Source organism: Pseudophryne corroboree, chromosome 6 (genome assembly GCF_028390025.1).
Source record: "Pseudophryne corroboree isolate aPseCor3 chromosome 6, aPseCor3.hap2, whole genome shotgun sequence".
NCBI classification, from domain to species: Eukaryota; Metazoa; Chordata; class Amphibia; order Anura; family Myobatrachidae; genus Pseudophryne; species Pseudophryne corroboree.
The window spans coordinates 66,457,100-66,601,278 of record NC_086449.1 but is presented as its reverse complement, the minus strand read 5'-3'; the positions used below and the strand labels follow the sequence as shown (position 1 = coordinate 66,601,278).

Sequence of the window (144,179 nt, the reverse complement as noted above, 5' to 3'; positions counted from 1 at the left end):
CACCTTCCTCGTGGGATGGGCTTTAACAGATTTAGGCTGCGGTAATCCCACCACAGAATGCGCCATCTGAATAGTGCTACAAATCCAGCGTGCAATAGACTGCTTAGAAGCAGGAGCACCCAGTTTGTTGGGTGCATACAGGATAAACAGCGAGTCAGTCTTTCTGACTCCAGCCGTCCTGGAAACGTAAATTTTCAGCGCCCTGACTACGTCCAGCAACTTGGAATCCTCCAAGTCCCTAGTAGCCGCAGGCACCACAACAGGTTGGTTCAAGTGAAAAACTGAGACCACCTTCGGGAGAAACTGAGGACGAGTCCTCAAATCTGCCCTATCCATATGGAAAATCAGATAAGAGCTTTTACAAAACAAAGCCGCCAATTCTGAAACTCCCCTGGCAGAAGCCAGGGCCAACAGCATGACCACTTTACACGTGAGATATTTTAAATCCACAGTCTTAAGTGGCTCAAACCAATGTGATTTCAGGAATTCCAAAACCACATTGAGATCCCCAGGTGCCACTGGGGCACAAAAGGTAGCTGAATATACAGAACTCCTTTGACAAAAGTCTGAACTACAGGCAGTGAAGCCCGTTCTTTCTGGAAGAAAATCGACAGAGCCGAAATCTGGACCTTGATGGACCCCAAATTGAGGCCCAACGTCACTCCTGCTTGCAGGAATTGTAGGAATCGACCCAGCTGAAATTCCTCCGTCGGGGCCTTCATGGCCTCACACCACGCAACATATTTTCGCCCAATGCGGTGATAACGTTTTGTGGTGACATCCTTCCTGGCTTTGAGCCGGGTAGGGATGACTTCCTCCGGAATGCCCATTAGGATCCGGTGTTCAACCGCCATGCCGTCAAACGTAGCCACGGTAAGTCTTGGAACAGACAGGATCCCTGCTGCAGCAGGTCTTGTCTGAGCGGCAGAGGCCAAGGGTCCTTTGCAAGCAACTCTTAAAGTTCCGGGTACCAAGCTCTTCGTGGCCAATCCGGAACCACGAGTATAGTTTCCACTCCTCGCTTTCACATGATTCTCAGTACCTTGAGAATGAGAGGCAGAGGAGGAAACACATAAACCGACTGGTACACCCACTGTGTCACTAGAGCATCCACAGCGATCGCCTGAGGGTCCCTTGACCTGGCGCAATATCTTTTCAACTTTTTGTTGAGGCGGGACGACATCATGTCCACCCGTGGACATACCCAACGGTTTACCCGCCTTTGGAAAACTTCTGGATGACGTCATCGGAGAATCCTTGTGGCTTCTGCCATCGCCATCCTGCTTCTTGTGCCGCCCTGTCTGTTTACATGGGCGACCGCCGTGATGTTGTCTGATTGGATCAGTACCGGCTGGTTCTGAAGCAGGGGCCTTGCTTGACTTAGGGCATTGTAAATGGCCCTTAGCTCCAGAATATTTATGTGAAGCGAAATTCCCATGGAAATTTCTTCCCTGTGTGACTGCACCCCAGCCCCGAAGGCTGGCATCCGTGGTCACCAGGACCCAGTCCTGTATTCCGAATCTGCGGCCCTCTAGTAGATGAGCCCTCTGCAGCCACCACAGCAGCGACACCCTGTTTCTTGCTGACAGGGTTATCCGCTGTTGTATCTGTAGATGGGACCCGGACCATTTGTCCCACAGGTCCCACTGAAACGTCCTTGCGTGGAACCTTCCAAATGGAATTATGCTTCGTACGAAGCTACCATTTTTCCCAGGACTCGTGTGTATTGATGTACCGACACCTGTCCTGGTTTTTAGGATGTCTCTGACTAGAGATGACAACTCCTCGGCTTTTTCCACTGGAAGAAACACTCTTTTCTGGTCTGTGTCCAGAATCATTCCCAGGAACAGAAGACGTGTCGTCGGGACCAGCTGTGACTTTGGAATATTGAGAATCCAGCCGTGCTGTTGTAACACTTCCCGAGAGAGTGCTACCCCCACTACCAACTGTTCTTTGGACCTCACCTTTATCAGGAGATCATCCAAGTATGGGATAATAAAAACTTCCTTCTTGCGAAGGAGTATCATCATTTCGGTCATTACCTTGGTAAAGACCTTCGGTGCCGTGGACAACTCCAACGGCAGCGTCTGGAACTGATAGTGACAGACCTGTACAACACCATCCTTGATGTCCAGGGAGACCCTGTAATCCCCCTCGTCCAGGCTCGTAATAACCGCCCTGAGCGATTCCATCTTGAACTTGAATCTTCTGATATAAAAATTCAAGTATTTTAATTTTAAGATGGGTCTCACCGAACCGTTCTGTTTCGGTACCACAACCATTGTGGAATAGTAACCCCTTCCTTGCTGAAGGAGGGGCACCTTGACAATCGCTTGTTGTGATTATAGTGTTGAATAGCCATCAACACCGCCTCCCTGGCAGAGGGAGGTGCCGGTAAGGCAGATTTTAGGAAACGGCGGGGGGAAGAACGTCTCGAACTCCAGCCTGTACCCCTGAGATACTACTTGAAGGACCCAGGGATCCATGTGAGAGAGCCCACTGGGCGCTGAAATTTCTGAGACGGGCCCCCACCGTACCCGGGTCCGCCTGAGCAGCCCCAGCGTCATGCTGTGGGCTTACCGGATGCAGGGAGGACTTCTGCTCTTGGGAACTAGCTGTGTGCTGCAGCTTTTTCCTCTACCTTTGCCTCTCGGCAAAAAGGATGAGCCTCTAGCCCTCTTGCTTTTCTGGGGCCGAAAGGACTGTACTTGATGATACGGTGGTTTCTTTTGTTGTGGGGTAACCTGTGGCAAAAAAGTAGATTTCCCAGCAGTAGCTGTGGAAACGAGGTCTGAAAAAACCATCCCCAAACAGTTTTACCCCCTTATAGGGCAAACTTCCATGTGCCGATTCGAGTCGACATCGCCTGACCATTGCCGAGTCCATAATCCCCGTCTGGAGGCAATGGACCTAGCGCTTATTTTTGATGCCAGCCGGCAAATATCCCTCTGTGCATCACGCATGTATAAAACCACGTCTTTTATATGCTCTATTGTCAGCAAAATATTGTCCCTATCCATAGTTATTTTCCGACAGGGAATCTGACCACGCAGCGGGAGCACTGCACATCCATGCCGAAGCAATGGCTGGTCGCAATATAATGCCCGAGTGTGTGACTATATCTTTTAGGGTAACCTCCTGCTTTCTATCAGCAGGTTCCTTCAGGGCGGCCGTATCCGGAGACGGTAGTGCCACCTTTTCTGATAAGCGTGTAAGCGCTGTATCTACCCTATGGGGTGTTTCCCCACGTGACCTATCCTCGGCGGGAAAGGGTACGCTGCCAATAACCGTTTAGAAATTATCAATTTCTTACCGGGGGAAGACCACGCTTCCTCACACACCTCATTTAATTTCTCAGATGCAGGAAAAACTACTAATAGTTTTCTCTCACCAAACACAATACCCTTTTATGTGGTACCTGGGGTACTATCAGAAATGTGTAATACATTTTTCATTGCCTCAATCATGTAACGGGTGGACCTATTTGGAGGGTACACTAGTCTCATCGTCATCGACACTGGAGTCGGTATCCGTGTCGACATCTGTGTCTGCCATCTGAGGTAGCGGGCGTTTTTAGAGCCCCCCATGACATTTGAGACGCTGGAACAGGCCCAAGCTGAGTAGCCGGCTGTTCTGTGTCGTCGACCTTTTGTGTAAGGAGTTGACACTTTTACGTAATCCTTCCATAAGTCCAACCACACCGGTGTCGACCCCGCATGGGGTGACAACATATTTACAGGCATTCGCTCCGCCTCCACATCATTATCCTCCACATACATGTCGACACAGCCGTACCGACACACAGCACACACACAGGGAATGCTCTGATAGAGGACAGGACCCCACAAAGCCCTTTGGGGAGACAGAGGGAGAGTATGCCAGCACACACCAGGGCACTATATATCACAGGGATATCACCTATAAAAAGTGTTTTCCCTTATAGCTGCATATATATTGTATACTGCGCCTAAATTGTGCCCCCCTCTCTTTTTAACCCTTTCTGTAGTGTATTAACTGCAGGGGAGAGCCAGGGAGCTTCCCTCCAACGGAGCTGTGAGGGAAAAATGGCGCCAGTGTTCTGAGGGAGATAGCTCCGCCCCTTTTTCGCGGACTTTTCTCCCGCATTTTTATGGATTCTGGCAGGGGTTAAAAAGCACCTATATAGCCTCTGGGGCTATATATGGTGCCAGTTTGCCAGCCAAGGTGTCAGAATTGCTGCTCAGGGCGCCCCCCCCAGCGCCCTGCACCCATCAGTGACCGCAGTGTGAGGTGTGCATGAGGAGCAATGGCGCACAGCTGCAGTGCTGTGCGCTACCTTGGTGAAGACTGATGTCTTCTGCCGCCGATTTTTTGGACCACTTCTTGCTTCTGGCTCTGTAAGGGGGCCGGCGGCGCGGCTCCGGACTCCGAGGCTGGGCCTGTGTTCGATCCCTCTGGAGCTAATGGTGTCCAGTAGCCTAAGAAGCCCAAGCTGGCTGCAAGCAGGCAGGTTCGCTTCTTCTCCCCTTAGTCCCTCGTAGCAGTGAGCCTGTTGCCAGCAGGTCTCACTGAAAATAAAAAACCTAATTCTAACTTTCTTTCTAGGAAACTCAGGAGAGCCCCCTAGTTTGCATCCAGCTCGGCCGGGCACAAAGATCTAACTGAGGTCTGGAGGAGGGTCATAGGGGGAGGAGCCAGTGCACACCAGGTAGTCCTAAAGCTTTCTATTTGTACCCAGTCTCCTGCGGAGCCGCTATTCCCCATGGTCCTTACGGAGTCCCGAGCATCCACTAGGACGTCAGAGAAAAATGGTTACAGAGACACTAACTGGCCCCCAGATGGTTGAAAGAGTCATCATGGACCGATATTTGAGATATTTTCCCATGGTCCTGCGCAAGTGGGTGAGCCATGAAAATCCAGATACCGCTGACCGGTTAGTGGACATGGTAGAGAGGTATCTGACGGCAGAGGAATTACTGATGACCACCCAGCAACCCATAGATCAACAGAGCCCTTAAGTAAAGACTGGTACGACTGTTCCGTGGGAAAACGTAGTTGTGCGGTTAAGAGAACGCAAGACTGGAGAGACTGTAAATACTGGCCCTGGACACAGGCCAATAGGGCTAGAAAGGATTATGCCACCCTAACGGGTTGATAATCATGTGGTTAAATGTTTTAGGTGTGGTATTCCAGGTCATGTTATTTTCACTTGCCCAGTCACGCAAGAACACATGCAATATGATGCTGCCTTTGAATGTCGCAGAATGTCTTTCTTTGCTAGGTTAGCCTATACTGTGGTACCTTCACCTGAGCTGGAAAAACAAATGTGTGATGTATTCTTAAAGGGTAAACTGGGTAGAAGCCTTGCTAGAATCAGGAAGTTTAGTTAACCTCATGAAAGCTGGGTTAGTGAACCCCTTAAAGGTCCAGCAAATACCTATTGGGGTAACTTGCATACATGGGTACTCAACATTATGTCACTGCTGAATATAGAAACTTGTTGTGGGTCAGCAATTGTTAAAGTAGGACTGGTCCCCACCTTGGTGCATGAGGCCATAATAGGGAAGTATTTTCTCATTTTTGGAAACTGGGAATTATGTTTAGCAACAGATGTAAGAAGTAAAGAGCCAGTCGATAATACCGGTGATGTTATGGCTGTACGTGTGTCCTCAGAACTTTCTGACCCTTTACCTTTTGCTAGTTTGGCTGGGGAAGTGACAGATGGGAGAGTCCAGTAAGGACCCTCTTGCCGGGAACAGAGGCATAGTAGTTAGAACTGAAAGAGTGCCTGACCTGGAGGTAAAGAAGGATCTGTTTGCATCTGAACAGTTAAAGGATCCTACCTTAATAAAGGCTACAGAGAATGTTAAGATTGTTAATGGGGAACCTGTGGTACCAGGTGATAGGGTTACGTATCCCCACATGGCTGTCTGTAATGAGCTCTTGTACCACATTGTCAAAAGGGGTGAGGATGTGGTGGAACAGCTGGTAGTTCCCCAGCATTATAGGAGAATGGTACTAGATTTAGCTCATAGTCACGTGACAGCAGGACATTTAGGAGCAGAAAAAAACAATGAAAGTTTTACAAAAGTTCTTTTGGCCAGGGGTTTATAAAGAAGTGTCTGAATATTGTTCTCCCTGTCCTGAATGACAGTATCATGCCCCTAGACCCCATTTCAGGAGCCCACTAGTTTCTATTCCTATTATAGAGGTCCCGTTTGACAGAATAGCCATGGATCTCATGGGGCCCCTGTTAAAGTCCGCTCGGGGCCATCAGTATATCCTGGTAATAATGGACTATGCCACTTGATATCCTGAGGTTGTCCCTTTACGCAATATCACAACCAAGGCGATAGCTAGGGAGCTGGTGCAGGTTTTTAGTAGAGCGGGAATACCAAAAGAAATGTTGACTGACTAAGGTACCCCATTTATGTCGAGGGACATGATAGAATTGTGCAAATTATTTAAGGTCACTCACCTCAGGACGTCCATCTACCATCCCCAAATGGATGGGTTTGTGGAAAGGTTTAATAAAACATTCAAAAGTATGTTAAAAAAGGTTGTTGATAGAGATGGGAAAAAATAAGAATTTACTCACCGGTAATTCTATTTCTTGTAGTCCGTAGTGGATGCTGGGCGCCCGTCCCAAGTGCGGACTCTCTGCAATACATGTATATAGTTATTGCTTAACTTAAGGATTATTGTTATGAGCCATCTTTTGAATGAGGCTCAGTTTTTGTTCATACTGTTAACTGGGTATAGTTATCAGGAGTTGTACGGTGTGGCTGGTATGAGTCTAACCCTGGATTCCAAATCCTTTCCTTGTAGTGTCAGCTCTTCCAGGCACAGTTTCCCTAACTGAGGTCTGGAGGAGGGGCATAGAGGGAGGAGCCAGTGCACACCAGATTTAGTACTAAATCTTTCTTTTAGAGTGCCCAGTCTCCTGCAGAGCCCGTCTATTCCCCATGGTCCTTACAGAGTTCCCAGCATCCACTACGGACTACGAGAAATAGAATTACAGGTGAGTAAATTCTTATTTCTCTGACGTCCTAGTGGATGCTGGGAACTCCGTAAGGACCATGGGGATTATACCAAAGCTCCCAAACGGGTGGGAGAGTGCGGATGACTCTGCAGCACCGAATGAGCAAATTCAAGGTCCTCCTCAGCCAGGGTATCAAACTTGTAGAATTTAGCAAATGTGTTTGAACCCGACCAAGTTACAGCTTTGCCGAGCTGCTAAGCTGAGACCCCTCGGGCAGCCGCCTAAGAAGAGCTCACCTTCCTTCTGGAATGGGCTTTAACTGATTTAGGATGCGGCAGTCCAGCCGCAGAATGTGCCAGCTAAATCGTGCTACAGATCCTGCGAGCAATAGTCTGCTTTGAAGCAGGAGCACCCAGCTTGTTGGGTGCATGCAGGATAAATAGCGAGTCAGTTTTCCTGACTCTAGCCGTCCTGGAAACATACATTTTCAGGGCCCGGACTACGTCCAGCAACTTGGAATCCTCCAAGTCCCGAGTAGCCGCAGGCACCACAATAGGTTGGTTCAAATGAAACGCTGATACCACCTTAGGGAGAAACTGGGGACGAGTCCTCAATTCTGCCCTGTCCATATGGAAAATCAGATAAGGGCTTTTACAAGACAAAGCCGCCAATTCTGACACACGCCTAGCGGAAGCCAAGGCCAAAAGCATGACCACCTTCCACGTGAGATACTTTAACTCCACGGTCTTAAGTGGCTCAAACCAGTGGGATTTCAAGAAATCCAACACAACGTTAAGAGCCCAAGGTGCCACTGGAGGCACAAAAGGGGGCTGAATATGCAGCACTCCCTTAACAAACATTTGAACTTCAGGCAGTGAAGCCAGTTCTTTTTGAAAGAAAATAGACAGGGCCGAAATCTAGACCTTTATGGACCCCAATTTTAGGCCCATAGTCACCCCTGACTGTAGGAAGTGCAGAAATCGACCCAGCTAGAATTCCTCCGTTGGGGCCTTCCTGGCCTCACACCAAGCAACATATTTCCGCCATATGCGGTGATAATGGTTCGCTGCTACATCCTTCCTCGCTTTAATCAGCGTAGGAATCACTTCATCTGGAATGCCCTTTTCCGTTAGGATCCGGCGTTCAACCGCCATGCCGTCAAACGCAGCCGCGGTAAGTCTTGGAACAGACAGGGCCCCTGCTGTAGCAGGTCCTGTCGGAGAGGCAGAGGCCATGGGTCCTCTGAGATCATTTCTTGCAGTTCCGGGTACCAAGTTCTTCTTGGCCAATCCGGAACAATGACTATAGTTCTTACTCCTCTCCTTCTTACTATCCTCAGCACCTTGGGTATGAGAGGAAGAGGAGGGAACACATAAACCGACTGGTACACCCACGGTGTCACTAGTGCGTCCACAGCTATCGCCTGAGGGTCTCTTGACCTGGCGCAATATTTTTTTAGCTTTTTGTTGAGGCGGGACGCCATCATGTCCACCTGTGGCCGTTCCCAACGATTTACAATCTGTGTGAAGACTTCTTGGTGAAGTTCCCACTCTCCCGGGTGGAGGTCGTGCCTGCTGAGGAAGTCTGCTTCCCAGTTGTCCACTCCCGGAATGAACACTGCTGACAGTGCTAGTACGTGATTCTCCGCCCATCGATGAATCCTTGTGGCTTCTGCCATTGCCATCCTGCTTCTCGTGCCGCCCTGGCGGTTTACATGGGCGACCGCCGTGATGTTGTCTGACTGAATCAGCACTGGTTTGTTTTGAAGCAGGGGCTCTGCTTGATTCAGGGCGTTGTAAATGGCCCTTCGTTCCAGTATATTTATGTGTAGTGAAGTCTCCTGACTTGACCACTGTCCTTGGAAGTTTCTTCCCTGAGTGACTGCCCCCCATCCTCGGAGGTTTGCATCCGTGGTCACCAGGACCCAGTCCTGTATGCCGAATCTGCGGCCCTCGAGAAGATGAGCACTCTGCAGCCACCACAGCAGAGCTACCATATCACGCTTTCATTGAAACCTTTATTCTAAGGCATGTACAGTGATTGTTCTGGATACACTTATTTCATCAGAACACATTGATATTCATCAAACACATTGTTTTTGATATTCTCACCTTCTCCTGGCAACTTGTACCTCATTTGCTAAAAAGGTTAAACAAGTTCGTTTTTTCAAACATTAGACACGAGTCTCACAATTATTTCATATTTATTTCTTTTTATTCAAGAAACAATTAAAGGTTAAGTTTTATTTCATTCATCATTTATCCTATTTACATTACACAAATCATTACAAACGAGTGCTCCCAAACAAGGGTTTTTTGTCTTTTTCTCTCCTTTTCAATTGCACCACAGCAGAGACACCCTGGCCCTCTGGGACAGGGTTATCAACCGATGCATCTGAAGATGCGATCCGGACCATTTGTCCAACAGATCCCACTGAAAGATCCTTGCATGGAACCTGCCGAAGGGAATTGCTTCGTAAGAAGCCACCATCTTTACCAGGACTCGCGTGCAGTGATGCACCGACACCTGTTTTGGTTTCAGGAGTTCCCTGACCAGAGATGACAATTCCTGGGCCTTCTCCACCGGGAGAAACACTTTCTTCTGTTCTGTGTCCAGAATCATGCCCAGGAAAAGCAGACGCGTCGCAGGAATTGGCTGCGACTTTGGGATATTCAGAATCCAGCCGTGTTGTTGCAACACCTCCCCAGAAAGTGCTACGCTGACCAACAACTGCTCTCTAGACCTTGCCTTTATAAGGAGATCGTCCAAGTACGGGATAATTATAACTCCCTTCTTCCGAAGGAGTATCATCATCTCGGCCATTACCTTGGTAAATACCCTTGGTGCCGTGGACAGGCCAAACGGCAACATCTGGAATTGGTAATGACAGTCCTGTACCACAAACCTGAGGTACTTCTGGTGAGGTGGGTAAATGGGGACATGCAAGTAAGCATCTTTGATGTCCAGCGACACCATAAAATCCCCCTCTTCCAGGCTTCCAATAACCGCCCTGAGCGATTCCATTTTGAACTTGAACTTCCTTATATAAGTGTTCAAGGATTTTAAATTCAGAATGGGTCTCACCGAACAGTCTGGTTTTGGAACCACAAACATTGTAGAATAGTAACCCCGTCCCTGTTGAAGGAGGGGAACCTTGATTATCACCTGCTGGAGGAACAGCTTGTGAATTGTACTACCTCCCTTTTCCTGGGTACTGCTGGCAAGGCGGATTTGAGGTAACGGCGAGGGGAAGTCGGAACTCCAGCTTGTATCCCTGAGACACAATTTGTACAGCCCAGAGATCCACCTGTGAGCGAACCCACTGGTTGCTGAAGTTTCGGAGACGCGCCCCCACCGCACCTGGCTCCGCCTGTGGAGCCCCAGCATGATGCGGTGGACTTAAAGGAAGCGGGGGAGGATTTTTGTTCCTGGGAACTGGCTGCCTGGTGCAGCTTCTTTCCTCTACCCCTGCCTCTGGCCAGAAAGGATGGGGTCTCTGACCCGCTTGCCTTTCTGAGGCCGAAAGGACTGTACTTGATAATACGGTGCTTTCTTAGGCTGTGAGGGAACCTGAGGTAAAAATGTCGACTTCCCAGCGGTTGCTGTGGATACGAGGTCCGAGAGACCGTCCCCAAACAATTCCTCACCCTTATAAGGCAAAACCTCCATGTGCCTTTTAGAATCAGCATCACCTGTCCACTGCCAAGTCCATAATACTCTCCTGGCAGAAATGGACATTGCATTAATTCTAGATGCCAGCCGGCAAATGTCCCTCTGTGCATCCCTCATATATAAGACTACGTCCTTTATATGCTCTATGGTTAGCAAAATAGTATCCCTGTCGAGGGAATCAATGTTGTCTGACAGGGTATCAGACCATGCTGCTGCAGCACTACACATCCATGCTGAAGCAATAGCAGGTCTCAGTATAGTACCTGAGTGTGTATATACAGACTTCAGGATAGCCTCCTGCTTTCTATCCGCAGGCTCCTTTAGGGCGGGCGTATCCTGAGACGGCAGTGCCACCTTTTTCGATAAGCGTGTGAGCGCCTTGTCCACCCTAGGGGATGTTTCCCAACGTAACCAATCCGTTGCCGGGAAAGGGTACGCCATCAGTAACCTCTTAGAAATCACTAGTTTCTTATCAGGGGAACACCACGCTTCACAAAATTCATTTAACTCATCAGATGGGGGAAAAGTCACTGGCTGCTTTTTCTCCCCAAACATAATACCCTTTTTGGTGGTAACCGGGTTAATGTCAGAAATGTGCAACACATTTTTCATTGCAGTAATCATGCATCGGATGGCCTTTGTGGACTGTACATTTGTCTCATCCTCATCTACACTGGAGTCAGACTCCGTGTCGACATCTGTGTCTGCCATCTGATCTAGCGGACGTTTATGAGCCCCTGATGGCCTCTGAGACGCCTGGGCAGGCGCGGGCTGAGGTCCCGGCTGTCCCAAGGCTGCGTCATCAAACCTTTTATGTAAGGATTTGACACTGTCGGTTAATACCTTCCACATATCCATCCACTCCGGTGTCAGCCCCGTCGGGGGCGACACCACACTTATCTGCCCCTGCTCCGCCTCCATGTAACCCTGCTCATCAAACATGTCGACACAGCCGTACCGACACACCGCACACACACAGGGAATGCTGTGACTGAGGACAGCACCCCACAAAGTCCTTTGGGGAGACAGAGAGAGAGTATGCCAGCACACACCACAGCGCTATATAACACAGGGATTTACACTAAAGAAAGTGATTTTTCCCAATAGCTGCTTATAATCACATTTGCGCCTAAATTTATGTGCCCCCCCTCTCTTTTTTACCCTTGTATTGGATACTGCAGGGGAGAGGCTGGGGAGCGTCCTTCCAGCGGAGCTGTGAAGAGAAAATGGCGCTGGTGTGCTGAGGAAGAAGGCCCCGCCCCCTCAGCGGCGGGCTTCTCCCGCGTTTTGTATAATATTAATGGCGGGGGTTTTTGCACATATACAGTTTTATAAACTGTATTATGTGCATAGTTTGCCAAAAGGTAATATAATTGCTGCCCAGGGCACCCCCCCAGCGCCCTGCACCCAACAGTGACCGGAGTGTGTGGTGTGCTGTTGGAGCAATGGTGCACAGCTGCGGTGCTGTGCGCTACCTTAATGGTCTTCAGCCGCCGTTTTCGTAGTTTCTTCTGTCTTCTGGCTCTGCAAGGGGGACGGCGGCGCGGCTCCGGACGATCGAGGTTGGGCCATGTGTTCGAACCCTCTGGAGCTAATGGTGTACAGTAGCCTTAGAAGCACAAGCTAGCTGCAAGCAGGTAGGTTTGCTTCTCTCCCCTCAGTCCCTCGTAGCAGTGAGTCTGTTGCCAGCAGATCTCACTGAAAATAAAAAACCTAACAAATACTTTCTTTTCTAGCAAGCTCAGGAGAGCCCACTAGGAGCACCCAGCTCTGGCCGGGCACAGATTCTGAGGTCTGGAGGAGGGGCATAGAGGGAGGAGCCAGTGCACACCAGATAGTACCTAATCTTTCTTTTAGAGTGCCCAGTCTCCTGCGGAGCCCGTCTATTCCCCATGGTCCTTACGGAGTTCCCAGCATCCACTAGGACGTCAGAGAAAACTGGGATTGTTTGTTGCCCTACTTGTTAATGGCCATCAGAGAAGTTGCTCAGTCCTCTACGGGGTTTTCTCCATTTGATTTGTTGTACGGTAGACACCCCAGAGAGCTGTTGGACATTGCCAAAGAGACGTGGGAAGGACAGCCCACTCCTTATAAAAGTGTTATTGAACATGTAACACAAATGCAGGATATGATTGCAGCCGTGGTACCTATTGTCAGAGAGCACATGGAACAGGCCCAAAGTGCTCAACAGAGGGTATATAACCGGAATGCCAAGATACAGGAATTTGCTCCTGGAGATAGAGTTCTTGTTTTGGTACCCACTGTGGAAAGCAAGTTCCTAGCTAAATGGCAGGGTCCATTTGAGATTAGTGAAAAAGTGACTGAGGTTAACTACAAAGTATACCAACCGGGAAAGAGAAAGCCCGAACAAATCTACCATGTTAACTTAATCAAACTCTGGAAAGATAGGTTGTCTCTCTCAGCTGAGCCTTGCCCTTCTGTGTCTTCACCTCGGTTGCTTCTCGCAGTAAAGGTGTCAGAGACGTTATCAGCTGATCAGAACAATCAGGTTAAAGAATTTCTCATCCAAAATAAGGAGATATTTTCAGAGCTGCCTGGGTGAACGGCCATAATAAAACATGACATTGTCACAGAACCAGGGGTCAGGGTCAATTTAAAGCCATATAGGATTCCTGAAGCTCAGCGAGAAACTGTTTCTAAAGAAGTTAAAAACCATGTTAGAACTTGGAGTCATAGAGGAATCTAACAGTGAGTGGTCCAGTCCCATAGGTCTCATCCCAAAAACCAGACGGTAGCATACGCTTCTGTAATGACTTTTGTAAGTTAAATGAGGTGTCCAAATTTGACGCATACCCCATGCCCCGTGTGGATGAGCTTATAGAAAGGCTGGGAACAGCCCAGTTTCTCACCACGTTGGACCTGACCAAAGGTTACTGGCAAATACCTTTAGCGGATAGCGCAACAGAAAAAAACAGCATTTTCAGTTCTGGAAGGGCTATACCAGTATAAGATGTTACCCTTTGGTTTGCATGGGGCTCCAGTAACCTTTCAACGGGCAATGGATAAGATTTTGAGGCTCCATAGAAAGTATGCAGCTGTCTATTTGGATGGTGTGGTAATTCACAGTACGGACTGAGGGTCCCACTTGGTTAAAGTACAAGCAGTACTGAACTCACAGAAGCAGGGTTAACTGCTAACCCAAAGAAGTGCAGCCTCGCAATGGAGGAGGCTAAATACTTGGGCTTCACCATGGGTAGAGGTCTGATTAGGCCCCAATTGAATAAAATTGATGCTATTCAAAACTGGCCTCGTCCAGTAAATATAAAACAGGTAAGGGCTTTTCTGGGAATAATTGGGTACTATAGACGATTTATTCCTAATTTTGTGATCACAGCAGTGCCGTTGTCAGACCTTACCAAAGGGAAGCAGTCAAATGTGGTGAAATGGAACCCAGATGCAGAAAACGCGTTCCAAGCGTTAAAAGTGGCTTTGTATTCACAACCTGTATTGATAACACCAGATTTTTCAAAATAAATTAGTTGTACAGACTGATGCCTCAGAGGTAGGCATAGGGGCCATGTTGTCCCAAACCAGAGATGGAGATGAACACCCTATCATTTATTTGAGTAGGAAACTCAATGAGCATAAAAAAAAGGTATGCTATTGTGGAAAAGGAGGCTTTGGCCATTATATACCTTGAGATATTACCTCTTGGGTAGACAGTTCAGACTAGTGACAGATCACGCCCCTTTAAAATGGATGTGTGTAAATAGAGGTCAGAATGCTAGTGTAACTAGATGGTTTCTAGCCTTGAAAGATTTTAAGTTTATGGTCGAACATAGACCGGGTACACAATCGGCCAACGCAGCTGCATTGTCCTGCATCTTCTGTTTAGGGGCTAAAAGTGTTTCGGCCCCTAGGCCGAAACAGGGGAGGGGGATATGTAACAAGAACACTGGAATAGTATTTGAGGGCAGGTATGTTTGTCCCAGATTCTTGTCTTACATGTTTTAGAAAAAGGAAAACTTCCAGGAAAATGTTTTGTTTTAACCTTTTCAGTCAGTTGGAAAAGCTGGATAAGGGCCCGGAGAGAGGGCAAGTTCCAGACATTGGGCCCAGTTCGGGTCTTTGGCCTCACAGATATCGAATCAGGGCTTTCTGCTGTGCAAGAGTGTTATAAGGTTGCTAGCCTGATCAGTGTGTGCAGACTACCTGGGGAGAAACTGCAGAACCTTTGTGGGAGAAACATGCTTCCTTATACAAGCGAGTCATACAGTATTTACTGGAAAACTGTTTTGTTTAGAGACAGTCAGGAACATCTTGTGTATAGTCTGCTTAATAAAACTGGTTACAGCCAGTTGCACCACAAATCTGGACTGTTATGATTTCTCAGCAGCTGCTTGCTGCCATCTACCCCTGTTCCCCTACTGTCACTATATATATATATATATATATATATATATATACATACACACACACACACACACACACACACACACACGCACACACACACACACATATACATACACACATATATATAAAACAATACATTCAGGATGCTGGCTGTCAGGTTCCCAGCAGCCATAATACCAACACTGGTATCCCAACAGCTGTCAGAACAGAGGATGGAATCCTAAAAGGATCAATATCCTGATAACGGAATCCCGACAGTCAGTATCACGAAGGCAAGTATTAATAGCCGCCTTCGGTTTAGGCTGCGGGAGAGGGTGGGGGTTAACTTTAGGCTGCAGCGAGAGGGGTTAGGCACTTATAGGGGTTAACGTTAGGCTGCAGACAAGAAGGGTTAGGGGAGGGAGTTTACGATGCATAACGCACCCCTGTGGCATACCGACCACCGGCTTTTCATACTGAATTTTATATATATATATATGTGTGTGTGCGTGTATATTTCAAGAGAACACGTCTCAATGATAAAAAATTAGGGATAGAAGCCAGCCACTATGAAAAATTAAGATCTAAACTCTACTTTTTGAAAAATCTATAAATGATATTTGAAATATAGTAAAAGATATGTATATATATATATATATATATATATATATATATATATATAAGAAAAAAACGCACTGCACACAACCATGAATCCAACATATACTTATCCAAAGTATGGAGTGTCCATTTAACAGTCCTGTTCTGTGAAACCTATAAAGACCATAATTCAGTCAAACAGGTTCCAACATGTAGAACAAGAAAGCTTAGGAGAAAAGTAGCCTCGCTTGAAATATAATCAGGCATATTAGGAGAGTCAAATATGTCTCGAGTGGAAGCAGCTGTATCATCGCGAATGTAGGCCTCAGCAGGATTTGTAAAGGATTTTTTTTTATGTTTGATAACAAGTTTTACAGACAGCGAACGGGGTGTGCCATGGTTTCTTCGGTGGCACCCTCGTTCGCGAATGCGGTCATGTGGGAGATCGAACGCACATTGTTTTTTGAGAGGCCAGAAATAGCCCAAAGGTCGGTTTTGTACTACAGATACATAGACGACCTTTTGATATTTTGGCGAGGGGCAATACAAGATTTGGAGCAACTAATAGAGAAAATAGGATTTTGGTACCTACCGGTAAATCCTTTTCTCTTAGTCCGTAGAGGATGCTGGGGACTCCAAAAGGACCATGGGGTATAGACGGATCCGCAGGAGGCTGGGCACACTATAAAGACAAACTGGGTGTGAACTGGCTCCTCCCTCTATGCCCCTCCTCCAGACCTCAGTTAGAAAACTGTGCCCAGGAGAGATGGACATTTCCAGGAAATAATTTATTGTTATAACACAGTGAGTGTCTGTCATACCAGCTCACACCTCAAACACACCGTAGAACGTGGCATTCAGTAGAAAACCAGCCAACGGAATGAACAAAACACAACCACATGCTGAGACAATATGTAACACAACACGTGTGACTACAGAAGCAAAAATACGACCCTGTATGCTATGTCATGAACACCGGTAGCAACCGCCAGACAGAAAGTACACACCACCAGGGTGTAACCAAAAGCAAGAACTGCAGTTGCCGTACGCACTGGAACGGGCGCCCAGCATCCTCTACGGACTAAGAGAAAAGGATTTACCGGTAGGTACCAAAATCCTATTTTCTCATACGTCCTAGAGGATGCTGGGGACTCCAAAAGGACCATGGGGATTATACCAAAGCTCCAAAACGGGCGGGAAAGTGCGGACCCCAAAACTCAGGGTATCAAACTCGCAGAGCATCGCAAAAGCGTTTGACCCCGACCACGAATCCGCTCGGCAAAGATGAACCACCGAGACTCCTCGGGCATTCGCCCAAGCAAAAACTCTCTTCCCCCAACCTGAGAACGAACCTGCCAAACCGCAGCACAGATTCGGCACGAAACAAACTGCATAACGCAGTTCCCCAAAGTAGGCTGGGAACATACCATACAAACAGGGCCCCTGTTTCTCCACACTGAGCTAAAGTGATGACCTACAGACTCAACTCCCTGGCTAGCTCAAGGAAATTTGAACCAACTAATGCCTAAGTAACCCCCGGCATCAAATTAGGCAGATTTCTGTGAAACCCAGAAACCACTCTTGGTAGAACTACCAATCGAGTACTCAATTCCTCTCTATCCACCTGAAAGATCCAACAAGGCTCTTGTGAGACAAAACCACCACTTCCGACACCCGCCTCGCGGATGTCAAAGACAATAGCCTGACCACTTTCCACAAGAGAAATTTCGTAAAGAAACGTATTAGGTTTGTCTCCACATCGGCTTGTAAATTATGGATAAGCACGACCTAGCTGAAAATCCTCCAAAGGAGCCTTCCTGGATACACACGGAGACACAATTACTCCAACAATGGTGGTAACGCAATGCCGTCAGTTCTTTCCTAGCCTGAAGAATTGACGAAACGACTTCACTGGGAACCCCCATTCAGCTTTGGACACGACATTCAACCGCCCCGCCGTTAAATGCAGACGCGGTAAATCGTGATACACGCCCCCGAACTAGCAGTAACATTACCTCACTTAAAGGAAGAGGGCCGTAATTTTCTATGAGTAAACCATGAAAAACTGGATATCCAACCCTCGCTGGTCAGACTGGACTCCAGAGGATCATTGGAACCTTTGATCATCTTTCGCTTACCACTGTCAGAAAGGTGAAACCGGAGAGACCACCTAGACCGACTAAAAAACACCCACGGTGTCACGAGGATGTCCACTGCTATATCCTGAGTGTCCCTTAACCTGGAACAATCTCCTCGAGGCCTCTCTTTGAGGCGAGGCGAGACGCCAACATGTCCAATTGCGACACTTGACACCTCTGGGAAAGCTTCTTGATGATGACAGTATTTCTCCCGGCTGGATAATCTATTTCTCCGTCGATTACTTCAGTAACGAAGACTGCTAACATAGCGTTTTCCAGACTTCCCACTCAACAGCAACTGTGCATCTTCTGCCCTTTCCGCTTTTCCTAGTTGCGCCCTAGCGGCTTACTTACGCTATTGCTGACAAGTTTTCTGGCAGAATTAACACGGGCAGAACACGAAGAATACGTTCATCTAAAATAGCTCTTCATTCAAGTCAGCTTACAGCAGACAAGTTTCCCAACTTGACCTCATCCTCTGGAATTATGTCCGTTGCAAAGGACTGCTCCCCATCTTCGGAGATCTATATGCACGGACACCAGGATCTAACCAGGATCCCTAACCTTCACTTCTCTAGAAGGAAAGAACTGAGCAGACACCACAGGAGGGATGTCTTAGCCGTCTTCATTATATTCCAGTGCATGCGCAGGTGGGACCCGGACCACCTATCCAACTGGTCCCATGAAAACCACTCTGGAATAAGACTTGCTCACCGAAAAAGACCTCTTATGCCGCATCCATCTGTCTTATTAATGGAACCTATAGATGAGATGTCACCTCAAAGCTCCTCCAACTCTGGATCCTCAGACCTCTCTGAAACCCACTTCTGACATCTGCGACGTTGGGAACAACAGGCCAATTTCTGCGCCAAAAAACCGTCAGAGGTAAACACCTATATGCCCCTTTTTACCGGGACCACCCTGAGGCACGTCTGTATGGTGTCACTTGCTACCTTCCCTTCCATAGGGGAGAGGCAAGATCTATTAGAAACACAGAAAGGGGAAACCACCGTAACCCAGAATGGTCCCCCATTTGCCCCTGTGAATAACACACAGGTCCTAGGCCATTCCCGGACTAACTAAAATTTAGTAGACAAATGGTCACCGGAGTAGGGACCAGCCAGATAGATTCAGCGACAAGTGATGTATGTAGTGGAAACAGAAACTACGTCCACTTCTGCGAACCTAACAAGGCTGCAGAACACCTCCCTTTTCACCTTCCACAGACTACACAGAAAAGTAAGGAAAAAATAGTACTGAGCCGGTAAAACGACTGCATCCCACAAAAGAATGCGTCATCAACCGTTGTGAAGGAGGTGAACTCACAAATTTAGACTTACCAGCGGATACCGCCGAGATTGACTGAAGAGAGGCTACACCAACAGTCATATAGCTCCCACCTGCATCTCCCGGAGACCTTCTCCGCATTTTTCCCGGTCACCCCACCTGCCATCACGTGACAGCCTGCTGTAATGTTATAAGGAAGAATAAACATAGGCAAGCCTACGTCCCCTGGGTAGGATCATTCTATCGGATGTTTACCCGACTACCACACTCCCTCAAGTGCATACATTGCATATAAGGTCAAAGTATAGAAATAAAATTTCACTAAGCTGCCTGTGTATGATCCTTTGCGACCGGGCTCTGCGTCGACCAGGAGTTGACTGTCATAATTTTCTCTCCGCGTTGTGAAGAGAATAATATTCGGACTCCTTGAGAGGATCGAAACCGACTCGTCCTGGCTAATCTAGAGCTTAATCAACAGAGCGGTCAGCACGAGAAGAATACCATTATTTCAGCATTCATGAATATATATATATAAAGTAATACACAATACAACACCCATCGTATCATGCATATATAAAGTTACATCTACAGCTATACACAAATAGACACAACCTATACGCAAGTGGATTGTCCAGACCCGTCAGGTCCCTAGTGACAAGAATGTGTATGACCATGTACTGACGTGAATCTACCAGGAACTTTACGGCCGACAGACACTGATTAAATGTCGACAGCACGGAATAGTAAACGGTAAAAATATTAATAATAATAATAATAACCTGGGGACCCCAAGGGGCCTGAGGAAAGCATACCTCTACCATTGTAAAAACACATAGAGATATATATATACATACACATATATATATATATATATATGTTCAATAGGAATAAAGTCTCTGCGCCTTCAGTGCTTTAGTGTGGAAACTTCCATCTGTGTATAACCAAAAAAATGTATATGCGTACCGGAAGTATGATCAAGTTGTGCCTGTAGTGGTATCTTTAATTGGTCATCTTCCCTTGTCCTCTTACTCCATGTATAAACGCCCTCAGCGAGGTGTTAAACCACAATTTACATAGGCAGAGAGGGAAGATGTGTCAGCAAAAATGCTCTTACTATTATAAAGTGACTTGTGCCATAATTGTGCCAATATATAAAATATTTTTTATATAAAGTGCTCTGTGTCTATAGTGTTTCTATAAACCACTATATTTCTTGTGATTTCTAATATAAATAATCAGAATCACACCCCAGTGGCTAAAAGGATAATAAAATAATAAAAGGAAGGTAATAACTCACTCCTTTTAAGGATGCTGCTCCTATGAGGTGATCCTTGACCTAGTCTGGTACCTCTATAAAGAAAGTTTTTTTCTCATGGAAAAAAACAAAGAAGAAAAAAAGGGAGCTAATAGTGTGATATAGTTTTTTCACAATTTTAATCACACACATACATAAGCAATGGAATCGTACAATTTAAAAATCAATAATAGGCTTATCTGTTGTACAGGTAGTTGGAGAGGTAGTGGAAGCTGGCCAGCTTCCACTACCTCTCCAACTACCTGTACAACAGATAAGCCTATTATGATTAAAATTGCGAAAAAACAAGGCAATAACAGCCTGTTAGGACATCGACCGACCGCTGTGTCTCCACTAGTATGTTTACTTGTTGTTTTTTTTTTATTTTTTTTAAAACAACCCGCTAAAACTTAATTGCGTGAATCAAGTACCGGCAAGCGTCGGTAAAGCCAACCGTTATCCCCACAGGAGCCTCTGACAAAGCCCTCACACCTGTCGACATATGTCGTTAACGAATAGTGTGTAAGTAAAAAGAGACACAATGACCTTATGTTAACACAACAAGGATTATGCGCCCATTAATTAACATAATGCTATATTTGACCCATATAGCATTAATAGTACTGTGTCCCCCTTCCTTCAGTAACTTTTGGCGGGGACCTGAGAAAAAAATGGCGCTGATACCTGTGCAAGAGCTAAGCTCCGCCCCTCCCGGCGTGCTTAAGCCTGCACAACATAAATCTGAAAATTATCTAGGCACTAATATACAGGAATTAATCGCCTGCATATATGCCTAAACATAATATATATATATATATATATATATATATATATATATATATATATATATATATATATATATATCACACCGCAGCCCAGGACGCCCCCCCGGAGACGGAGAAGAGATGGCGCACAGTGCGCTCCACCACGCTGGCGGGGTCCGAGATACGGAGCCCCGGGCCCGTCAGCTTACGTCTCTTCTTCCACCTCGGCGCCCTGCAACTCTGGAGCCGGCGTCTAAGGACCCCGGCGCGAAGTGCGCGGGAGCTTGCTGGCGGGGTCCGGGGAACAGCGCCTCGGCCCCGCCGGACACTAGTGTAAAAAATACATTGTCCAGGGCGCTCCCCAGCGCCCTGCACCCGTCAGCGGCGGCCAGGAAATGGCGCGTAATGCGCCACGAGGAGCTGCCGGGGACCCGGGACCCAGAGCCCCGGCAGCAACAGTTACAATTAAAAGTATAAAATATTTTAAATAAAATAAAATATACAAAAGGCCCCAGTAATAAGCTGGCCAGGGCGCCCCACCCCCTCACCCCCCCCCCCCAGCGCTGACTGCTGAGGGAAGGAAGGAAGGAGGGAGGGAGAGGGTGCTATATGCTGACGGGGGTAGGAACCGATCCACTTTCTGTCAAATCCAGGAAAACCCAGTAACTGCTGCCCAGGGCGCTCCTCCCCCAGCGCCCTGCACCCTGAGAGTGCGTTGGTGTGTGGGAGCATGGAGTGTAGCACTTAATCAGTTACCTCCGTTACTGAAGTCTTCTGCCGTCACTGAAGTCTTCTGATCTTCTCATACTCACCCGGCTTCTTTCTTCTGGCTTCTGTGAGGGGATTGACGGCGTGGCTCCGGGAACAAGCAGCTAGGCGCACCAAGTGATCGAACCCTCTGGAGCCAATGGTGTCCAGTAGCCGAGAAGCAGAAGCCTTGAAACTCACAGAAGTAGGTCCTGCTTCTCTCCCCTCACTCCCACGCTGCAGGGAGCCTGTAGCCAGCAGGTCTCCCTGAAAATAAAAAACCTAACAAAGTCTTTCAGAGAAACTCAGTAGAGCTCCCCTAGTGTGTGACCCATCACTCCTGGGCACAAAGTCTAACTGAGGTCTGGAGGAGGGGAATAGAGGGAGGAGCCAGTTCACACCCAGTTTAAGTCTTTATAGTGTGCCCAGCCTCCTGCGGATCCGTCTATACCCCATGGTCCTTTTGGAGTCCCCAGCATTCTCTAGGACGTATGAGAAACATAATTTATCTAACAGTCCCGTGAAGTTCACGATGAATCATAGTAAGGTTGATATCTGTTTCCTTGATATTTGCATCCAATTAAGGGAGGGGACTGTACACACCAGTCTCTATAAAAAGCCCACAGACCGCAACATGGTACTCAGGCATGACAGTTTCCATCCTGCAGCTACCATCACAGGACTACCATACTCGCAATTTTTGAGGGTGTGCAGGACCTGTGATGAGGAGCATGTACTCATTCAACAAATGGATGAAATGGAACGTAGATTAGGTGAGAGGGGTTACCCAAGACATTTGTTACAAGCAGCAAGGAAAAAAGATTTGGGTCACACACACGAGAGGATCTATTAAGGTCCCGCACAGGCAAAGATGTGACAAATGTAATCCCGTGGGTCAGCGAGTTCGATGTGAACAGTGAATTCATGAAAAAAGCATGAAAGCATGGTGGCCAATTGTCTCCACGGACCCCGAGCTACAAATGTTTAAACAGAAACACATTTTACCAAGTTATGCGAGGGGGAGGAGTCTTAAGAGCATTTTAGTAAAAACTGACATGGCCAAGTTCAAAGAACACCCAAAAATTTCATGACAAGAAAGAATGGTTGCTTTAAATGCACAGGGTGCACCACGTGTTCACACATGTCACCTGCTGATTTCATATCACATCCTTTTTCAGGCAAAACATTTCCCATCAGATGGCCACTCACATGCACCACAAAATTTGTGGTCTATGTAATAATCTGCCCGTGTGGCAGACTGTATGTAGGAAAGACAGAGTGCCAATTTAAAATCAGGATGCCCCAACATAGGCAAGCCATCAGAAACGCATTGCTGACGGGAAGAGGCGACCAACCGGTGGCTCGCCATTTCCTGGAAGCTAAACACACCATGGCCACTCTGAAGCACCGAATTATAGACCACGTCCCAGAATCAGTGAGAGGTGGCAACAGGGGAAAGCAACTCTTACAGCTTGGAGTCGAGATGGATTCATAAATTGAATACCCTCAGACCAGGCGGGTTTAACGACAATCTGGGGCTTATAAATTTTTTGTGACGACCCCGTATGGGAGGGGATGACCTAAAGTTGGCCTAGACATCGTTTGGAGATGCGACTAGGTATAGGGGAGCTTTGGTGTAAATCCTGTATTTAGCAATAAGCCATAGAGTAAATTGATAACCCAGTAAGGTTGGAGCATTAAAAAGGGTTGACCAGAGCACCCAATATGGGTCAATGAAGACATCTTGTTTAAAACAATAAGGGAACATTAAGTCAGGTCACGGTTATGTTATCACAAAGAGAAGGCAGAACTTATTTTTAATAATGGGCCCCGATCAGAGGGGGCAGATAGCGGGGAATCTATTAGGGAGAAACAATTAAAAGGTTAAGGTCACAGAAACTATTGTAACAATTCACCACGGAGTCCTTACAGAGATTCCGACTTTTTATAATTTTTTATAATTTTTTTATAAGAATTTTTTATGATGATTCAATTTTGTATACACATGTGTGTTTGAAGACAATCACATTCTGGTTATGCTACAGGTATAATTCCAGATATTAGAATGTTAAAGATTGAAGTTGTTAGTTATATTGTGTATGATGCACAGGATTTGAGTTTTTGTTTAAGTTGAATCGCAGTCTGTTTGTTTATAGCGTCATGACCAGTTGCCTGGCAACCGAGACGGCAGGACCGCGTCACAGGATGTGCGCCGGGACGCCAGACAGGAAGCCGGAGCAGCGTGGCCAGCGGCGTGGGCAACGGGACAGCGCGAGAAAGGGGGGTGAGTGTGATCTATTTAAACACTGTTGTTTGTCAAGTTGGGTTATCCTGATGAAGGGGACGGGGGTCCCCGAAACGTTGATGTTCCACAATACACGTATTTGATTTTGAAAAAGTCGAGTGCCGCCTCTTATTGAAGCTTTGTATATATATATACATACAAAAAAATGTCTTCCACCCCGCGCTCAACCCACCAGCAGCAATACGGGGAAAGTCCCTGTTAGTGAACTTTCAAAGAATAACATAAACAAAAACAATAACCAATTGCGCTTGGTATAACTTTAAAACACTCAGATTTTAGTATTTCCAGTAGCTGTTCTTCCACGGTGTGGATTCTTATAACTGGTATCACCTGCAAGTATACCCTCACACCAGAGAACACACCCGAACAAAAAGACGGCCAGAATGGCCTAAATTAGATATGATACCAATTTGTTTTTATTAAAAAACATATAGAATTCCATAAATTCATATGAACATTTTTTTACAGATAAAAGGTTCCATACATTCATATAAACATTCTTAAAAGAAAAACATCCAGATACAGTCAATAGGTTTTCTGTTCAAGCCTTTAAAGAACACCCTCACCCTTATAGGTGTATATTCTGTAGGGTGTATTAATGAACTAGATAAGAGACCGTAACGGATTCGACCCGACGCGTTTCGTCAGAACGACTTCATCAGGGGTTTCTGTATGGTATCACAAAAAAAGGAAGGAACAAAGGCCTTCATGGATATAAAACATCCATAGCCCATATATATAGGACCAACTTTTAATAGAGATGGATAATTCACCCAGAATGGTTGTAGGATGGTAAAACCAAGCATAAACGCATACGCCTTTAAGGGTATTCAGCTAGTTAATGAACCTGGTTGCAGACTCTTTTCAGTTTTTATGCAGGGTCTATTAAATTTGAACCTGCAGCCACCAGGAAAGAGACACAAGTAACAGCCACATCCAAAACACCGTGGAAGAACAGCTACTGGAAATACTAAAATCTGAGTGTTTTAAAGTTATACCAAGCGCAATTGGTTATTGTTTTTGTTATATATATATATATATATATACACACATACATACATATATACACACACACACACACATATATACATATATATAGTATTGAACAAAGAGACTGCGGCACTCCAAATGCAAAAAAGTGTATTGGTTTAAAATATCATGACAGCATTAGATACGGCAACGTTTCGGTACGCTCAGGTACCCTTTTTAAGCCACATGCTGTCTAGCAAACAATCAATGTGCAGATTCTGCACATTGATTGTTTGCTAGACAGCATGTGGCTTGAAAACGGTACCTGAGCGTACCGAAACGTTGCCGTATCTAATGCTGTCATGATATTTTAAACCAATACACTTTTTTGCATTTGGAGTGCCGCAGTCTCTTTGTTCAATACTGCATCATTTATTTGCTGAGGGCACCCTTTCATCTACTATTTTGTTAGCATTGAGTGCGGGTTCGTAACTTGGGACTATATATATATACACACCTTGACAAAGGGGCAAGTGAGCCCCGAAACGTCGGCTTCATGTAATTGCTTTTGAATACAATTTTTTCCATTTTCAAACCCCTCGAGTGCCGCTGTTATTTTTTGGAAATATATATATATATATATATATATACACACATACACACACAAAAAGAGACATCCGGCACTCTGATAAAGGAAAAAATGCCTGGGTGCCCTCCAAATGATAATGTAGACAAATTATCCTTCCCAACCTGTGGCTCAGGTATTATGCGGCGAAGGAAACAGGCGGCACTCCAAGGACTTGTGTAGCAACTTGTTTTTGTATTCAAAGCATGGTGACAAAAAAAACAAAACAAAGGTACAGGTATCTTACAACGTTTCAAGGCATGGCAGCCTTTTCATCAGGTAAGTGACCCTGGTGCTGTGAAAAAAAGCAAAAAACGAACCAAACTAAACCCAGAAACACTCACCTGTTAAATAGCGTGCAGGAGAGAGGCGAGGTGTTCCCGGCGTCTGTGATCAGGACTTCCGGGTGAGTCACGTGAGCGGCTCTCTGATGACGTGTGTGTTGCCAGGCAACGTGTCCGTGATTAGGCAGGCGCCGGGAAAGCCTGTCAGTGAAACGTAAACAGAGTGAAAAGGCATGTGAAGTACATGCAATAGTACTACTGGAAAAGTTAGTGGAAGTGAAAACAATATAGTGAGTTAAAATGAGTTATAAAGATGTTTAAAAAGGGCACTGTTCAAAAAGCTGTAAAGCAAGTAGCGTGCAATTGTGCAATTACAAATAAAGACACATGATATATAAGCATGTAGGCATATTATAACTGTATGTCTCATTTATAGGGGAATACTTATTATTTAAATTTAAATTAACTTGGGCACTGTGCCCTGGCTGTCGTCCGTCTCCAAGTGGTACAGGAAAACGGGAAAACGGAAAAAGGGGGGGGGGAAGGGGGGGGGGGACAAAAAATTATATACATGATCAACGACAATAAGCATTAGAGAAAGGAAACATAACTGCTGTTGTATGATAGAACTTTTTAGGAAGACCTAGTAGCATGTCCCTCATGATAGGAATATATTCCAAGTGAATTTTTCATTGAGGCCCTTAGGTGATAGTGCATCTAGAAGGAAAATCCATTTCGATTCACATTTGGATAAGGCCCGCTGTCTATCAATCTACGTACCGCCACTTATCTGCTAATCCTACGGACTCATACAAACGGGAATTGGATCTAATTTTAGTTGAAGCTCATAATTTGGGACATTTGGATAAAAAGACCTACGGTTCATTGATTACCCATCACCCGATTACACCAGTATTATACACAATCCCTAAACTCCATAAGGATCCGATAGACCCACCACCCAGACCGATTATTTCGGCACGGGGATCGCTGCTACAGCCTATTTCCCAATTTCTGGATCAACTTGTCCAGCCATATATCATGCAACAACCCACGTTTCTCAAGGATACTACTCAATTACTAATCAAACTGAAGCATCTGGGAACAGTACCAACTAATACCTTGCTATGCATTCTAGATGTTAAAAATATTTACACAGTCATTCCCCATACCAGCGGCTTAGCAGCAATGGAACTGTTTCTCTTTAAACATCACTTTGATGCCATTCCCATTCCACTGTTCTTACAGTTATTGTCCAAAACTCTGACCCAGAACTACTTCATTCACAATGGCCAATACTATGTACAAACAACCGGGTGTGCGATGGGGTCTTCGGTGGCCCCGTCATTTGCTAACGTTTTCATGTTTCAACAAGAAGATACGTTTTTCTTTTCATCACCTGACACAGTAGGCAAAATGTTACTCTATACACGCTATATTGACGACCTGCTGATCATCTGGTCTGGAACAGAGGCAGAACTCATCAAATTGATCAACAGGATTAATTCCGAGGATTCCACCATCAAATTCACTTACCAGATCAGCTCCACCAGTATCAACTATCTTGATGTAACTATCCAAATTGTACAAAATCAGCTTCAAACCAAGCTGTTCTCGAAACCCACAGACCGCAATACGCTGCTCCACCATAGCAGCTGTCACCCGCCGGCACTGATCCGGGGGCTTCCAAGATCTCAGATGCTTAGGGCAGCACGCATATCCAGCGACAAGCTCTCCTTAGCTAATACGCTAGAACAAATGATTCATAAATTTGCGGACAGAGGCTACAAATATAGAGAACTAATCAAGATAAAAGATGAGGTGTTACAAATTCCGAGAGATCAGCTGCTATATAGCGTACCAAAAAAACAACTTGGATCACGTATCCCTTTCGTGACCCAATTCACTACCGCTAGCAAAATCATACCACGAGCCACAAAAGGTTTGTGGCCTATTGTCTCAGGCGATAAAGAACTCCCCTGCTTCAAAAATACCACATTGATGCCGAGCTACAAAAGGGGACCAAACATCAGGGACATTTTGGTTAAAACCAATATTGTCCCCAATGACCACTCTAAAACCTCTACCACTCAGATGAAAAAACCAGGTTGCTACAAATGTGCATCCTGCACTACTTGTAAATATTTGGAAACCGGCCATGAATTCTCTAATCCGCACACAGGCCAAAAATTCAAAATTCGCCATGTGCTCACATGCACCACATCTTTCATTGTGTATATGATCATTTGCCCATGCGGCATGCTATATGTTGGACAAACCATAAAAAATTTGCGTGACAGAATGGCGCTTCATCGATCGGCCATAAAAGCATCCCTGGACGGCAAACAGATTGACCAACCAGTGGCCCGCCATTTCAAATCATGCGGCCATCCTCTGTCCAGCCTCCGATACAAAATCATTGATCACATCCCGGTTCCACCAAGAGGTGGTGATAGACAGCGGGCCTTATCCAAATGTGAATCGAAATGGATTTTCCTTCTAGATGCACTATCACCTAAGGGCCTCAATGAAAAATTCACTTGGAATATATTCCTATCATGAGGGACATGCTACTAGGTCTTCCTAAAAAGTTCTATCATACAACAGCAGTTATGTTTCCTTTCTCTAATGCTTATTGTCGTTGATCATGTATATAATTTTTTGTCCCCCCCCTTTCCCCCCCTCCCCTTCCCCCCCCCCCTTTTTTTCCGTTTTCCCGTTTTCCTGCACCACTTGGAGACAGACGACAGCCAGGTCAGTGCCCAAGTTAATTTAAAATTTAAATAATAAGCATTCCCCTATAAATGAGACATACAGTTATAATATGCCTACATGCTTATATATCATGTGTCTTTATTTGTAATTGCACAATTGCACGCTACTTGCTTTACAGCTTTTTGAACAGTGCCTTTTTTAAACATCTTTGTAACTCATTTTAACTCACTATATTGTTTTCACTTCCACTAACTTTTCCAGTAGTACTATTGCATGTACTTCACATGCCTTTTCACTCTGTTTACGTTTCACTGACAGGCTTTCCCGGCGCCTGCCTAATCACGGACACGTTGCCTGGCAACACACACGTCATCAGAGAGCCGCTCACGTGACTCACCCGGAAGTCCTGATCACAGACGCCGGGAACACCTCGCCTCTCTCCTGCACGCTATTTAACAGGTGAGTGTTTCTGGGTTTAGTTTGGTTCGTTTTTTGCTTTTTTTCACAGCACCAGGGTCACTTACCTGATGAAAAGGCTGCCATGCCTTGAAACGTTGTAAGATACCTGTACCTTTGTTTTGTTTTTTTTGTCACCATACTTTGAATACAAGAACAAGTTGCTACACAAGTCCTTGGAGTGCCGCCTGTTTCCTTCGCCGCATAATACCTGAGCCACAGGTTGGGAAGGATAATTTGAGATATATATATATATATATATATATATATATACACCCCAAGCGTTGAGTCCACACCCACGTCTTTAGATTTTCTGCTGGGGTGCCGTCCAAAACTGGAGATCTAATTAAAGTCACCAGTATAATACACAGGCAAAGAAGTGGGAGCACTCACCAGTCTTCATTAAAGCAGAGGTTTATTTATAATAAGAATTTACTTACCGATAATTCTATTTCTCATAGTCCGTAGTGGATGCTGGGACTCCGTCAGGACCATGGGGAATAGCGGGCTCCGCAGGAGACAGGGCACATCTAAATAAAGCTTTTAGGATCACATGGTGCATACTGGCTCCTCCCCCTATGACCCTCCTCCAAGCCTCAGTTTGGTACTGTGCCCGGACGAGCGTACACAATAAGGAAGGATCTTGAATCCCGGGTAAGACTCATACCAGCCACACCAATCACACCGTACAACTTGTGATCTGAACCCAGTTAACAGTATGATAACAAAAAACGAAGTAGCCTCTGAAAAGATGGCTCACAACAATAGTAATAACCCGATCTTTGTAACAATAACTATGTACAAGTATTGCAGACAATCCGCACTTGGGATGGGCGCCCAGCATCCACTACGGACTATGAGAAATAGAATTATCGGTAAGTAAATTCTTATTTTCTCTAACGTCCTAGTGGATGCTGGGACTCCGTCAGGACCATGGGGATTATACCAAAGCTCCCAAACGGGCGGGAGAGTGCGGATGACTCTGCAGCACCGAATGAGAGAACTCCAGGTCCTCCTTAGCCAGAGTATCAAATTTGTAAAATTTTACAAACGTGTTCTCCCCTGACCACGTAGCTGCTCGGCAAAGTTGTAATGCCGAGACCCCTCGGGCAGCCGCCCAAGATGAGCCCACTTTCCTTGTGGAGTGGGCCTTTACAGATTTAGGCTGTGGCAGGCCTGCCACAGAATGTGCAAGTTGGATTGTGCTACAGATCCAACGTGCAATCGTCTGTTTAGACGCAGGAGCACCCATCTTGTTGGGTGCATACAATATAAACAACGAGTCAGATTTTCTGACTCCAGCTGTCCTTGAAATATATATTTTTAATGCTCTGACAACGTCCAGTAACTTGGAGTCCTCCAAGTCGCTAGTAGCCGCAGGCACCACAATAGGCTGGTTCAAGTGAAAAGCCGAAACCACCTTAGGGAGAAAATGAGGACGTGTCCGCAGTTCTGCCCTGTCCGAATGGAAAATCAGATATGGGCTTTTGTATGATAAAGCCGCCAACTCTGAAACTCTCCTGGCTGAAGCCAGGGCCAATAGCATGGTTACCTTCCATGTAAGGTATTTTAAATCTACCGATTTTAGAGGCTCAAACCAATGAGATTTGAGAAAATTCAAAACTACGTTCAAATCCCACGGTGCCACTGGAGGCACTATTGGGGGTTGTATATGTAGTACACCTTTGACAAAAGTTTGTACTTCAGGCACTGATGCCAATTCCTTCTGGAAGAAGATTGATAAGGCCGAAATTTGAACTTTAATGGACCCCAATTTTAGGCCCATAGACAATCCTGCTTGCAGGAAATGTAAGAATCGACCCAATTGAAATTCTTCCGTTGGAGCCTTCTTGGCCTCACACCACGCAACATATTTTCGCCAAATGCGGTGATAATGTTGTACAGTCACTTCCTTTCTAGCCTTAATCAAGGTAGGAATAACTTCCTCTGGAATGCCCTTTTCTTTTAGAATCCGGCGTTCAACCGCCATGCCGTCAAACGCAGACGCGGTAAGTCTTGGAACATACAAGGTCCCTGCTGAAGCAGATCCCTTCTTAGAGGTAGAGGCCATGGATCCTCCGTGAGCATCTCTTGAAGTTCCGGATACCAAGTTCTTCTTGGCCAGTCCGGAGCCACCAGTATTGTTCTTACTCCTCTTTTCCGTATAATTCTCAGTACCTTTGGTATGAGAGGCAGAGGAGGGAACACATACACTGACTGGTACACCCACGGTGTTACCAGAGCGTCCACAGCTATTGCCTGAGGGTCTCTTGACCTGGCGCAATATCTGTCCAATTTTTTGTTGAGGCGAGACGCCATCATGTCCACCTTTGGTCTTTCCCAACGGTTCACAATCATGTGGAAGATTTCTGGATGAAGTCCCCACTCTCCCGGGTGAAGGTCGTGTCTGCTGAGGAAGTCTGCTTCCCAGTTGTCCACTCCCGGGATGAACACTGCTGACAGTGCTATGACATGATTCTCCGCCCAGCGCAGAATCCTTGCAGCTTCTGTCATTGCTCTTCTGCTTCTCGTGCCGCCTTGTCGGTTTACGTGGGCGACTGCCGTGATGTTGTCCGACTGGATCAACACCGCCTGACCCTGAAGCAGCGATTTTGCCAGGCTTAGAGCATTGTAGATCGCTCTTAGCTCCAGTATATTTATGTGAAGGGACGTCTCCAGGTTTGACCACACGCCCTGGAAGTTTCTTCCCTGTGTGACTGCTCCCCAGCCTCGTAGGCTGGCATCCGTAGTCACCAGGACCCAGTCCTGTATGCCGAATCTGCGGCCCTCTAACAGATGGGCACTCTGCAACCACCACAGGAGAGACAACCTTGTTCTTGGTGACAGTGTTATCCGCTGATGCATGTGCAGATGCGATCCGGACCATTTGTCCAGCAGATCCCACTGAAATGTCCGTGCATGGAATCTGCCGAATGGAATCGCTTCGTAAGAAGCCACCATCTTTCCCAGGACTCTTGTGCATTGATGTACTGACACAGTTCCTGGTTTTAGGAGGTTCCTGACAAGTTCGGATAACTCCCTTGCTTTCTCCTCTGGGAGAAACACCTTTTTCTGAACCGTGTCCAGAATCATTCCCAGGAACAGCAGACGAGTTGTCGGGGTCAATTGAGATTTTGGAAGATTCAGAATCCACCCGTGTTGCTGAAGCACTACCTGGGATAGTGCTACACCGACTTCCAGCTGTTCTCTGGACTTTGCCCTTATCAGGAGATCGTCCAAGTAAGGGATAATTAATACGCCTTTTCTTCGTAGAAGAACCATCATTTTGGTCATTACCTTGGTAAAGACCCGAGGGGCCGTGGACAAACCAAACGGCAGCGTTTGAAACTGATAATGACAGTCTTGTATCACGAACCTGAGATACCCTTGGTGTGAGGGGTAAATTGGGACATGCAGATAAGCATCTTTTATGTCCAGGGACACCATGAAGTCCCCTTCTTCCAGATTCGCTATCACTGCTCTGAGTGACTCCATCTTGAACTTGAATTTCTGTATGTACAGGTTCAAGGATTTCAGGTTTAGAATAGGTCTTACCGAACCGTCCGGCTTCGGTACCACAAATAGTGTGGAATAATACCCCTTTCCCTGTTGTAGGAGGGGTACCTTGACTATCACCTGCTGAGAATACAGCTTGTGAATGGCTTCCAAAACCGACGTCCTTTCTGAGGGAGACGTTGGTAAAGCAGACTTTAGGAACCGGCGAGGGGGAGACCTTTCGAACTCCAACATGTAACCCTGAGATATTATCTGCAGGATCCACGGGTCCACTTGTGAGCGAGCCCACTGATTGCTGAAAATCTTGAGTCGACCCCCCACCGCTCCTGAGTCCGCTTGTAAAGCCCCAGCGTCATGCTGATGGCTTTGTAGAACCCGGGGCGGGCTTCTGGTCCTGGGCAGGGGCTGCTTGCTGCCCTCTCTTACCCTTTCCTCTGCCTCGCGGCAGATAAGACTGTCCTTTTGGTCGCTTGTTTTTATAGGAGCGAAAGGACTGCGGCTGAAAAGACGGTGTCTTTTTCTGTTGGGAGGGGGTCTGAGGTAAAAAAAGTGGATTTGCCGGCAGTTGCCGTGGCCACCAGGTCCGAAAGACCGACCCCAAATAATTCCTCTCCTTTATATGGCAATACTTCCATATGCCTTTTGGAATCCGCATCACCTGACCACTGTCGCGTCCATAAACTTCTTCTGGCAGATATGGACATCGCGCTTACTCTTGATGCTAGAGTACAAATATCCCTCTGAGCATCTCGCATATAAAGAAAAGCATCCTTTAATTGCTCTAGAGTCAATAAAATACTATCCCTATCCAGGGTATCAATATTTTCAGTCAGAGAATCCAACCACACTACCCCAGCACTGCACATCCAGGCTGAGGCTACTGCCGGTCGCAGTATAACACCAGTATGTGTGTATATACTCTTCAGTGTAGTTTCCAGCCTCCTATCTGCTGGATCCTTGAGGGCGGCCGTATCAGGAGACGGCAACGCCACTTGCTTTGATAAACGTGTGAGCGCCTTATCCACCCTAGGGGGTGTTTCCCAGCGCGCCCTAACCTCTGGTGGGAAAGGGTATAATGCCAATAACTTCTTGGAAATTAGCAGTTTTCTATCTGGGTTAACCCACGCTTCGTCACACACGTCATTCAATTCCTCTGATTCTGGAAAAGCTACAGGTAGTTTTTTCACCCCCCACATAATACCCCTCTTTGAGGTACCAGCAGTATCAGAGATCTGCAAAGCCTCCTTCATTGCCGTGATCATATAATGTGTGGCCCTATTGGAAAATACGTTTGTTTCTTCACCGTCGACACTAGATTCATCTGTGTCGGTACCCGTGTCGACTGACTGAGGTAAGGGACGTTTTACAGCCCCTGACGGTGTCTGAGACGCCTGAGCCGGTACTAACTGGTTTTCCGGCCGTCTCATTTCGTCAACTGACTTTTGTAATGTGCTAACATTATCACGTAATTCCATAACTAAAGCCATCCATTCCGGTGTCGACTCCCTAGGGGGTGACATCACCATTACCGGCAATTGCTCTGCCTCCACACCAACATCGTCCTCATACATGTCGACACACACGTACCGACACACAGCAGCCACACAGGGAATGCTCTAATCGAAGACAGGACCCTCTTAGCCCTTTGGGGAGACAGAGGGAGAGTTTGCCAGCACACACCAAAAGCGCTATAAATGTATATAAACAACCCTAGAAGGTGTTGTTTTTGATATAAGCGCTTTTAATATATCAATATCGCCAAATTATGCCCCCCTTCTCTTTGTTACCCTGTTTCTGTAGTGCAGTGCAGGGGAGAGTCCTGGGAGCCTTCCTCACCAGCGGAGCTGAGCAGGAAAATGGCGCTGAGTGCTGAGGAGAATAAGCTCCGCCCCTTTTTCGGCGGGCTTTTCTCCCGGGTTTTAAGAAAACTGGCCTGGGTTAAATACATACATATAGCCTTAATGGCTATATGTGATGTATTTATTTTGCCACTAAAGGTATTTAATATTGCTGCCCAGGGCGCCCCCAGCAGCGCCCTGCACCCTCCGTGACTGAATCAGTGAGACGTGTAGCAACAATGGCGCACAGCTGCAGTGCTGTGCGCTACCTTCATGAAGACTGAGGAGTCTTCTGCCGCCTGCTTTCCGGACCTCCGTCTTCAGCGTCTGTAAGGGGGATCGGCGGCGCGGCTCCGGGACGAACCCCAGGAGGACCTGTGTTCCGACTCCCTCTGGAGCTAAGTGTCCAGTAGCCTAAGACTCCAATCCATCCTGCACGCAGGTGAGTTGGAAATCTCTCCCCTAAGTCCCTCGATGCAGTGATCCTGTTGCCAGCAGGATTCACTGAGATTTAAACCTAAAAAACTTTTTCTAAGCAGCTCTTTAGGAGAGCCACCTAGATTGCACCCTTCTCGGACGGGCACAAAAACCTAACTGAGGCTTGGAGGAGGGTCATAGGGGGAGGAGCCAGTACGCACCATGTGATCCTAAAAGCTTTATTTAGATGTGCCCTGTCTCCTGCGGAGCCCGCTATTCCCCATGGTCCTGACGGAGTCCCAGCATCCACTAGGACGTTAGAGAAAAATGCATACCACACAGAGTAAATCGACGTGAGGACCATCCAAGTGAGGACCGAAACGTCGATTTACTCTGTCTGGTATGAATTTATAAATAAACCTCTGCTTTAATGAAGACTGGTGAGTGCTCCCACTTCTTTGCCTGTATATATACTGGGTTGTCCGCACAGACATTACCAACTTCAGACGATTTGGCACCAGGGGGATAACCACCCGCAAGGCGGGTTGCTACCGCTGTATAAATTGTGCTACGTGTAATCACATGGACATAGGATCATCATTTAGACATCCTCACAGTGGCAAATACATACCCATCAAACATGCGGTCACATGCACTACAACACATGTGGTCTATATTATCAGGTGCCCATGTGGCCTATACTATGTGGGCAAAACCATTCGCCCCTTTAAGGAACGGGCCAACCAACACCGGTCAGCTATCCGGGCGGCTTTAAATTCGGGCAGAAGTGAACAACCAGTGGCTCAACATTTTGCCGACAGAAATCACAGTCTGGCCAGTCTGAAATACATGATCATCGACCACCTCCCTGAATTAAAACGTGGGGGTGATAGGAATCAGAAATTATTGGTCATGGAAGCCCGATGGATAGTCCACTTGGACACTGTGGCTCCCCGTGGGCTGAATGAAAAGATTTGTTGGAATAGTTTGTCCTAACCACTGGCTAACCAGCCTTTTGTTTGTTATTTCATGTATTCTTGTCCTATACTTGTAAGCTCTACTGATCACCCATCAGCCTATTCTGCACGCAGTGTGCTGCACATTGCGTTTTTAACCTCTCCCTACATGTATTTCTATTACATGTATTCTCTTTGTGTTTTCATTCTTTGGGACCCCACCCCTGTCTTGCCGTGTTTGGCAGGAGTGTCTGTCGCCCCCGGGCTGTGATACGTGGTGTGTCTCGGCAACGGGTGTTGACAGCGTCCTGTTGCCGTGGCAGCGGAGTCGCGTCACTCTGGCGCACCAGTAGGTGACGTCATTGCGGTGCGCTCTGCTGCTCCGGCTGACTGGCAACGGGCACTCACAGCGTCCTGTTGCCGTGGCAGCTAAGTCGCGTCACTCTGGCGCACCAGTGGGTGACGTCATTGCGGTGCGCTCTGCTGCTCCGGCGGGCGGGCGGGGACCCTGCACAGGTGAGGGTGTTTTCCGGTGATTTAGTCTGCATATAAGTGTGGTAAGTGGCTCTCTTTATTTGTCTTGGTCACATTTGTTTATGGTCATATATCCTGAAGACGGTGCTGCGTCACCGAAACGTCGATAATGCTTTGATACTTTTGTGGATTACAAACGCTATATACAAAATCCTGTGAGTGCCGTCCTCTTTCTTGGAATATATATGTATATATATATATATATATATATATATATATATAAAAAGAAAAAAAGTACTGCACACAACCATGAATCCAACATATACTTATCCAAAGTATGGAGTGTCCATTTAACAGTCCTGTCCTGTGAAACCTATAAAGACCATAAATCAGTCAAACAGGTTCAAACATGTAGAACAAGAAAGCTTAGGAGAAAAGTAGCCTCGCTTGAAATATAATCAGGCATATTAGCAGAGTCAAATATGTCTCGAGTGGAAGCAGCTGTATCATCGCGAATGTAGGCCTCAGAAGGATTTGTAAAGTCCTTATTTGGAGGAGCCCTCAAACAGCCTAAGTCTAGCCGGATAGATGAGGGCAAATTTGCATTTATTTGCTGCCAGTTGAGTGCTGATTTGAGAGAAAGCTTTATAGGCTTTAGACAATTCCACTGAATAATCCAGAAAGATGTAAAGGTTTCTACATTCCCACAATATAGATTGTTTTTGCGTAGAAGCTGTCCAAAATGATTGTTTGTGCAAATAGTGGAGGCAGCAAAAAAGTGTGACTCTTGGATGTGCCTTTGGTGTAGTACGAGGTTGGCCCACTCTATGTACTCGCTCTATTACCAGGTCATGACATTTAGCTTCAATGCCAAATAGTGCAAGTAAAGCGTTTCAAACAATATGAGCCAAGGTTGAGCCCTTAACTAATTTTGGAAGTCCAACCTGCCTATTATTCCCCAAAGCCGGTTCTCCAAATCATCGAGTTTATTGATATTTGTCTTGTTCCAGCTCGGAAACAGTACATTTTAGTTGAGATACCTGAAAAATCTATCCAACTCTGTTCTGTTTAATCAACTTTGGGAGTCAAATGTTGTAAATGTGAAGTAATATCAGAAACCGCTTGGGACAGGAGGGAACCCATCATTGTTTTTATAGCTTCAACTATAAGTAATAGGACCCTCAGAGGAATTACCCATCTGTGAGGTTATCATATTGTGGTGCTATTGCTTTCTTTGCTGCAGGTGTCACAGCTTCCGTATCTGTGTCAGGAGCCATATTAGGGTCAGCCCTGCGTTTCTCTGGTCTTTACTGTTGTGGCTTTAGTGTGGCAGAGGAGGAAAGGTAATTCTTCATAAAATAAAATAAAAAAAGTACTAAGTGAAGATGCAGAACCTTAGGCTTTCCTGTAATACAATGTAATTATAAAGGTAGGTTTAATTGTGGGGTAGCAACAAAGTGCTAGTAGTTGGTTACTACATAAGAAAGAAATCCGAAGTCCTACAACTAAAAATTTTATACCACATGGATAATGCGAGAAAAACAAATGATAAACGAGATCTGTAATATACTGATGACCTGGCTGACAGTGTCAGCAGTATGACTTTTCCATACATAAGATATATGACAATCTCATGCTGTCCGCACACAAACCACAGATGCAGGGAGAAGAGATGGTAACACCCATAACAATAAATGAGTCTAGGTGATGTTATAACAATCTCAAAGGTGAGCAGCAGGAAACCGGTAACACACTGTAAATGATATTAGTCTCAGAGTTCCAGAGTGTACAATTATCAATACACATATGTTGGTAGTGCAACCCAATAACAGCCAGAAAAAGTACAGATGTTGCTCCAGCAAAGATCTTGAAACTCAAAAAATAAAAATAAAAAAAAGAGGTAGAATAGGTCACAGAAGTTTAACAGTTGAGCTGTTGAGATTGCAAGACACTGTTCCCGATGTTTGCGTATTAAGCGCACTGTACTCACCACTGTTACACGTTGTGGAGGATTGAGTCACTAGCAGAACTACATAAGTTTCCTGGAGGCCGCTCAGACCGCTTGACCTGTGGATCTCCACAGAACATGGCTGCGTGGCCCACGTCCCAAATTTTGACATTTGAGGACGGGTGAAAATGGCCAACATTCTGGGTCGGGGATACAGGGAATGCACTAACTAGAAAAGGGGTTCTAGAAGCAGGTATAAAAATAGAGAACACTAGCAAAGTAATCAGGCGCGCCGGGTCTGCATATCTTACTTGCTTGGCAGATAAGCCATACCCCATTGTGTATACTTTTACTGCCAAAGTACTTTAAAATAATGTAGCCTGATAAACTATGTGCTCACTTTGGGCTTTATTGAACAGGATATGAAAATAAAGGATGTGCCGTAACCCATAGCAACCAGATATCTGCCATTAGCTGTGTAGTGACAGCATGCTAACAAATCTTATAATACGATTGGTTATTATGGGATACAAGTGACCAGAGTCTTAACTGCACCATTTTACAATACAGTGCAGAGTACTCATTATAGAGGGAGGTAAGCAATATAAATGTATGAGGGAAAGAATAAGCAGTTATAATAGATCAGAGAGGAGACCTATTGGGTGAAACAGACCAATGTGCAGAGTTCCTGTAGAAGTGTTCAGTACACATAGCTTTGCCAGAGGTCAATTCAATTAGACATGAGGTGGGTCCAACATGGTTAAAATACCGACATTTAAAATACAGCCAGATCAAAAAGTCTACAAGCTTTTCAATTTTTTTTGAAGTGTGTATGTCGACATAGGTGTACCGCTTCCGCTCGCCATGCTTTGGGCACACTATTATACTTCCCCACCACTGGGATGGTTAAGTATGAACAAGTCAGTTTCAATGAAAAAAATCATGAAAAGCTCATGATTATTTTTTGACCTGTTGACATTTTAAATGACTATTTTGACCTTGTCGGTATTTTGTCCATCGGTCAATGGTTGACGGTATTTTGACCGTAGGGATTTGATTGTAGGTCAATTGACTGCATCCCCATATAGCCACACTTATTCATGGATACGAGAGAGCCACATATAACTGAACTGACCATATAGAAAGAATCGCAGTCCTGAGCAGAGCTGCTGGAACTCTTCACTGGATAGAGATCTCTTTACTAGTCCCAGCACGTGCACGAGCAGAACAGCTGTATATTACAGAGATCAGTACCACCATTGGATGCACCAGACCTATTAATATATTTATCACTTTATCAGACCTATTGATTCCTTTATTACTATATTTTATGTTCTAATAATTGAAAAAAAGTGTTTAATTTATATTCCCCGGGTGGCTGAATCCTCTGTGCAGCTGCTGGGTAGGTGGGTCCCACCATGCTGACCGATCAACAGTGATTGGCAGCAGACACTAGGGTAGAGTGCAAAGAGCAGAGCGGCCGGTAGGTCCCTCTATGAAACAGCAGCTGCAAGATTATCAGCTTCCGGCAGTTGGCTACTCTGTATCTGACTGGACGGTTTCTTTGTGACTAGATCAGATAATGTACTGCCTGGAGAGGGTGCAAACAATGCAACTACAGTATGTCAGGCAAATGGTTAATGCACAGGGAAACCCATTTCTTACACATTTTATGCACAATGTATAGGTAATTATGCCACACAGGAAAAATACTAAATAATTTAATAGTGCTGGGTGTGAACCCCACCGGTTCTTAACCCCACATCTAATTGGATATGCTCCTTGGGATCTCAGAGTGACCACCATGTGATAACCAAGTGTTGTTTTTCTAGTAAACTCTTACTTCATTCAACACATGTAAATGCATTATCTCGTGTGAGTCTTCTGATGTCTATCAAGATGTGACTTTTTGCTAAAACACTTGGAGCAATCAGAGCATTTAAATGGTTTCTCTCCTGTGTGAGTCCTCTGATGACAGACAAGATGTACCTTTTGGGAAAAACACATGGTACATTCAGAGCATCTATATGGTTTCTCTCCTGTGTGGCTCCTCTGATGTTTAACAAGTTGTTGCTTAGTTTTAAAACACATACTACATTCACATTTGAATGGCTTCTCTCCTGTGTGATCTCTCTGATGACCAACAAGGTGATGTTTGTTAGTAAAACACCTGCCGCATTCAGAACATTTATATGGTTTCTCTCCTGTGTGAATCCTCTGATGTATAACAAGTGGTTTATTCCTGGCAAACCGCTTGCCACATTCAGAGCATTTATACGGCTTCACTCCTGTATGATACATCTGATGTCTATAAAGTTGTTTCTTCTCAGTAAAACACTTGCCACACTCAGAACATGTATATGGTTTTTCTCCCGTGTGACTCCTCTGATGGATAACAAGGTATGATTTCTGGGAAAAACATTTGCTGCACTCAGAACATATAAATGGTTTCTCTCCTGTGTGAATCCTCTGATGTACGAGAAGCTGTGATATATATGTAAAACATCTGTCACACTCAGAGCACAGATGAGGTTTCTCTCCTTTGCGATTCATCATGTATTAGATGAGAAACTAATTCGCTGTAGAAGGTTTGGGCTGATCAGAGAACAATGTCCCTTTCCACAGTGTTTTCTAATATTCTTAGTGGGAATCCTGCTCCTTATTTGTTCTGTAAAAAAAAAATAAGATTTTACTTACCGATAAATCTATTTCTCGTAGTCCGTAGTGGATGCTGGGGACTCCGTCAGGACCATGGGGATTAGCGGCTCCGCAGGAGACAGGGCACAAAAATAAAGCTTTAGGATCAGGTGGTGTGCACTGGCTCCTCCCCCTATGACCCTCCTCCAAGCCTCAGTTAGGATACTGTGCCCGGACGAGCGTACACAATAAGGAAGGATTTTGAATCCCGGGTAAGACTCATACCAGCCACACCAATCACACCGTACAACTTGTGATCTGAACCCAGTTAACAGTATGACAACGTAGGAGCCTCTGAACAGACGGCTCACAACAAGAACAACCCGATTTTTTTGTAACAATAACTATGTACAAGTATTGCAGACAATCCGCACTTGGGATGGGCGCCCAGCATCCACTACGAGAAATAGATTTATCGGTAAGTAAAATCTTATTTTCTCTAACGTCCTAGTGGATGCTGGGGACTCCGTCAGGACCATGGGGATTATACCAAAGCTCCCAAACGGGCGGGAGAGTGCGGATGACTCTGCAGCACCGAATGAGAGAACTCCAGGTCCTCTTTAGCCAGGGTATCAAATTTGTAGAATTTTACAAACGTGTTCTCCCCCGACCACGTAGCTGCTCGGCAGAGTTGTAATGCCGAGACCCCTCGGGCAGCCGCCCAGGATGAGCCCACCTTCCTTGTGGAATGGGCCTTGACAGATTTAGGCTGTGGCAGGCCTGCCATAGAATGTGCAAGTTGAATTGTGCTACAAATCCAACGAGCAATCGTCTGCTTAGAAGCAGGAGCACCCAGCTTGTTGGGTGCATACAGTATAAACAGCGAGTCAGATTTTCTGACTCCAGCCGTCCTTGAATATATATTTTCAATGCCCTGACAACGTCCAGCAACTTGGAATCCTCCAAATCGCTAGTAGCCGCAGGCACCACAATAGGCTGGTTCAGGTGAACGCTGACACCACCTTAGGCAGAAAATGAGGACGCGTCCGCAGTTCTGCCCTGTCCGAATGGAAAATCAGATATGGGCTTTTATACGATAAAGCCGCCAATTCTGACACTCTCCTGGCTGAAGCCAGGGCCAGTAGCATGGTTACTTTCCATGTAAGATATTTCAAATCCGCCGATTTGAGTGGCTCAAACCAATGGGATTTGAGAAAATCCAAAACTACATTAAGGTCCCACGGAGCCACTGGGGGCACAACCGGGGGCTGTATATGTAGTACTCCTTTTACAAAAGTCTGGACTTCAGGAACTGAAGCCAATTCTTTCTGGAAGAAAATCGACAGGGCCGAAATTTGAACCTTAATGGACCCCAACTTGAGGCCCATAGACAATCCTGTTTGCAGGAAATGTAGGAATCGACCCAATTGAAATTCCTCCGTGGGGGCCTTCCTGGCCTCACACCACGCAACATATTTTCTCCAAATGCGGTGATAATGTTGTGCAGTCACCTCCTTCCTGGCTTTAACCAGTGTAGGAATGACCTCTTCTGGAATGCCTTTTTCCCTTAGAATTCGGCGTTCAACCGCCACGCCGTCAAACGCAGCCGCGGTAAGTCTTGGAATAGACACGGTCCCTGCTGAATCAGGTCCCGTCTTAGAGGTAGAGGCCACGGATTTTCCGTGAGCATCTCCTGAAGTTCCGGGTACCAAGTCCTTCTTGGCCAATCCGGAGCCACGAGTATCGTTCTTACTCCCCTTTGCCGTATAATTCTCAGTACTTTGGGTATGAGAGGCAGAGGAGGAAACACATACACTGACTGGAACACCCACGGTGTTACCAGAGCGTCCACAGCTATTGCCTGAGGGTCTCTTGACCTGGCGCAATACCTGTCCAGTTTTTTGTTGAGGCGAGACGCCATCATATCCACCTTTGGTTTTTCCCAACGGTTCACAATCATGTGGAAGACTTCTGGATGAAGTCCCCACTCTCCCGGGTGTAGATCGTGTCTGCTGAGGAAGTCTGCTTCCCAGTTGTCCACTCCCGGAATGAACACTGCTGACAGTGCTATCACATGATCTTCCGCCCAGCGAAGAATCCTTGCAGCTTCTGCCATTGCTCTCCTGCTTCTTGTGCCGCCCTGTCTGTTTATGTGGGCGACTGCCGTGATGTTGTCCGACTGGATCAACACCGGCTGACCCTGAAGCAGGGGTTTTGCCAGGCTTAGAGCATTGTAAATCGCTCTTAGCTCCAGTATATTTATGTGAAGAGACATCTCCAGGCTTGACCATACTCCCTGGAAGTTTCTTCCCTGTGTGACCGCTCCCCAGCCTCTCAGACTGGCATCCGTGGTCACCAGGACCCAGTCCTGTATGCCGAATCTGCGGCCTTCTAACAGATGAGCACTCTGCAACCACCACAGAAGAGACACCCTTGTCCGTGGCGATAAGGTTATCCGCTGATGCATCTGCAGATGCGATCCGGACCATTTGTCCAGCAGATCCCACTGAAAAGTTCGTGCGTGGAATCTGCCGAATGGGATTGCTTCGTAAGAAGCCACCATCTTTCCCAGGACTCTTGTGCATTGATGCACAGACACTTTTCCTGGTTTTAGGAGGTTCCTGACAAGTTCGGATAACTCCCTGGCTTTCTCCTCCGGAAGAAACACCTTTTTCTGAACCGTGTCCAGAATCATTCCCAGGAACAGCAGACGTGTTGTCGGGGTCAACTGAGATTTTGGAAAATTCAGAATCCACCCGTGTTGTTGCAGCACTACTTGGGTTAGTGCTACTCCGTCCTCCAGCTGTTCTCTGGACCTTGCCCTTATCAGGAGATCGTCCAAGTAAGGGATAATTAATACGCCTCTTCTTCGCAGAAGAATCATCATTTCGGCCATTACCTTGGTAAAGACCCGAGGTGCCGTGGACAATCCAAACGGCAGCGTCTGAAACTGATAATGACAGTTTTGCACCACGAACCTGAGGTACCCTTGATGTGAAGGGCAAATTGGGACATGCAGGTAAGCATCTTTTATGTCCAGGGACACCATAAAGTCCCCTTCTTCCAGATTCGCTATCACTGCTCTGAGTGATTCCATCTTGAACTTGAATTTTTGTATGTACAGGTTCAAAGATTTCAGATTTAGAATAGGTCTTACCGAGCCGTCCGGCTTCGGTACCACAAATAGCGTGGAGTAATACCCCTTTTCCTGTTGTAGGAGGGGTACCTTGACTATCACCTGCTGAGAAAACAGCTTGTGAATGGCTTCCAATACCGTCGCCCTGTCTGAGGGAGACGTTGGCAAAGCAGACTTTAGGAACCGGTGAGGGGGAGACTTCTCGAATTCCAACCTGTAACCCTGAGATACTACCTGCAGGATCCAGGGGTCCACCTGTGAGCAAGCCCACTGCGCGCTGAAATTCTTGAGTCGACCCCCCACCGTTCCCGAGTCCGCTTGTAAAGCCCCAGCGTCATGCTGAGGGCTTTGCAGAACCCGCGGAGGGCTTCTGTTCCTGGGAAGGAGCTGCTTGCTGCCCTCTCTTACCCTTTCCTCTGCCTCGGGGCAGATATGACTGTCCTTTTGCCCGCTTCTTATAGGACCGAAAGGACTGCGGCTGAAAAGACGGTGTCTTTTTCTGTTGGGAGGGGGTCTGAGGTAAAAAGGTGGATTTCCCGGCAGTTGCCGTGGCCACCAAATCCGATAGACCGACGCCAAATAATTCCTCCCCTTTATACGGCAATACTTCCATATGCCGTTTGGAATCCGCATCACCTGACCACTGTCGTGTCCATAAACTTCTTCTGGCAGATATGGACATCGCACTTACTCTCGATGCCAGAGTGCAAATATCCCTCTGAGCATCTCGCATATAAAGAAAAGCATCCTTTAATTGCTCTAAAGTCTGTAAAATGCTGTCCCTATCCAGGGTATCAGTATTTTCAGTCAGGGAATCCGACCAGACCACCCCAGCACTGCACATCCAGGCTGAGGCGATGGCTGGTCGCAGTATAACACCAGTATGTGTGTATATACTTTTTAGGGTAGTTTCCAGCCTCCTATCAGCTGGATCCTTGAGGGCGGCCGTATCAGGAGACGGTAACGCCACTTGTTTTGATAAGCGTGTGAGCGCCTTATCCACCTTAGGGGGTGTTTCCCAGCGCGCCCTAACCTCTGGCGGGAAAGGGTATAATGCCAATAACTTCTTTGAAATTAGCACTTTTCTATCTGTCACATACATCATTCAATTCCTCTGATTCAGGAAAAACTACAGGTAGTTTTTTCACCCCCCACATAATACCCCTTTTTGTGGTACTTGTAGTATCAGAGATATGCAAAGCCTCCTTCATTGCCGTGATCATATAACGTGTGGCCCTACTGGAAAATACGTTTGTTTCTTCACCGTCGACACTAGATTCAGTGTCCGTGTCTGGGTCTGTGTCGACCGACTGAGGTAAAGGGCGTTTTACAGCCCCTGACGGTGTCTGAGACGCCTGGGCAGGTACTAACTGGTTTTCCGGCCGTCTCATGTCGTCAACTGATTTTTGTAATGTGCTGACATTATCACGTAATTCCATAAACAAAGCCATCCATTCCGGTGTCGACTCCCTGGGGGGTGACATCACCATTACCGGCAATTGCTCTGCCTCCACACCAACATCGTCCTCATACATGTCGACACACACGTACCGACACACAGCAGACACACAGGGAATGCTCTATTGAAGACAGGACCCCACTAGCCCTTTGGGGAGACAGAGGGAGAGTTTGCCAGCACACACCCAAGCGCTATAATATATATGGGAACAACCCTATATAAGTGTTGTATCCTTATAGCAGCTTAAATATAGTAATATCGCCAAAAAAAGTGCCCCCCCTCTCTGTTTTACCCTGTTTCTGTAGTGCAGTGCAGGGGAGAGTCCTGGGAGCCTTCCTCACAGCGGAGCTGAGCAGGAAAATGGCGCTGTGTGCTGAGGAGAATAAGCCCCGCCCCCTATTTCGGCGGGCTCTTCTCCGGAGTTTGTGAGATCTGGCAGGGGTTAAATACATCCATATAGCCTCAAGGGCTATATGTGATGTATTTTTTAGCCATAAAAAGGTATTATACATTGCTGCCCAGGGCGCCCCCCCAGCGCCCTGCACCCTCCGTGACCGCTGTGTGAAGTGTGCTGACAACAATGGCGCACAGCTGCAGTGCTGTGCGCTACCTCAGGAAGACTGAAAAGTCTTCTGCCGCCTGCTTCTGGACCTCTTCCATCTTCGGCATCTGCAAGGGGGGTCGGCGGCGCGGCTCCGGGACCGGACTCCATGGCTGGGCCTGTGTTCGATCCCTCTGGAGCTAATGGTGTCCAGTAGCCTAAGAAGCCAATCCATCCTGCACGCAGGTGAGTTGACTTCTCTCCCCTAAGTCCCTCGATGCAGTGAGCCTGTTGGCAGCAGGACTCACTGAAAATAAAAAACCTAAAACCTTTTTCTAAGCAGCTCTTTAGGAGAGCCACCTAGATTGCACCCTGCTCGGACGGGCACAAAAACCTAACTGAGGCTTGGAGGAGGGTCATAGGGGGAGGAGCCAGTGCACACCACCTGATCCTAAAGCTTTATTTTTGTGCCCTGTCTCCTGCGGAGCCGCTAATCCCCATGGTCCTGACGGAGTCCCCAGCATCCACTAGGACGTTAGAGAAAATAAAAAAAAGTTTATATTTAAAAGCATAAAGGTTATCAGGTTAAATCTACTTTTACAGTATGTGTTATTTTATACAGAACACAATTTATACACCAATATGATGCAGCCATTTACCATTATTATATTTGTGTATGTTGTCAGATATGCAGCACAGAGACCTCTAACCTCCTACAGCAGATTCAAAGGGGCGAATTCAAATCTTAACACGTCCACTATCTCCCGTCTGAAGTGATGGGTGATAAAGGGGCGATATTCAAATGACACCCATTATCACGCCCAGTAGAGTCGGCTTTAGGAGCGCAAAGCTAATTGGTGCGATCGTGAAAAGACCCGTTTGGGCACCAAAATGGGTCTCTTTATGTGCATTTCAGCTCATTACCTCCACGGCTAGCGAGCTGGAATGAACTTGTCGCGCCCGTCGGCAGTAACATTAGATCACGGCTGGGGGAAAGTAACATTTGAATCTGGCCCTATATATAAGTTATTATGAATGAGCTGCCATCTAGATACCCCATTATATATGCTAACCTGAAGCACGGAGTAAAATGTAAGACACTATAAAGGAGCTGCCACGTAGATACCCCTTTATATATACTAACCTGATGCACAGAGTAATATGTAAGACACTATGAAGGAGCTGCCACCTAGATATCCCTTTATATACTAACCTGAAGTATTGATCACAATATCTACAAATGTTTGTGTAGTGTGATGACTTGGGTTAATGAGATCGCTAGAGGGGTGAACTTGTGCAGGATCAATCAGGATCCAACACAGCTTTTCAGGTAAATAAGCAGAATGGTGCTTTACTTTCAGCATACAGTAAATGGAACATCACAAATGAACAGAAAATAAATGCCTAGCCCACATTCAGGATACTTAATCTGCAAATAAAAGTCTCAAAAGACTATCCAGTTCTGCCTTTCACAGGTACTGTATATCAAAGGCTCAAGCCTACTCACAGACTTCGTCCTGCAGGGTAACACCCAGGCCTACTCATACTCAACAGGGCAGCATAAACAGCCCACAGCCTATTCTGAATGTGGAGTCTTCCAGACTCTCTAATGCAGCCATGAGGCGTACTTACACCTGGCTTTTATTCCCCATGTGAACAGATAACACAGAAACATCGAATTTGATGGCAGATAAGAACCACTTGGCCCATCTAGTCTACCCTTTTTTACCATATTTTTAACTTAAACCTTATTTGATCCTTATTTCTTTGTAAGGATATCCTTATGTCTATCCCATGCATGTTTAAATTGCTTTACCGTCTTACCCTCTACCACCTCTGATGAGAGGCTATTCCATTTGTCCACTACTCTTTCTGTGAAGTAATTTTTCCTAAAATTTCCCCTGAACCTCCCTCCCTCCAGTCTGCATGTCCTCATGTCCTATTACTTCTCTTAATTTGAAGAATGTTCCCCTCCTGAACTTTTAGTTGCCCTTCTTTGTACTGTCTCTAATGTATTAATATCTTTCTGAAAATATGGCCTCCAGAATTGAACAGTATTCTAGATGAAGCCATACCAATGACCCATAAAGTGGCATCATTACTTTTTTCTGCTGCGGATTCCTCTCCCTATGCAACTAAGCATCTGACTATCCTTCCTCATTGCTATTACATTGCTTGCCTGCCTTTAAGTCACCTGAAATAGTGACTCCTAGATCCCTTTCCTCTTCAGTAGTTTCCAGTATAGTGCCATTAATACAATATTTAGCCTCTGGATTTTTGAGACGCAAGTGCATGATTTTGCTTTTTTTGTCATTAAACTGTAATTGCCTTGACTATTCCTCTAGTCTACCTAGATCCTCAATCATGTTTTACCCCTCCTGGTGTGTCTACCCTGTTGCATACCTTTGTGTCACCTGCAAAAAGGCAAACTTTCCCTTTAATGCAATTGGCAATGTCACCAATAAAGATATTAAAAAGCACTGGTCCAAGTACACATACCTGGGGTACTCCACGTGTAACATTTCCCTCCTATGAATGCACTCCATTTACTACAACTCTCCATTTCTATCCTGCAACCAAGTTCTTATCCATTCAACCATCTTAGTATCCAAGCCCAAGCTTTCAAGTTTATTTAGAAGTCTGCGATGTGGGACAGTGTCAAAAGCATCATTAAAGAATGGATAAGCTATATCCACAGCTCCATCTTTATTTATCACTTTAGTCACACAGTCAAAAAAAGTCAATAAGGTTTGTTCGACATGATAGTTTCTTGTCCAGTTCTTCTTCCTGACCTGGTAGCCTGTTTATCACACTAATACGAAAAATTGACTTCTCCCCTGTTTCTATGGTCACCCAAAGGGCCTCAGTTTTTGTCAATACTTTGTATTAAAGGTAGTGTTTATATTATTTTTACATACATTGCTACCCCTCCTCCGATTTTTCCCATTCTGTCCTTTCTAAATAAAGTATATTTCATTGTACCATGACTCTGTAATTGCCACAATATCTAGATCATCCCTTGTCACTTTTGCAATGAGTTCTGGGATTTTATTTCCTAAGCTCCAAGCATTTGCACACACAGCTTTTACAGTTGTTTGTGCTTTTCCTATTCCTAGCTATGTTCATCTCTCTGCCTGTTTATTTGGTTTTGATATGAATTATCTTCTGTTGCTATGGGTATGCTTCCTATTCCCTATGCCTGCAGAAACCATATCTCTGGGATGGAGGAGCAGATTGCTTTATTCCTATTTGGTTCACTGCCCCCCTCTGCTAGTTTAAATAGTTCTTGATAAAGCATCCAAACTGTCCAATCAGTATTCTCATTACCCTTGAGGATGGGTGCAGGCCGTAACTTTTGTATACGCTCCTATCTTGCCAGATGGTGACTATGGCCTTTAAATCCAATGCAATTTACTTACATACTGCCACAGTAAGTACCAACATATTCTTAGGTATAATAAAATTACCTTACACTGGAGATTCTTCCATCAGTCTTTTTTTTGTTTTTGTTTACACCTTTATCCACCCAGCAGCTCCTCCATCAGCTATCAGCGGTCTCATCTCTGTGCAGTAGTTTCCTGGAGGAATTCTTACACTGAGGGTTGAGACATAAATTAGGGTCTTATAACATTAGTATATATTTATTCCGCACAGCAGCTTCTCGTGCCCAGATCCTTGTCTCGTAAATGAGGTGTAAATACTCCTAAAGTCACTTAACTATAATGGGAAATGCTAATTACACCCTGGCAGGGGTAACACCTTGTATTCTAATTAGATCACAGCAGCCTCTGGCCTCCTGTTATGTCACCAAAGGGACACACGTACACACACACACATACATACACATATATTATAACAGAGAGAGAGCGCAACGTCCGTGGTCATAATATAGAAGCGCGAGTTCACAGCACTTCGGATTTAGAGACAAAGAAATATACGTTTAGGTAAGAACTTACCATTGATAACGGTATTTCTCCTTAGTCTGCAGGTTCCACAGGATAACAATGGTATATGATGGAGTGACAGTGGATTGGCACCAAACGATCACAAGCTTTCAGTCCTCCCAGGATGCAACAGGCCCTTCCATATATCCCCGCCAACTGGCTCAGGCAAATCAGTTAATTCCAAAGCATCTAGGCAGGAGCATCATGTAGAGCCCTAATCATGCGAGAAGAACACACATGCACACCCTTCCGTAAAAGAAGGAAGAAGTTAGTGAGTAGCAAGATCCTCAAATCTGGTGCGTCAGGGTGGGATCCCTGTGGAACCTGTGGACTTAGGAGAAATACCATTATCAATGGTAAGTTCTTACCATAACATATTTCTCTGGCAGGGTCCACAGGTTATCCAATGGATTACAATAGGATTTCCCAAAGCAATTTTATTGGTGTGGATGCTCCTGATAGGACAGAACCTTACGCCCGAATTCAGCGTCATGAGAGGCAAAAGTCTCCTAGCATGTCTAATGAATGTGTTAATGGAAGACACTGTGGCTGCTTTACATATCTGTTCTGCTGAAGCACCATGTTGTGCTGCCTATGAAGGACCTACCTTACGAGTAGAGTGAACAGAGACATTAGCCGGAACAGGGAGATCCGCTTGAGAATATGCATCCGAAATAGTCATTCGAAGCCCTCCAGCCAGCACCTATTTATTGGCAGGCCATCCGCTCTTGTGGATTCCGTAAAAAATTAAGAGAATCTGTCTTTCTGATGGCAGTGGTGCGATCCACGTAGATCCTTAATGCTCGGACTATGTCCCCGAGACGCATTTCCCGCGGGAAGTCCCGGGACTACAATTTCTTCATTAAGATGAAATTTAGGCACCACCTTAGGAAGATACCCAGACCTAGTTCTGAGAAGGGCATTATCTGGATAAAAAAAACAAAAAAAAAAAAAAAATCAGAAAAAGAGAACATGACAGCGCTCCTAAATCTGACACTCTTCTAGCTGATGCCATAGTCAGTAGAAAGAGAACTTTAGCTGCCAACCATTTAAGATCCACTTTATTAAGTGGTTCAAATGGAGCAACTTGAAGGGCTTTAAGGACTAGACTTAAGTCCCAAGGCACTGTAGGAGGAACAAAAAGGAGATTGAATGTGCAGCATTCCCTGGAAAAAGTACGCACATCCTGTAAATTGGCAATTTTCTTTTGGAACCATACAGTCAATGCTGATACTTGTACTCTCAAGGAAGCCACCTTCAAACCCTTATCCATTCCCGCCTGAAGGAAATCTAAGACCCTGGAAACTTGGAAATATTTTGGGTCCATATTTCTTTCGCTACACCATGAATATTGGCCTACCATATTCAGTGATAAATGCGAGCTGAGGAGGGTTTCCTCGCTCTGAGCATTGTTTTAATTACCTGTAGCGAGAATCCTCTTGACTTCAGGATAGAGGTTTCAAGAGCCACGCAGTCAACGATAGTCGATCCAGATGCCTGTGATAACAAGGACCCTGCATTAGTAGATCTGGACATTGAGGAAGCAGAAGTGGCCCATCCATCGACATTCTCTGCAGATTTGTGAACCAATGCCTTCTGGGCCAAGCCGGAGCTATTACAATCACGGCACCCTTTGCTTCTTTTATTTTTCTCACCACACTGGTAGCAGGATGATCGGAGGAAATCGATACGCCAGATGAAAATCCCATTTCACGGACAAGACGTCCACAAAGATCGCTCCGGGATCCTTTGTTCTTGCCCCGTATGCGGCCACTTTGTTGTTCAGACGGGACGCCATGAGATTTATCTCTGGCAAACCCCACTTGTCTATCAAAGAGTCTGAAAGACAACTTCCGGGTGTAGAGCCCATTCGCTTGCTTGGATGGTGTGTCAACTGAGAAAGTCCGCTTCCCAGTTTAGGACTCCTAGAACGAATACTGCAGACAATGCTGGAAGACAGAATTCTGCCCACTTTAGTATGTGACTTACCTCCTTCATTGCTGTTTGGCTGCGCGTTCCTCCCAGATGGTTGAGGTATGCCCCTGCCGTTAAATTGTCAGAGCGGATCTGGACTGGTCTTCCTTGAAGAGTGTCCTTTGCCTGAATCATTGCCATGTATATGGCCCGAAGTTCTAACCGATTTATCGGCAGGCCCCTTTCTTCTGTGGTCCATTGTCCCTGGAACCATAATTTTCCGGACACTGCTCCCCAGTCCTGAAGACTAGCATCTGTGGTCAGGATTCCCCATCTGATATCCAAAAAGGTTCTCCCTTTGTCTAGATGGAATGTCTGTAGCCACCAGGCTGATGACTTTTCTACCTTGTGTGAAATTACCATAGTCTGTTTCTTTATTGTCTGATGTATTCCATTCCATCTGGCCAGAATCAGACGCTGCCGAGGTCTTGAGTGGAACTGTTCATACTCCACCATGTCGATTGTTGACACCATCAAACCCATCAGTCGCACAGCTGCGTGGATTGATATTGTCTGACTGTGTAACAACTTCTGAGTACTTGACTGTACCATGGATATCTTGTTCCGAGGTAATCAATTTTCTGCAGACTTTAATTCAGTACCACCCCAGTGAGAGTCATCTGTTGTGACGGAACCAGAGATGACTTTGCCCAATTTATGATCCACCCGTGTCTCTGCAGACAAGTTATTGTCTGTTGGAGATGGCACAGAAGCTTTTCCTGTGATTGTGCCAGGATAAAAAAAGTCGGTCGAGGTATGAAAGCTTGTGATCGTTTGGTGCAAATCCGCTGTCGCTCCATCATATCCATTGTTATCCTGTGGATAACCTGTGGATCCTGCCGGAGAAAACACCAGTACACCGGGCTGGCTATCAACGTTTCAATTTATCTTCATCAGGACAGCTTGACAGACATAGATTCTTACCTTAAACAACTTCACCCAGTGTTCACACTAGCCACGCCATGTCCCACTCCGAGCATTCAATCGCACCCACAATGTCGTTGATTGCTGGTAACAGTGTGCTTAGTATAGTGTTTATAATAACCATCAATAGGTAGAAACAGGATAAACACTGCATAGTTACATGATTACAAAAATAGAAAGAAAAAAAAAAATACACAAATGCTGACAAATCCCTAGATTATAGAAAATATTTACTACTGAAAGCTCGGAATAGAGCAACATATACATGGAGGCAGCAGTATAGCCGGTTCAAGACGACCTAGATCTAAATCAAGAACTGCATAAATACCTATATTTATAAAAACAGTTAAGCCTCACAGTGTCCAGGTCATGGATCCACCGCACTTCCCTCGGAGTAAGATCTTTGCTCTGTCTCCTCCTCTATGATCCTCCTGAACAAAGTCTATCATCTTGTATCTTAAAAGTTGACAGACTGTTTATAATCCATAAAATGTTTAGCCACAGGATGATCAATCTGTTTGCCCTCGGGGGCTAAAATGTATTACATTCCTATGCTGGGCCATGTGTTCCTTAAATTGGTAGGCAGTTTCCACGATATAGTGAAGTACAGGGACAACGTATAAAATAAATTTATAAAGTTACTTGTACACATTAATATGGGATCTGGTCTCTAGGTCGACAGTAACTAGGTTGACAGGTCAAAAGGTCGACAGGAGTTTTTCACAAATTTTTTTTTTTTACCTTTTTCATACTTAACGATCCATGAGGACTACGATTAGGAATAGTAACCTTGCCCAAAGCATGGTGAGCGAACACGGTTCACTAATTGGGGTTCCAGGTCACTGTACGGAAGATATTTTCAACCTTCTACAATTCGCGGCACACTGAACAAGATTTAAATATTGCCAAGGCACATTGAAATAATAAGAATTTACTTACCGATAATTCTATTTCTCGTAGTCCGTAGTGGATGCTGGGAACTCCGTAAGGACCATGGGGAACAGCGGCTCCGCAGGAGACCGGGCACAAAAGTAAAGCTTTAGGACTACCTGGTGTGCACTGGCTCCTCCCCCTATGACCCTCCTCCAAGCCTCAGTTAGGATACTGTGCCCGGACGAGCGTACACAATAAGGAAGGATTTATGAATCCCGGGTAAGACTCATACCAGCCACACCAATCACACCGTACAACTTGTGATCTGAACCAAGTTAACAGCATGATAACAGAGGAGCCTCTGGATAGATGGCTCACAACAACAATAACCCGATTTAGTTAACAATAACTATGTACAAGTATTGCAGACAATCCGCACTTGGGATGGGCGCCCAGCATCCACTACGGACTACGAGAAATAGAATTATTGGTAAGTGAATTCTTATTTTCTCTGACGTCCTAGTGGATGCTGGGAACTCCGTAAGGACCATGGGGATTATACCAAAGCTCCCAAACGGGCGGGAGAGTGCGGATGACTCTGCAGCACCGAATGAGAGAACTCCAGGTCCTCCTCAGCCAGGGTATCAAACGTGTTTGCCCCTGACCAAGTAGCTGCTCGGCAAAGTTGTAAAGCCGAGACCCCTCGGGCAGCCGCCCAAGATGAGCCCACCTTCCTTGTGGAATGGGCTTTTACAGATTTTGGCTGTGGCAGGCCTGCCACAGAATGTGCAAGCTGAATTGTATTACAAATCCAACGAGCAATAGTCTGCTTAGAAGCAGGAGCACCCAGCTTGTTGGGTGCATACAGGATAAACAGCGAGTCAGATTTTCTGACTCCAGCCGTCCTGGAAACATATTTTCAGGGCCCTGACTACGTCCAACAACTTGGAGTCCTCCAAGTCACTAGTAGCCGCAGGTACCACAATAGGTTGGTTCAGATGAAACGCTGAAACCACCTTAGGGAGAAAATGAGGACGAGTCCTCAATTCCGCCCTGTCTGAATGGAAGATCAGATAAGGGCTTTTACAGGATAAAGCCGCCAATTCTGACACGCGGCTGGCCGAGACAAGGGCCAACAGCATGACCACTTTCCATGTGAGATATTTTAACTCCACAGATTCAAGTGGTTCAAACCAATGTGACTTTAGGAACCCCAAAACTACATTGAGATCCCAAGGTGCCACTGGAGGCACAAAAGGAGGCTGTATATGCAGTACCCCTTTTACAAACGTCTGAACTTCAGGAACAGAAGCTAGTTCTTTCTGGAAGAAAATTGACAGGGCCGAAATTTGAACCTTAATGGACCCCAATTTTAGGCCCATAGACACTCCTGTTTTCAGGAAATGCAGGAATCGACCTAGTTGAAATTCCTCCATCGGGGCCTTACTGGCCTCGCACCGCGCAACACATTTTCGCCAAATGCGGTGATAATGCTTTGCGGTTACATCCTTCCTGGCTTTGATCAGGGTAGGGATGACTTCATCCGGAATGCCTTTTTCCTTCAGGATCCGGCGTTCAACCGCCCTGCCGTCAAACGCAGCCGCGGTAAGTCTTGGAATAGACAGGGTCCTTGCTGGAGCAGGTCCCTTCTTAGAGGTATAGGCCACGGGTCCTCCGTGAGCATCTCTTGAAATTCCGGGTACCAAGACCTTCTTGGCCAATCCGGAACCACGAGTATAGTTCTTACTCCCCTCCGTCTTATAATTCTCAGTACTTTTGGTATGAGAGGAAGAGGAGGGAACACCTACACTGACTGGTACACCCACAGTGTTACCAGAGCGTCCACAGCTATTGCCTGAGGGTCCCTTGACCTTGCGCAATACCAGTCCAATTTTTTGTTTAGGCGGGACGCCATCATGTCCACCTTTGGTTTTTCCCAACGGTTTACAATCATGTGGAAGACTTCTGGGTGAAGTCCCCACTCTCCCGGGTGGAGGTCGTGCCTGCTGAGGAAGTCTGCTTCCCAGTTGTCCACTCCCGGAATGAACACTGCTGACAATGCTATCACATGATTTTCCGCCCAGCGAAAAATCCTTGCAGCTTCTGCCATTGCCCTCCTGCTTCTTGTGCCGCCCTGTCTGTTTACGTGGGCGACTGCCGTGATGTTGTCCGACTGGATCAGCACCGGCTGACCTTGAAGCAGAGGTCTTGCTTGGCTTAGGGCATTGTAAATGGCCCTTAGCTCCAAGATATTTATGTGAAGTGATGTCTCCAGGCTTGACCACAAGCCCTGGAAATTTCTTTCCTGTGTGACTGCTCCCCAGCCTCGCAGGCTGGCATCCGTGGTCACCAGGACCCAGTCCTGAATGCCGAATCTGCGGCCCTCTAGAAGATGAGCACTCTGCAACCACCACAGGAGAGACACCCTTGTCTTTGGTGACAGGGTTATCCGCTGATGCATCTGAAGATGCGATCCGGACCATTTGTCCAGCATTCTTGCGTGGAATCTGCCGAATGGAATTGCTTCGTAGGAAGCCACCATTTTTCCCAGGACCCTTGTGCACTGATGCACTGACACTTGGCCTGGTTTTAGGAGGTTTCTGACTAGTTCGGATAACTCCCTGGCTTTCTCTTCCGGGAGAAACACCTTTTTCTGGACTGTGTCCAGGATCATCCCTAGGAATAGAAGACGTGTCGTCAGGATCAGCTGCGATTTTGGAATATTGAGAATCCAACCGTGCTGCCGCAACACTACTTGAGATAGTGCTACCCCGACTACCAACTGTTCCCTGGATCTTGCCCTTATCAGGAGATCGTCCAAGTAAGGGATAACTAAAACTCCCTTCCTTCGAAGGAGTATCATCATTTCGGCCATTACTTTGGTAAAGACCCGGGGTGCCGTGGACAAACCAAACGGCAGCGTCTGAAACTGATAGTGGCAGTTCTGTACCACAAACCTGAGGTACCCTTGGTGTGAAGGGTAAATTGGGACATGGAGATAAGCATCCTTGATGTCCAGAGACACCATATAATCCCCTTCTTCAAGGTTCGCAATCACCGCTTTGAGTGACTCCATCTTGAATTTGAACCTTTGTATGTAAGTGTTCAAGGATTTCAGATTTTAAATAGGTCTCACCGAGCCGTCCGGCTTCGGTACCACAAATAGCGTGGAATAATACCCCTTTCCCTGTTGTAGGAGGGGTACCTTGATTATCACCTGCTGGGAATACAGCTTGTGAATGGCTTCCAATACCGCCTCCCTGTCGGAGGGAGACGTCGGTAAAGCAGACTTTAGGAAACGGCGAAGGGGAGACGTCTCGAATTCCCTTCGAGACGTCTCGAATTTGTACCCCTGAGATACCACCTGAAGGATCCAGGGGTCCACCTGTGAGTGAGCCCACTGCACGCTGAAATTTTTGAGACGGGCCCCCACCGTGCCTGAGTCCGCTTGTAAAGCCCCAGCGTCATGCTGAGGACTTGGCAGAAACGGGAGGGGGCTTCTGTTCCTGGGAACTGGCTGTTTGCTGCAGCCTTTTTCCTCTCCCTCTGCCACGGGGCAGAAATGAGGAGCCTTTTGCCCGCTTGCCCTTATGGGGCCGAAAGGACTGCGCCTGATAATACGGCGTCTTCTTATGTTGAGAGGCTACCTGGGGTAAAAATGTGGATTTCCCAGCCGTTGCCGCGGCCACCAGGTCTGTTAGACCTACCCCAAATAACTCCTCCCTTTTATAAGGCGATACTTCCATATGCCTTTTGGAATCAGCATCACCTGACCACTGTCTTGTCCATAACCCTCTTCTGGCAGAAATGGACAGCGCACTTACTCTTGATGCCAGTCGGCAAATATCCCTCTGTGCATCACGCATATATAGAAATGCATCTTTTAAATGCTCTATAGTCAGTAATATACTGTCCCTATCTAGGGTATCAATATTGTCAGTCAGGGAACCCGACCAAGCCACCCCAGCACTGCACATCCAGGCTGAGGCGATTGCTGGTCGCAGTATCACACCCGTGTGAGTGTATATACATTTTAGGATATTTTCCTGCTTTCTGTCAGCAGGTTCCTTAAGGGCGGCCGTATCCGGGGACGGTAGTGCCACCTGTTTAGACAAGCGTGTGAGCGCTTTATCCACCCTAAGGGGTGTTTCCCAACGTGCCCTATCCTCTGGCGGGAAGGGGTATGATGCTAATAACTTTCACTAAGAAGCTGAGGAGAGCCCCTAGTGTGCACCCTTCTCGGCCGGGCACAAAAAATCTAACTGAGGCTTGGAGGAGGGTCATAGGGGGAGGAGCCAGTGCACACCAGGTAGTCCTAAAGCTTTACTTTTGTGCCCGGTCTCCTGCGGAGCCGCTGTTCCCCATGGTCCTTACGGAGTTCCCAGCATCCACTGGGACGTCAGAGAAATAATGGTGATGCATGGTGCAGTTGCATGTCCTAGGATGTCATGTCGCAGCTTCTCCATAGGTAACCTCTGAGCCACATCTGAGAAAGCCAGAAGAGCCCAACACTGCACCGGGTCCTAAATTAGAACTGGCTCTGCAACCACTAAACCCACCAGTATTGATCGTTCCAGGGCCTCAGTAGCAGCAAAACACTGACTGGTCTGGCTGTGCTTCTATGGCGGCACACCTGGAGACTGCTCAGGGCACACTAGTGTGCCACGGCACAGTGGTTGAAAAACACTGCTGTACGGAGAAAACTACACAAGAAAAACATTAAAAAACTCATGTCGACCTTTTGACCTGTCGACCTATACCATGTCGACCTAGTTACTGTCAACCAATAGTGGTCAGCCTAGTTACTGTCGACCTTGCATACCACACCCCGTTAATATATGATGGATTTTTCTCTTCTTTCCTGATCTCGGATGTGGAATGTGGCTCCTCGCTTCAAGAAAGCTACAGGTAATACATCCTATACATTGTCCCTGTGGACTTTACTATACCAGGAAAACTACCTGACACTTTTAGGAATGCATGGCCCAGCATAGGCATGCCATATGTTTAGCACACGAGGGCAAACAGATTGATCAGCCTGTGGGTAAACATTTTTGGGATTATAAATCTAGTCTGTCAACTTTAAGATACAAGATGATAGACTTTGTTCAGAAAGATCATAGGAGACAGAGCAAAGATCTTGCTTCGAAGGGAAGCGTGGTGGATCAATGACCTGGATACTCTGAGGCCCAATGGCCTTAATGAACAACTTATTCTTAACTTTTGGTTTTTAGAAATATCAGTATTTAAGCAATTCTGGTTTTAGATCTAGGGCTTCTTGAACTGGCTATAATTGATGCTTCGGTTTATGTTTCTCAGTTCCGAGCTTTCAGTAGTAGTATTGTAGATATTTTTTGTAATAATCTAATGTTTTATGGCAGCTTTATGTATCCTTTTTTTATAACCATCAAACTATGCAGTGTTTCTCTATCCGTTTTCTCTCTATCTGTGTTTCTTGGTGACTGTTACTATACACACTGCCCAATGTACACCATTGTCTGGCAAGTGACGTCACCATGGGTGCAATTGGATGTTAAGCTGATGTTGTTGGGAGCCTGGCACGGGCCATGGCGTGGTTTCAGCTCTAGGTAAAGTTATTTAAAGGTAAGATTCCATGTATGTCAAATTGTCCACATTGACAGCCAGCCCAGTGTACTGGCATTTTTTTTTCAGCTGTAAATCCTGCGAGTGCTACCAACCTCGCTACTGAATGTGTCGGAGCAGACACTGCAGCCCGACGGGATCCCATGACGTTAGCAAGTAGGATACTGCAAACTCCCAGCTGTATGTATATAGACAAAAGAGATAAACTGGCAATGCAACGTCCACTACTTTTAAATCAATGCAGTATGTTGCAAAAACTTAAATAGGCACAGGTTACTGTAATAGGTGGCAGCTGAATCTCAGTATGGTGCAGTGGTGAACCACACTTAGAGTGATGTGTACAAAGTGAGAAAAAAAATCAGTGCCTAAATAAATAGTTTATCTTATGTAAGGAATATAAAAACAAAAGACCAAAATAAGTTCAAACCAATGGTAAGTATAGCACGTACAGTTACCCTGATGAAGTTTGCTGCACAGATGAAACACATTAGGACACTCTGAATGACTGGGTTGTACCATTTGGACAGATATGAGCTCTTTTTTTGTTAATAAGCAATACTTACCATTGGACTGAAGTCCTACCTTTGTGCTATACCTATTTTTTAATTGTTGTAATAAAATAAGAATTTACTTACCGATAATTCTATTTCTCGGAGTCCGTAGTGGATGCTGGGGTTCCTGAAAGGACCATGGGGAATAGCGGCTCCGCAGGAGACAGGGCACAAAAAGTAAAGCTTTAGGATCAGGTGGTGTGCACTGGCTCCTCCCCCTATGACCCTCCTCCAAGCCTCAGTTAGGTACTGTGCCCGGACGAGCGTACACAATAAGGAAGGATTTATGAATCCCGGGTAAGACTCATACCAGCCACACCAATCACACTGTACAACCTGTGATCTGAACCCAGTTAACAGTATGATAACAGCGGAGCCTCTGAAAAGATGGCTCACAACAATAATAACCCGATTTTTGTAACTATGTACAAGTAATGCAGATAATCCGCACTTGGGATGGGCGCCCAGCATCCACTACGGACTCCGAGAAATAGAATTATCGGTAAGTAAATTCTTATTTTCTCTATCGTCCTAGTGGATGCTGGGGTTCCTGAAAGGACCATGGGGATAATACCAAAGCTCCCAAACGGGCGGGAGAGTGCGGATGACTCTGCAGCACCGAATGAGAGAACTCCAGGTCCTCCTTAGCCAGGGTATCAAATTTGTAGGATTTTACAAACGTGTTTGCCCCTGACTAAATAGCCGCTCGGCAAAGTTGTAAAGCCGAGACCCCTCGGGCAGCCGCCCAAGATGAGCCCACCTTCCTTGTGGAATGGGCATTTACATATTTTGGCTGTGGCAGGCCTGCCACAGAATGTGCAAGCTGAATTGTATTACACATCCAACTAGCAATAGTCTGCTTAGAAGCAAGAGCACCCAGTTTTTCGGGTGCATACAGGATAACAGCAAGTCAGTTTTCCTGACTCCAGCCGTCCTGGAAACATATTTTCAGGGCCCTGACAACATCTAGCAACTTGGAGTCCTCCAAGTCCCTAGTAGGTGCAAGGCACCACAATAAGCTGGTTCAGGTGAAACACTGACACCACCTTAGGGAGAGAACTGGGGACGAGTCCGCAGCTCTGCCCTGTCCGAATGGACAAACAGATATGGCTTTTTTGAGAAAAAACCACCAATTTGACACTCGCCTGGTCCAGGCCAGGGCCAAGAGCATGGTCACTTTTCATGTGAGATGCTTCAAATCCACAGATTTGACTGGTTTTAAACCAATGTGTTTTGAGGAATCCCAGAACTACGTTGAGATCCCACAGTGCCACTGGAGGCACAAAAGGGGGTTGTATATGCAATACTCCCTTGACAAACTTCTGGACTTCAGGAACTGAAGCCAATTCTTTCTGGAAGAAAAATCGACAGGGCCGAAATTTGAACCTTAATGGACCCCAATTTGAGGCCCATAGACACTCCTGTTTTCAAGAAATGCAGGAATCGACCGAGTTGAAATTTCTTCGTGGGGCCTTCCTGGCCTCACACCACGCAACATATTTTCGCCACATGTGGTGATAATGTTGTGCGGTCACCTCCTTTCTGGCTTTGACCAGGGTAGGAATGACCTCTTCCTGAATGCCTTTTCCCTTAGGATCCGGCGTTCCACCGCCATGCCGTCAAACGCAGCTGCGGTAAGTCTTGGAACAGACATGGTACTTGCTGAAACAAGTCCCTTCTTAGCGGCAGAGACCATAAGTCCTCTGTGAGCATCTCTTGAAGTTCCGGGTACCAAGTCCTTCTTGGCCAATCCGGAGCCATGAGTATAGTTCTTACTCCTCTACGTCTTATAATTCTCAGTACCTTAGGTATGAAAAGCAGAGGATGGAACACATACACCGACTGGTACACCCACGGTGTTACCAGAACGTCCACAGCTATTGCCTGAGGGTCTCTTAACCTGGCGCAATACCTGTCCCGTTTTTTGTTCAGACGGGACGCCATCATGTCCACCTTTGGTAATTCCCAACGGTTTACAATTATGTGGAAAACTTCCCCATGAAGTTCCCACTCTGCCGGGTGGAGGTCGTGCCTACTGAGGAAGTCTGCTTCCCAGTTTCCATTCCCGGAATGAAACACTGCTGACAGTGCTATCACATGATTTTCCGCCCAGCGAAAAGTCCTTGCAGTTTTTGCCACTGCCCTCCTGCTTCTTGTGCCGCCCTGTCTATTTACGTGGGCGACTGCCGTGATGTTTTATCCCACTGGATCAATACCGGCTGACCTTGAAGCAGAGGTCTTGCTAAGCTTAGAGCATTATAATTTTACCCTTAGCTATATTTATGTGGAGAAAAATCTCCAGACTTGATCACACTCCCTGGAAATTTTTTCCTTGTGTGACTGCTCCCCAGCCTCTCGGGCTGGCCTCCGTGGTCACCAACATCCAAAACTGAATGCCGAATCTGCGGCCCTCTAGAAGATGAGCACTCTGTAACCACCACAGGAGAGACACCCTTGTCCTTGGATATAGGGTTATCCGCTGATCCATCTGAAGATGCGATCCGGACCATTTGTCCAGCAGATCCCACTGAAAAGTTCTTGCATGAAATCTGCCGACTGGAATTGCTTCGAAGGAAGTCACCATTTTTTTTACCATGGCCCTTGTGCAATAATGCACTGATTTTAGGAGGTTCCTGACTAGCTCGGATAACTCCCTGGCTTTCTCTTCCGGGAGAAACACCTTTTTCTGGACTGTGTCCAGAATCATCCCTAAGCACAGGAGACTTGTTGTCGGGATCAGCTGCGATTTTGGAATATTTAGAATCCACCCCTGCTGTTGTAACAGTATCCGAGATAGTGCTACTCCGACCTCCAACTGTTTCCTGGACTTTGCCCTTATCAGGAGATCGTCCAAGTAAGGGATAATTAAGACGCCTTTTCTTCGAAGAAGAACCATCATTTCGGCCATTACCTTGGTAAAGACCCGGGGTGCCGTAGACAATCCAAACGGCAGCGTCAGAAACTGATAGTGACAGTTCTGTACCACGAACCTGAGGTACCCTTAGTGATAAGGGCAAATTTGGGACATGGAGGTAAGCATCCCTGATGTCTCGGGACACCATATAGTCCCCTTCTTCCCGGTTCGTTATCACTGCTCTGAGTGACTCCATCTTGATTTGAACCTTTGTAAGTGTTCAAAATTTTTTTATTTTTTTTAGATTTAGAATAGGTCTCACCTAGCCTTCTGGCTTCAGTACCACAATATAGTGTGGAATAATACCCCTTTTCTTGTTGTAGGAGGGGTAATTTAATTATCACCTGCTGGGAATACAGCTCGTGAATTTTTTCCCATACTGCCTCCTTGTCGGAGGGAGACCTTGGTAAAGCAGACTTCAGGAGCCTGCGCAGGGGAAACGTCTCGACATTCCAAACTGTACCCCTGGGATACTACTTGTAGGATCCAGGGGTCCTGTACGGTCTCAGCGTCATGCTGAGAGCTTGTCAGAAGCGGTGGAACGCTTCTGTTCCTGGGAATGGGCTGCCTGCTGCAGTCTTCTTCCCTTTCCTCTATCCCTGGGCAGATATGACTCTTATAGGGACGAAAGGACTGAGGCTGAAAAGACGGTGTCTTTTTCTGCAGAGATGTGACTTAGGGTAAAAACGGTGGATTTTCCAGCAGTTGCCCTGGCCACCAGGTCCGATGGACCGACCCCAAATAACTCCTCTTCCTTTATACGGCAATACACCTTTGTGCCGTTTGGAATCTGCATCACCTGACCACTGTCGTGTCCATAAACATCTTCTGGCAGATATGGACATCGCACTTACTCTTGATGCCAGAGTGCAAATATCCCTCTGTGCATCTCGCATATATAGAAATACATCCTTTAAATGCTCTATAGTCAATAAAATACTGTCCCTGTCAAGGGTATCAATATTTTTAGTCAGGGAATCCGACCAAGCCACCCCAGCTCTGCACATCCAGGCTGAGGCGATCGCTGGTCGCAGTATAACACCAGTATGTGTGTATATACTTTTTATGATATTTTTCCAGCCTCCTGTCAGCTGGCTCCTTGAGGACGGCCCTATCTATAGACGGTACCGCCACTTGTTCTGATAAGCGTGTGAGCGCCTTATCCACCCTAAGGGGTGTTTCCCAACGCGCCCTAACTTCTGGCGGGAAAGGGTATACCGCCCATATTTTCTATCGGGGGGAACCCACGCATCATCATCACACTTCATTTAATTTATCTGATTCAGGAAAAACTACGGTAGTTTTTTCACATCCCACATAATACCCTCTTTTGTGGTACTTGTAGTATCAGAAATATGTAACACCTCCTTCATTGCCCTTAACGTGTGGCCCTAATAAGGAATACGTTTGTTTATTCACCGTCGACACTGGATTCAGTGTCTGTGTCTGTGTCGACCGACTAAAGTAAACGGGCGTTTTAAAACCCCTGACGGTGTTTCTGAGACGTCTGGACCGGTACTAATTGTTTGTCGGCCGTCTCATGTCGTCAACCGACCTTGCAGCGTGTTGACATTATCACGTAATTCCCTAAATAAGCCATCCATTCCGGTGTCGACTCCCTAGAGAGTGACATCACCATTACAGGCAATTGCTCCGCCTCCTCACCAACATCGTCCTCATACATGTCGACACACACGTACCGACACACAGCACACACACAGGGAATGCTCTGATAGAGGACAGGACCCACTAGCCCTTTGGAGAGACAGAGGGAGAGTTTGCCAGCACACACCAAAAACGCTATAATTATATAGGGACAACCTTATATAAGTGTTTTCCCTTATAGCATCTTTTATATATTTCTAACGCCAAATTAGTGCCCCCCCTCTCTGTTTTAACCCTGTTTCTGTAGTGCAGTGCAGGGGAGAGCCTGGGAGCCTTCCCTCCAGCCTTTCTGTGAGGGAAAATGGCGCTGTGTGCTGAGGAGATAGGCCCCGCCCCTTTTTCGGCGGCCTCGTCTCCCGCTCTTAACGGATTCTGGCAGGGGTTAAATATCTCCACATAGCCCCCGGAGGCTATATGTGAGGTATTTTTAGCCAAAAACGGTTTTCATTTGCCTCCCAGGGCGCCCCCCTCCCAGCGCCCTGCACCCTCAGTGACTGCCGTGTGAAGTGTGCTGAGAGGAAAATGGCGCACAGCTGCAGTGCTGTGCGCTACCTTAAGAAGACTGAGGAGTCTTCTGCCGCCGATTCTGGACCTCTTCTCGTTTCAGCATCTGCAAGGGGGCCGGCGGCGAGGCTCCGGTGACCATCCAGGCTGTACCTGTGATCGTCCCTCTGGAGCTAATGTCCAGTAGCCAAGAAGCCAATCCATCCTGCACGCAGGTGAGTTCACTTCTTCTCCCCTAAGTCCCTCGTTGCAGTGATCCTGTTGCCAGCAGGACTCACTGTAAAATAAAAAAACTAAGCTAAACTTTTCTAAGCAGCTCTTTAGGAGAGCCACCTAGATTGCACCCTTCTCGGCCGGGCACAAAAATCTAACTGAGGCTTGGAGGAGGGTCATAGGGGGAGGAGCCAGTGCACACCACCTGATCCTAAAGCTTTACTTTTTGTGCCCTGTCTCCTGCGGAGCCGCTATTCCCCATGGTCCTTTCAGGAACCCCAGCATCCACTAGGACGATAGAGAAAATAAGAATTTACTTACCGATAATTCTATTTCTCGGAGTCCGTAGTGGATGCTGGGGTTCCTGAAAGGACCATGGGGGATAGCGGCTCCGCAGGAGACAGGGCACAAAAAGTAAAGCTTTCCGATCAGGTGGTGTGCACTGGCTCCTCCCCCTATGACCCTCCTCCAAGCCTCAGTTAGGTACTGTGCCCGGACGAGCGTACACAATAAGGGAGGAATTTTGAATCCCGGGTAAGACTCATACCAGCCACACCAATCACACCGTACAACTTGTGATCAAACCCAGTTAACAGTATGATAACAGAGGAGCCTCCGAAAGATGGCTTCCTAAACAATAACCCGAATTAGTTAACAATAACTATGTACAATTATTGCAGATAATCCGCACTTGGGATGGGCGCCCAGCATCCACTACGGACTCCGAGAAATAGAATTATCGGTAAGTAAATTCTTATTTTCTCTATCGTCCTAGTGGATGCTGGGGTTCCTGAAAGGACCATGGGGATTATACCAAAGCTCCCAAACGGGCGGGAGAGTGCGGATGACTCTGCAGCACCGAATGAGAGAACTCCAGGTCCTCCTTAGCCAGAGTATCAAATTTGTAAAATTTTACAAACGTGTTCTCCCCTGACCACGTAGCTGCTCGGCAAAGTTGTAATGCCGAGACCCCTCGGGCAGCCGCCCAAGATGAGCCCACCTTCCTTGTGGAGTGGGCCTTTACAGATTTAGGCTGTGGCAGGCCTGCCACAGAATGTGCAAGTTGGATTGTGCTACAGATCCAACGAGCAATCGTCTGCTTAGACGCAGGAGCACCCATCTTGTTGGGTGCATACAATATAAACAACGAGTCAGATTTTCTGACTCCAGCTGTCCTTGCAATATATATTTTTAATGCTCTGACAACGTCCAGTAACTTGGAGTCCTCCAAGTCACTTGTAGCCGCAGGCACTACAATAGGCTGGTTCAGATGAAATGCTGACACCACCTTAGGGAGAAAATGCGGACGAGTCCGCAGTTCTGCCCTGTCCGAATGGAAAATCAGATATGGGCTTTTGTAAGATAAAGCTGCCAGTTCTGACACTCTCCTGGCCGAAGCCAGGGCTAGTAACATGGTCACTTTCCATGTGAGATATTTTAAATCCACCTTATTTAGTGGTTCAAACCAATGAGATTTTAGAAATTCCAAAACCACATTGAGATCCCACGGTGCCACTGGAGGCACCACAGGAGGCTGTATATGCAGCACTCCCTTAACAAAAGTCTGGACTTCAGGAACTGAAGCCAATTCTTTTTGAAAGAAAATTGACAGGGCCGAAATTTGAACCTTAATAGATCCCAATTTGAGACCCATAGACAATCCTGATTGCAGGAAATGTAGGAATCGACCCAGTTGAAATTCCTCCGTCGGAGCACTCCGATCCTCGCACCACGCAACATATCTTCGCCAAATGCGGTGATAGTGTTGCACGGTTACTTCCTTCCTTGCTTTAATCAAAGTAGGAATGACTTCTTCCGGCATGCCTTTTTCCTTTAGGATCCGGCGTTCAACCGCCATGCCGTCAAACGCAGCCACGGTAAGTCTTGAAACAGACAGGGACCCTGCTGAAGCAAGTCCCTCCTTAGAGGTAGAGGCCACGGATCTTCCGTGATCATCTCTTGAAGTTCCGGGTACCAAGTCCTTCTTGGCCAATCCGGAACCACTAGTATCGTTCTTACGCCTCTTTGCCGTATAATTCTCAATACTTTTGGTATGAGAGGCAGAGGAGGAAACACATACACCGACTGGTACACCCAAGGCGTTACCAGCGCGTCCACAGCTATTGCCTGCGGATCTCTTGACCTGGCGCAATACCTGTCCAGTTTTTTGTTGAGGCGAGACGCCATCATGTCCACCATTGGTCTTTCCCAACGGGTTACCAGCATGTGGAAGACTTCCGGATGAAGTCCCCACTCTCCCGGGTGAAGGTCGTGTCTGCTGAGGAAGTCTGCTTCCCAGTTGTCCACTCCCGGGATGAACACTGCTGACAGTGCTATCACATGATTCTCTGCCCAGCGAAGAATCCTTGCAGCTTCTGCCATTGCACTCCTGCTTCTTGTGCCGCCCTGTCTGTTTACATGGGCGACTGCCGTGATGTTGTCCGACTGGATCAACACCGATTTTCCTTGAAGCAGAGGTTCTGCCTGGCTTAGAGCATTGTAGATTGCTCTTAGTTCCAGAATGTTTATGTGAAGAGACGTTTCCAGGCTCGTCCACACTCCCTGGAAGTTTCTTCCTTGTGTGACTGCTCCCCAGCCTCTCAGGCTGGCGTCCGTGGTCACCAGGATCCAATCCTGTATGCCGAATCTGCGGCCCTCCAATAGATGAGCACTCTGCAACCACCACAGAAGAGATACCCTTGTCCTTGGAGACAGGGTTATCCGCTGGTGCATCTGAAGATGCGACCCTGACCATTTGTCCAACAGATCCCTCTGGAAAATTCGTGCATGGAATCTGCCGAATGGAATTGCTTCGTAAGAAGCCACCATTTTTCCCAGGACTCTTGTGCATTGATGTACAGACACCTTTCCTGGTTTTAGGAGGTTCCTGACAAGCTCGGATAACTCCTTGGCTTTTTCCTCCGGGAGAAAAACCTTTTTCTGAACCGTGTCCAGAATCATCCCCAGGAACAGCAGACGAGTTGTCGGCATTAACTGGGATTTTGGAATATTCAGAATCCAGCCGTGCTGTTTTAGCACTTCTTGAGACAGTGCTAATCCCCTCTCTAGCTGTTCTCTGGACCTTGCCCTTATTAGGAGATCGTCCAAGTATGGGATAATTAATACGCCTTTTCTTCGAAGAAGAATCATCATCTCGGCCATTACCTTTGTAAAGACTCGAGGTGCCGTGGACAATCCGAACGGCAGCGTCTGAAACTGATAGTGACAGTTTTGTACAACGAACCTGAGGTACCCCTGGTGTGAGGGGTAAATTGGAACGTGGAGGTACGCATCCTTGATGTCCAAGGACACCATAAAGTCCCCTTCTTCCAGGTTCGCTATCACTGCTCTGAGTGACTCCATTTTGAACTTGAACTTCTTTATGTATAGGTTCAAGGACTTCAGATTTAGAATAGGTCTTACCGAGCCGTCCGGCTTCGGTACCACAAATAGAGTGGAATAATACCCCTTTCCCTGTTGTAGAAGAGGTACCTTGACTATCACCTGCTGAGAGTACAGCTTGTGAATGGCTTCCAAAACCGTCTCCCTTTCGGAGGGGGACGTTGGTAAAGCAGACTTCAGGAAACGGCGAGGCGGATCTGTCTCTAGTTCCAACCTGTACCCCTGAGATATTATCTGCAGGATCCAGGGATCTACCTGCGAGTGAGCCCACTGCGCGCTGAAATTCTTGAGACGACCGCCCACGAGTCCGCTTGAGAAGCCCCAGCGTCATGCTGAGGCTTTTGTAGAAGCGGGGGAGGGCTTCTGTTCCTGGGAAGGAGCTGCCTGTTGGTGACTCTTCCCCTTTCCTCTGCCTCGTGGCAGATATGAATATCCCTTTGCTCTCTTGTTTTTAAAGGAACGAAAGGGCTGCGGTTGAAAAGTCGGTGTCTTTTTCTGTTGGGGAGTAGCTTGAGGTAAAAAAGTGGATTTCCCGGCTGTAGCCGTGGCCACCAAATCTGATAGACCGACTCCAAATAACTCCTCCCCTTTATACGGCAAAACTTCCATATGCCGTTTTGAGTCCGCATCGCCTGACCACTGTCGCGTCCATAAACTTCTTCTGGCTGAAATGGACATAGCACTTACCCGTGATGCCAGTGTGCAGATATCCCTCTGTGCATCACGCATATAAAGAAATGCATCCTTTATTTGCTCTAAAGACAGTACAACATTGTCCCTATCCAGGGTATCAATATTTTCAATCAGGGACTCTGACCAAGCTACTCCAGCACTGCACATCCAGGCTGTCGCTATAGCTGGTCGTAGTATAACACCTGTATGTGTGTATATACTTTTTTGGATATTTTCCATCCTCCTATCTGCTGGATCTTTAAGTGCGGCCGTCTCAGGAGAGGGTAACGCCACTTGTTTAGATAAGCGTGTGAGCGCCTTGTCCACCCTAGGAGGTGTTTCCCAGCGCGCCCTAACCTCTGACGGGAAAGGGTATAAAGCTAATAACTTCTTTGAAATTAGCATCTTTTTATCGGGGGCAACCCACGCTTCATCACATACATCATTTAGTTCTTCTGATTCGGGAAAAACTATAGGTAGTTTTTTCACACCCCACATAATACCCTGTTTAGTGGTACCTGTAGTATCAGCTAAATGTAACGCCTCCTTCATTGCCAAAATCATATAACGTGTGGCCCTACTGGAAAATACGGTTGATTCGTCACCGTCGCCACTGGAATCAGTGCCTGTGTCTGGGTCTGTGTCGACCGACTGAGGCAAAGGGCGTTTTACCGCCCCTGACGGTGTTTGAGGCGCCTGGACAGGCACTAACTGATTGTCCGGCCGTCTCATGTCGTCAAACGACTGTTTTAGCGTGTTGACACTATCCCGTAATTCCATAAATAAAGGCATCCATTCTGGTGTCGACCCCCTAGGAGGTGACATCCCCATATTTGGCAATTGCTCCGCCTCCACACCAATATCGTCCTCATACATGTCGACACACACGTACCGACACACAGCAGACACACAGGGAATGCTCTTAACGAAGACAGGACCCCACTAGCCCTTTGGGGAGACAGAGGGAGAGTTTGCCAGCACACACCAAAAGCGCTATATATGACAGGGATAGCCTTATAATAAGTGCTCCCTGTATAGCTGCTTTTATAATATAATTTTTGCCACTATTTTGCCCCCCCTCTCTTGTTTTACCCTGTTTCTGTAGTGCAGTGCAGGGGAGAGACCTGGGAGCCGTCCTGACCAGCGGAGCTGTGTAAGGAAAATGGCGCTGTGTGCTGAGGAGATAGGCCCCGCCCCTTTTCCGGCGGGCTCGTCTCCCGCTCTTTAGTGTATTCTGGCAGGGGTTAAATATCTCCATATAGCCCCCGGAGGCTATATGTGAGGTATTTTTTAGCCAAATAGGTTTTCATTTGCCTCCCAGGGCGCTCCCCTCCCAGCGCCCTGCACCCTCAGTGACTGCCGTGTGAAGTGTGCTGAGAGGAAAATGGCGCACAGCTGCAGTGCAGTGCGCTACCTTTAGAAGACTGAGGAGTCTTCTGCCGCCGATTCTGGACCTCTTCATGTTTCAGCATCTGCAAGGGGGCCGGCGGCGAGGCTCCGGTGACCATCCAGGCTGTACCTGTGATCGTCCCTCTGGAGCTGATGTCCAGTAGCCAAGAAGCCAATCCATCCTGCACGCAGGTGAGTTCACTTCTTCTCCCCTAAGTCCCTCGTTGCAGTGATCCTGTTGCCAGCAGGACTCACTGTAAAATAAAAAACCTAGCTAAACTTTCTCTAAGCAGCTCTTTAGGAGAGCCACCTAGATTGCACCCTTCTCGGCCGGGCACAAAAATCTAACAGAGGCTTGGAGGAGGGTCATAGGGGGAGGAGCCAGTGCACACCACCTGATCGGAAAGCTTTACTTTTTGTGCCCTGTCTCCTGCGGAGCCGCTATCCCCCATGGTCCTTTCAGGAACCCCAGCATCCACTAGGACGATAGAGAAATATATGTTACGTTACTTCTATATGGTTCTGTATTTGGTGCCAATTGATTGGGACTATTCCTTTACTAAGAAAACATAAGTGTGCTGCACATTAACCTTGGACAGACAGATTTGTAATGGACACATGGGGGGTAATTCAGAGTTGATCGCAGCAACAAATTTGTTAGCAGTTGGGCAAAAACTTGTGTTGTTGCGCGCCCCGTGCAAAAAACACGGGTAAATTTAGCTAGTGGAAAAGGGGTATTAAAGAGATCTTCTTTGAGACGGCCATATAAAGGAATAGGATGAGCTTTGTTAGATTTTCTCATATATCTTAGTTGATTAATAGAGGTTGAAACAAAGCTACTACACCCAATACTAGTACTGTACTAGTACTAGTTCCAAAGGACTAGAGGTTCTCTAAATCGGCCCTTAAGGCATCCCAACAGTCCAGGTTTTAATCTATCCATGCTTGGCCACAGGTGACTTAATTGGCACCTCCATTAATATGATTTAACCATGTGTGCTGAGTCATGGACATACCTAAAACCTGGACAATTGGGTGCCTTAAGATCCACGTATGAGATTCTCTGCCATAGGCTGATCCATGAATAGCATGACTTTACAACAGGTGACTGCACAGTGATATAGCAATGGAGGAACTGTTACCTTGCAATTCAGACACTGTCCCCCAATATTGTGCCAAATTATAGTGTCCCAAGGTAACAACGTCTCTGCCTCCCCTCCTGGTGCCGAAGCACCTAGTGTGTGTGTGTGTGTGTGTGTGTGTGTGTGTGTGTGTGTGTGTATGTGTGTATATACATATATATATATATATATATATATATATATATATATATATATATATATATATTATATATATATATATATATATATATATATATATATATATATATATATATATATATATATATATATAATTTCCAAATGGTCGGCACTCACTTCTGTCCCAAGATGTACCTTGCCAAGGTGCTGCGTCGGCAGAAAGCATGCAGATATACCAAAAGACGGCACTCACTGGTCTCATACAGAATCAATAGACAGCGTCCTCTTGTCAACGTTTCGAGTTTATTTCAACCCGTCATCAGGATACACATAACAAACAACAAATAACACAGACATACCTTATATACCCCTCCATGCTGCCAAACGAGTGCGCGCCAAACTAAGCTCCCAGCTGCATAATCAGTGTGATTAACACAGTCAGTGTATTCACACTCCTCACGGAAGTCCACATGCGGAAAACAAGTCGCGTCCGGTTGCCTTGGCAACCTATAACAACACACGGGCCATCAAGTATGACTCACACCAATAGCGGTGCAGGTCATCATGCATTTCAACGGGGAACCAATCAGTGGAAACATCACCTCCCACACACTGAACTCACTGGCCTCCGCAACTGTTCCCATAGTAACTAAACAGAAGCTGGTTATAGGCGCTAAACAGCGCATACGGTATCCGTAATCACCCGTTTGGCAACATAGATTAACAATACCACCAACATATCTATAAAAATCAACAAACACAATAGTATATAATCATAATTGCCAACACAGAATAAAGTGCACAGTGCATAAAGAACAGTCATAAAAGACCCTCACGTACAATTTATAAAGGCATCCCATAGCGTCACTGCAATCAAATATATCTACAATTATCAAAATAATCCCAGATCTCGCATAAAACAAAGTATCAAATTCAGATAATAGCATAGGGTCACTGATATCACCAATACATATTGTAGGTAAGATGATCATTAAGACCTCTGGGTTTCACAGTATCTAATACCTGTATCCATTTAGTTTCAATCTGTAACAGCCTCTTATGTCGATCACCACCCCTCGGGCTCTCTGGTACATGATCAATAATAATATACTTAAGGCTTGCAAGCGAATGATTATTCTCAACAAAGTGCCTTGCCACCGGTTGTTCAGATGGCTTACCATTCAATGCCGCCCTAATTGACGACCTATGCAGGGTCATCCGCTCTCTAAAGGTACGTATGGTTTTACCTATATAGCAGGAACCACAGGGACACTTAATCATGTATATCACGAAACTCGTTGTACACGTGACTGCTGATTTGATCATATATTTTTTGCCACTATGTGGGTGGTAGAAATGTTTACTCGCGATCATAAAGCGACATGTTGTACACCCAGAGCACTTATAACAACCCCCACTCTTAGTCTGTACTCGAGGGTCATAATGCATCTGCTCAGTAATGTCTGGGTGTACCACCCAGTCACGAATATTCTTACCCCTCTTAAGGCATGACATCACCTGCAAAGGTCTAAACACTTTAGCATCTCTGTCACCCTGTACTATAGGCCACAGGGTCCTAACCGATCTCTCTACAATAGAATGTGAGGTATTAAACCTCCTCACCCAATGTAATTTGTTCAAATTCTGTTTTTTATCTGTTTGATTCAAGAGAGACTCTCTAGTAAGCAGATCTACTTTATTCCTAGTCTCAGAGAGCACATTACTGGGGTAGCCACGTTCAATAAATTTATCTGTCATCCTCTCAAGATCACGTGATAACATCTGCTCATCACTAGTAATCCTCTTAACTCGCAGTAATTGTGAGAAGGGCAAGCTCTTTTTCATGGCAACTGGGTGGTGGCTATTGAAGGCTAACAGCGTATTTCTATCTGTAGGTTTGGAAAAGATTGAGGTGGTAAGTATCCCTTCCTCAACTGTAATATTTACATCCAAATACGAGATATTATCCAAGCTACAGGTATAGGTATACTTAATGGGACAATCACGCTTGTTAAGAGTGTCAACCAATTCTACAAAACTACCATGATCACCCCTCCAGAATAGTATAATATCGTCAATATATCTATAATAAAACAGAATTCTGTCCCTAACATCTCTATTGAAGAAACATTCTTTTTCTATTTTAAACATATACGCATTCGCATAGGCTGGTGCGACATGAGAACCCATCGCACAGCCTTTGCGTTGTAAATAGTATCCACCATTATGGTAAAAATAATTATTGTGTAACACAAAATCAAGAAGAGAAATCAAGAACTCCAAATCAGGACCATTATATTCAGCATCACCACTTAATAGTTCCCTGACTGATTGGATACCATCATCATGCGGAATGTTAGTATATAAGCTGGTAATATCAAGCGTGCACATCCATGTGTTATCAGGTATATTTCCAAGTTCCTTAAGCTTAACCAGCAACGATGTAGTGTCCTTAAGGTAAGTGCACTGAGATTGTACAGCTGGCTGGATATGATAATCCAAATACTCAGAGATCCTACTGCACAGAGATTCCCTTGCAGAAATTATAGGGCGGCCAGGTGGCCTATCCAGATTCTTATGGATCTTGGGCAAACTATACAAAAGTGGTACTCTGGGACAATCCACTTTAAGAAAAAGGGAGGTATCCTCGTCAATGACTGCATTCTTCACTGCCTCATCTAATAAAGTGTCCAGTGCCAATTTATAATCACTAGTGGGGTCACACATCAATTTCTGGTAAGTACTTATATCCGATAACTGCCTATCAATCTCATCGCAGTAATCGGTTACATTTTGAACTACTATTCCTCCACCTTTATCGGCAGCACGGAATACCACGTCCTTGTAGTTCCCCAGATCTTTCAATGCCTTATATTCTGTAGCTGTTAAATTAGACCTACATAGTGATTGTTTCCTCGACTGTTCAACAACTTGGCAGTCCAATGCTTTCATAAAAGCCATGATAGACATATTCCTTGAGGCTGGATCAAAAGTGGACTTTCTCCTAAAACTCTTCACTGTCTGAGCATCACCCCTATTATCATTCCTGTCTCCAAAAAATTCTCTAAGTTTGAGCTGCCGATGCAGATGGGACTGGTCAATTTTCCAATGTAAATCATTAAAGGGGACTGTGGGTACAAATCCCAAGCCTTTATTCAGTACCTTGATTTCCATATCAGTCAACACTCTAGAGGACAAGTTAAATACCAGGTTCATTTCTTCTTCTGTCCCCTTTTGGAGGTTCCGACGGCATTGCCCGCCCCTCCTTGTGGGTCTTTTCCTCGCCCGCGTCCAACGCGGGAGCGTGTCACTAAAGGGGGCTTATTGGCACTTGCCCCTTGTGTTGCGGTCACATCCTCACCTGATGAGGAATACGCTTCGCTGGATGACACATTGGACTTCTGGCCTCTCCCTCTCCAACGTCTCTGCGGACGTGATCTTTGATTATTACCAGGGACACCAGTTAGCCACGTATACACTCGCTGTTCGGAGTAATCTTTATTAACCTTCTCTATTTTTTGTTTTTTGAAGGCAATTAACTCCCGCTTGTATGTTGCTAATTCTTGCGCAAGTTTCTCCATACAATTAGCAACATACAAGCGGGAGTTAATTGCCTTCAAAAAACAAAAAATAGAGAAGGTTAATAAAGATTACTCCGAACAGCGAGTGTATACGTGGCTAACTGGTGTCCCTGGTAATAATCAAAGATCACGTCCGCAGAGACGTTGGAGAGGGAGAGGCCAGAAGTCCAATGTGTCATCCAGCGAAGCGTATTCCTCATCAGGTGAGGATGTGACCGCAACACAAGGGGCAAGTGCCAATAAGCCCCCTTTAGTGACACGCTCCCGCGTTGGACGCGGGCGAGGAAAAGACCCACAAGGAGGGGCGGGCAATGCCGTCGGAACCTCCAAAAGGGGACAGAAGAAGAAATGAACCTGGTATTTAACTTGTCCTCTAGAGTGTTGACTGATATGGAAATCAAGGTACTGAATAAAGGCTTGGGATTTGTACCCACAGTCCCCTTTAATGATTTACATTGGAAAATTGACCAGTCCCATCTGCATCGGCAGCTCAAACTTAGAGAATTTTTTGGAGACAGGAATGATAATAGGGGTGATGCTCAGACAGTGAAGAGTTTTAGGAGAAAGTCCACTTTTGATCCAGCCTCAAGGAATATGTCTATCATGGCTTTTATGAAAGCATTGGACTGCCAAGTTGTTGAACAGTCGAGGAAACAATCACTATGTAGGTCTAATTTAACAGCTACAGAATATAAGGCATTGAAAGATCTGGGGAACTACAAGGACGTGGTATTCCGTGCTGCCGATAAAGGTGGAGGAATAGTAGTTCAAAATGTAACCGATTACTGCGATGAGATTGATAGGCAGTTATCGGATATAAGTACTTACCAGAAATTGATGTGTGACCCCACTAGTGATTATAAATTGGCACTGGACACTTTATTAGATGAGGCAGTGAAGAATGCAGTCATTGACGAGGATACCTCCCTTTTTCTTAAAGTGGATTGTCCCAGAGTACCACTTTTGTATAGTTTGCCCAAGATCCATAAGAATCTGGATAGGCCACCTGGCCGCCCTATAATTTCTGCAAGGGAATCTCTGTGCAGTAGGATCTCTGAGTATTTGGATTATCATATCCAGCCAGCTGTACAATCTCAGTGCACTTACCTTAAGGACACTACATCGTTGCTGGTTAAGCTTAAGGAACTTGGAAATATACCTGATAACACATGGATGTGCACGCTTGATATTACCAGCTTATATACTAACATTCCGCATGATGATGGTATCCAATCAGTCAGGGAACTATTAAGTGGTGATGCTGAATATAATGGTCCTGATTTGGAGTTCTTGATTTCTCTTCTTGATTTTGTGTTACACAATAATTATTTTTACCATAATGGTGGATACTATTTACAACGCAAAGGCTGTGCGATGGGTTCTCATGTCGCACCAGCCTATGCGAATGCGTATATGTTTAAAATAGAAAAAGAATGTTTCTTCAATAGAGATGTTAGGGACAGAATTCTGTTTTATTATAGATATATTGACGATATTATACTATTCTGGAGGGGTGATCATGGTAGTTTTGTAGAATTGGTTGACACTCTTAACAAGCGTGATTGTCCCATTAAGTATACCTATACCTGTAGCTTGGATAATATCTCGTATTTGGATGTAAATATTACAGTTGAGGAAGGGATACTTACCACCTCAATCTTTTCCAAACCTACAGATAGAAATACGCTGTTAGCCTTCAATAGCCACCACCCAGTTGCCATGAAAAAGAGCTTGCCCTTCTCACAATTACTGCGAGTTAAGAGGATTACTAGTGATGAGCAGATGTTATCACGTGATCTTGAGAGGATGACAGATAAATTTATTGAACGTGGCTACCCCAGTAATGTGCTCTCTGAGACTAGGAATAAAGTAGATCTGCTTACTAGAGAGTCTCTTTTGAATCAAACAGATAAAAAACAGAATTTGAACAAATTACATTGGGTGAGGAGGTTTAATACCTCACATTCTATTGTAGAGAGATCGGTTAGGACCCTGTGGCCTATAGTACAGGGTGACAGAGATGCTAAAGTGTTTAGACCTTTGCAGGTGATGTCATGCCTTAAGAGGGGTAAGAATATTCGTGACTGGGTGGTACACCCAGACATTACTGAGCAGATGCATTATGACCCTCGAGTACAGACTAAGAGTGGGGGTTGTTATAAGTGCTCTGGGTGTACAACATGTCGCTTTATGATCGCGAGTAAACATTTCTACCACCCACATAGTGGCAAAAAATATATGATCAAATCAGCGGTCACGTGTACAACGAGTTTCGTGATATACATGATTAAGTGTCCCTGTGGTTCCTGCTATATAGGTAAAACCATACGTACCTTTAGAGAGCGGATGACCCTGCATAGGTCGTCAATTAGGGCGGCATTGAATGGTAAGCCATCTGAACAACCGGTGGCAAGGCACTTTGTTGAGAATAATCATTCGCTTGCAAGCCTTAAGTATATTATTATTGATCATGTACCAGAGAGCCCGAGGGGTGGTGATCGACATAAGAGGCTGTTACAGATTGAAACTAAATGGATACAGGTATTAGATACTGTGAAACCCAGAGGTCTTAATGATCATCTTACCTACAATATGTATTGGTGATATCAGTGACCCTATGCTATTATCTGAATTTGATACTTTGTTTTATGCGAGATCTGGGATTATTTTGATAATTGTAGATATATTTGATTGCAGTGACGCTATGGGATGCCTTTATAAATTGTACTTGAGGGTCTTTTATGACTGTTCTTTATGCACTGTGCACTTTATTCTGTGTTGGCAATTATGATTATATACTATTGTGTTTGTTGATTTTTATAGATATGTTGGTGGTATTGTTAATCTATGTTGCCAAACGGGTGATTACGGATACCGTATGCGCTGTTTAGCGCCTATAACCAGCTTCTGTTTAGTTACTATGGGAACAGTTGCGGAGGCCAGTGAGTTCAGTGTGTGGGAGGTGATGTTTCCACTGATTGGTTCCCCGTTGAAATGCATGATGACCTGCACCGCTATTGGTGTGAGTCATACTTGATGGCCCGTGTGTTGTTATAGGTTGCCAAGGCAACCGGACGCGACTTGTTTTCCGCATGTGGACTTCCGTGAGGAGTGTGAATACACTGACTGTGTTAATCACACTGATTATGCAGCTGGGAGCTTAGTTTGGCGCGCACTCGTTTGGCAGCATGGAGGGGTATATAAGGTATGTCTGTGTTATTTGTTGTTTGTTATGTGTATCCTGATGACGGGTTGAAATAAACTCGAAACGTTGACAAGAGGACGCTGTCTATTGATTCTGTATGAGACCAGTGAGTGCCGTCTTTTGGTATATATATATATATATATATATATATATATATATATATATATATATATATATAAAAATAAGAATTTACTTACCGATAATTCTATTTCTCATAGTCCGTAGTGGATGCTGGGGACTCCGAAAGGACCATGGGGAACAGCGGCTCCGCAGGAGACTGGGCACAAAGTAAAAGCTTTAGGACTAGCTGGTGTGCACTGGCTCCTCCCCCCATGACCCCCCTCCAAGCCTCAGTCAGGATACTGTGCCCGGACGAGCGTACACAATAAGGAAGGATTTTGAATCCCGGGTAAGACTCATACCAGCCACAGCAATCACACCGTACAACTTGTGATCTGAACCCAGTTAACAGCATGATAACAGAAGGAGCCTCTGAAAAGATGGCTCACAACAACAATAACCCGATTTTTGTAACAATAACTATGTACAAGTAATGCAGACAATCCGCACTTGGGATGGGCGCCCAGCATCCACTACGGACTATGAGAAATAGAATTATCGGTAAGTAAATTCTTATTTTCTCTAACGTCCTAGTGGATGCTGGGGACTCCGAAAGGACCATGGGGATTATACCAAAGCTCCCAAACGGGCGGGAGAGTGCGGATGACTCTGCAGCACCGAATGAGAGAACTCCAGGTCCTCCTCAGCCAGGGTATCAAATTTGTAGAATTTAGCAAACGTGTTTGCCCCTGACCAAGTAGCTACTCGGCAAAGTTGTAAAGCCGAGACCCCTCGGGCAGCCGCCCAAGATGAGCCCACTTTCCGTGTGGAATGGGCTTTTACAGATTTTGGCTGTGGCAGGCCTGCCACAGAATATGCAAGCTGAATTGTACTACAAATCCAACGAGCAATCGTCTGCTTAGAAGCAGGAGCACCCAGCTTGTTGGGTGCATACAGGATAAACAGCGAGTCAGATTTTCTGACTCCAGCCGTCCTGGAAACATATATTTTCAGGGCCCTGACTACGTCCAGCAACTTGGAATCCTCCAAGTCCCTAGTAGCCGCAGGCACCACAATAGGTTGGTTTAAGTGAAATGCTGAAACCACCTTAGGGAGAAATTGAGGACGAGTCCTCAATTCTGCCCTGTCCGTATGAAAAATTAGGTAAGGGCTTTTATAGGATAAAGCCGCCAATTCTGATACACGCCTGGCTGAAGCCAGGGCTAACAGCATTACCACTTTCCATGTGAGATATTTCAAGTCCACAGTGGTGAGTGGTTCAAACCAATGTGATTTTAGGAATCCCAACACTACATTGAGATCCCAAGGTGCCACTGGAGGCACAAAAGGAGGCTGTATATGCAGTACTCCCTTGACAAACGTCTGAACTTCAGGAACAGAAGCTAGTTCTTTTTGGAAGAATATCGACAGGGCCGAAATTTGAACCTTAATGGACCCTAATTTGAGGCCCATAGACAGTCCTGTTTGCAGGAAATGCAGGAATCGACCCAGTTGAAATTCCTCCGTAGGGGCCTTCCTGGCCTCGCACCACGCAACATATTTACGCCAAATACGGTGATAATGTTGTACGGTTACATCCTTCCTGGCTTTGATCAGGGTAGGGATGACTTCATCCGGAATGCCTTTTTCCTTCAGGATCCGGCGTTCAACCGCCATGCTGTCAAACGCAGCCGCGGTAAGTCTTGGAACAGACATGGTCCCTGCTGGAGCAGGTCCTGTCTTAGAGGTAGAGGCCACGGGTCTTCCGTGAGCATCTCTTGAATTTCCGGGTACCAAGTCCTTCTTGGCCAATCCGGAGCCACGAGTATAGTCTTTACTCCTCTCCTTCTTATGATTCTCAGTACTTTTGGTATGAGAGGAAGAGGAGGGAACACATACAATGACCTGTACACCCACGGTGTTACCAGAGCGTCCACAGCTATTGCCTGAGGGTCCCTTGACCTGGAGCAATATCTGTCCAGTTTTTTGTTGAGGCGAGACGCCATCATGTCCACCTTTGGTTTTTCCCAACGGTTTACAATCATGTGGAAGACTTCTGGGTGAAGTCCCCACTCCCCCGGGTGAAGATCGTGTCTGCTGAGGAAGTCTGCTTCCCAGTTGTCCACTCCCGGAATGAACACTGCTGACAGTGCTATCACATGATTTTCCGCCCAGCGAAGAATCCTTGCCACTTCCGTCACTGCCCTCCTGCTTCTTGTGCCGCCCTGTCTGTTTACGTGGGCGACTGCCGTGATGTTGTCCGACTGGATCAATACTGGCTGACCCTGAAGCAGAGGCCTTGCCTGACTTAGGGCATTGTAAATGGACCTTAGTTCCAGGATATTTATGTGAAGTGACGTTTCCATGCTTGACCACAAGCCCTGGAAATTTTTTCCCTGTGTGACTGCTCCCCAGCCTCTCAGGCTGGCATCCGTGGTCACCAGGACCCAATCCTGAATGCTGAATCTGCGGCCCTCTAGGAGATGAGCACTCTGTAACCACCACAGGAGAGACACCCTTGTCCTTGGAGACAGGGTTATCCGCTGATGCATTTGAAGATGCGATCCGGACCATTTGTCTAGCAGATCCAACTGAAAAGTTCTTGCGTGGAATCTGCCGAATGGAATCGCTTCGTAAGAAGCCACCATCTTTCCCAGGACCCTTGTGCACTGATGCACTGACACCTGGCCTTAGGAGTTTCCTGACTAGGTCGGATAACTCCCTGGCTTTCTCTTCCGGGAGAAACACCTTTTTCTGTACTGTGTCCAGAATCATCCCTAGGAACAGCAGACGTGTCGTCAGAATCAGCTGCGATTTTGGAATATTTAGAATCCATCCGTGCTGTCGTAGTACTATTTGAGATAGTGCTACTCCGACCTCTAACTGTTCTCTGGACCGTGCCCTTATCAGGAGATCGTCCAAGTAAGGGATAATTAAGACGCCTTTTCTTCGAAGAAGAATCATCATTTCGGCCATTACCTTGGTAAAGACCCGGGGTGCCGTGGACAATCCAAACGGCAGCGTCTGAAACTGATAGTGACAGTTCTGTACCACAAACCTGAGGTACCCTTGGTGAGAAGGGTAAATTGGGACATGAAGGTAAGCATCCTTGATGTCCAGAGACACCATATAGTCCCCTTCTTCCAGGTTCGCAATCACCGCTCTGAGTGACTCCATCTTGAATTTGAACCTCTGTATGTAGGTGTTCAAAGATTTTAGATTTAAAATCGGTCTCACCGAGCCGTCCGGCTTCGGTACCACAAACAGCGTGGAGTAATACCCCTTTCCCTGTTGTAGGAGGGGTACCTTGATTATCACTTGCTGGGAATACAGCTTGTGAATGGCTTCCAATACCGCCTCCCTGTCGGGGGTAGACGTTGGTAAAGCAGACTTCAGGAACCGGCGAGGGGGAGACGTCTCGAATTCCAATTTGTACCCCTGAGATACTACCTGCAGGATCCAGGGGTCCACTTGCGAGTGAGCCCACTGCGCGCTGAAATTCTTGAGACGGGCCCCCACCGTGCCTGAGTCCGCTTGTAAGGCCCCAGCGTCATGCTGAGGACTTGGCAGAAGCGGGGGAGGGCTTCTGTTCGTGGGACGAAGCTGTCTGTTGCAGTCTTTTTCCCCTTCCTCTGCCCCGGGGCAGATATGAGTGGCCTTTTGCCCGCTTGCCCTTATGGGGACGAAAGGACTGAGCCTGAAAAGACGGTATCTTTTTCTGCTGCGAGGTGACTTGGGGTAAAAAGGTGGATTTCCCAGCCGTTGCCGTGGCCACCAGGTCCGATAGACCGCCCCCAAATAACTCCTCCCCTTTATACGGCAATACTTCCATATGCCGTTTGGAATCCGCATCCCCTGACCACTGTCGCGTCCATAATCCTCTTCTGGCAGAAATGGACATCGCACTTACTCTTGATGCCAGAGTGCAAATGTCTCTCCTGTGCATCTCGCATATATAGGAATGCATCCTTTAAATGCTCTATAGTCAATAATATATTGTCCCTGTCCAGGGTATCAATATTTTCAGTCAGGGAATCCGACCAAGCCACCCCAGCACTGCACATCCAGGCTGAGGCGATTGCTGGTCGCAGTATAACACCAGTATGAGTGTATATACTTTTAAGGATATTTTCCAGCCTCCTATCTGCTGGCTCCTTAAGGGCGGCCGTTTCTGGAGACGGTAACGCCACTTGTTTTGATAAGCGTGTGAGCGCCTTATCCACCCTTCATTCAATTCATCTGATTCAGGAAAAACTACGGGTAGTTTTTTCACACCCCACATAATACCCCTTTTTGTGGTACTTGCAGTATCAGAGATGTGCAAAACCTCCTTCATTGCCGTGATCATGTAACGTGTGGCCCTACTGGAAAATACGTTTGTTTCTTCACCGTCGACACTGGAGTCAGTGTCTGTGTCTGGGTCCGTGTCGACTGATAAAGCTGAATATTTATCGTATATAAAACACTTTAAGAGGTCTAAGAACTCTATACGCTATCTACGTAAGAAGTACCGTAAGGGTACGCAAGTTGCATAGCGATCGCTCAGCCGTAGTCGAGACGCTCAAGCGTCACGTTCGCTTACGGCCCAGTGATCACAGGCAGGCACGCTATTGGCTGCCGACTAACGTGATGATTCGCTATAGCGTAGCGTACGCTCGGGACCACGAGGAGATCACCAGCGGTGCAGACGCTTACAACGTTAAACCTTTATATCTATACCTTTAACAGTGAGATACACAGTATACCTTAGTGTAGAGACAGAGTGTAAGTGCAACCTGGTGTAACCTGATTAACTACAAAGCTGCTTGAGCGTCACCGACGCTCAGAGAATACTTAACACTATAAAGAATACACAGATACCTGGGCTTAGGGTCCGAAACCTATTATATGTATTATGACTATTATACTTGCAAAAGGAATCACAGTACAAATGATACACTACAATATAACATAAACCAACTAACCAGATAAACTACACAGAAAATACAATACAATACAATTAAAGGATAATACGAGAGAGATAGAGAGATAGAGAGAGAGATGGCTCACAGTAAGACAATATGATTACGGAGAAAACTTACGCACAAGGGGAACGATCGCATGCGCCTCGATATCCAGCTCCCGATTATCAGCAATGAGAACCGTTGAAGAGAGAGAGAACTGGATACGGTCGGCCAGCCTATTTATGCCCCACACACAATACAATTCAATGGTCCCTACAATCTCATTGTTCATTGGACATAGGAATTCGGCTTCGCATTATAACAAAAGGTCATAGGTTGATTCATACAGGTGGGCTGTGACTATTTCCAACTGCTCAGGTGGGAGGGAAACTGGGTTTCCCGCCGCATGGGTAATAAAGTGCAAATAAAGTAAATGTTCATAAACTTCTTATGTCCATAACTATTCGCACGAGCGATTGATCTGCTTCAAACCAACACCGGAATATTTCTAATTAAATATTCTTCCGATGGATACTAAACACCACTGTATTACTCCTGTCTGACCCTTCGTATCAAACAAAGAGGGATTCCTCTGTTCATAAACATTCTATATTAACCAAACTTTCAGAATCTATCAAAGGGACCATGATCTACAAAATACATTATTAGTGAAAATATGTAATGATTGAGTCGCACGCTACGATCGCATAAACTCTACCGTAAATACGCATACCATGCGCCTGCGGGTGCCCGCGACTGTGAGTATGCGCACGTACGGGAGAGCGTACGCATGCGCAGCACGGACCTGTGTGAGGTGCAAATATGGTAGTGTGCATAGAGATATTTTTCTGACTTTGACAGTCCACCCTTTGGCAGTCAATAATAACTGCCACTTCCTGAAAACATTTCAAAAGGAGAAAAATATATGTTAGGGGTTAATTCATTTCCATGGTTGGGTAAGGGAGGAGAGAGGAGTAGGTGTGAAGAGGGTATGACCTAGTGAGATAGCAGAAGCATGTGTGTATGAATCCGTGTTTGGGGGGTCATGTATCATCGTGCCGTACGTGTTGTAAATCAAGCTTCGAGGTATTGCGAAGTATACATTTGAATTCCTTCTTATCCCGTGGTACGGGTCTGTGGATGGGCTGTCAAACTTTACCGAGCTCTTTTCGGATTTTGAACAAAATGGGGAGCACATTTTAGTTGATGATACATGAATGGGGGAATATGTGATTGCTGATATCTGTGCCTGTATTCCCTATACTATGTGTGTCATTACCTGAGGGTTGTAGAAATGAAGAAAAGACATAATTACGGTAAATGCGGTGGTATTCTATGTCAGGTTAATGTACATCTGTCGGTTGAAGTTTTGTTCGGTATCAGTTGAAAGTCGTCTTCTTTGCGCTGTGTTGCCCATTAGGGGTGAGCAAAAAGCTTTGTCAATGCCATTAGATTTACAAAAAATGTTGGGCTAGCGTAAGTTTAAGAATTCTAGGGAAACTGGGGATCCATGGCAAAGTTCATCAAGTGTCCATATCTCAAGTGGTCAAAACTTCTTCTTTGGTCTATCTGTTGTCTGTATAGCGTCTCGTCGACTTCCTCGTCCAAGGGGGTCTTTTTATCTTGGAGAAAAGCAGAAAAACAGGTGAAAGAAACGGACCGTAGAAATCGCATCTTCATCACATCATTGTTTCTATCATTGGGTCATAAATCAAATCCAGGTTAATTACAGTTTCCTCACTCCTTAAACTCATTACCTTAGTACGACGATTGCACCTCATTAAAGCCTGACCGCATCTAAATATCAAACCGATCGTTATGATAACACCTAAGATACATAGGAGAAACTTCCCAACATCCATTATGACTCCTTGAGCCCAGTCTCCCAAACCGGAGAACCAATTTCGCGGGTTCAACCATGACACCCAACCAGTCAGCTCATTACCTACAGCAGCAAGAGTGAGATTGTGTTTTCGGCGAAATTCCCACTTCAATTGGAGAATATCGTCCATCTTTTGGTCTATGACCTCGACCGGATCCTCTGTGCTATTCGTGATATACGTGCAACACTTCACGCCGTACTGTGTTGCCAATGTAACACAATATCCGCCTGTCACTGCTGTGAGGTAATTAAGAACCATTCTATGCTGCACCAGTTCTGTTTTATAAGCTTGAAGTTCCCTTCCCGTATATCTAAACGTGTCATCATACATTTCAGTGATATTGTCTAACAAATTTGCGAGCGCCGATATGTATTTATAATTTAGCACTCCTCTAGCGGTGCGGGTGAAATCTAACGCGATTAAGAATTGAATCCCGGTGGATTCACTTATCAGATCAGAGGCCGGATGCTCTGTCTTCTCTATCAGGTGCATTTTAACAACGTGCTCGTAGTGGGTGTGAGTATAAGGAGCTTGGGCACCACGATGTATGTCTTTCATTTTATCATGTGTTACAGTCATTACTTCAGGCAATACTTTTCCAATATAACACAATCCTTCAGAGTTTGGGGCAAGCCACTTGTACGCCTTTCTCCCGCATATGAAATATGCATCATCGGGGAGAACATATGGGACGGAGAAGGACATAACCATATTACACACCTTCCAGGTGAAATCTCCTAACCCTAATTCTTCCATCTGCTTAATACACGTATCAGGTTGTACGATATGTGCACAGTATCCTGGTGATACTTCTCCAACTCTCGTAATCCTATTTCCTAAGGTGTACCTATACCGGAAAGATTTTCCTCTACTGGCTATGTGGCGTACAAGCTCTGTATCTGTAGGCATTCTATCTGCTCTATGCGAAAAGGTCATGGTGTGGTTACTCCATGACACTTTCCAATTTCCCGGCTTTCTGGGATTGGAGATGTTGAAACATAATAGGGACCTATCCACATGGTATTGGTGGAGCTTCAAACTAGGAGGGCTGGAGATATTAAACCTCCTGTCCACCGGTCTCCCACCATTTAACTCAAGTACCTCCCCTATCGTTAAAGGAAATGGTACTAGCCCTGATTTGCTATGACCTTGAGGTACTTGAGAGCATACCCAACAATCTGTTTTGTTTAACACATTACCCACTAAGGAGTGATAGTCACTCAATGGATGCCGGTCCATATGGATATTAAAACTGGATTGGCATTTCTTAATGCACCCATCTTCAATGACATTGTTACAGAGCCTACAGATACAGTTTTCTTCAGCTAACAATCCGTCACAATTCCTTCTATGGTCAATGCTATCGGATCGTTTTCTGATACTCGCCTTTGCTTGTTGGTTAGGTTGATCCTGGAAAACTACGCCTCCATCTTTATCATCAGAACCCATTCCAGAACCTCTATCGACTTCCATGGTACTCTCGCCGGAACAGACTGCTCTGGTCAACATCATGGTCAACAGGAAAATCCGGATCACAGTCTCTTGGGGCAAGTCCATCTTATAGGAGGAAATGGAGAAGAATGAGAAGGAGGAAAAAGAAATTTGAGGGAGAGGGGATGGGAAGTGGAGGAAAATAATAAAAGGGAGTGGGGAGTCGACAACAGCTCTCGGTCTTCAAGGTTCAGGTGCCGCCTCAGTCCTCCTGGAACAGACACTCCAGTGATACAACCTCTACCGTCTGTTCCTTATCACGGGACTTCTCTGGATCAGCAACCTTCTTGCAGTGGGATGAATGGACCCAAGTCTCTCTCTCAGCAACCTTCAGTGCTGTAGTGCTAGTCAATAAGACCTGGTATGGTCCTTCCCATCTGTCAATAAGGCAACCTGAGCGTAGAAAATTCCGTATCATTACATAATCCCCAGGTTCAATGTCATGACAATTACTATCAGGTAGATCAGGAATCACCAACTTCAGATTATCATTTTGATTCCTTAACTGTTTACTCATGTTAATCAAGTACTTTACAGTTACTTCATTGTTACATTTCAAATCATCCTGAGGGTTAATCATGGCATGCGGTTGTCGACCAAACAAGATTTCAAAGGGAGACAGATTAAGAGGGGACCTGGGAGTGGTTCTGATACTGTACAGTACAATGGGTAAAGCTTCTGGCCATGTCAATCCTGTCTCTGCCATCACTTTACTCAATTTATTTTTAATAGTGCTGTTCACTCTTTCGACCTTCGCACTCGCCTGTGGACGGTACGGAGTGTGCAGCTTGCTATCAATTCCCATCAACTTACACATTCCTTGAAAGACATCACCTGTAAAATGGGTACCCCTATCACTTTCGATTATTCTAGGGATACCATATCTACATACAAATTCCTGCACAATTTTCTTAGCAGTAAACATAGCGGTATTTGTAGCCGCAGGAAATGCTTCGACCCAATTTGAGAAAACATCTATACAAACAAGTACATATTTCAAATTCCGACAAGGGGGTAATTGTATAAAGTCAATTTGTATTACCTGGAAAGGGCCGCCGGCAGGTGGGATATGGGATGGTTCTGTAGGTATTGCCTTTCCAATATTCTTTCTCAAACAGGTAAGGCATGACATTGCTCTTTTACTCGCATGAGAGGAGAATCCTGGGGCGCACCAGTATGCTCTCACCAATTTGCACATTCCCTCCTTGCCTAGATGAGTCAGCCCGTGAGCTGCTTCAGCCAGACATGGAAGATATGCTCTGGGGGCCACTGGTTTACCATGTCCATCCGTCCAGAGTCCTGAGGACTCCTGGCCACATCCCTTTGCCTTCCAGACTGCCTTTTCCTGTGTGGAACACAAATTTTGCATTTCACACAACTTCTGTGTGTTAATGGTATTAAATACCATCAATTGTGTGGTGTCTGTCTGTATGGGGGTAGCAGCTTCGTCTGCTCGGCTGTTACCAAGTGATACCGGGTCTTGGCTATAAGTGTGTGCTTTACATTTGATAACAGCCACTCTGTCGGGTTCCTGTATCGCTGTTAGAAGCCTTTTTATGTGAGCTGCATGCGCTACCGGTGTACCAGCGGCCGTCATGAAATTTCTGAGACGCCATAGGGCTCCGAAATCATGGACTACCCCGAATGCGTATCTAGAATCGGTGTAGATATTGGCTGACTTACCCTTAGCCAATTCACATGCTCTGGTTAGGGCGACCAGTTCAGCAACCTGGGCTGAGTGAGGTGGGCCTAGCGGTTCCGCTTCTATGGTGTCTTGGTCATCTACGACTGCGTATCCAGTACACAAGTCTCCCGAGTCTGACTGTCTATGACAACTACCGTCCGTGTAGAACGTGAGTTCTGCATCTTCCAGTGGGTTGTCACTGATGTCAGGCCTTGCGGTAAAATTTTGGGTCAAATATTCCATACAATCATGTGTATCTTCCTTTGTATTAAATCCTCCTTCCCCATCACTCTCACCTTCCACCCTTTGTGCCTGACCAGGCACACCTGGGAGATACGTTGCAGGATTTAATGCACTGCATCTCCTTATGGTGATGTTTACGGGGGCCATTAGTGCCAATTCCCATCTTGTAAATCTCGCTGATGAGACGTGTCTGGTTTGGGCAGAATTCAATAAGGCTGATACTGCATGTGGCGTATGGATTGTGAGGTTGTGGCCTAGCACGACATCTTCGCTTTTTGTCACTAGCAATGCTATCGCAGCAACGCTTCGCAAGCATGTGGGGAGGGATCGCGCTACCGTGTCTAGCTGAGCGCTGTAGTATGCAACTGGCCTGCTGGCATCACCGTGTTTTTGGGTTAGTACACCTGCTGCGCAACCAGCACTTTCTGTTCCGTATAGTTCAAAGGGTTTCCCATAGTCTGGCATACCTAGTGCTGGTGCCTGCGTTAGGCACTGTTTGAGTCTCTCAAATGCTGTTTCGGACTCGTCTGTATGCGAAATCCTATCAGGTTTGTTTGAGGAGACCATTTCCTGCAAAGGTAACGCCAAAATGGAAAACCCTGGGATCCAATTACGGCAATACCCACACATTCCTAAAAACGTTCTGATCTGTTGCTGGGTTTGTGGCAGAGTCATGTCTCTAATTGCTTGGATTCTATCAGCGGCCAGGTGTCTCAGTCCTTGTGTTAGACAGTGTCCCAAATATTTTACCTTAGTTTGGCATAATTGTAACTTGTCTTTGGACACCTTGTGTCCTGTGTCTGAAAGATGAAACAGGAGCTGTTTCGTATCCTTCAGAGATGCTTCCAGTGAATCTGAACACAGTAATAAATCGTCCACATACTGTATCAATACTGATCCACTGTTTGGTTGGAAAGACTGTAAACAATCATGCAAAGCCTGAGAAAATATACTTGGACTATCTATGAAACCTTGGGGTAATCGAGTCCACGTGTATTGGACTCCTCTGTATGTAAATGCAAACAAATATTGGCTGTCAGGGTGCAGAGGTACCGAAAAGAAAGCGGAGCAGAGGTCAATAACAGTGAAAAATTTGGCAGTGGGAGGGATTTGCATTAGGATGACAGCTGGATTTGGCACTACGGGGAACTGACTCTCAACTATTTTGTTAATCCCCCTTAGATCCTGCACTAGTCTGTAACCCCTCCCCCCACTCTTTTTAACAGGGAAGATGGGACTATTAGCAGTGCTGGACGTTCTTACCAGAATGCCCTGTTGTAGCAAGCGCTCTATTACTGGGTAAACTCCTAACTCCACCTCTGGCTTCAGAGGGTACTGTGGGATTTTTGGAGCTATCCTACCATCTTTTACTTGTACAACTACTGGAGCTACGTTTGCCATTAATCCAGTGTCTTGTCCGTCTTTTGTCCAAAGTGACTCTGGTATCTGAGATGTCATCTCTTCTATTTGGGATGGATTCCTATTTGTCATAATGGTATGTGACATTAATTTTGATGGGGAGTCTAACATGTCTCGCACTTCCTGAGCGTGTTTCTCAGGTATGTCCAAGAATACACCTTCAGGAGTACAATAAATGACGCACCCCATTTTACACAGTAAGTCTCTTCCCAGGAGATTAGTTGGTGCCGATGCAGCCAGCAAAAAGGAATGCTTGGTATGCAAAGGCCCTATTGTAATCTCGGCTGGTTTGCTAACAGGGTAGTGCTGGACTACTCCTGTTACTCCCATGGCTGGAATTGTCCTACCAGTGGTTCTCATGCCCACTGTCGAATTTATCACTGACTTGGCCGCCCCTGTGTCTACAAGAAAGTTTAAAGTTTTACCAGCTACATTAATTGCGATCTCGGGTTCACTTCCAAGATTGGCAATTAATTTTACTGGCTGCAGATTACAGGTATGGCCACACCCCTATTGGGTATGGTGACCTCCCTGAATCTCGCTGGCAGCAACTACTTGTGAGGGAGATAGTTGGGAACTACCAGAGGCATGCCAGTCTCTGTTTGGGGGATATCTTTTTGTTTCCCCTGTATGTGGCTCATAACTCCGTTTCTGCGGACCTTGCTCCCAATGTCGTGTGTCGTGTCGTTGTCTAGGGGTTTGGTATGAGTTTCGTGGATTCTTTACTCTACAATCTCGTGCCATGTGTCCCTGTTTGTGACAAGAATAACAAGTAACCATACTTGACTTACCCACAGGATTTGGTGATACAAACAAAGGCTGCCTTGTAGTCAGAGCCTGTATACTTACTGACATTAATTTATCACCTTGTTGTTCCCTGTGTCTGGTGATGTTTCTATCGTGATCAATAGCAGCCTCTCTCAAAGTAGCCACAGACAGACCTCGCCAACATGGTTGCGTGGTCTGTACCCTAGTCTTCAATGACTCTTTTAAACCATCCATCAGTACCGATACTGCTACTTCCCGATGGTTTGTGTCTGTTTTAATGTCCTCTATGCCTGTGTATTTTGCCATTTCTAATAATGCTCTGTGAAAATACTCTGCAGCTGTCTCTGACTCCTTCTGTTTAATGGAGAATATCTTATTCCATTTAGCTACTGCTGGGAAATACTCTTTTAGCTGCAAGTTTATTCTTTTCACATTATCTTGGTTGTACACATCTGTAAGAGGTACATCATGACCTAGTCCGCAATCAGCTAAAAATTGAGTTGCGTCGACATTTGAGGGTAAACATGCTCTCAGCAATATCTGCCAGTCTTTATTGTTGGGCTCTACAGTGTTACCTAAGTCTCTGATGTATTTTTGACTGGCAACTAAGTCTTTTCTAGGGTCAGGAAATTCAGACACTATGGTCCTTAATTCCATTCGGGAAAATGGGGTGTACATGGCAATGTTCCTAATGGGAGTGGCTCCTGATGCGTCTGTTTTCCCATTTGGCACTGCTATTACTCTAACAGGTGTAATTCTAACAACCTCATTCTGTGTAGATTCTACAGGCTGTGGTGAAATAGTTTCAGCATAATGCATGGTGCCGTACTTACCAGTTGATACGACCTCACCTATCCCTCCGCTAGGGGCCTTTACTAATCTCGTGGGTGGAGCTGTGCCTACTGTGGTCTCTGCTATGGTGGCTGCTAGAGAGAGCGCTGAAATCGTTGCTGATTCGTCCTCTTGATCACACTCCTGAGGAAAGTTCAAAACAGGGTACAACTTGCACGGGTTAATGGGTTAACATTATCATTAACATTTACACAGTTACTAAGTGATTTTGTGTTACACCTTAGTGCGTCTTTCTCCGCAATCAACTTCTCTCCTGATATGTATGGTGGCGGCGGGGCCGTGGCAATCAGTTTTCTGTTAGAGCCAGATCCCGCCGCCTGAGCCAAACCTCTCTGTATCTCACCTTCCCGTTGCCACAACTGTAAATAATCATAATGCTGGATTCGTCTCTTTGTTGATTTTATGAGACATATCCTCCTCCTTAAATTTTGTAACACTTCTGAGCTGAAGCTCCCTATTCTTGGGAATTTCTCCCCGTCATGTACAGTCATTCTCTCCCATTCATCACATAAAGTTTCTGTGTGACTTCCATATTTCTCACACATTATATACCTGGCCGACCCAATTGGTCGGACCACTGAATCAACCCGAACCGAGGTTGATCGCCCCCTACCTGAACAAGTGGCCCCCATAGTTCGAAAGAGTTGCTTTATTTAGCCAACCCTTTACGCAAAACCAAATGCCAACAATAGGCTGACGGTGGCGGTTTACCGAGTACCCCACTCACTCGCCCACGCCGACCAATACGACCTGATCACACCGATATGGTGCTGGCGTACTCGACCTAGGGCCCCTGCGACCTGAACCTCTATTTACTGGAACCTGCGAGGGTTATCCGAAGAACACTTACTCTTTCCAGTAACTATTGGTTGTTGGATAGTTCCTGAGTGAGCAGCGAACTTCCCTTAAAATAAAAAAATTACACAAATCACGTTAGAGTGTACAGATAGCGTTTGTGACCCCTTTACTCTAATGGTATTAGGTCAGATTACTAACTACTGCACACACTTACGTGCGGTCCAGTCGTTCAGTACACAAACAACTAAGCTTATGTACGGAAAGACCAATGGAATCGAAACTTACGACTGCGAATTCCTTCAGCCAGAGCTTATATGGCCTATATGGGTGTTGCACCAACCCTTTTCGGTGTTGTGCCTGTGAACTGTATAGCGGACTTCCTTGTCGGCTGTACCTGGACCTCCTGGTCTGTTATGACCTCCTCGTCTGCTATACTCTAATGCTCAAAATTGTATATTTAACCAGAGATGCCTCCCTAGCCACCGTGCACGTCACTTTACACGCATGTACCTCACGAGTACTCGACTTTTCTTGTGGTTCAACCTTTAAAAATTGTAAAAACACTCACTCATCACATGTACACTTTTGTTTCTATTTCTATTTCTGCGCAGAAATTTTTCTTCAGATCAGGTGTGTTACCAATTAGGAGCAGGATCTGTTAACTAAATTTCGGACACCCAAAAATAGACTTGCGTTATTTCTCGCCTCGCGTTATTTATCGCTTTGCGTTATTTATCGCTCTGCGTTAAAAATCAACTTATTGTGACTTGAGCTACGTGGGCGTAACCGGACGCTCCGTTGCGTAACGTACGCTGCGTGCGTCGGCCTTTGGATTGCGTACGCAGGTCTTTGTTAGAGACACGTATACGCAAAGCAAAGATCCACCGTAACACAATTTATACTTTTATCAATGTAGATGATCCTTGATCATCTACCACACAAACACACTGACTTCGCCTTATCTCCCAGGCGAAACTGTGTGTTTGTCTATCTTTTAACTATATTACCTTTACTCTTAAACTATGAAATAACGGCAACTCTTCTTTTAGCACTTCTATCAACTATAAAAACTGGCAGACAGGAGAGTGATATACGAAAATGAAAAAGAAAAAGAAATGCAGATATATATATGTGTGCGTGCGTGTGTACGCAAGACAGAAAAAAATAAACAGTTTTAAAAGACACTAGCGTTTTGTTCTTACCTCCGGTTCCCGGATTCCTTCAGCACTCTTTACTTAAGCGAAGCAGACGCTTATCCTGTCAGCACTACGAGGGATACAACCTCCCGCCCTTTGCTGAGGGATAATGTCTGCTGATCTACCTAGTGCAGATATGTGAAGGACGGGCGAGCCGCCAATTGATAAAGCTGAATATTTATCGTATATAAAACACTTTAAGAGGTCTAAGAACTCTATACGCTATCTACGTAAGAAGTACCGTAAGGGTACGCAAGTTGCATAGCGATCGCTCAGCCGTAGACGAGACGCTCAAGCGTCACGTTCGCTTACGGCCCAGTGATCACAGGCAGGCACGCTATTGGCTGCCGACTAACGTGATGATTCGCTATAGCGTAGCGTACGCTCGGGACCACGAGGAGATCACCAGCGGTGCAGACGCTTACAACGTTAAACCTTTATATCTATACCTTTAACAGTGAGATACACAGTATACCTTAGTGTAGAGACAGAGTGTAAGTGCAACCTGGTGTAACCTGATTAACTACAAAGCTGCTTGAGCGTCACCAACGCTCAGAGAATACTTAACACTATAAAGAATACACAGATACCTGGGCTTAGGGTCCGAAACCTATTATATGTATTATGACTATTATACTTGCAAAAGGAATCACAGTACAAATGATACACTACAATATAACATAAACCAACTAACCAGATAAACTACACAGAAAATACAATACAATTAAAGGATAATACGAGAGAGATAGAGAGAGAGAGAGAGAGATAGAGAGAGAGATGGCTCACAGTAAGACAATATGATTACGGAGAAAACTTACGCACAAGGGGAACGATCGCATGCGCCTCGATATCCAGCTCCCGATTATCAGCAATGAGAACCGTTGAAGAGAGAGAGAACTGGATACGGTCGGCCTGCCTATTTATGCCCCACACACAATACAATTCAATGGTCCCTACAATCTCATTGTTCATTGGACATAGGAATTCGGCTTCGCATTATAACAAAAGGTCATAGGTTGATTCATACAGGTGGGCTGTGACTATTTCCAACTGCTCAGGTGGGAGGGAAACTGGGTTTCCCGCCGCATGGGTAATAAAGTGCAAATAAAGTAAATGTTCATAAACTTCTTATGTCCATAACTATTCGCACGAGCGATTGATCTGCTTCAAACCAACACCGGAATATTTCTAATTAAATATTCTTCCGATGGATACTAAACACCACTGTATTACTCCTGTCTGACCCTTCGTATCAAACAAAGAGGGATTCCTCTGTTCATAAACATTCTATATTAACCAAACTTTCAGAATCTATCAAAGGGACCATGATCTACAAAATACATTATTAGTGAAAATATGTAATGATTGAGTCGCACGCTACGATCGCATAAACTCTACCGTAAATACGCATACCATGCGCCTGCGGGTGCCCGCGACTGTGAGTATGCGCACGTACGGGAGAGCGTACACATGCGCAGCACGGACCTGTGTGAGGTGCAAATATGGTAGTGTGCATAGAGATATTTTTCTGACTTTGACACGACCCACTGAGGTAACGGGCGTTTAATAGCCCCTGACGGTGTTTGAGACGCCTGGACAAGCACTAACTGAGCTGCCGGCTGTCTCATGTCGTCAACAGTTTTCTGTAACGTGCCGACACTGTCATGTAATTCCTTAATTACGGCCATCCATTCAGGTGTCTACTCCCTAGGGGGTGACATCACCATTATAGGCAATTGCTCCGCCTCCACATCATTTTCCTCCTCATACATGTCGACACACACGTACCGACACCCAGCACACACACAGGGAATGCTCTGATAGAGGACAGGACCCACTTAGCCCCTTGGGGAGACAGAGGGAGAGTTTGCCAGCACACACCAGAGCGCTATATATGTATAGGGACAACCTTACAATAAGTGTCTATCCCTTATAGCTGCTTATATCTGTTATTTTGCCAAATAAGTGCCCCCCCTCTCTTTTTTACCCTGTTTCTGTAGTTGCAGGATGCAGGGGAGATTCTGGGAGCCTTCCTACCAGCGGAGCTGTGTGGGAAAAATGGCGCTGTGTGCTGAGGAGATAGGCCCCGCCCCCTTCACGGCGGGCTCTTCTCCCGCTTTTTTCTGGAAAACTGGCAGGGGTTAAATACATCCATATAGCCCAGGAGCTATATGTGATGTATTTTTTGCCAAATAAGGTAAATTCATTGCTTCCCAGGGCGCCCCCCCCCAGCGCCCTGCACCCTCAGTGACCGAAGTGTGAAGTGTGCTGAGAGCAATGGCGCACAGCTGCAGTGCTGTGCGCTACCTTATGAAGACAGGAAAGTCTTCTGCCGCCGATTTATGGACCTCTTCTTGCTTCAGCATCTGTAAGGGGGCCGGCGGCGCGGCTCCGGGACCCATCCATGGCTGGGCCTGTGATCGTCCCTCTGGAGCTAATGTCCAGTAGCCTAAGAAGCCCAATCCACTCTGCACGCAGGTGAGTTCGCTTCTTCTCCCCTTAGTCCCACGATGCAGTGAGCCTGTTGCCAGCAGGTCTCACTGAAAATAAAAAACATATTTAAACTTTTACTCTAAGCAGCTCAGGAGAGCCACCTAGATTGCACCCTTCTCGTTCGGGCACAAAATCTTAACTGAGGCTTGGAGGGGGGTCATGGGGGGAGGAGCCAGTGCACACCAGCTAGTCCTAAAGCTTTTACTTTGTGCCCAGTCTCCTGCGGAGCCGCTGTTCCCCATGGTCCTTTCGGAGTCCCCAGCATCCACTAGGACGTTAGAGAAATATATATTACACATACACACATTTATTAACAATAATTCCCGAATTCATCCTATTCCGAGCATTCGGCCCGATATATTGGATGAAATCGGACATTCTGGAGGTGTTTCCGTTCCGCGTTCCCGTGAGCATCAGATCGGATCCTCCAGATTTACTGTGCTGCACTAGCGATCATGTCTGACCCCGCAGTCATGGCTGGGATCGCACAAGATACGTCATATGCAAAAGGACAGCATACAATGTATCTTGGGCGATCCTGCCGCCTGGGAGGCTGCTGGGGTGATCGCCTGCAACATGACGGTCGGACATGTTACATAAGTGTGTGGGGCTCTTTAGAGCAGGTCCCTCTTCCCTCCTGTTCTCACAGCCATCTTCACTTCAATTACAGCTCTCTCCTACGTAGCAAATGTCTATACCTGCAGCTCCTCTTGTTCGTTGGTATCCGGTCTCTAGGCTGACAGGTCCAAAGGTCAACATGAGGTTTTTTTTTTAAAAATTATTTGAACTTTTTCATACTTTACGATCCATGTGGACTACGATTGGGAACGGTAACCTGTGATGAGCGCAGCGAGGCACCTTGTCCGAAGTTCGCTCGCCATGCGAGAGGATACGGTGCACTAATTGGGGTTCCCGGTCACTGTACGGTGAAAATGACACCACAAAAGACTTCAAAACTAGTTATTGTCGACCTAAACACTGTCGACCTACATATTTTCGACCTTCAATACCACACCCTTGTTCGCACTGTTTATCTCTTCAAACGACTGCTGCCCCTAGTGGTACCCCGATTACTCCTTTGCTTTCTTACATATCTGCTGTAATGTGTATGGAGAATTGTGGTGCTAATTGTTACTTGTACTCTGTTCTGGTTTTTCAGTTACTGTAATGTTAAGTCCTGTGTACCCTGTATTGTTTTAATGTCTGCCATACATACGACAACACTTGTGGTGCCTTATAAATAAAATGTAGTAATAATAATTATACATTTATTTTTTCAGCAGAAAAACATCAAGCATATTATGTAACAGAAGCATGTGTGTGTGTGTAGCCGCACACTATCATCCACTTTCCCAGGGGAAAGGTGATTATAATGACACACTCCTTGCACTACTATTGCGGTCCAACTGTCACCTTTGAAAATATGCCATGCAAGACGGCCTTTCGCCACAGCTCCAATAAATTACAGGGAATGCAGAGATCAAACACATACTAAAATGGAGATCGGAGGTCAGCTACATACAGTACTAGCCGATGATATTGAAATGCTAAGAAACAGTGATAGGACACTCAAGCACTGATACAGTCTGCCATCATCCAATGGACTGGACGGTGGATGAAGAGACAGCAATCTCTTGAAAAAAAGTTACAGTGGTCACAGGCAGGTCCTATGCGGGCGCTAGGCTGTTACTGGTGCCGTGCGGTATTGTAGGAGCAACATGCACCCTGGACAATTCTGCATCCCACCATATTAACCCTTTAAACCAGGACACTAATGAATTACACAGGTTCTGTGGCTGGGTGACAGCAAGCCTGCAATTCAGCAGATTTAATCATCCAAAGAACCTGTGTAATCAATGAGAGTCCAGTTATAAAGGGATAGTTTGGTAAGCCTACATATAACATATCGTTATGGTGGCCAATCCTGGGGTTGGTGGGATTACAGGATTTTGGCAAAAAATTGGCCAGGTTCGGAAACCCCTTTGTGTTTTCAATGCCGGGCAGTGGTTAGCGTCCTCAGAAGGCTCAGACACTTCCCGGCTCCCCCTGCCGCCGCAGTGCGCACAGCGTGACGTGAAGTCAGAGGTCACGCTGCACTGAGAACTCAGCGCTTGCACTGGCCCACACCTTGAAGGAGATGGACCCACCCGTACAGTGTATGATATGCGGACTAGGCAAGGCGGGCTGCACAAGGGGGAGATTGGGGGGTTGACGGACATTGAAAAAGAACCAGTCCCAGGTATCCCGTGATTTATCATTTTTTTATCCCAGTTCCTGGAATTGAAAAAATGGCCCGGGATTGGTCACCCTAGATGGTTACATGGTTTCACCACCTTAGTATAAGCTGCAAAACACGGATTATTAATTATAGCCAGGGCTTAAAGTGGTCCTGGAGAGGTGGGGGAACTCATCTCCCCCACGACCCCTCCCCCTTAGCGCACGCCGCAAAAAAGGGTGTGGTTTCATAAGAAAGGGGCGTGGTCACACAAAAGCACCCCAAATTCAAAATAATGCCTCACTGTAGCACAATCTTATTCACATTGCCCGCCCCACATACTTACAGAATGCCCCCAATAGTGCTCACCATTAAATAATAAGTAAACAAACATATATATATATATATATATATATATATATATATATATATATATATATATATATATATATATATATATATATATAACATGTTTCTCCAGCAGCACTCAATAAGGACAAGAGTCGGCTTTAGTGACTAAAGCCGACTCTTGTCCTAAATGTGTGCCGCTGGAGAAACATGTATGCCTAAATAATGATCATATTGATTTTATGAGGAGTGCTGTCTTGGGGAACACACACTGGAAGGCCTCCTCTCTTTCCCCTGCAGAGACTGACCTCAACTGTAGGCCTGCGGTACGGGAGGCTGTAGCATTGGCATGGCATGGCGCATGTCGGCACACGAGGAGAGAGTGCAGACAGGTGGAGAGGGAGGGCATGCGGTGTGACGTCATCATGTAACATCATGGGACGAGTCCAGGAGGGTGATTCAAGTGCGTGGCCGCCGACGAGGAAAGAAAGCACACTCACTCGCATGACCTGACAGCGAGAGCAGCAGGAGAGGGGCACAGGAATGTGCAGCAATCAATGTAGGGCACGCGTGGGGGGTGCCTGTGCGCACCAGTCACCCCCCGTGCGCACACCTATGATCCTATGCATGTGTGCTGGGGGACAGTGGAATCACGGGCTCCGGCGGTCCCATTGCGCTGTGCTGCGGGGAAACAGACTCGCTGGTCCCAGTATCTGTATAGGGGAAGAAGGGGCTGCTCTTTTGAATCTAGCGCCGATTGCGCACCAATCACATATCGCAGACTGTTAGCCAATGAGTAGCTGCCACTAGGCAGCTTCTCATTGTCTGGCGGTTCACGAGCCGTGATTGGCTCACGCCAGCTTTTGAAATAGCTGCCCCTTCTTTTTATTGGTTCTGCAGCCGGTCCGCGAGCCAGGATTGGCTGGCGGACGCTGCAAACTTTACAATGCAGCCGGGACCTGATGCTGTGGCCGGATGGAGGTGGAACTGGTTCCGCCTGCAATTAGAGGTGACGGAACGCAGCCCACTTTAACCACTGACTACTACCTATAGTGGGCTGTGCAGTATTGATCCCACAGGAAGATGACACGGTATGCACCCGGCGGGATGTGGAGGGACCTGCTGCTTTCCTATTGCACTGCCCACCAGCTTAATTCCTAATCGTGTATGCTGTAATCCAGCAAAAATTCTGCATACTATTATCACTCAAACACATGGGGGAACATAGGGTGTATATCTATCCCAGCCAGCAGTGGCTATGAGGTAAGGCCAGTGTATATACTATATGTGGTAGTAGTGACAGAGGTGGGGTGTCTGCAATTTTGAGCATTGTAATGACTACATGTGTCCCTTGCAGCATGCTGGCATCTGTGCAGCGCAGTTCCCATGTGGCAGGAGGTATGCGCCCGTAGGTCAGGCGGCTTGGCTGCGCTGCTGGAATGGTGGCACTGGTCCAGAGGGCCAAAGAGAGTGGAGAGCGCCGGCCGCGTGTACTCCCAGTTCTGGGAAAGCCGCGGAGAAGCTGCAGCTACAGTACCTCTGCCCCCTCCTTAGTACAAGATACGGGGCATCAGACGTCTCCGGGCGCGGGTGGCAGCTGCGGTCAGGCGAGTCAGGGGAACGGAGAGCCAGCTTTTCCCTGGCTGCGCATAGGCTGTTACATGGATCCCGACACCTGCTGCATCCAAGACCGGAGGTGCGACCTCTAGTGATCAGTGTAGAGATGTAGTGGGCGGGCGGAGGCGGGGCAGCCATTGACAAGCCTGAAAGGCTTGCTATGATCCTCTTATGATCGTCCTTAAGTGCTGCTGTGGCCGGGTAAGGTGGGCGGGAGGAGGCGGAACTAGTTCCGCCTTCAGTTTTAAGTGACGGAACGCAGTTCCGCCCCGTTCCGGCCCACTTTAACCCCTGATTATAGCCCATGCTCACATTAATAATCACAGACTTTCGAATACACTGCTCCAACACAGAATATATATACTGGGGATTTATACCGTAATTTCAATAAAATTGTAAGTCTATATTGCTTCTATTGCTACAGAGCAAAATACTCTTTTTTTGGGGGCACACTTTGTGTTGATTGAAAGCTTTAAAACATCACTTTTAATGAGGAATAGAAGTAAATCAAAAATAAACAGGTATACCTGTTGTGCTTTAATGCAGTGTGCTCCCAGCATCAGTATATGCTGTAGAACATTGACAATTGGTTATACCAGTATCCCATGCCCACATTAGTAATCACAGACTTTCTAATACACTGCCCCACTGCAGAATACGGATGGTGTACGGGTACCGTCATTAACATTACACATTAAACTGCACCTCACTGGCTATAGTGTTACACGCACAGGCGTCACCCGTTGCTAAGAAACATAAAAGGCCCCGCACTCACCTCACCCGCTGAACGCGGCGCTTCCGCTCTACCCCCAATATGTGTACGCGCGCCCGCGAGCGGAGACTGGCCGGTGATAGGGGGGGCAGTGGGGAGGAGACTGGGCGGGGACATGGAGGAAAGGGAGGAGATTAGGCGGGGATACGGAGGAGACTGAGCGGCGTCACTGAGGAGAGGGGTGGTGACTGGGCGGGGACACGGGGGACGTTAGCGGTTACTGGGCGGGGACACGTAGACGCTGCGTCAGTGCGTCTCTTATCCTCAAGCGGCGCACAGAGCCCGGTTACCACCGCGACTCTGGAGCTTCTCGTGACGTCATCAAGTCACGTGACTTTACAGCATACTTGCCTTCCTGACCCTCTCCATGAGGGAGAAAATGCTCTGTTCCTGGGCTTTCCTGGTAATGTATGATTGCCATCACCTGTGGTGAGCTAGGTAATTGATAAGAAAGGTGTTTCACCACAGGTGATGGCAATCATACATTACCAGGAAAGTCCAGGAACAGAGCATTTTCTCCCTCATGGAGAGGGTCAGGTAGACAAGTATGCTTTACAGTAGTGATGGCAGTGACGCCCTGAGCAGCAATGTAATATACCTTGGCTGGCAAATCTACACCAAATATAGTCAGGAAGGCTATATAGGTGTAAAAATACCCCTGCCAGAGATCCAGTAAAAGCAGGAGAAAGTCAGTTGAAATAAGGGCGGGGCTATCTCCCTCAGCACACTGGCGCCATTTTCTCTTCACAGTGCAGCTGGAAGACAACTCCCCAGGCTCTCCCCTGTAGTTTTCAGACTCAAAGGGTTAAAAAGAGAGGGGGGGCACTAAATTTAGGTGCAGTATTACATATATGATTGCGGCAATGAAAAATGTCTTGCACATTTCTGATGTTACCCCAGGTACCACAAAAAAGGGTATAATGTTTGGGGAGAATAAACTACCAGTGGTTTTTCCCCCATCTGATGAATTAAATGAAGTGTGTGAAGAAGCGTGGGCTTCCTCTGATAAGAAACTGGTAATTTCTAAAAAGTTACTAATGGCGTACCCTTTCCCGCCAGAGGACAGGTTACGCTGGGAGACACCCCCTAGGGTGGATAAAACGCTCACACGACTATCAAAGAAGGTGGCACTGCCGTCTCTGGACACGGCCGCCCTCAAGGAACCTGCCGATAGAAAGGAGGCTATCCTGAAGTTTGTTTATACACACTCAGGCATTATATTGCGACCAGCTATTGCTTCAGCATGGATGTGCAGTGCTGCAGCTGCGTGGTCAGATTCCTTGTCAAAAAATATTGATACCTTAGACAGGGACACTATATTGCTAACCATAGAGCATATAAAAGACGCGGTTCTGTATATGAGAGGTGCACAGAGGGATATTTGCCGGCTAGCATCTAGAATAAATGCACTGTCCATTTCTGCCAGAAGGGGTTTATGGACCCGGCAGTGGACAGGGGATGCAGATTCTAAAAGGCACATGGAAGTTTTGCCTTACAAGGGTGAGGAGTTATTTGGGGATGGTCTCTCGGACCTAGTTTCCACAGCGACAGCTGGAAAATCAGCATTTTTACCCCATGTCCCCTCACAGCAAAAGAAAGCACCGTATTATCAGGTACAGTCCTTTCGGCCCCAGAAAGGCAAGCGGGTTAAAGGCGCGTCCTTTCTTCCCAGAGGCAGAGGAAAAAAGCTGCAAAATACAGCCAGTTCCCAGGAACAAAAGTCCTCCCCCGCTTCCGCTAAGTCCACAGCATGACGCTGGGGCTCCACTGGCGGAGCCAGGTGCGGTGGGGGCCCGTCTCAAGTGCTTCAGCGATCAGTGGGCTTGCTCACAGGTGGTTCCCTGGATTCTACAAGTAGTGTCTCAGGGATACAAGCTGGAATTCGAGACGTCTCCCCCTCGCCGTTTCCTAAAATCTGCCTTGCCAACGTCTCCCTTGGACAGGGAGGCTGTGATAGAGGCAATTCACAAGCTGTATTCGCAGCAGGTGATAGTCAAGGTACCCCTCCTTCAACAAGGAAGGGGTTACTATTCCACAATGTTTGTGGTACCGAAACCGGACGGTTCGGTGAGACCCATTTTAAATTGAAAATCTTTGAACACGTATATAAAACGGTTCAAGTTCAAGATGGAATCGCTCAGGGCGGTTATCTCAAGCCTGGAGGAAGGGGATTACATGGTATCACTGGACATCAAGGATGCTTACCTGCATGTCCCCATTTACTCTCCTCACCAGGAGTACCTCAGATTTGTGGTACAGGACTGTCATTACCAATTCCAGACGCTGCCGTTTGGTCTGTCCACGGCACCGAGGGTGTTTACCAAGGTAATGGCCGAGATGATGATACTCCTGCGAAAAAAGGGAGTTATAATTATCCCGTACTTGGACGATCTCCTGATAAAGGTGAGATCCAAGGAACAGTTGTTGATCGGAGTAGCACTTGCTCGGCAGGTGCTACAACAGCATGGCTGGATCCTGAATATTCCAAAGTCGCAGTTGGTTCCTGCAACACGTCTATTGTTCCTGGGGATGGTTCTGGACACAGAACAGAAAAGGGTGTTTCTCCCGGAGGAGAAGGCCAAGGAGTTGTCATCGCTAGTCAGAGACCTCCTAAGACTAAAACAGGTGTCGGTGCACCACTGCACGCGAGTCCTGGGAAAGATGGTAGCTTCTTACAAAGCAATTCCGTTCGGAAGGTTCCATGCACGGATCTTTCAGTGGGATCTGTTGGACAAGTGGTCCGGATCGCATCTTCAGATGCATCAGAGGATAACCCTGTCTGCAAGGACCAGGGTGTCTCTACTGTGGTGGCTGCAGAGTGCTTATCTTCTGGAGGGCCGCAGATTCGGCATAAAAGACTGGGTCCTGGTAACCACGGACGCCAGCCTTCGAGGCTGGGGAGCAGTCACACAGGGAAGAAATTTCCAGGGACTATGGTCAAGCCAGAAAATGTCCCTACACATAAATATTCTGGAACTAAGAGCCATTTACAATGCCCTAAGTCAGGCAAGACCCCTGCTTCAAAGTCAGCCAGTACTGATTCAGTCAGACAACATCACGGCGGTCGCCCATGTAAACCGACAGGGCGGCACGAGAAGCAGGATGGCGATGGCAGAAGCCACGAGGATTCTCCGATGGGCGGAAAATCACGTGTTAGCACTGTCGGCAGTGTTTATTCCGGGATTGGACAACTGGGAAGCAGACTTCCTCAGCAGACACGACCTCCACCCGGGAGAGTGGGGACTTCATCCAGAAGTCTTCCGGCTGATTACAAACCGATGGGAATGGCCACAGGTGGACATGATGGCGTCCCGCCTCAACAAAAAGCTAGAAAACTATTGCACCAGGTCAAGGGACCCTCAGGCGATAGCGGTGGACGCTCTAGTGACACCGTGGGTGTACCGGTCGGTTTATGTGTTTCCTCCTCTTCCTCTCATACCAAGGGTGCTGAGGATAATAAGAAGGAGAAGAGTAAGAACTATACTCATTGTTCCGGATTGGCCAAGAAGAACTTGGTAACCAGAACTTCAAGAAATGATCTCAGAGGACCCATGGCCTCTACCGCTCAGACAAGACCTGCTGCAGCAGGGGCCTTGTCTGTTCCAAGACTTACCGCGGCTGCGTTTGACGGCATGGCGGTTGAACACCGGATCCTGAAGGAAAAGGGAATTCCGGAGGAAGTCATTCCTACGCTGATCAAAGCCAGGAAGGACGTGACCGCAAAACATTATCACCGCATATGGCGAAAATATGTTGCTTGGTGTGAGGCCAGGAAGGCCCCAATGGAGGAATTTCAACTGGGTCGATTCCTGCACTTCCTACAGTCAGGGGTGACTATGGGCCTCAAATTGGGGTCCATTGAGGTTCAGATTTCAGCTCTGTCGATTTTCTTCCAAAAAGAACTGGCTTACCTGCCGGAAGTTCAGACTTTTGTTAAAGGAGTGCTGCATATTCAGCCTCCTTTTGTGCCTCCAGTGGCACCTTGGGATCTCAACGTGGTGTTGGATTTCCTTAAATCACATTGGTTTGAGCCACTTAAAACTGTGGAGTTAAAATATCTCACGTGGAAAGTGGTCATGCTATTGGCCCTGGCTTCGGCCAGGCATGTGTCAGAGTTGGCAGCTTTGTCATGTAAAATCCCTTATCTGATTTTCCATATGGATAGGGCGGAATTGAGGACTCGTGCCCAATTTCTGCCTAAGGTGGTTTCAGCGTTTCATTTGAACCAAACTATTGTGGTGCCTGCGGCTACTCGGGACTTGGAGGATTCCAAGTTGCTGGATGTAGTCAAGGCCCTGAAAATTTATGTTTCCAGAACGGCTGGAGTCAGGAAAACTGATTCGCTGTTTATCCTCTACGCACCAAACAAGATGGGTGCTCCTGCTTCAAAGCAGACTATTGCTCGCTGGATATGTAGCACAATTCAGCTTGCACATTCTGCGGTGGGACTGCCGCATCCTAGATCAGTAAAAGCCCATTCCACGAGGAAGGTGGGCTCTTCTCGGGCGGCTGCCCGAGGGGTCTCGGCTTTACAACTTTGCCGAGCTGCTACTTGGTCGGGGTCAAACACATTTGCAAGATTTTACAAGTTTGACACCCTGACATTCGGTGCTGCAGAGTCATCCGCACTCTCCCGCCCGTTTGGGAGCTTTGGTATAATCCCCATGATCCTTACGGAGTCCCAGCATCCACTTAGGATGTCAGAGAAAATAAGATTTTACTCACCGGTAAATCTATTTCTCGTAGTCCGTAGTGGATGCTGGGCGCCCATCCCAAGTGCGGATTGTCTGCAATACTTGTACATAGTTATTGTTAACAAAAGGGTTATTGTTGAGAGCCATCTGTGCAGAGGCTCCGTTGTTGTCATACTGTTAACTGGGTATAATATCATGAGTTGTACGGTGTGATTGGTGTGGCTGGTATGAGTCTTACCTGGGATTCAAAATCCTTCCTTATTGCGTCAGCTCTTCCGGGCACAGTATCCTAACTGAGGTCTGGAGGAGGGTCATGGGGGGAGGAGCCAGTGCACACCAGGTAGTCCTAAAGCTTTCTTTAGTTGTGCCCAGTCTCCTGCAGAGCCGCTATTCCCCATGGTCCTTACGGAGTCCCAGCATCCACTACGGACTACGAGAAATAGATTTACCGGTGAGTAAAATCTTATTTATACACATAATGCCACACTTTAATGCCCCTTACACATATGAGACACATTATTAATGTCCTTATAAACATAATGTGCCTTACACATTATGACAACCTTTATTAATGCCCTTTTACACATAATGTCCCTTACACATACGCCGCACATTATTAATGCCCTTATACACATAATGACATGCATAGTGCCCCCTACACATTTGCTGCACATTATTAGTGCCCCTATACACATTATGACACACATACAGTAGTACCCTGTTACACATATGCTGCACATTATTAATGCCCTTATACACATTATGACACAGTGCCCGTTACACATATGTTGCACATTATTAATGCATTTTTACATGACACACATAATGCTCCTTACACATATTCCGAACACTACTGCACAACTAACCCACTCACGTGCACACAGCACTCACACTGCCACTAACACTGTGACCTCTGCCTCTGCTTGGATACAGATGTGTCCTCATAAATCTTGCCTCAATGCTAACATCGGGCACCTTTTTTTTAATGAAAATGTATCTTATTTGCATTGGTATGTGGCTAGGATGCACAAGCAGCTTCTGCTGATTAAAATTATATGCAGCATGCCTATATACTGTGTGAGACTGTGGCTGTATCTGCATATGAAATGCTACACACAGACTATAGGCATGCCGCATATCATTTTAATAAGCAGAAGCTGCTGATGCCCCTAGGCATATCAAATTCCCTAGGCAATTGCATAGTTTACCTATGCCTATGGCCGGCTCTGGCTATGGAGACCGGCCATATATACCCTGTGCTGTATAGAGGCTGTATTGCCAAGGCACATTCAAATATAATGGTGATGCATGGTGCAGTTGCATGTCCTATGATGTCATGTTGCAGCTTCTCCATAGGTAACGCCTGAGCCACATCTGAGAAAGCCAGAAGAGCCCAACACTGCCCGGGTCCAAAATAAGAACTGGCTCTGCAACCACTAAACCCACCAGTATTGATCGTTCCAGGGCCTCAGTAGCGGCCAAACACTGATGGGCCTGGCTGTGCTTCTATGGTGGCACACCTGGAGACTGCTCAGGGCACACTAGTGTGCCACGGCACAGTGGTTGAAAAACACTGCTTTACGCTATAGAAGCTGTCTGTATATACCCTGTGAGCTATAGAGGCTGGCTGTATGTTCCCTGTGTTCTATAGAGGCCGGTTGTATATACCGTGTGCTCTGTAAGGGCCGGCCATATATACCATATTAATTACATCTCATTTTTGTATCACCTTTATAGCTTCAGCTTCCTAACACTAATTTCTCTATCGTCCTAGTGGATGCTGGGGTTCCTGAAAGGACCATGGGGAATAGCGGCTCCGCAGGAGACAGGGCACAAAAGTAAAGCTTTCCGATCAGGTGGTGTGCACTGGCTCCTCCCCCCATGACCCTCCTCCAAGCCAGTTAGATTTTTGTGCCCGGCCGAGAAGGGTGCAATCTAGGTGGCTCTCCTAAAGATCTGCTTAGAAAAGTTTAGCTTAGGTTTTTTATTTTACAGTGAGTCCTGCTGGCAACAGGATCACTGCAACGAGGGACTTAGGGGAGAAGAAGTGAACTCACCTGCGTGCAGGATGGATTGGCTTCTTGGCTACTGGACATCAGCTCCAGAGGGACGATCACAGGTACAGCCTGGATGGTTACCGGAGCCTTGCCGCCGGCCCCCTTGCAGATGCTGAAGTAAGAAGAGGTCCAGAATCGGCGGCAGAAGACTCCTCAGTCTTCTAAAGGTAGCGCACAGCACTGCAGCTGTGCGCCATTTTCCTCTCAGCACACTTCACACGGCAGTCACTGAGGGTGCAGGGCGCTGGGAGGGGGGCGCCCTGGGAGGCAAATGAATACCTATTTTGGCTAAAAATACCTCACATATAGCCTCCGGAGGCTATATGGAGATATTTAACCCCTGCCAGAATCCGTTAAGAGCGGGAGACGAGGCCGCCGAAAAAGGGGCGGGGCCTATCTCCTCAGCACACAGCGCCATTTTCCCTCACAGAAAGGCTGGAGGGAAGGCTCCCAGGCTCTCCCCTGCACTGCACTACAGAAACAGGGTTAAAACAGAGAGGGGGGGCACTAATTTGGCGTTAGAAATATATAAAAAAGATGCTATAAGGGAAAACACTTATATAAGGTTGTCCCTATATAATTATAGCGTTTTTGGTGTGTGCTGGTAAACTCTCCCTCTGTCTCTCCAAAGGGCTAGTGGGTCCTGTCCTCTATCAGAGCATTCCCTGTGTGTGTGCTGTGTGTCGGTACGTGTGTGTCGACATGTATGAGGACGATGTTGGTGAGGAGGCGGAGCAATTGCCTGTAATGGTGATGTCACTCTCTAGGGAGTCGACACCGGAATGGATGGCTTATTTAGGGAATTACGTGATAATGTCAACACGCTGCAAGGTCGGTTGACGACATGAGACGGCCGACAAACAATTAGTACCGGTCCAGACGTCTCAAAAACACCGTCAGGGGTTTTAAAACGCCCGTTTACTTTAGTCGGTCGACACAGACACAGACAGGGACACTGAATCCAGTGTCGACGGTGAATAAACAAACGTATTCCTTATTAGGGCCACACGTTAAAGGCAATGAAGGAGGTGTTACATATTTCTGATACTACAAGTACCACAAAAGAGGGTATTATGTGGGATGTGAAAAAACTACCGTAGTTTTTCCTGAATCAGATAAATTAAATAAAGTGTGTGATGATGCGTGGGTTCCCCCCGATAGAAAATTATGGGCGGTATACCCTTTCCCGCCAGAAGTTAGGGCGCGTTGGGAAACACCCCTTAGGGTGGATAAGGCGCTCACACGCTTATCAAAACAAGTGGCGGTACCGTCTATAGATAGGGCCGTCCTCAAGGACCAGCTGACAGGAGGCTGGAAAATATCATAAAAAGTATATACACACATACTGGTGTTATACTGCGACCAGCGATCGCCTCAGCCTGGATGTGCAGAGCTGGGGTGGCTTGGTCGGATTCCCTGACTAAAAATATTGATACCCTTGACAGGGACAGTATTTTATTGACTATAGAGCATTTAAAGGATGCATTTCTATATATGCGAGATGCACAGAGGGATATTTGCACTCTGGCATCAAGAGTAAATGCGATGTCCATATCTGCCAGAAGATGTTATGGACACGACAGTGGTCAGGTGATGCAGATTCCAAACGGCACAAAGGTGTATTGCCGTATAAAGGAAGAGGAGTTATTTGGGGTCGGTACATCGGACCTGGTGGCCACGGCAACTGCTGGAAAATCCGCCGTTTTTACCCTAAGTCACATCTCTGCAGAAAAAGACACCGTCTTTTCAGCCTCAGTCCTTTCGTCCCTATAAGATCATATCTGCCCAGGGATAGAGGAAAGGGAAGAAGACTGCAGCAGGCAGCCCATTCCCAGGAACAGAAGCGTTCCACCGCTTCTGACAAGTTCTCAGCATGGCGCTGAGACCGTACAGGACCCCTGGATCCTACAAGTAGTATCCCAGGGGTACAGATTGGAATGTCGAGACGTTTCCCCTTCGCAGGCTCCTGAAGTCTGCTTTACCAAGGTCTCCCTCCGACAAGGAGGCAGTATGGGAAAAAATTCACAAGCTGTATTCCCAGCAGGTGATAATTAAATTACCCCTCCTACTACAAGAAAAGGGGTATTATTCCACACTATATTGTGGTACTGAAGCCAGAAGGCTAGGTGAGACTTATTCTAAAAAATTTTTTGAACACTTACAAAGGTTCAAATCAAGATGGAGTCACTCAGAGCAGTGATAACGAACCAGGAAGAAGGGGACTATATAGTGTCCCGGGACATCAGGGATGCTTACCTCTATGTCCCAAATTTGCCCTTCTCACTAAGGGTACCTCAGGTTCGTGGTGCAGAACTGTCACTATCAGTTTCAGACGCTGCCGTTTGGATTGTCCACGGCACCCCGGGTCTTTACCAAGGTAATGGCCGAAATGATGATTCTTCTTCGAAGAAAAGGCGTCTTAATTATCCCTTACTTGGACGATCTCCTGATAAGGGCATAGTCCAGGGAACAGTTGGAGGTCGGAGTAGCACTATCTCGGATACTGCTACAACAGCACGGGTGGATTCTAAATATTCCAAAATCGCAGCTGATCCCGACGACACGTCTGCTGTGCCTAGGGATGATTCTGGACACAGTCCAGAAAAAGGTGTTTCTCCCGGAAGAGAAAGCCAGGGAGTTATCCGAGCTAGTCAGGAACCTCCTAAAAACAGTGCATCATTGCACAAGGGTCCTGGTAAAAATGGTGGCTTCCTACGAAGCAATTCCATTCGGCAGATTTCACGCAAGAACTTTTCAGTGGGATCTGCTGGACAAATGGTCCGGATCGCATCTTCAGATGCATCAGCGGATAACCCTATATCCAAGGACAAGGGTGTCTCTCCTGTGGTGGTTATAGAGTGCTCATCTTCTAGAGGGCCGCAGATTCGGCATTCAGGATTGGATGCTGGTGACCACGGAGCCCAGCCCGAGAGGCTGGGGAGCAGTCACACAAGGAAAAAATTTCCAGGGAGTGTGATCAAGTCTGGAGACTTTTCTCCACATAAATATACTGGAGCTAAGGGTAAATTTATAATGCTCTAAGCTTAGCAAGACCTCTGCTTCAAGGTCAGCCGGTATTGATCCAGTGGGAAAAACATCACGGCAGTCGCCCACGTAAACAGACAGGGCGACACAAGAAGCAGGAGGGCAATGGCAAAAACTGCAAGGACTTTTCGCTGGGCGGAAAATCATGTGATAGCACTGTCAGCAGTGTTTCATCCCGGGAATGGAAACTGGGAAGCAGACTTCCTCAGCAGGCACGACCTCCACCCGGGAGAGTGGAAACTTCATCGGGAAGTTTTCCACATGATTGTAAACCGTTGGGAAATACCAAAGGTGGACATGATGGCGTCCCGTCTGAACAAAAAACGGGACAGGTATTGCGCCAGGTCAAGAGACCCTCAGGCAATAGCTGTGGACGTTCTGGTAACACCGTGGGTGTACCAGTCGGTGTATGTGTTCCCTCCTCTGCTTCTCATACCTAAGGTGCTGAGAATTATAAGACGTAGAGGAGTAAGAACTATACTCATGGCTCCGGATTGGCCAAGAAGGACTTGGTACCCGGAACTTCAAGAGATGCTTACAGAGGTCTTATGGCCTCTGCCGCTAAGAAGGGACTTGCTTCAGCAAGTACCATGTCTGTTCCAAGACTTACCGCAGCTGCGTTTGTCGGCATGGCGGTGGAAAGCCGGATCCTAAGGGAAAAAGGCATTCCGGAAGAGGTCATTCCTACCCTGGTCAAAGCCAGAAAGGAGGTGACCGCACAACATTATCACCACATGTGGCGAAAATATGTTGCGTGGTGTGAGGCCAGGAAGGCCCCACAAAGAAATTTCAACTCGGTCGTTTCCTGCATTTCCTGCAAACAGGAGTGTCTATGGGCCTCAAATTGGGGTCCATTAAGGTTCAAATTTCGGCCCTGTCGATTTTCTTCCAGAAAGAATTGGCTTCAGTTCCTGAAGTCCAGAAGTTTGTCAAGGGAGTATTGCATATACAACCCCCTTTTGTGCCTCCAGTGGCACTGTGGGATCTCAACGTAGTTCTGGGATTCCTCAAATCACATTGGTTTAAAACCAGTCAAATCTGTGGATTTGAAGCATCTCACATGAAAAGTGACCATGCTCTTGGCCCTGGCCTGGACCAGGCGAGTGTCAAATTGGTGGTTTTTTCTCAAAAAAGCCCATATCTGTTTGTCCATTCGGACAGGGCAGAGCTGCGGACTCGTCCCCAGTTCTCTCCCTAAGGTGGTGTCAGTGTTTCACCTGAACCAGCTTATTGTGGTGCCTTGCACCTACTAGGGACTTGGAGGACTCCAAGTTGCTAGATGTTGTCAGGGCCCTGAAAATATGTTCCAGGACGGCTGGAGTCAGGAAAACTGACTTGCTGTTATCCTGTATGCACCCAACAAACTGGGTGCTCTTGCTTCTAAGCAGACTATTGCTAGTTGGATGTGTAATACAATTCAGCTTGCACATTCTGTGGCAGGCCTGCCACAGCCAAAATATGTAAATGCCCATTCCACAAGGAAGGTGGGCTCATCTTGGGCGGCTGCCCGAGGGGTCTCGGCTTTACAACTTTGCCGAGCAGCTACTTGGTCAGGGGCAAACACGTTTGCTAAATTCTACAAATTTGATACCCTGGCTAAGGAGGACCTGGAGTTCTCTCATTCGGTGCTGCAGAGTCATCCGCACTCTCCCGCCCGTTTGGGAGCTTTGGTATAATCCCCATGGTCCTTTCAGGAACCCCAGCATCCACTAGGACGATAGAGAAAATAAGAATTTACTTACCGATAATTCTATTTCTCGGAGTCCGTAGTGGATGCTGGGCGCCCATCCCAAGTGCGGATTATCTGCAATACTTGTACATAGTTACAAAAATCGGGTTATTATTGTTGTGAGCCATCTTTTCAGAGGCTCCGCTGTTATCATACTGTTAACTGGGTTTAGATCACAAGTTGTACGGTGTGATTGGTGTGGCTGGTATGAGTCTTACCCGGGATTCAAAATTCCTCCCTTATTGTGTACGCTCGTCCGGGCACAGTACCTAACTGGCTTGGAGGAGGGTCATGGGGGGAGGAGCCAGTGCACACCACCTGATCGGAAAGCTTTACTTTTGTGCCCTGTCTCCTGCGGAGCCGCTATTCCCCATGGTCCTTTCAGGAACCCCAGCATCCACTACGGACTCCGAGAAATAGAATTATCGGTAAGTAAATTCTTATTTTATTAACACTATAGTTTTTTTACTGGTATGCTGCCCCGGGATTTCTGGCTTGTGCTGGTGCTTTGGGGTGCAACACCCTGCACCTAGATATAGTGCTAGGGACCCCAAATATACAGAGACGTCTTGATGTGGCTTTGGGGCTTATTCATACATCTGCGCAAATATATGTATAAATATATGTAACCGAGATCTCTGAATTCTGGTATTGTGTGGGATTTAAATCTGGTTACTGTTATCATTCAGGGTGCTGGGGGAAACAAATGCCTTTTTTTTTTCTACCCCTCCTTTTCAAGCACCTGAATGATATCACTAAGCTAATTGAGCATCTACCACTATATATGTCTTGTGTATGGCAGAGAGGTTCCTACATTAGGAGGAGGTGCAGTCCCTGACATGACATATGGAGCATTATGGGGTTGCTCCAAGGTAGGTAGCTCTTATCTTAGATATATTTAAATAAGGAGCCATTATCATGTGGCTCCTTGCTGGTTAATCATAGACCCAGATTGGGGTTATGTAGGTGTGGTGCCTCTGAACTGGCTGAGTTGGATGGCTTTATAGTGTGGCTTACCTTTACATTCTATTAACACTTTTCACATACTAATTTCTTCAACGCTATTTCTCCATTTTAATTACATCTAATTTTTGTATCACCTTTATAGCTTCGGCTTCCTAACACTAACTTATTAACACTATAGTTTTTTCACTAGTATGATGCCCTGGGCTTTCTGGCTTATTCTGGTGCTTTGGGGTGCCACACCTTGCACCTAGGTATATATATAGTGTTAGGACTGCTGATATCAGAGAAGCCTTGAAGTGGCTCAGGAGCTTAAACATGCGTTTGCAAACATGTGACTAATTCTCTGAATTTCTATTACCAGATAGATTCAGGTATGGTTACAGGTAATTTTTAGTGTGCTGAATGGAAATTTAGGGGTGGGGATATGCACCCCCGCCTCTCTCTGTCTGTTGTTTGTCTGTGACCCCTCCTCCTTTCCAGCACCTGATACATAATTATCTTCAGGAATGACAGAGCAACTACCATTGTTTGCTTGTGTGCGAGAGGCATTGAATGGGAGCAGTATTTAGAAGGCATGCTGTTCCTTGTAGTGCCAATAGGAGATCCTGGGGGTGGCTCCCGGGTAAGTTAGCTCTCTGTCTGGATGTGTTTTAGTAATAGCCTTTATCATGTGGCCTACTGTGACAAATTACATGGCCCTATGTGGGCACTGCTATTATGTAGTGTTAGGACTGCTGATATCAGAGAAGCCATGAAGTGGCTCAGCAGCTTAAACATGCGTTTGCAAACATGTGTGACTAATGCTCTGAATTTTTATTACCAGATAGGTTCAGGTATGGTTACATGACATTTTTAGTGTGCTGAAGGGAAATTTAGTGGTGGGTATTTGCACCCCCGCCCCTCTCTGTCTGTTAATTTCTCTAACGCTATTTCTCCATTTTAATTACATCTCATTTTTGTATCACCTTTATAGATTCGGCTTCCTAACAGTAATTTATTAACACTATAGTTTTTTCACTGGTATGCTGCCCTGGGCTTTCTGGCTTATGCTGGTGCTTTAGGGTGCCACACCCTGCACCTAGATATAGCGCTAGGGACACCAAATATACAGAGACGCCTTGATGCGGCTTTGGGGCTTATACATACATTTGCGCAAATATATGTAACCGAGATATCTGAATTCTAATATTGTGTGGGATTTAAATCCGGTTACTGTTATCATTCAGGGTGCTGGGGGAAACTGCCTTTTTCTCTGACGTCCTAGTGGATGCTGGGAACTCCGTAAGGACCATGGGTAATAGCGGCTCCGCAGGAGACTAGGCACAATTAAAGAAAGCTTTAATACTACCTGGTGTGCACTGGCTCCTCCCCCTATGACCCTCCTTCAGACCTCAGTTAGATTTTTGTGCCCGGCCGAGCTGGATGCACACTAGGAGGCTCTCCTGAGCCTGCTAGAAAGAAAGTTAGAATTAGGTTTTTTATTTTCAGTGAGATCTGCTGGCAACAGACTCACTGCTACGAGGGACTAAGGGGAGAAGAAGCGAACCTACCTGCTTGCAGCTAGCTTGGGCTTCTTAGGCTACTGGACACCATTAGCTCCAGAGGGATCGAACACAGGGCCCGACCTCGATCGTCCGGTGCCGGAGCCGCGCCGCCGTCTCCCTTACAGAGCCAGAAGCAAGAAGTGGTCCAGAAAATCGGCGGCAGAAGACTTTCAGTCTTCAACAAGGTAGCGCACAGCACTGCAGCTGTGCGCCATTGCTCCTCATGCACACCTCACACTCCGGTCACTGATCGGTGCAGGGCGCTGGGGGGGGGCGCCCTGAGCAGCAATAAGACACCTTGGCTGGCAAATATACACCATATATAGTCCAAAAGTCTATATAGGTGTAAATTAACCCCTGCCAGATTTCCAGAAAAAGCGGGAGAAAGTCAGCCGAAAAAGTGGCGGGGCTATCTCCCTCAGCACACTGGCGCCATTTTTCCCTCACAGCTCCGCTGGAAGGATCGCTCCCTGGCTCTCCCCTGCAGTCCTGCATACAAAAGGGTAAAAAAGAGAGGGGGGGGGGGGCACTAAATTTAGGCGCAATATAGATATATTAAGCAGCTATAGGGGAAAACACTCTGTTATAGTGATATCCCAGTGTATATAGCGCTCTGGTGTGAGCTGGCATACTCTCCCTCTGTCTCCCCAAAGGGCTTTGTGGGGTCCTGTCCTCCATCAGAGCATTCCCTGTGTGTGTGCGGTGTGTCGGTACGGCTGTGTCGACATGTATGATGAGGAAAATTATGTGGAGGCGGAGCAAATGGCGGTAAATGTGATGTCACCCCCTGCGGGGTCGACACCTGAGTGGATGGACTTATGGAAGGAATTACGTGAAAGTGTCAACTCCTTGCATAAAAGGTTTGACGACATGGGACAGCCGGCTACTCAGCTTGTGCCTGTCCAGGCGTCTCTAAAGCCATCAGGGGCATTAAAACGCCCGCTACCTCAGATGGCAGACACAGACGTTGACACGGATACCGACTCCAGTGTCGACGACGAGGAGACTAATGTAACTTCCAATAGGGCCACACGTTACATGATTGAGGCAATGAAAAATGTATTACACATTACTGATATTACCCCAGGTACCACAAAAAAGGGTATTATGTTTGGTGAGAAAAAACTACCAGTAGTTTTTCTTGCATCTGAGGAATTAAATGAAGTGTGTGAAGCGTGGGCTTCCCCCGAAAAGAAATTGGTAATTTCTAAACGTTTGTTAGCAACGTACCCTTTCCCACCAGAGGATAGGACACGTTGGGAAACACCCCCTAGGGTAGATAAAGCGCTCACACGCTTGTCAAAGAAGGTGGCACTACCGTCTCCGGATACGGCCGCCCTAAAGGAACCTGCTGATAGAAAGCAGAGGCTATCCTGAAGTCTATATATACACACATGGGCATTATACTGCGACCAGCTATTGCCTCAGCATGGATGTGCAGTGCTGTGGCTGCGTGGTCGGATTCCCTGTCGGAAAATATTGATACCCTGGATAGGGACAATATATTACTGACCATAGAGCATATAAAAGACGCTGTCTTATACATGCGTGATGCACAGAGGGATATTTGCCGGCTGCCATAAAAAATAAGTGCAATGTCCATTGCCGCCAGGAGAGGGTTATGGACTCTGCAGTGGTCAGGTGATGCCGATTCTGTTACGCACACCAATGCTAACAGGAGTATACCGGTGTATAAACAGAGAGGGATGCAAAACAAACGAACTCACAGACAGACTTGGGAGTATAACATAACATACACAGAAGGTGATGGAATAACTAATAAACACAAAGTGAACGGAGAAGCCCAAAGGCTCAGGAACTGGGTGTCTCCCTAATGTCAGGAATGCTCAGATGGAATAGAGCGGACAATGAAGCGAGATGTAGTGATTTAACATGTGGAGCACCCGAAATGATGTTGCTAAGAGCAACAGAAAAAAACCCATAGGGTTACCAACGGGTGTGGAAATAAACTCCTTGGTCAGAGATAGAAATATAGACACAAGGAGAGTATCCACAATCCTAACCCCCACTTGCAGGGCACAGGTTCAGCTTACTGCCACTAAACTGACACCTTGACGCCCTGCACAGTGAGAGAGGATTAAGCAAGCAGGTCTGAGAGTACAGCCGCAAACCTGCTGGGTTCACAGAATAGCAAAAGAATCCCAGCAGGTTAAACAACTGACTCCAGTCTTACTGCTAGGTCAGGATTGGCAGAATGAAGTACCGAATCCCAAGGCCTATTTCCAGTAAGCAACAAGTAAATACAAAGTCACACAGTACTAGCTAACTCTCTGGAACTGACTAACAAACAAAGATTCAGCAGCATTTGCTTAGCCTGAGAGGATGGTTTATATAGCAGGTGCTGTCCATGCCCCACTCAGACCTCACAGACTGTGAGCACAAAACAAGCGCCGGATTCCCTGCCGTGCACAGAGCCTGTAACCACTGCACAGTAAAAACCCGGACCGGAGTATCAGCTGTGTCACAACTGAGGGCCTGAGCTGACGGGAGGCAGCCTCAGTTGTAGGGGCTGAGATGTACCGGAACCTGGGAGGTTGTATCAGACCCCTGGACATGTAAGTAACATGAATAATAACTGCCCGAAGGCGTGACCACGACAACTTGGATAAAAGTCAATGATGTTTATTATGACAACTCCGCAACACAGCAGCAGTAAAAGAAAACGTAAAAGTCAGCAAAGAATAAATACAGTTCCTGGGTACTACAGGATGGCAGGAGCCACAGGGCACTGGTAGTGTGAGATAGTTCTTATGATCTTCTAGATGGAAAGTCCTTACCAGGCCCGACTGTAGCAATGGAGATAACCCAGGATTGTGCCAGCTGGTGTTCCAGGAAAAGCTGGGTTGCTGAAGATAAAACAGCTGCTGTGGATACTGGCTGGAACCAGACTGTTGTTAGCACGGAGTGGATACTGGCTGGAACCAGTTAAATAATAAATGAACTTGGGAGCGATGAAATATGAACTGAAATGTAGAACTTGAGAGCGGAGAAATAATAATACCGGTGGAGAGTGGTAAAGTGTAGAAAGGACACCGGCCCTTTAAGGGAAGCTGTACTCTGCTGGAAGCTGAGCTGGAAGCAGGTAAAGTTGTAGCTGGAAACAGATGAATCCACAATGGATTGGAGAGTCAGGCTACACCGCAGGTGGAATGCTGGTGCGGGTCTCTATGGTGGAAGTCTTGAGACAGGAGCTGGAACCTGGAAGACAATCACAGGAGAGAGACAAACAGGAACTAGGTTTGACAACCAAAGCACTGACGCCTTCCTTGCTCAGGCACAGTGTATTTATACCTGCAGCAAGGAAGGGATTGGCTAGGCAATTATGCAGATTATCAATACTGAGAACAGATTGGTGGAAATGATCAGCTGACAGAATCCAAGATGGCTGCGCCCATGCAGACACTTGGAGGGAAGTTTGGTTTGTAATCCATGTGGTAATGAAAACAGTAATGGCGGCGCCGGCCACCGGAGACAGGAGGCGCCAGGCTGACAGATGCACATCCAACCACGCGGACACAGCGGAGGCCGCGGCTGACGTAATCGCCACTCAGACACTCTGCATGCAGAAGTTCAGGGACGGCGGCGGAGGCCGCGGGAGACGCCATGCCAGGTGTAACATGGCGTTTACTGTGACAGCGTCCCAGAGTGACAGGAGAGGATACAGGAATGTACACATCAGGATAACAGATGGGATCCGGTCCTGGAGCGCTGAGCCAGCCTTAGGAGGCATCTGATGGGTAAGAAATGGCGTCCAGATACCCGGATCGTGACAGCACCCCCCCCCTTTAGGAGTGGCCCCAGGACACTTCTTTGGCTTTTGAGGAAACTTGGAATGGAATCTCCGGACCAAGGCAGGAGCATGGACATCAGAAGCATTGGTCCATGAACGTTCCTCAGGACCATAACCCTTCCAGTCAATAAGATATTGTAGTTGACCGTAACGGTGACGTGAGTCCAGGATCTTGGCCACTTCATACTCAACGCCTCGTTGAGTTTGGACTTTCGGAGTTGGAGGAAGTGAGGAATGAAACCGATTCAAGATCAGCGGTTTCAACAGGGAAACATGGAATGTCCTGGGTATTTTTAAGAAGGGAGGCAACTGGAGTCTGTAAGCAACAGGATTGATGACTTGTTCAATCTTGAAAGGACCGATATAGCGAGGTGCAAACTTCATACTGGGAACTCTTAACCTCAAATTCTTCGTGGATAACCATACCCGATCACCCACCTTGAGAGCAGGAACTGCTCGACGCTTCTTATCCGCAAACTTCTTGTACCTGAACGATGCCTTGAGCAGAGCTGATCGTACGCTCTTCCAAATATTGGCAAACTGATGCAAGGTGATATCCACTGCGGGAACAGAAGTTGCTGGAAGCGGTTGGAACTCAGGGACTTTAGGGTGGAATCCAAAGTTAGTGAAGAATGGTGTTGAAGCTGTCAAAGTCAGAAAAATATCCCTATACACGCTGCCATATTTGCACCTCACGCTGGTCCGCGCTGCGCATGCGTGCGCTTTCCCGTGATAGCGCATACCCGCTGATGCGTGCACCCGCTCGCATCGGTATGCGTATTTACGGTAAAGAGTATGTAGTCGTAGCGTGCGACCCAATCGTTACATATTTCCACAATTAATGTAGTTTGTAGATCATGGTCCCTTTGATAGATTCTGAAAGTTTGGTTAATATAGAATGTCCCTGAACGGAGGAATCCCTCTTTGTATTGTACGAAGGGTCTAACAGGAGTCATACAGCAGTGTTTGGTACCCATCGGAAGAGTATTTAATTAACAATATTCCGGTGTTGGTTTGGAGCGTATTAATCGCTCGTGCGGATAGTTATGGACATAAGAAGTTTATGTCCATTTCTATTATTTACTCATACTCAGGTATGCGGCGGGAAACCTAGTTTCCCACCCACCTGAGCTGTTTGAAATCGTCACAGCCCACCTGTATGAATCACCCTATGACCTTTTGTTATAATGCGAAGCCGAATTCCTTCGTCCAATGGACAATGGGATTGTAGGGACTATGAGATTGCATTGTGTGTGGGGCATAAATAGGCAGGCCGACCATATCCAACTTCACTCTCATCAACGGTTTTCTTGCTGATAATCGGGAGCTGGATATCGAGGCGCATGCGATCATACCCTTTGTGCGTAAGTTTCTCTCCGTAATCATTGTCTTACTGTGAGCCAATTTCTCTCATCTCTCTCCATTTCTCTCTCTCTCTTTCTCTTCTCTTTTCTCTCACATCTCCCCTAGACTAGTATTGTATTGTATTAGATAGTATCGTATTTTGGTTAGGAAGTATCTGTTATATTGTAGTGTATCATTTGTACTGTTATTCTCTTTTACAAGTATATTAGATATAATACAGTTAATAGGCTTTGGACCCTAAACCAGTATCTGTGTATTTCCTATAGTTTTAAGTGTTCACTTGAGCGTCGGTGACGCTCAAGCAGCTTTGTAGTTAGTCAGGTTACACAAGGTTGCACTTACACCCTGTATTCACATTAAGGTATTCTGTGTATTTCATTGATAAAAGGTTTAGACATAAAGGTATAGCGTTGTGAGCGTCTGCGCCGCTGGTGATCTCCTCGTGGTCTCGAGCGTCCGCTACGCCATAGCGAATCATTACTCTAGTCATAGCCAATAACGTGCTGTCCTGTGATCACTGGGCCGTGAGCGAACGTGACGCTTGAGCGTCTCGCCTACGGCTAAGCGATTGTTACGCAACTAGCGTACCCTTACGGTACTTCTTAAGTAAACAGCGTACAGTGTTCTTAGACTTCATTTAGGGTTGTTTATACGACAAAAGAATTTAGTATTGTCAATTGGGGACTCGTCCTGTCCTTCTCATATCTGCACTAGGTAGATCAGCAGACATTATCCCCCAGCAAAGGGTGGGAGGTTGTCTCGCAGTGCTGACGGGATAAGCGTCTGCTTCGCTTAGATAAAGAGTGCTGAAGGAATCCGGGAACCGGAAGTAGGAACAAAACGCTTGTGTCTTTTAAAAAAAAACCTGTTTATTTCTCTTCTGTCTTGCGTATACACGCACGCATACATATATATCTGCATTTCTTTTTCAATTTCGTATATCACTATTCCTGTTTGCCAATTTTTATAGTTGATAGAAAGTGCTAAAAGAGATTTGCTGTTATTTCATAGTAGAGGTAATAGTTAAAGTATAGACCAACACACGGCTTGTCTGGGAGATAAGGCAGTCAGTGTGGTGTGCGGTAGATGATCAGGGATCATCTACATTGATAAAAGTAGAAATTGTGTTACGGTGGATCTTTTGTTTTGCGTACACGTGTCTCTAACAAAGACTAGCGTACGCAATCCAAAGGCAGACGCACGCAGCGTACATTACGCAACGTAGCGTCCGGTTACGCCCACGTAGCTCAAGTTGTGATAAGGCGATAAGTAACGCAAAGGCGATAAGTAACGCACAGCGGTAGATAACGCGACGCGGTAAATAACGCAAATCTATTTTTGGAAAATTTGAAATTTAGTTTAACAGATCCTGCTCCTAATTGGTAACACAGCTGGGCTAAAGAAAATTTCTGCGCAGAAATAGATATAGAAACGAAAGTGTACATGTGTTGAGTGAGTGTGTTTTTGTATACATAAGTTTATATAACTTAGAGGTTGAACCAAAAAGGAAATCGGGTACTCGTAAAGGACATACGTGTAAGTGACATATACGGTGGCTAGGGAGGCATCCCTGGTTAAATAATATTTGAGCATTAGAGTATAGCGGACCACAAGGTAACAAGACCAGGAGGTCACAAGGTAACAAGACCAGGAGGTCATAAGGTACAAGAAGGTCCGCTATAAAGGTACAAGAAGCACAACCCCGGGGGTTGGTGCTAAAACCCATATAGGCCATTGGAAGCTCTGGCTGAAGGAATTCGCAGCCGCAATTTTCGATTCCATTGATCTCTCAGTACATAACAAGTAGTGCTTATGTACTGAACGATTGTACCGCACGTAATTGTGTGCAGTAGTTAGTAATCTGACCTAATACCATTAGAGTAAAGTGGTCACAAACGCTATTTGTACATTCTGACGTGATTTGTGTAATTTTTTATTTTTAAAGGGAAGTTCGCTGGTCACTCAGGAACTATCTAACAACCCCACCTTTACTGGAAAGAGTAAGTGTCCTTCGGGTAACCCTCGTATGTTCCAGTAAACAGAAGGTTTTTGGTAGGGGCCTGTATCGAGTACGCCAGCACCATATCGGTGTGATCAGGTCGTATTGGTCGAGGTGGGCGAGTGAGTGGGGTACTCGGTAAACCGCCACCGCCGGCCTATTTTGAATAATTTGGTTTGCTGTAAGGGTTCGCTGAAGACCGTGATATAAAGATCAAAGGAGTAGTAAGCAACACCTGCAGATTATGGGGGCCAATTGTTCAGGTAGGGGGCGATCAACCTCGGTTCGGGTTGATTCAGAGAACCGACCAGTCGGGTCGGCAAGGTACATCATGTGTGAAAAATACGGAAGTCACACAGAGGTTTTATGTGATGAATGGGAGAGAATGACTGTACAAGACAGGGAGAAATTCCCAAGAATAGGTAGCTTCAGTCCAGAAGTGTTACAAAATTTAAGGAGGAGGATATGTCTCATAAAATCAACAAAGAGACGAATTCAGCATCATGATTATTTACAGTTGTGGCAACAGGAAGGTGAGATACAGAGAGGTTTGGCTCTGGCGGCGGGATCTGGGGCAGTCAGGAAACTGATAGCCACAGCCCCGCCACCACCATACATAGCAGGAGAGAAGTTGATTACGGAGAGAAACGCACTGGGTTGTAAAACACAAACACTTAGTAACCCTGTAAATGTTAATGATGTTAACCAAGTAACCCATGCAATTATTAACCCGTGCAAGTTGTACCCTGTTTTGAACTTTCCTCAGGAGTGTGATCAAGAAGACGATTCGGCAACAATTTCAGCTCTCTCTCTCGCAGCCACCATAGCAGAGACCACAGTAGGCACAGCAACACCCACGAGATTAGCGAAGGCCCCTAGCGGAGGGATAGGTGAGGTCGTGTCAACGGGTAAGTACGGCACCATGCATTATACTGAAACAATTTCACCACAAGTTGTAGAATCTACACAGAATGAGGTTGTTAGAGTTAACCCTGTTAGAGTAATAGCAGTTCCCAATGGGAAAACAGATGTATCAGGAGCCACTCCCATAAGGAACATTGCCATGTACACTCCATTTTCCCGAATGGAATTAAGAACAATAGTGTCCGAATTTCCTGACCCCAGGAAAGACTTAGTTGCTAGCCAAAAATACATCAGGGATCTAGGTAACACTGTAGAACCCAACAACAAGGATTGGCAGATACTGCTAAGAGCTTGTTTACCTTTCCAATGTCGACTCAGCTCAATTCTTAGCTGATTGTGGACTAGATAAAGATGTACCGCTTTCAGATGTGTACAACAAAGATAACGTAAAAAGGATAAATTTACAGCTAAAGGAGTATTTCCCAGCCGTAGTTAAATGGAACAAGATATTCTCCATTAGACAAAAAGAGTCCGAAACGGCAGCAGAATATTTCCACCGGGCACTATTAGAAATGGCAAAGTACACTGGAATAGAAGACATTAGGACCAACCCAAACCATCAAGACGTAGCAGTATCTGTACTGATGGATGGTTTAAAGGAAACATTAAAGACTAGGGTTCAGACCACGCAACCATGTTGGCGAGGTCTGTCGGTGTCCACATTGAGAGAGGCTGCTATTGATCACGACAGAAACATCACTAGACACAGGGAGTCGCAAAGTGATAAGTTGATGTCAGTAAGTATACAGGCGCTGACCACAAGGCAGCCTGCGTATGTACCACCGAATCCTGTGGGTAAGTCAAGTGTAATAACATGTTTTTCTTGTAACAAACAGGGACACTATGCACGAGACTGTAGAACAAAGAGTGTACAAAGATCTTTTCAACCCCCTAGACAACGACACGACACACGACATTGGGAGCAGGGTCCACAGAGGCGGAGTTTTGAGCCACATACAGGGGAAACAAAAAGATACCCCCCGAACAGAGATTGGCATGCCTCTGGTAGTTCCCAGCTAACTCCCCCACAAGTAGTTGCTGCCAACGGGATTCAGGGAGGTCAGCATACCCAATAGGGGTGTGGCCATACCTGTAATCTGCAGCCAGTTAAATTGATTGCCAGTCTTGGAAGTGAACCAGAGATTGCAATCAATGTAGCTGGTAAAACTTTAAATTTTCTTGTAGACACAGGGGCGGCCAAGTCAGTGATAAATTCGACAGTGGGCATGAGAACCACTGGTAGGACAGTTCCAGCCATGGGAGTAACAGGAGTAGTCCAGCACTACCCTGTTAGCAAACCAGCCGAGATTACAATAGGGCCTTTGCATACCAAGCATTCGTTTTTGCTAGCTGCATCGGCACCAACCAATCTCCTGGGAAGAGACTTACTATGTAAAATGGGTTGCGTCATTTATTGTACTCCTGAAGGTGTATTCTTGGACATTCCTGAGAATCACGCTCAGGAAGTACGAGACATGTTAGACTCCCCATCAAAATTAATGTCACACACCATTATGACAAATAGGAATCCATCCCAAATAGAAGAGATGACATCTCAGATACCAGAGTCACTTTGGACAAAAGATGGACAGGACACTGGATTAATGGCAAACGTAGCTCCAGTAGTTGTACAAGTAAAAGATGGTAGGATAGCTCCAAAAATCCCACAGTATCCTCTGAAGCCAGAGGTGGAGTTAGGAGTTTTCCCAGTAATAGAGCGCTTGCTACAACAGGGCATTCTAGTAAGAACGTCCAGCACAGCAAATAGTCCCATCTTCCCTGTTAAAAAGAGTGGGGGGAGGGGTTACAGGCTAGTGCAGGATCTTAGGGGGATTAACAAAATAGTTGAGAGTCAGTTCCCCGTAATGCCAAATCCAGCTGTCATCCTAATGCAAATTCCTCCCACTGCCAAATTTTTCACTGTTATTGACCTCTGCTCCGCATTCTTTTCGGTACCTCTGCACCCTGACAGCCAATATTTGTTTGCATTCACATACAGAGGAGTCCAATACACGTGGACTCGGTTACCCCAAGGTTTCATAGATAGTCCAAGTATATTTTCTCAGGCTTTGCATGATTGTTTACAGTCTTTCCAACCGGAGAGTGGATCAGTATTGATACAGTATGTAGATGATTTACTACTGTGTTCAGATTCGCTGGAAGCTTCCCTGAAGGATACGAAACAGCTCCTGTTTCATCTTTCAGACACAGGACATAAGGTTTCCAAAGACAAGTTGCAATTATGCCAAACTAAGGTAAAATATTTGGGACACTGTCTAACACAAGGACTGAGACACCTGACCGCTGATAGAATCCAAGCCATTAGAGACATGACACTGCCACAAACCCAGCAACAGATCAGAACGTTTTTAGGAATGTGTGGGTATTGCCGTAATTGGATTCCAGGGTTTTCCATATTGGCGTTACCTTTGCAGGAAATGGTCTCTTCAAACAAACCTGATCGGATTTCGCATACAGACGAATCCGAAACAGCATTTGAGAGACTCAAACAGTGCCTAACGCAGGCGCCAGCGCTAGGTATGCCAGACTATGGGAAACCCTTTGAACTATACGGAACAGAAAGTGCTGGTTGCGCAGCAGGTGTACTAACCCAAAAACACGGTGATGCCAACAGGCCAGTTGCATACTACAGCGCTCAGCTAGATACGGTAGCGCGATCCCTCCCCACATGCTTGCGTAGCGTTGCGGCGATAGCATTGCTAGTGACAAAAAGCGAAGATGTCGTGCTAGGCCACAACCTCACAATCCATACACCACATGCAGTGTCAGCCTTATTGAATTCTGCCCAAACCAGACATGTCTCATCAGCGAGGTTTACAAGATGGGAATTGGCACTAATGGCCCCAGTAAACATCACCATAAGGAGATGCAGCGCATTAAATCCTGCAACATTTCTCCCAGGTGTGCCTGGTCAGACACAAAGGGTGGAAGGTGAGAGTGATGGGGAAGGAGGATTTAATACAAAGGAAGATACACATGATTGTATGGAATATTTGACCCAAAATTTTACCGCAAGGCCTGACATCAGTGACAATCCACTGGAAGATGCAGAACTCACGTTCTACACTGACGGTAGTTGTCATAGACAGTCAGACTCGGGAGACTTGTGTACTGGATACGCAGTCGTAAATGACCAAGAAGAAAAATGTACTTCATTATTTTTCTGTACTATATTATGCTGTGTATCTGTTAAGCGCCTTGAGTCCTATTGGAGAAAGAGCGCTATATAAATAAAATTATTATTATTATTATTAAGACACCATAGAAGCGGAACCGCTAGGCCCACCTCACTCAGCCCAGGTTGCTGAACTGGTCGCCCTAACCAGAGCATGTGAATTGGCTAAGGGTAAGTCAGCCAATATCTACACCGATTCTAGATACGCATTCGGGGTAGTCCATGATTTCGGAGCCCTATGGCGTCTCAGAAATTTCATGACGGCAGCTGGTACACCGATAGCGCATGCAGCTTATATAAAAAGGCTTCTAACAGCGATACAGGAACCAGACAGAGTGGCTGTTATCAAATGTAAAGCACATACATATAGCCAAGACCCAGTATCCCTTGGTAACAGCCGAGCAGACGAAGCAGCTAAGCTTGCAGCTGCTACCCCCATACAGACAGACACCACACAATTGATGGTATTTAATACCATCAACACACAAAAGTTGTGTGAGATGCAGAATTTGTGTTCCACACAGGAAAAGGCAGTCTGGAAGGCAAAGGGATATGGCCAGGAGTCCTCAGGGCTCTGGACGGATGGACATGGTAAACCAGTGGCCCCCAGGACATACCTTCCATGTCTGGCTGAAGCAGCTCACGGGCTGACTCATCTAGGCAAGGAGGGGATGTGCAAATTGGTAAGAGCATACTGGTGCGCCCCAGGATTCTCCTCTCATGCGGGTAAAAGAGCAATGTCATGCCTTACCTGTCTGAGAAAGAATATTGGAAAGGCAATACCTACAGAACCATCCCATATCCCACCTGCCGGCGGCCCTTTCCAGGTAATACAAATTGACTTCATTCAATTACCCCCATGTCGAAATTTGAAATATGTACTTGTTTGTATAAATGTTTTCTCGAATTGGGTCGAAGCATTTCCAGCAGCTACAAATACCGCTATGTTTACAGCTAAGAAAATTGTGCAGGAATTTGTATGTAGATATGGTATCCCTAGAATCATTGAAAGTGATAGGGGTACCCATTTTACCGGTGATGTCTTTCAAGGAATGTGTAAATTAATGGGTATTGATAGCAAGCTGCACACTCCGTACCGTCCACAGGCGAGTGCGAAGGTCGAAAGAGTGAACAGCACTATTAAAAATAAATTGAGTAAAGTAATGGCAGAGACAGGATTGACGTGGCCAGAAGCTTTACCCATTGTTTTGTATAGCATCAGAACCACTCCCAGGTCCCCTCTTAACCTGTCCCCTTTTGAAATTCTGTTTGGTCGACAACCGCATGTCATGATTAACCCTCAGGATGATTTGAAATGTAACAATGAAGTAACTGTAAAATACTTGATTAACATGAGTAAGCAGTTGAGGAATCAAAATGATAATCTGAAGTTGGTGATTCCTGATTTACCAGATAGTAATTGTCATGACATTGAACCTGGGGATTATGTAATGATACGAAATTTTCTACGCTCAGGTTGTCTTATCGATAGATGGGAAGGACCATACCAGGTCTTATTGACTAGCACCACAGCGTTGAAGGTTGCTGAGAGAGAGACTTGGGTTCACTCCTCCCACTGCAAGAAGGTTGCTGATCCAGAGAAGTCCCGTGATAAGGAACAGACGGTAGAGGTTGTATCACTAGAGTGTCTGTTCCAGGAGGACTGAGGCGGCACCTGAGCCTTGAAGACCGAAAGCAGTTGTTGACTCCCTTCTCCCTTTTATTGTTTTTCTCCACTTCCCATCCCCTCTCCCTTAAAATTTCTTTTTCCCCCTTCTCATTCTTCTCTATTTCCTCCTCAAAGATGGACTTGCCCCAAGAGACTGTGATCCGGATTTTGATGTTAACCATGATGGTGACCAGAGCAGTCTGTTCCGGCGAGAGTACCATAGAGGTCGAGAGAGGTTCTGGAATGGGTTCCGATTATGATGATGGAGGCGTAGTTTTCCAAGATCAACCAAACCAACAAGCAAAGGCGAGTATCAGAAAACGATCCGATAGAAGAAATTGTGATGGATTGTTAGCTGAAGAAAACTGTATCTGTAGGCTCTGTGACAATTTGATTGAGGATGGGTGCATAAAGAAATGCCAATCCAGTTTTAATATCCATATGGACCGGCATCCATTGAGTGACTATCACTCCTTAGTGGGTAACGTATTAAACCAAACAGATTGTTGGGTATGCTCTCAAGTACCTCAGGGTCATAGCAAATCAGGGCTAGTACCATTTCCTTTAACGTTAGGGGAGGTACTTGAGCTAAGTGGTGGGAGACCGGTGGACCGGAGGTTTAACATCTCCAGCCCTCCTAGTTTGAAGCTCCACCAATACCATGTGGATAGGTCCCTCTTATGTTTTAATATCTCCAATCCCCGTAAGCCGGGAAATTGGGAAGTGTCATGGAGCAACCTTACCATGACCTTTTCACACAGAGCAGATAGAATGCCTACAGATACAGAGCTTGTACGCCACATAGCCAGTAGAGGAAAATCTTTCCGGTATCGATATACCTTAGGAAATAGGATTACTAGAGTTGGAGAAGTATCACCAGGATACTGTGCACATATCGTACAAACTGATACGTGCATTAAGCAGATGGAAGAATTAGGGTCAGGAGAGTTCACCTGGAAGGTGTGTAATATGGTAATGTCCTTCTCCGTCCCATATGTTCTCCCCGATGATGCATATTTCATATGCGGGAGAAAGGCGTACAAGTGGCTTGCCCCAAACTCTGAAGGATTGTGTTATATTGGAAAAGTATTGCCTGAAGTGATGACTGTAACCCATGACAAAATGAAGGACATACACCGTGGTGCCCAAGCTCCTTATACTCACACTCATTACGAGCACCGAGTTAAAAGACAACTGTCAGAAAAGTTAGAGCATCCGGCCTCTGATCTTATCCATGAATCCACCGGGATTCAGGTTCTGGTAGCGTTAGATTTCACTCGCACCGCTCGAGGAGTGATGAATTATAGATACATTTCCGCACTCGCCAATTTGTTAGATAATATCACTGAAATGTATGATGACACGTTCAGATACACTGGAAGAGAACTTCAAGCTTATAAAACAGAACTAGTTCAGCATAGGATGGTTCTTAATTATCTTACAGCAGTAACAGGCGGATATTGTGTTACATTGGCAACACAGTACGGCATAAAGTGTTGCACGTATATCACAAATAGCACCGAGGATCCGGTAGAGGTCATAGACCAAAAGATGGACGATATTCTCCAATTAAAGTGGGAATTTCGCCGAAAACACAATCTCACCCTTGCTGCTGTAGGTAATGAGCTGACTAGTTGGGTGTCATGGTTGAACCCGCGAAATTGGTTCTCCGGTTTGGGAGACTGGGCTCAAGGAGTCATAATGGATGTTGGAAAGTTTCTCCTATGTATTTTAGGTGTTGTTATATCTATTGGATTGATATTTAGATGCGGGCAGGCTTTAATGAGGTGCAAACAAAGTACAAGAGTGATGAGTTTGAGGAGTGAGGAAACTGTAATTAACCTGGATTTGATTTATGACCCAATGATAGAAACCGTGATGTGATGAAAATGCGATTATAAGGTCCGTTTCTTTCACCTGTTTTTCTGCTTTTCACCAAGGTACAAAGACCCCCTTGGACGAGGAAGTTGACGAGACGCTATACAGACAACAGACAAGCACCAAAGATGAAGTTTTGACAACCTATGATATGGACACTTGATGAACTTTGCCATGGATCCCCAGTTTCCCTAGTATTTTTAAACTCACGCTAGCCCAACATTTTTGTAAATCTGATGGCACTGACAAAGCTATTTGCTCATGCCCAAGGAGCAATACAGCGCAAAGAAGACGACTCTCAACAGATACCGAACAAAACTTCAACAACAGATGTACATTTCCCTGACATAGAATATCATTGCATTTTCCATAAGTGTTCTTTATCTTCATCTCTACAACCCTCAGGTAATAACACACATAGTATAGGGAATACAGGCACAGATATCAGCAATCACATATTCCCCCATTCATGTATCATCAACTAAAATGTGCTCCCCATTTTGTTCAAAAGCCAAAAAGAGCTCGGTAAAGTTTGACAGCCCATCCACAGACCTGTACCACGGGATAAGAAGGAATTCAAATGTATACTTCGCAATACCTCGAAGCTTGATTTAGAACACGTACGGCACGATGATACATGACCCCCCCCAAACATGGACTCATACACACATGCTTCTGCTATCTCACTAGGTCATACCCTTTTCACACCTACTCCTCTCTTCTTCCTTACCCAACCATGGAAATGAATTAACCCCTGACTTATATTTTTCTCCTTTTGAAATGTTTTAGAAGGTGGCAGTTATTATTGACTGCCAAAGGGTGGACTGTCAAAGTCAGAAAAATATCCCTATACACGCTGCCATATTTGCACCTCACGCTGGTCCGCGCTGCGCATGCGTGCGCTTTCCCGTGATAGCGCATACCCGCTGATGCGTGCACCCGCTCGCATCGGTATGCGTATTTACGGTAAAGAGTATGTAGTCGTAGCGTGCGACCCAATCGTTACATATTTCCACAATTAATGTAGTTTGTAGATCATGGTCCCTTTGATAGATTCTGAAAGTTTGGTTAATATAGAATGTCCCTGAACGGAGGAATCCCTCTTTGTATTGTACGAAGGGTCTAACAGGAGTCATACAGCAGTGTTTGGTACCCATCGGAAGAGTATTTAATTAACAATATTCCGGTGTTGGTTTGGAGCGTATTAATCGCTCGTGCGGATAGTTATGGACATAAGAAGTTTATGTCCATTTCTATTATTTACTCATACTCAGGTATGCGGCGGGAAACCTAGTTTCCCACCCACCTGAGCTGTTTGAAATCGTCACAGCCCACCTGTATGAATCACCCTATGACCTTTTGTTATAATGCGAAGCCGAATTCCTTCGTCCAATGGACAATGGGATTGTAGGGACTATGAGATTGCATTGTGTGTGGGGCATAAATAGGCAGGCCGACCATATCCAACTTCACTCTCATCAACGGTTTTCTTGCTGATAATCGGGAGCTGGATATCGAGGCGCATGCGATCATACCCTTTGTGCGTAAGTTTCTCTCCGTAATCATTGTCTTACTGTGAGCCAATTTCTCTCATCTCTCTCCATTTCTCTCTCTCTCTCTCTTCTCTTTTCTCTCACATCTCCCCTAGACTAGTATTGTATTGTATTAGATAGTATCGTATTTTGGTTAGGAAGTATCTGTTATATTGTAGTGTATCATTTGTACTGTTATTCTCTTTTACAAGTATATTAGATATAATACAGTTAATAGGCTTTGGACCCTAAACCAGTATCTGTGTATTTCCTATAGTTTTAAGTGTTCACTTGAGCGTCGGTGACGCTCAAGCAGCTTTGTAGTTAGTCAGGTTACACAAGGTTGCACTTACACCCTGTATTCACATTAAGGTATTCTGTGTATTTCATTGATAAAAGGTTTAGACATAAAGGTATAGCGTTGTGAGCGTCTGCGCCGCTGGTGATCTCCTCGTGGTCTCGAGCGTCCGCTACGCCATAGCGAATCATTACTCTAGTCATAGCCAATAACGTGCTGTCCTGTGATCACTGGGCCGTGAGCGAACGTGACGCTTGAGCGTCTCGCCTACGGCTAAGCGATCGTTACGCAACTAGCGTACCCTTACGGTACTTCTTAAGTAAACAGCGTACAGTGTTCTTAGACTTCATTTAGGGTTGTTTATACGACAAAAGAATTTAGTATTGTCAAAGCAGATGAAGAATGATACTGGTTGTTATGACAGAACTCGGCCCAGGGAAGTAATTGAACCCAGTCATCTTGAGAGGAGGACACATAGATGCGGAGGAAGGCCTCCAAGTCCTGATTCACCCTCTCGGTTTGACCATTGGTCTGAGGATGGTAAGCCGTGGAAAACTTTAGCTTGACTTGGAGGACTTGACATAAACTTCGCCAGAATTTGGCTGTGAATTGAACTCCTCGATCTGAGATAATTTCTTCAGGAAGACCGTGGAGTCGGAAAATCTCTTGTATGAATACTTGAGCCAACTTGGAAGCTGACGGAAGACCGGTGAGAGGAATGAAGTGTGCCATCTTGGTGAACCGGTCAACTACCACCCAGATGGTATTGAACTTGTTGCACATGGGTAAGTCTGTAATGAAATCCATCGACAAGTGGGTCCATGGTCGACGGGGAACGGATAGTGGAACCAGTTGCCCCGCAGGCGACTGGCGGGATACTTTATGTTGGGCACACTTTGGGCAAGATGCAATAAACTCCAAGACGTCCTTTTTCAGAGTTGGCCACCAATAGGACCTAGAGATAAACTCCAGGGTTTTTTGGATACCTGTATGTCCGGCAAAACGGGAAGCATGGGCCCAATGCATGAGCTTCTTCCTTAGCATCGGCTTCACAAAACTTTTCCCTGATGGGGGCGTAGAGTCCATCCCTACCGTGGAGAATGCCAACGGATTTATAATAGGATGCTTGTCTGAAGACTCTGACTCATTTTCTTGCTCCCATGAGCGGGAAAGGGCATCGGCCTTGCGATTCTGAGAGCCCGGACAGAACTGGAGTTTAAAGTCGAACCTGGAAAAGAAAAGTGCCCATCTGGCCTGACGAGGGTTGAGACATTGTGCGCCCTTCAGGTATAAAAGGTTCTTGTGGTCTGTAAGTATGGTGATTGAATGAGAAGCTCCCTCCAACAGATACCTCCACTCTTCTAGAGCGAGCTTGATGGCTAGCAACTCCTGGTCGCCAATGGCATAGTTGCGCTCAGCTGGGGAGAACTTCCGGGAGAAGAAACTGCAAGGGTGTAAATGGCCATCTTTAGCCCTCTGAGATAACACCGCTCCTACTCCAACGGAGGAGGCATCCACCTCTAAGATGAAAGGAGAGTCGATGTCAGGCTGTTTCAGAACAGGCGCAGAGATGAACCTTTGTTTTAAAAGATGAAATGCTTGCATGGCTTCTTCAGACCACTTGGACGGGTTAGCACCCTTCTTAGTGAAAGCAGTAATAGGCGCCACAATGGTGGAAAAGTCTCGTATAAACTTTCGGTAATAGTTGGCGAACCCTAAGAACCTCTGGACCCCTTTGAGGGTTAAGGGTACCGGCCAATTTTGGATTGCTTGTAGTTTCTCAGGATCCATCTCTAGTCCGGAACCGGACACAATGTACCCTAGAAACGGAATGGACTTGACTTCAAAGACGCATTTTTCTAATTTGCAATAGAGATGATTGACACGGAGACGGGACAGAACCTCTTTAACCCAAAAACGATGTTCCTCTAAATCGTTGGCAAAAATGAGGATATCGTCTAGATAGACCACGACATGACGGTATAGAATGTCTCTGAAGATCTCATTGACAAAATGCTGGAAGACAGCTGGAGCATTGCTCAATCCGAAGGGCATGACGAGGTACTCATAATGTCCGTCACGGGTGTTAAAGGCGGTCTTCCACTCGTCACCCTCACGGATCCGGATGAGATTGTATGCACCTCGCAAGTCCAGCTTTGTAAAGATGGTAGCTCCGCTAACTCTGTCAAAGAGCTCAGTAATCAGGGGTAAAGGATAACGGTTCTTGATGGTAATGTCGTTCAAACCTCTGTAGTCGATGCACGGCCGCAGACCACCATCTTTCTTTTTTACAAAAAAGAAGCCTGCGCCGGCTGGAGAAGAAGAAGGTCGAATGAACCCCTTTGCTAGGTTCTCTTTAATATATTCCTCCATAGAATGCGTCTCAGGCAGAGACAACGGATAAGTTCGGCCTCGAGGTGGAACCTTCCCTGGAACGAGATCAATCGGACAGTCCCATTCTCTATGAGGAGGAAGGATATCAGCAGAAGCTTTACTGAACACATCCGTGAAATCTTGATATGGAGGAGGTGGAACATCAGACGACCTGGGGGAGGAAGAACAGACAGGCAATACTTTAAACAAACATGTCTCAGCACAGGAGGAACCCCATGCCAGGATTTGCGTAGTCGTCCAATCAATTGTAGGATTGTGAAGACGGAGCCATGGAAGGCCCAGGACCACAGGATGTGTGGCTCTTGGAATCACTAAAAAAGAAATAAGTTCGGAATGAAGAACTCCCACTCTCAGACGAACTGGTAGAGTCCTTAAGGAAATAACTGCATCAAAAATTTTGCTGCCATCCACGGCAGTTAAAGAAATGGACGAAGGAAGTCTCTCGGTGGGTAGGGACCACCGTTTAACATAGGCTTCGGTAATAAAGTTCCCAGCTGCTCCGGAATCAAGGAGGGCAATGACGTTCCGATAACGTTGAGCAACTTGAAGCGAGACTGGGAGATTACAATCTTGAGGAGATGGAGAGGAGATCATTACTCCTAGCCGGCCCTCTCCTTGGCGAGCTAGGATTTGGAGTTTCCCGGACGTTTGGGACAGGCATTAATGGTGTGAGACGGAGCTGCACAATAGAGACAGAGAAACTCGGAGAGACGTCTTCGGCGCTCAGCAGGACTTAAACGGGAAAGGCCAAGTTGCATGGGCTCATCTTTAGATGGTGACAGTTGACGAGGAGGAGGAGCAGAAGATTTTGGAGCAGATGATCTTCCACGCTCAGTTGCTCTCTCTCTGAAACGTAAATCAACTTTCGTGCAGAGTGAGATTAGCTCATCTAACTTAGAAGGTAAGTCTCTGGTAGCTAACTCATCTTTAATACGCTCAGATAAGCCATGCCAGAATGCAGCATACAGGGCCTCGTCGTTCCATGCCAGTTCGGATGCCAGGATCTGGAACTGTATCAGATATTGTCCTACAGTACGTGACCCCTGGCGTAAACGGAGAATCTCGGATGAAGCTGAGGTTACCCGGCCTGGCTCGTCGAAGATGCGCCTGAATGTTGACACGAAGGCAGTGTAGGAAGATAGCAGGGTGTCGGACCTCTCCCATAACGGTGATGCCCAATCAAGGGCTGAGCCACTGAGAAGAGAAATAATGTAGGCAATTTTTGTACGGTCACTGGGAAAATTGCCAGGTTGTAGCTCAAACTGAATCTCACACTGGTTGAGAAATCCCCTGCAGAATCTTGGAGATCCGTCAAATTTTGCTGGCGTTGGAAGATGAAGACGTGGAGCAGAAATGGGTAAGGTGGGTGGGGTTATAGCTGGAGTCACTGTGGTTGACGCACCAGACGCGCCTGATCCACGGAGAGTTGTCTGAATCCCATCCAGCCGAGTAGAGAGATCCTGGAGACAGCGGATGATGTGGCCCTGTGCAGCCTCCTGATGTTCTAGTCGGGCTGCCAGTTCTTGCATCGGCCTGGCCGCTTGATCCTGGTCTCCGGCTGGATACATTAGGTCAGTGCTTACTGTCACAACTGAGGGCCTGAGCTGACGGGAGGCAGCCTCAGTTGTAGGGGCTGAGATGTACCGGAACCTGGGAGGTTGTATCAGACCCCTGGACATGTAAGTAACATGAATAATAACTGCCCGAAGGCGTGACCACGACAACTTGGATAAAAGTCAATGATGTTTATTATGACAACTCCGCAACACAGCAGCAGTAAAAGAAAACGTAAAAGTCAGCAAAGAATAAATACAGTTCCTGGGTACTACAGGATGGCAGGAGCCACAGGGCACTGGTAGTGTGAGATAGTTCTTATGATCTTCTAGATGGAAAGTCCTTACCAGGCCCGACTGTAGCAATGGAGATAACCCAGGATTGTGCCAGCTGGTGTTCCAGGAAAAGCTGGGTTGCTGAAGATAAAACAGCTGCTGTGGATACTGGCTGGAACCAGACTGTTGTTAGCACGGAGTGGATACTGGCTGGAACCAGTTAAATAATAAATGAACTTGGGAGCGATGAAATATGAACTGAAATGTAGAACTTGAGAGCGGAGAAATAATAATACCGGTGGAGAGTGGTAAAGTGTAGAAAGGACACCGGCCCTTTAAGGGAAGCTGTACTCTGCTGGAAGCTGAGCTGGAAGCAGGTAAAGTTGTAGCTGGAAACAGATGAATCCACAATGGATTGGAGAGTCAGGCTACACCGCAGGTGGAATGCTGGTGCGGGTCTCTATGGTGGAAGTCTTGAGACAGGAGCTGGAACCTGGAAGACAATCACAGGAGAGAGACAAACAGGAACTAGGTTTGACAACCAAAGCACTGACGCCTTCCTTGCTCAGGCACAGTGTATTTATACCTGCAGCAAGGAAGGGATTGGCTAGGCAATTATGCAGATTATCAATACTGAGAACAGATTGGTGGAAATGATCAGCTGACAGAATCCAAGATGGCTGCGCCCATGCAGACACTTGGAGGGAAGTTTGGTTTGTAATCCATGTGGTAATGAAAACAGTAATGGCGGCGCTGGCCACCGGAGACAGGAGGCGCCAGGCTGACAGATGCACATCCAACCACGCGGACACAGCGGAGGCCGCGGCTGACGTAATCGCCACTCAGACACTCTGCATGCAGAAGTTCAGGGACGGCGGCGGAGGCCGCGGGAGACGCCATGCCAGGTGTAACATGGCGTTTACTGTGACAGCGTCCCAGAGTGACAGGAGAGGATACAGGAATGTACACATCAGGATAACAGATGGGATCCGGTCCTGGAGCGCTGAGCCAGCCTTAGGAGGCATCTGATGGGTAAGAAATGGCGTCCAGATACCCGGATCGTGACAAGCTGCGCTCAGGTTACTTCGCTAACACTTGCCTCCCGGTTGCCATGGCGACGTGGCAGCACAGAACAGGAGATCCTAACAGTACCCCCCCTTTGATGAGGGGTCAAAGAACCTTTACCACCGGGTTTATCGGGGAACTGCGAGAAGAAAGAGCGTATCAGTCTGGGGGCATGAAGATCACAACTCCGTACCCACGACCGCTCCTCCGGGCCATACCCCCTTCCAGTGCACCAAAAATGACAGCCGATCCCGAACCATCTTGGAGTCAAGAACCCTTTCAACAACAAACTCCCTCTGACCCGTATCAGAAGAGGAGAAGGTCTTCCACTGGAAGAAGGATTACTAACCGCCAGTTTTAAAAGGGAACAATGAAATGTTTTATTGATACCCAATGAACGGGGCAGATCTAACTGAAATGCCACCGGATTGATAACCCTGGTGATCTTATAAGGGCCGATGAACCGGAGGCCTAACTTATGAGATGGCTGTCTCAACTTCAAATTCTTGGTGGACAACCAGACGAAGTCTCCTAATTTGAAGCTGCAGGGTCTTCTCCGCTTATCAAAAACCCTTTTGATCACTAATGACACAGACACAAGGGCTTTCTTCACTTTCCTCCAAATACCCCTAAGGGCCGAAACCACAGAGGAACCACCAGGCGTGGAATCCAGGGGGTCAAAAGAATTGGCCTTAGGATGATGCCCATACACACAACGGAAGGGAGAGATCCCTGTAGCAGAGTGAGCCGCGTTGTTATAGGCAAACTCCGCCATGGACAGATGAGCAAGCCAGTCAGTATGACACTTGGAGACATAACACCTGAGGAACTGCTCCAAGGACTGGTTCACCCTCTCAGTCTGCCCATTAGACTGTTGATGGTAGCCTGATGACAAGCTCACAGAAATCTGGAGATCAGAACAAAATGCCCTCCAGAATTTGGCCACAAACTGGGATCCACGGTCAGAGACCACATCGAGTGGCAACCCGTGGAGGCGCACAACATGCTGCATAAATATCTCAGACAGGCGTCTGGCCGATGGCAACCCAACCAGTGGAACGAAATGCGCCATCTTCGAAAACCTGTCAACGACAACCCAAATGGCTGTCATCCCCGAGGATTTGGGCAAGTCCACCACAAAATCCATGGAAATGTGGGTCCATGGCTTAGATGGAATAGAGAGTGGATGTAATGGGCCGACAGGAACCCCTCTAGGAGTTTTATTTCGGGCACAAACGTTACATGCCCGAACCCACTGATCCACATCCCTAGCCACCGAGGGCCACCACACCGCCCTAGACAGCAACTCCCGAGTTCTGGCAATACCCGGATGCCCTGCCGACCTCTTGGCATGGAATTCCAGGAACACTCGCTGTCTTAACCTAGGAGGCACAAACAAGAGACCTACCGGAAGGTCTGGAGGAGCCTGCTCCTGTGCTCTAAGGACTAATGACAAGAGGTCCTGAGTAGTGCCCACTTTAATACATGATGGGGACACAATGGGCAATGGCTCCTTGGTGGTCTCTTGGACTGGAGCAAAACTCCGCGAGAGCGCATCAACCTTGATGTTTTTTGACCCAGGGCGATATGTTATCAAAAAATTAAAGCGAGCAAAAAACAAAACCCATCGTGCCTGCCTGGCATTGAGCCGCTTCGCTGAATCTAAATATGCCAGATTCTTATGGTCGGTGAGAATTGAGACCACAAACTTAGCCCCCTCAAGCCAGTGTCTCCACTCCCCGAGTGCATCCTTTATAGCCAACAATTCCCGGTTACCCACGTCATAATTCATCTCGGCAGACGAAAATTTACGGGAAAAGTAAGCACAGGGATGAAGGCGATTATCAGACACCCCCATTTGAGAGAGCACTGCCCCAATACCTATCTCAGAGGCATCCACCTCCACCACAAAAGGACGCTCTGGATCTGGGTGTCGCAGCACCTTGGCCGAGACAAATGCCCTTTTGAGACGGGCAAAGGCAGCTTTGGCCTCACAAGACCAGTGAGCAACATCCGCCCCTTTCTTAGTGAGTGCCACCAAGGGGGCCACTATAGATGAAAATCCAGCGATAAATCGTCTATAAAAATTTGCAAAGCCCAGAAAACGCTGAAGCGCCTTCAAACTAGTGGGCTGCACCCAATCCAGGACTGCCTGTACCTTAGAACCCTCCATTTGGAAACCTTCTGAGGAGATAATATACCCTAGAAATGCGATTTGCTGGACTTCAAATTCGCACTTCTCCAGCTTCGCCCCAAGCTGGTGGTCTCTGAGTTTCTGGAGGACTAAGCGTACATGCTTCCGATGTTCCTCCAGGGAATGGGAGAAGATTAGGATGTCATCTAGATAAACAACTAAGAATCTATCCAAATATTCCCTGACCACATCGTTCATGAATTCCTTGAAGACTGCCGGGGCATTAGAGAGCCCAAAAAGCATCACCAAAAATTCATAATGCCCTGAGTGGGTATTAAAGGCAGTCTTCTATTCATCCCCCTCTCTTATTCGGATTAGATTGTAAGCACCGCGTAGGTCAATCTTAGAAAAAATGGTGGCAGTACGAAGCTGGTCAAACAAAACCGAAATGAGAGGCAGTGGGTACGAGTTTTTAATCGTGATACGGTTCAATTCCCTGAAGTCGATGCAGGGTCGCAACGAACCGTCCTTTTTACCCACGAAGAAGAACCCCGACCCAGCTGAGGACTGTGAGGGTCTGATAAATCCCTTAGCCAAGTTCTCCTGAATGTACTCTGCCATAGCCTGAGTCTCAGGACGTGACAGGGAGTACAACCTGCTCTTGGGAAGCTTAGCATCCGGCAACAAATCAATGGCACAGTCATAGGGGCGATGGGGAGGTAGTACCTCCGCAACTTTTTGGGAGAACACATCCACAAAATCTGCATAACATCCTGGCAATCCTGGCAAACCTAGCTGCGAGAGCCTGACTGGAAGGCTCAAGCAACTCCTGAAACAATCACTACCCCAACTAAGAATCTCCCCAGAGGGCCAGTTAAATTGAGGGTTATGGGCCCTTAACCAGGGTAACCCCAAAACCAATGGGGCAAAAGAACAGACAGTCACATAGAAAGACAATTTTTCAGAGTGTGTGGCTCCTATAAACAAAGGAATTTGGCTGGTGCAGGAGGTAATTTTACCCAGGGACAATGGTTCCCCGTTTAACCCACAGATCTCAATCTCTGATGCCAAAGGTACTGAGGGAACAGAGTGTTCCAGGGCGAATTGATGGTCCATGAAAACCCCATCGGCTCCACTGTCAACAAAGGCCTCAGTCTTGACAGTTTGGCCGAGGATCTCCAAAGTCACCGGAATGAGAAAAGTCTTTTTGGGGAATTCTGACTTCTGGCCTGACAGGATATTTCCCATCACCCTCAGGCCCTGAAATTTTCCGGCTTTTCTGGGCATGATACTACAACATGACCTTTATTCCCACAGTACAAACACAAACCCTGCTGTCTCCTCCGCGTCTTCTCACGCGAGGAGAGGCGGGTAGCCCCAATCTGCATAGGCTCCTCGGAATATTCCTCAGAGTCTGAGGTTCCCTTGGGAAAAAAGGAAACTGCGGTCTCCCTTTCAAGCCTACGCTCTCTCAGCCGTCTATCCACCCGGATGGATAACTGCATGAGCTGATCTAAGCTATCAGGTGAGGGATATTGTACCAGTTGGTCCTTTATCTGGTCAAAAAGGCCCCTTCGGTACTGGTTTCTCAGGGCTGGGTCATTCCACTGGGTATCATGAGCCAACCTCCGAAACTCCGTACTATAAACCTCATGTGGCCGTCGCCCTTGCTTAAGGACCGTAATCTGAGCCTCGGCTGAGGCGATCTTGTCAGGGTCATCATACAAAATGGCCAGTGCCGTAAAAAAAGCATCAACACTTTTAAGCGACGGACAGTCAGGCTGCAACCCATATGCCCAGACCTGTGGGTCTCCTTGTAGCAAGGAAATAACCATGCCCACCCGCTGAATCTCCGACCCAGAAGACTGGGGCCTAAGCCTGAAATATAGCTTACAGCTCTCCTTGAAACAAAAGAACTGCGAGCGATCTCCAGAAAAACGATCCGGGAGATTTACTTTCGGCTCCTTAACCCCTGAACTTGCCGCTGCTGCTGCAGGAGCTCCGCTAGCGGCCTGCGGGGTGTTCATTTTAATGGATATCTCATTAAATTGTCGAGTCAGGACCTGCACCTGATCTACCACCTGTTGCAAAGTATTTTGAGGGGTATGCTCCATATTCCCACAAAATTTCAACAGGAGTAAGGCTGCTGAATATGTTACGCACACCAGTGCTAACAGGAGTATACCGGTGTATAAACAGAGAGGGATGCAAAACAAACGAACTCACAGACAGACTTGGGAGTATAACATAACATACACAGAAGGTGATGGAATAACTAATAAACACAAAGTGAACGGAGAAGCCCAAGGCTCAGGAACTGGGTGTCTCCCTAGTGTCAGGAATGCTCAGATGGAATAGAGCGGACAATGAAGCGAGATGTAATGATTTAACATGTGGAGCACCCGAAATGATGTTGCTAAGAGCAACAGAAAAAACCCCAAAGGGTTACCAACGGGTGTGGAAATAAACTCCTTGGTCAGAGATAGAAATATAGAAACAAGGAGAGTATCCACAATCCTAACCCCCACTTGCAGGGCACAGGTTCAGCTTACTGCCACTAAACTGACACCTTGACGCCCTGCACAGTGAGAGAGGATTAAGCAAGCAGGTCTGAGAGTACAGCCGCAAACCTGCTGGGTTCACAGAATAGCAAAAGAACCCCAGCAGGTTAAACAACTGACTCCAGTCTTACTGCTAGGTCCGGATTGGCAGAATGAAGTACCGAATTCCAAGGCCTATTTGCAGTATGCAACAAGTAAATACAAAGTCACACAGTACTAGCTAACTCTCTGGAACTGACTAACAAACAAAGATTCAGCAGCATTTGCTTAGCCTGAGAGGATGGTTTATATAGCAGGTGCTGTCCACGCCCCACTCAGACCTCACAGACTGTGAGCACAAAACCAGCGCCGGATTCCCTGCCGTGCAGAGCCTGTAACCACTGCACAGTAAAAACCCGGACCGGAGTATCAGCTGCGCTCAGGTTACTTCGCTAACACTTGCCTCCCGGTTGCCATGGCGACGTGGCAGCACAGAACAGGAGATCCTAACAGATTCAAAAAGGCACATGGAAGTTTTGCCTTATAAAGGGGAGGAATGGTTTGGGGATGGTCTTTCAGACCTCGTTTCCACGGCAACGGCTGGGAAATCATCATTTTTGCACCAGGTTACCTCACAGCAAAAGAAAGCACCGTATTATCAAGTACAGTCCTTTCGGCCCCATAAGAGCAAGATGGCTAAAGGCGCGTCCTTTCTGCCAAAAGGCAGAGGTAGGGGGAAAAAGCTGCAGCTTGCAGCCAGTTCCCAGGAGCAGAAGTCCTCCCCCGCTTCCGCTAAGTCCTCCGCATCACGCTGGGGCTCCACAGGCGGACCCAGGTACGGTGGGGGCCCGTCTCAAACATTTCAGCACACAGTGGGCTCGCTCACAGGTGGATCCCTGGATCATTCAGGTAGTATCTCAGGGGTACATGCTGGAATTCGAGACGCCCCCCCCCCCCGCCGTTTCCTAAAATCTGCCTTACCAACAACTCCCTCAGACAGGGAGGCAGTGTTAGAGGCTATACACAAGCTGTATCCACAGCAGGTGATAATCAAGGTGCCCCTCCTTCAACAAGGAAGGGGTTACTATTCCACAATGTTTGTGGTACCGAAACCGGACGGTTCGGTGAGACCCATTTTAAATTTGAAATCCTTGAACACATATATAAAAAGATTCAAGTTCAAGATGGAATCGCTCAGGGCGGATATTGCAAGCCTGGACGAGGGGGACTACATGGTTTCACTGGACATCAAGGATGCTTACCTGCATGTCCCCATTTACCTTCCTCACCAGGAGTACCTCAGGTTTGTGGTACAGGACTGTCACTACCAGTTCCAGACGCTGCCGTTTGGGTTATCCACGGCATCGAGGGTCTTTACCAAGGTAATGGCCGAAATGATGATACTCCTTCCAAAGAAGGGAGTTTTAATTATCCCGTACTTGGACGATCTCCTGATAAAGGCGAGATCCAAGGAACATTTGTTGGTGGGGGTAGCACTTTCTCGGGAAGTGCTACAAGAGCACGGTTGGATTCTCAATATCCCAAAGTCACAGCTGGTCCCTACGACACGTCTTCTGTTCCTGGGAATGATTCTGGACACAGACCAGAAGAAAGTGTTTCTTCCAGAGGAGAAGGCCAAGGAGTTGTCATCTCTAGTCAGAAACCTCCTAAAACCAGGACAGGTGTCGGTGCATCAGTGCACACGAGTCCTGGGAAAGATGGTAGCTTCATACGAAGCAATTCCATTCGGCAGGTTCCACGCAAGAACCTTCCAGTGGGACCTGTTGGACAAGTGGTCCGGATCGCATCTTCAGATGCATCAGCGGATAACCCTGTCGCCAAGGACCAGGGTGTCTCTACTGTGGTGGCTGCAGAGTGCTCATCTTCTAGAGGGCCGCAGATTCGGAATACAGGACTGGGTCCTGGTGACCACGGATGCCAGCCTTCGAGGCTGGGGGGCAGTCA

At 46.5% G+C, this 144,179-nt stretch overlaps 1 long non-coding RNA gene across 1 annotated transcript; it reads right to left on the bottom strand.

Moving 5' to 3' along the window:
• Nucleotides 1-40,021: 40,021 nt before the first annotated feature.
• Nucleotides 40,022-101,772, bottom strand: LOC134936153 (uncharacterized). The gene is made up of 3 exons (XR_010180465.1): nucleotides 101,549-101,772; nucleotides 49,557-49,684; nucleotides 40,022-40,984 (listed from the first exon to the last, which is right to left on the bottom strand). It is a non-coding gene; the product is annotated as an uncharacterized LOC134936153 (long non-coding RNA).
• Between the last annotated feature and the right edge of the window lie 42,407 nt (nucleotides 101,773-144,179).